Source organism: Scyliorhinus canicula, chromosome 7 (assembly GCF_902713615.1).
Source record: "Scyliorhinus canicula chromosome 7, sScyCan1.1, whole genome shotgun sequence".
In the NCBI taxonomy this organism is placed as follows: Eukaryota; Metazoa; Chordata; class Chondrichthyes; order Carcharhiniformes; family Scyliorhinidae; genus Scyliorhinus; species Scyliorhinus canicula.
This window is the reverse complement of record NC_052152.1, coordinates 1,759,939-1,904,117: the sequence shown is the minus strand read 5'-3', so window position 1 is coordinate 1,904,117 and position 144,179 is coordinate 1,759,939. Positions and strand designations below refer to the sequence as shown.

Here is a 144,179-nt window from a genome sequence, read left to right as displayed (position 1 = left end):
AAATGTCGGACAAGGCTCCCATCTGCAACAACCATAGGTTCAAACCAGCACTGACTGACGCCACCTTCAAAAGGTGGAGGCAGGACGGGGGGACACTGACAGTCAGGGACCTATACACGGACGACAGGATCGCAACACTGGACGAACTGACAGAGAAATTTCAGCTAGCTGGGGGGAACGAGCTACGGTACCTGCAGCTCAAAAACTTCCTACGAAAGGAGACAAGGACGTACCCACAACCGCCACGACAGACACTACTGGACGACCTACTGGACGCAAGTATCCTAGAGAAAGGGAACTGTAGTGACATGTATGACCGACTGGTAGATAGGGACGACACCGTACTGGACGCAACAAGAAGGAAATGGGAGGACGACCTGGGGATGGAGATAGGGTGGGGACTCTGGAGCGAAGCACTGCATAGGGTCAACTCCACCTCCACGTGCGCAAGGCTCAGCCTGACGCAACTAAAAGTGGTACATAGAGCCCACTTAACGAGAAACCGTATGAGTAGGTTCTTCCCGGAGGTGGAGGACAAATGTGAGCGGTGCCAAAGAGGCCCGGCCAACCACGCCCACATGTTCTGGTCTTGCCCCAGACTTGTGGAGTACTGGACAGCCTTCTTCGAGGCTATGTCCAAAGTGGTGGGGGTGAGGGTGGAGCCATGCCCGATAGTGGCGGTCTTCGGGGTTTCAGACCAGCCAGATCTATTCCTGGGGAGGAGGGCGGACGCCCTTGCCTTTGCCTCCCTGATTGCCCGCCGTAGAATCCTGTTTGGCTGGCGGTCAGCAGCACCACCCAGAGCTGCAGACTGGCTGTCCGACCTCTCGGAATCTCTCCAAATGGAGAAAATCAAATTCGCCATCCGAGGGTCGGACGACGGCTTCCACAGAACGTGGGAGCCATCCATGCAACTGTTCCGGGACCTGTTTGTGGCCAACGTACATGAGGAAGAATAGTCGGGTGGCCAAGAACCAGGGGAAAATGGACGGGAATCGGGGGAAGGTAGCCGGGGGGAGGGGGGGGGGATACGGGCTTGGTATGGGGGTTTGATGGCAAGCCAAGGCCCAAAACCAAACTATAAATAAATGCCTATAAACATGTGCCTCGGCCATATTGGGGAATGTAAAATATGTATGCTGGCTAAAGGGGGCGGCCACAATTATTGTTATGAAGATGCTTACCTGTAAATATTCATGTTAAATTTTTGTGTTTTCCTTTTTTTCCTTTTTTTTTTTCTCTCTCTCTAATAACTTGTAATTTGTCATATATAAATATGAAAACTCAATAAAAAAACATTTATTAAAAAAACGTCACTATCGTCCCTGCTTCCACCACCTCCTCCGGCAGCGGGTTCCAGGCACCCACTACCCTCTGTAAAAAAGTTGCCTCGTACATCTCCTGCCGCCCACCCTGGCCCCTCAGTGTCAAAGGGCCTCCCGCCCACCCTGGCCCCTCACTGTCAAAGGGCCTCCCGCCCACCCTGGCCCCTCACTGTCAAAGGGGGCCTCCCGCCCACCCTGGCCCCTCACTGTCAAAGGGGGAATCCCGCCCACCCTGGCCCCTCACTGTCAAAGGGGGCCTCCCGCCCACCCTGGCCACTCACTGTCAAAGGGGGCCTGCTGCCCACCCTGGCCCCTCACTGTCAAAGGGGGAATCCCGCCCACCCTGGCCCCTCACTGTCAAAGGGGGCCTCCCGGCCACCCTGGCCCCTCACTGTCAAAGGGGGCCTCCCGCCCACCCTGGCCACTCACTGTCAAAGGGGGCCTCCCGCCCACCCTGGCCACTCACTGTCAAAGGGAGCCTCCCGCCCACCCTGGCCACTCACTGTCAAAGGGCCTCCCGCCCACCCTGGCCCCTCACTGTCAAAGGGGGCCTCCCGCCCACATTGGCCCCTCACTGTCAAAGGGGGCCTGCTACCCACCCTGGCCCCTCACTGTCAAAGGGGCCTCCCGCCCACCCTGGCCACTCACTGTGAAAGGGCCTCCCACCCACCCTGGCCCCTCACTGTCAAAGGGGGTCTCCCACCCACCCTGGCCCCTCACTGTCAAAGGGGGAATCCCGCCCACCCTGGCCCCTCACTGTCAAAGGGCCTCCCGCCCACCCTGGCCACTCACTGTCAAAGGGGGCCTCCCGCCCACCCTGGCCACTCACTGTCAAAGGGGGCCTCCCACCCACCCTGGCCCCTCACTGTCAAAGGGGGCCTCCCGCCCACCCTGGCCCCTCACTGTCAAAGGGGGCCTCCCGGCCACCCTGGCCCCTCACTGTCATAGGGCCACCCGCCCACCCTGGCCACTCACTGTCAAAGGGGGCCTCCCGCCCACCCTGGCCCCTCACTGTCAAAGGGGGCCTCCCACCCACCCTGGCCCCTCACTGTCAAAGGGCCTCCCGCCCACCCTGGCCCCTCACTGTCAAAGGGCCTCCCGCCCACCCTGGCCCCTCACTGTCAAAGGGCCTCCCGCCCACCCTGGCCCCTCACTGTCAAAGGGCCTCCCGCCCACCCTGGCCACTCACTGTCAAAGGGCCTCCCGGCCACCCTGGCCCCTCACTGTCAAAGGGGGCCTCCCGCCCACCCTGGCCCCTCACTGTCAAAGGGGGCCTCCCGCCCACCCTGGCCACTCACTGTCAAAGGGGGCCTCCCGCCCACCCTGGCCCCTCACTGTCAAAGGGGGCCTGCTGCCCACCCTGGCCCCTCACTGTCAAAGGGGCCTCCCGCCCACCCTGGCCCCTCACTGTCAAAGGGGGCCTCCCGGCCACCCTGGCCCCTCACTGTCAAAGGGGGCCTCCCGGCCACCCTGGCCCCTCACTGTCAAAGGGGGCCTCCCGCCCACCCTGGCCCCTCACTGTCAAGGGGCCTCCCGCCCATACTGGCCCCTCACTGTCAAAGGGGCCTCCCGCCCACCCTGGCCCCTCACTGTCAAAGGGCCTCCCGCCCACCCTGGCCACTCACTGTCAAAGGGGGCCTCCCGCCCACCCTGGCCCCTCACTGTCAAAGGGGGCCTCCCACCCACCCTGGCCCCTCACTGTCAAAGGGGGCCCCCCCGCCCACCCTGGCCCCTCACTGTCAAAGGGGGAATCCCGCACACCCTGGCCCCTCACTGTCAAAGGGGCCTCCCGCCCACCCTGGCCCCTCACTGTCAAAGGGGGCCTCCCGGCCACCCTGGCCCCTCACTGTCAAAGGGCCGCCCGCCCACCCTGGCCACTCACTGTGAAAGGGCCTCCCACACACCCTGGCCCCTCACTGTCAAAGGGGGCCTCCCACCCACCCTGGCCCCTCACTGTCAAAGGGGGCCTCCCGGCCACCCTGGACCCTCACTGTCAAAGGGGGCCTCCCGGCCACCCTGGCCCCTCACTGTCAAAGGGGGCCTCCCGCCCACCCTGGTCCCTCACTGTCAAAGGGCCTCCCACCCACCCTGGCCCCTCACTGTCAAAGGGCCGCCCGCCCACCCTGGCCACTCACTTTCAAAGGGGGCCTCCCGCCCACCCTGGCCCCTCACTGTCAAAGGGGGCCTCCCGGCCACCCTGGCCACTCACTGTCAAAGGGGGCCTCCCACCCACCCTGGCCCCTCACTGTCAAAGGGGGCCTCCCACCCACCCTGGCCCCTCACTGTCAAAGGGTCTCCCGGCCACCCTGGCCCCTCACTGTCAAAGGGCCTCCCGCCCACCCTGGCCACTCACTGTCAAAGGGCCTCCCGCCCACCCTGGCCCCTCACTGTCAAAGGGGGCCTCCCGCCCACCCTGGCCCCTCACTGTCAAAGGGGGCCTCCCACCCACCCTGGCCCCTCACTGTCAAAGGGCCTCCCGCCCACCCTGGCCCCTCACTGTCAAAGGGCCTCCCGCCCACCCTGGCCCCTCACTGTCAAAGGGCCTCCCGCCCACCCTGGCCCCTCACTGTCAAAGGGGGCCTCCCGCCCACCCTGGCCCCTCACTGTCAAAGGGCCTCCCACCCACCCTCGCCACTCACTGTCAAAGGGCCTCCCGCCCACCCTGGCCACTCACTGTCAAAGGGGGCCTGCAGCCCACCCTGGCCACTCACTGTCAAAGGGGGCCTCCCGCCCACCCTGGCCACTCACTGTCAAAGGGGGCCTCCCGCCCACCCTGGCCCCTCACTGTCAAAGGGGGCCTGCTGCCCACCCTGGCCCCTCACTGTCAAAGGGGCCTCCCGCCCACCCTGGCCCCTCACTGTCAAGGGGCCTCCCGCCCACCCTGGCCCCTCACTGTCAAAGGGGGCCTCCCGGCCACCCTGGCCCCTCACTGTCAAAGGGGGCCTCCCGGCCACCCTGGTCCCTCACTGTCAAAGGGGGCCTCCCGCCCACCCTGGCCCCTCACTGTCAAGGGGCCTCCCGCCCACCCTGGCCCCTCACTGTCAAAGGGGCCTCCCGCCCACCCTGGCCCCTCACTGTCAAAGGGCCTCCCGCCCACCCTGGCCACTCACTGTCAAAGGGGGCCTCCCGCCCACCCTGGCCCCTCACTGTCAAAGGGGGCCTCCCACCCACCCTGGCCCCTCACTGTCAAAGGGGGCCGCCCGCCCACCCTGGCCCCTCACTGTCAAAGGGGGAATCCCGCACACCCTGGCCCCTCACTGTCAAAGGGGCCTCCCGCCCACCCTGGCCCCTCACTGTCAAAGGGGGCCTCCCGGCCACCCTGGCCACTCACTGTCAAAGGGCCTCCCGCCCACCCTGGCCCCTCACTGTCAAAGGGCCTCCCGCCCACCCTGGCCCCTCACTGTCAAAGGGGGCCTCCCGCCCACCCTGGCCCCTCACTGTCAAAGGGCCGCCCGCCCACCCTGGCCACTCACTGTGAAAGGGCCTCCCACACACCCTGGCCCCTCACTGTCAAAGGGGGCCTCCCACCCACCCTGGCCCCTCACTGTCAAAGGGGGCCTCCCGGCCACCCTGGCCCCTCACTGTCAAAGGGGGCCTCCCGGCCACCCTGGCCCCTCACTGTCAAAGGGGGCCTCCCACCCACCCTGGCCCCTCACTGTCAAAGGGAGCCTCCCACCCACCCTGGCCACTCACTGTCAAAGGGGGCCTCCCGCCCACCCTGGCCCCTCACTGTCAAAGGGGGCCGCCCGCCCACCCTGGCCACTCACTGTGAAAGGGCCTCCCACCCACCCTGGCCACTCACTGTGAAAGGGCCTCCCGCCCACCCTGGCCCCTCACTGTCAAAGGGGGCCTCCCGCCCACCCTGGCCCCTCACTGTCAAAGGGCCTCCCGCCCACCCTGGCCCCTCACTGTCAAAGGGCCGCCCGCCCACCCTGGCCAATCACTGTCAAAGGGGGCCTCCCACCCACCCTGGCCCCTCACTGTCAAAGGGGGCCTCCCGGCCACCCTGGCCCCTCACTGTCATAGGGCCGCCCGCCCACCCTGGCCACTCACTGTCAAAGGGGGCCTCCCACCCACCCTGGCCCCTCACTGTCAAAGAGGGCCTCCCGCCCACCCTGGCCCCTCACTGTCAAAGGGGGCCTCCCGCCCACCCTGGCCACTCACTGTCAAAGGGGGCCTCCCGCCCACCCTGGCCCCTCACTGTCAAAGGGGGAATCCCGCCCACCCTGGCCCCTCACTGTCAAAGGGGGCCTCCCGCCCACCCTGGCCACTCACTGTCAAAGGGGGCCTGCTGCCCACCCTGGCCCCTCACTGTCAAAGGGGGAATCCCGCCCACCCTGGCCCCTCACTGTCAAAGGGGGCCTCCCGCCCACCCTGGCCCCTCACTGTCAAAGGGGGCCTCCCGCCCACCCTGGCCACTCACTGTCAAAGGGGGCCTCCCGCCCACCCTGGCCACTCACTGTCAAAGGGAGCCTCCCGCCCACCCTGGCCACTCACTGTCAAAGGGCCTCCCGCCCACCCTGGCCCCTCACTGTCAAAGGGGGCCTCCCGCCCACATTGGCCCCTCACTGTCAAAGGGGGCCTGCTACCCACCCTGGCCCCTCACTGTCAAAGGGGCCTCCCGCCCACCCTGGCCACTCACTGTGAAAGGGCCTCCCACCCACCCTGGCCCCTCACTGTCAAAGGGGGCCTCCCACCCACCCTGGCCCCTCACTGTCAAAGGGGGAATCCCGCCCACCCTGGCCCCTCACTGTCAAAGGGCCTCCCGCCCACCCTGGCCACTCACTGTCAAAGGGGGCCTCCCGCCCACCCTGGCCACTCACTGTCAAAGGGGGCCTCCCACCCACCCTGGCCCCTCACTGTCAAAGGGGGCCTCCCACCCACCCTGGCCCCTCACTGTCAAAGGGGGCCTCCCGGCCACCCTGGCCCCTCACTGTCATAGGGCCACCCGCCCACCCTGGCCACTCACTGTCAAAGGGGGCCTCCCGCCCACCCTGGCCCCTCACTGTCAAAGGGGGCCTCCCACCCACCCTGGCCCCTCACTGTCAAAGGGCCTCCCGCCCACCCTGGCCCCTCACTGTCAAAGGGCCCCCCGCCCACCCTGGCCCCTCACTGTCAAAGGGCCTCCCGCCCACCCTGGCCCCTCACTGTCAAAGGGCCTCCCGCCCACCCTGGCCACTCACTGTCAAAGGGCCTCCCGGCCACCCTGGCCCCTCACTGTCAAAGGGGGCCTCCCGCCCACCCTGGCCCCTCACTGTCAAAGGGGGCCTCCCGCCCACCCTGGCCACTCACTGTCAAAGGGGGCCTCCCACCCACCCTGGCCCCTCACTGTCAAAGGGGGCCTGCTGCCCACCCTGGCCCCTCACTGTCAAAGGGGCCTCCCGCCCACCCTGGCCCCTCACTGTCAAAGGGGGCCTCCCGGCCACCCTGGCCCCTCACTGTCAAAGGGGGCCTCCCGGCCACCCTGGCCCCTCACTGTCAAAGGGGGCCTCCCGCCCACCCTGGCCCCTCACTGTCAAGGGGCCTCCCGCCCACACTGGCCCCTCACTGTCAAAGGGGCCTCCCGCCCACCCTGGCCCCTCACTGTCAAAGGGCCTCCCGCCCACCCTGGCCACTCACTGTCAAAGGGGGCCTCCCGCCCACCCTGGCCCCTCACTGTCAAAGGGGGCCTCCCCCCCACCCTGGCCCCTCACTGTCAAAGGGGGCCGCCCGCCCACCCTGGCCCCTCACTGTCAAAGGGGGAATCCCGCACACCCTGGCCCCTCACTGTCAAAGGGGCCTCCCGCCCACCCTGGCCCCTCACTGTCAAAGGGGGCCTCCCGGCCACCCTGGACCCTCACTGTCAAAGGGGGCCTCCCGGCCACCCTGGCCCCTCACTGTCAAAGGGGGCCTCCCGCCCACCCTGGTCCCTCACTGTCAAAGGGCCTCCCACCCACCCTGGCCCCTCACTGTCAAAGGGCCGCCCGCCCACCCTGGCCACTCACTTTCAAAGGGGGCCTCCCGCCCACCCTGGCCCCTCACTGTCAAAGGGGGCCTCCCGGCCACCCTGGCCACTCACTGTCAAAGGGGGCCTCCCACCCACCCTGGCCCCTCACTGTCAAAGGGGGCCTCCCACCCACCCTGGCCCCTCACTGTCAAAGGGTCTCCCGGCCACCCTGGCCCCTCACTGTCAAAGGGCCTCCCGCCCACCCTGGCCCCTCACTGTCAAAGGGGGCCTCCCGCCCACCCTGGCCCCTCACTGTCAAAGGGGGCCTCCCACCCACCCTGGCCCCTCACTGTCAAAGGGCCTCCCGCCCACCCTGGCCCCTCACTGTCAAAGGGCCTCCCGCCCACCCTGGCCCCTCACTGTCAAAGGGCCTCCCGCCCACCCTGGCCCCTCACTGTCAAAGGGGGCCTCCCGCCCACCCTGGCCCCTCACTGTCAAAGGGCCTCCCACCCACCCTCGCCACTCACTGTCAAAGGGCCTCCCGCCCACCCTGGCCACTCACTGTCAAAGGGGGCCTGCAGCCCACCCTGGCCACTCACTGTCAAAGGGGGCCTCCCGCCCACCCTGGCCACTCACTGTCAAAGGGGGCCTCCCGCCCACCCTGGCCCCTCACTGTCAAAGGGGGCCTGCTGCCCACCCTGGCCCCTCACTGTCAAAGGGGCCTCCCGCCCACCCTGGCCCCTCACTGTCAAGGGGCCTCCCGCCCACCCTGGCCCCTCACTGTCAAAGGGGGCCTCCCGGCCACCCTGGCCCCTCACTGTCAAAGGGGGCCTCCCGGCCACCCTGGTCCCTCACTGTCAAAGGGGGCCTCCCGCCCACCCTGGCCCCTCACTGTCAAGGGGCCTCCCGCCCACCCTGGCCCCTCACTGTCAAAGGGGCCTCCCGCCCACCCTGGCCCCTCACTGTCAAAGGGCCTCCCGCCCACCCTGGCCACTCACTGTCAAAGGGGGCCTCCCGCCCACCCTGGCCCCTCACTGTCAAAGGGGGCCTCCCACCCACCCTGGCCCCTCACTGTCAAAGGGGGCCGCCCGCCCACCCTGGCCCCTCACTGTCAAAGGGGGAATCCCGCACACCCTGGCCCCTCACTGTCAAAGGGGCCTCCCGCCCACCCTGGCCCCTCACTGTCAAAGGGGGCCTCCCGCCCACCCTGGCCACTCACTGTCAAAGGGCCTCCCGCCCACCCTGGCCCCTCACTGTCAAAGGGCCTCCCGCCCACCCTGGCCCCTCACTGTCAAAGGGGGCCTCCCGCCCACCCTGGCCCCTCACTGTCAAAGGGCCGCCCGCCCACCCTGGCCACTCACTGTGAAAGGGCCTCCCACACACCCTGGCCCCTCACTGTCAAAGGGGGCCTCCCACCCACCCTGGCCCCTCACTGTCAAAGGGGGCCTCCCGGCCACCCTGGCCCCTCACTGTCAAAGGGGGCCTCCCGGCCACCCTGGCCCCTCACTGTCAAAGGGGGCCTCCCACCCACCCTGGCCCCTCACTGTCAAAGGGAGCCTCCCACCCACCCTGGCCACTCACTGTCAAAGGGGGCCTCCCGCCCACCCTGGCCCCTCACTGTCAAAGGGGGCCGCCCGCCCACCCTGGCCACTCACTGTGAAAGGGCCTCCCACCCACCCTGGCCACTCACTGTGAAAGGGCCTCCCGCCCACCCTGGCCCCTCACTGTCAAAGGGGGCCTCCCGCCCACCCTGGCCCCTCACTGTCAAAGGGCCTCCCGCCCACCCTGGCCCCTCACTGTCAAAGGGCCGCCCGCCCACCCTGGCCACTCACTGTCAAAGGGGGCCTCCCACCCACCCTGGCCCCTCACTGTCAAAGGGGGCCTCCCGGCCACCCTGGCCCCTCACTGTCATAGGGCCGCCCGCCCACCCTGGCCACTCACTGTCAAAGGGGGCCTCCCACCCACCCTGGCCCCTCACTGTCAAAGAGGGCCTCCCGCCCACCCTGGCCCCTCACTGTCAAAGGGGGCCTCCCGCCCACCCTGGCCACTCACTGTCAAAGGGGGCCTCCCGCCCACCCTGGCCCCTCACTGTCAAAGGGCCTCCCGCCCACCCTGGCCACTCACTTTCAAAGGGGGCCTCCCGCCCACCCTGGCCCCTCACTGTCAAAGGGGGCCTCCCGCCCACCCTGGCCCCTCACTGTCAAAGGGGGCCTCCCACCCACCCTGGCCCCTCACTGTCAAAGGGGGCCCCCCACCCACCCTGGCCCCTCACTGTCAAAGGGTCTCCCGGCCACCCTGGCCCCTCACTGTCAAAGGGCCGCCCGCCCACCCTGGCCACTCACTGTCAAAGGGGGCCTCCCGCCCACCCTGGCCACTCACTGTCAAAGGGCCTCCCACCCACCCTGGCCCCTCACTGTCAAAGGGGGCCTCCCGGCCACCCTGGCCACTCACTGTCAAAGGGCCTCCCGCCCACCCTGGCCCCTCACTGTCAAAGGGCCTCCCGCCCACCCTGGCCCCTCACTGTCAAAGGGGGCCTCCCGCCCACCCTGGCCCCTCACTGTCAAAGGGAGCCTGCTGCCTACGCTGGCCCAGACCTCAATTTCATTGATCCCCAAAAAGGACAAAGACTCGACAGAGTGTGGATCATACAGACCCATCCCTCTCTTAAACACCGATGCAAAAATCCTAGCGTAAGCTCTGGCCAGGCGCCTGGAGAGCTGCCTGCCAGATGTGATCACAAAATGAGGGCAGCACGGCGGCGCAGTGGTTAGCATTGCTACCTCACGGCACCGAGGTCCCAGGTTCGATCCCGGCTCTGGGTCACTGTCCGTGTGGAGTTTGCACATTCTCCCCGTGTCTGCGTGGGTTTCGCCCCCACAACCCAAAGATGTGCAGGGTAGGTGGATCGGCCGCGCTAAATTTTCCCGTAATTGGAAAAAAATAATTGGGTACTCTAAATTTATATTTTATAAAAAAGAAGTGATTGGAAAAGATCAGACCGGGTTTGTCAAGGTCAGACAACTAACAGTGAATATCAGATGCCTGATGAATGTAGTAATGCCCCTGAGCCGGATTCTCCCAAAATGGGACTATGTCCCCACATCGATGTAAAATCACCGGCGTTTCACTCCGCAGTTTCCTCAACAAAAGATAAGCCAATTCACTTACCTGCTGTTGGTCATTCTAAGTTAGTGTGATTAACACGCGCCCAATAAAGGACATGTGCTTAACACTGGCTTGGCTCTGTATCTGTATCTATGCTCTGGAGTCGCCAGGTGCCGTAAGAGACACCGTCACAAGTTATCAAGGTCAAGTTCAAAGCAATAAATCTATACACCGATCAGTAAGTCCAAACAATTAGTGTTTATTATAACAAATATAATAAATACTCATGCACACGCTAAAAGACTAACTTACTTCTACTATTAAACGACTAAATACTTATCTAGAAAGGAACAGGCAAGGTCAGGGGACAAGGCCTTCGTACCGTTCTTGGTCTGCAACTTCTGGTTATTAAAGTCGGCAAGAGTATAAGCAATGCCTGGGTCACGTAGCGATCGTTGTTTTGGCACTTACTGATAGATGGCTGATGCTCAACGGCCGGTGATGAAAGACAGGATTCTGGAGGCTGGAGTCGGAGGCCAGAGTCAGGATGCAACAGACCGAACCATGTGCGAGACCTTTTTATAGGTCCCCAGAGGTCCGTGCCCCTTGGGGCGGGCTCTCTCACCTGCTGGGGATCGATTGGGTCTTTCCCAATCGATATTATTCGAACCCCCCTATCCTAGGGTCGTTCCTTGATGGCTGGGGCGGTTCCTAGGGCTCATTGTTCTGGTTTCTCTGGCGCCATCCTGGCTGGGTAGCTATTGAAAAGTATCGATTGATACTTAAAATGTTTCTATTGTATCTGGGACTGGGCCGGTATCACCTCATTAGTATGCAGATCGTTTTCCTATTTGCATCGCTGCCTGGACCCTGCAGCTGTGGGGAAACCGGTTTTTATGAGTGTCTCACTGTTGAAAGCTTCTGCTAGCTGTTTGTCCTTACTATGGCTGTTTTTCCCTGTATTCTTTGCGGTTCTCCATTTTGTAGACTGGTGTCCATTTTAGATGGCTACACTGCAGAGGGCTAGCAGGGACCCAGAGTGATTCATACAGCTCTAGCTGCGGATACGGGTCCCCGCACTTCTGGTTTCGAGTCCGCGCTTACACACAGCGGCTGCCGAGCGCCATGGCGGACTCGGACCACGGAGGCAGCTGCAAAATGTAGTCCCCCCCGATCGGCCGTGCGCCCGAAGATCTGACCGGTCCGATCTGTCCACGCCACCCCCCCCTCCCGCCCCCCACTCAGTCCGCAGCCGCCACGCGAGAGTCCTGACCGGCAATAGCATGTTAGTTCCACACCGTCAAGATCTCGGCCGGTTGGGAGCTGAGGATCACTGGGGGGGGGGGGGCTCTGTCAATGGCCCCAGCCGCTCAGAGTACTCCGCAAATGCGCTGATTTTCGGGGTCCGGAGAATCGCCGGATTGGCACCGGGCCCGATTTCGGCGTAAAATTGGAATTTCCGCACCCATGCCAAACTCGATTTTGGCGTGGGGCTGCAGAGAATCCAGCCCCCTATCGGGGAGAGGACACCAGAAGTAATCGACTCCCTGAACACTGAGAAAGCCTTCGATCGAGTAGAATGCAGATACCTCATGGAGGTGCTTGAACGGTTTGAGTTTGGAGCAGGGTTCACCATGTGGGCGAAACTCCTGTACAGCATTCCTATGGCGAGTGTACGGACGAACGCCACCAGCTCCGAGTACTTTTAGCTGCACAGGGGAACAAGGCAGGGGTGCCCGTTAACCCTGATCCTATTCACATTAATAATCGAACCACTGGCCATCACCTCTAGATCAGCAGAGTGGTGGACAGGCCTTCGGAGAGGTGGCAGAGAGCACAAAGTTTCGCTGTATGAAGATGACCTATGAAGATCACCTGAAAGTGAACCCGCGGAAGGCGACGGGCCCGGACAGGATCCCTGGTCGTGCACTCAGAGCCTGCGCATACCAGCTGGCGGAGGTATTCACAGACATCTTTAACCTGTCCCTACTCCACTCCGAGGTCCCCACCTGCTTCAAGAAGACCACCATCATACCGGTACCAAAGAAGAACCAGGCAACATGCCTCAATGACTACCGCCCGGTGGCCCTGACTTCAGTCGTAATGAAGCGCTTCGAGAGGCTGATCATGAAGCGCATCACCTCCATACTCCCAGAACGCCTTCATCTACTTCAATTCGCATACCATCGGAACCGGTCCACATCAGACGCCATTTCCCTGGCCCTACACTCATCCCTAGAGCATCGCGACAACAAGGACTCCTACATCAGACTCATATTTATTGACTACAGCTCCGCCTTCAACACCAGAATCCCAGCCAAGCTCATATCAAAGCTCCAAAACCTAGGACTTGGCTATCCACTCTGCAACTGGATCCTCAATTTTCTGACCAACAGACCACAATCAGTAAGAATGAACACCAACACCTCCTCCATAATAGTCCTCAATACCGGTGCCCCGCAAGGCTGCGTATGTAGCCCCCTACTCTACTCCCTGTACACACACGACTGCGTGGCAAAACTTGGTTCCAACACCATCTACAAGTTTGCTGACGATACGACCATAGTGGGCCGGATCTCGAATAACGACGAGTCAGAATACAGGAGGGAGATAGAGAACCTGGTGGAGTGGTGTAACGACAACAATCTCTCCCTCAATGCCAGCAAAACTAAAGAGCTGGTCATCGACTTCAGGAAGCAAAGTACTGGACACACCCCTGTCAGCATCAATGCGGCCGAGGTGGAGATGGTTAGCAGTTTCAAATTCCTAGGGGTGCACATCACCAAAAATCTGTCCTGGTCCACTCACGTCGACACTATCACCAAGAAAGCACAACAGCGCCTATACTTCCTCAGGAAACTAAGGAAATTCAGCATGTCCACATTAACCCTTACTAACTTTTACAGATGCATTATAGAAAGCATCCTATCTGGCTGCATCACAGCCTGGTATGGCAACTGCTCGGCCCAGGACCGCAAGGAACATCAGAGAGTTGTGAACACTGCCCAGTCCATCACACGAACCTGCCTCCCATCAATGGACTCCATCTACACCTCCCGCTGCCTGGGGAAAGCGGGCAGCATAATCAAAGACCCTCCCACCCGGCTTACTCACTTTTCCAACTTCTTCCATCGGGCAGGAGATACAGAAGTCTGAGAACACGCACAAACACTGAAAAACAGCTTCTTCCCCACTGTCACCAGACTCCTAAATGACCCTCTTATTGACTGACCTCATTAACCCTGTATGCTACACCCGATGCCGGTGCTTATGCAGTTACATTGTATATCTTGTGTTGCCCTATTATGTATTTTCTTGTATTTTCTTGAATTGTGTTTAATTCCCTTTTCTTCCATGTACTGAATGATCTGTTGAGCTGCTCGCAGAAAAATACTTTTCACTGTACATCGGTACACGTGACAATAAACAAATCCAATCCAATCCAATTCCTCTATGTATCGAACCCCCTCACCAGCATGGGAAAGGTTACAGGACTCCTTAGTGAGTTTGGTGCCTTCTCACGTTACAGACTCAACCTGGAGAAGAGCAAAATCTTCCAGATGAACCCCCGAGAGGGAAAAGAGGAACTGGGAAGTGACCCAAACCAAGTTCAGGTACCTGGGGATACAAGTGGCTCACACCTGGACAAGGCTCCACAAATGGAACCTCTCCAGCCTGGTGGGGGAGGAGGTGAACATAGAACATAGAATATTACAGTACAGGCCCTTCGGCCCTCAATGTTGCACCGTCCTGTGAAACCCCTCTAAAGCCCATCTACACTATTCCCTTATCGTCCATATGTCTATCCAATGACCATTTGAATGCGTTTAGTGTTGGCGAGTCCACTACTGTTGCAGGCAGGGCATTCCACGCCCTTACTACTCTCTGAGTAAAGAACCTACCTCTGACATCTGTCCTATATCTATCCCCCCTCAATTTAAAGCTATGTCCCCTCGTGCTAGACATCACCATCCGAGGAAAAAGGCTCTCACTGTCCACCCTATCTAATCCTCTGATCATCTTGTATGCCTCAATTAAGTCACCTCTTAACCTTCTTCTCTCTAACGAAAACAGCTTCAAGTCCCTGAGCCTTCCCTCATAAGATCTTCCCTCCATACCAGGCAACATCCTGGTAAATCTCCTCTGCACCCTTTCCAATGCTTCCACATCCTTCCTATAATGCGGCGACCAGAACTGCACGCAATACTCCAAATGCGGTCGCACCAGAGTTTTGTACAGCTGCAACATGACCTCACGGCTCCGAAACTCAATCCCTCTACCAATAAAAGCTAACACACCGTACGCCTTCTTAACAACCCTCTCAACCTGGGTGGCAACTTTTAGGGATCTATGTACATGGACACCGTCTGCTCATCCACACTACCAAGAATTTTACCATTAGCCCAGTACTCTGTCTTCCTGTTATTCCTTCCAAAATGAATCACCTCACACTTTTCTGCATTAAACTCCATTTGCCACCTGTCAGCCCAGCTCTGCAGCTTATCTATGTCCCTCTGTAACTTGTAACATCCTTCCGCACTGTCCACAACTCCACCGACTTTAGTGTCATCTGCAAATTTACTCACCCATCCTTCTACACCCTCCTCCAGGTCATTTATAAAAACGACAAACAGCAGCGGCCCCAAAACAGATCCTTGTGGTACACCACTAGTAACTGGACTCCAGGCTGAACATTTCCCATCAACCACCACCCTCGGCCTTCTTCCAGCTAGGCAATTTCTGATCCAAACTGCTAAATCACCCTGAATCCCATGCCTCCGTATTTTCTTCAATAGCCTACCGTGGAGAACCTTATCAAGCGCTTTACTGAAATCCATATACACCACATCAACTCTTTTTCCTCATCCACCTGTTTGGTCATCGTCTCAAAGAACTCAATAAGGTTTGTGAGGCACGACCTACCCTTCACAAAACCGTGTTGACTATCTCTAATCAGATTATTTCTTTCCAGATGATTATACATCCTATCTCTTATAAACCTTTCCAAGACTTTGCCCACAACAGAAGTAAGGTTCACTGGTCTATAGTTACCGAGGTTGTCTCTACTCCCCTTCTTGAACAAGGGGACAACATTTGCTATCCTCCAGTCTTCTGGCACTATTCCTGTAGACAAAGATGACTTAAAGATCAAAGCCAAAGGCTCAGCAATCTCCTCCCTAGCTTCCCAGAGAATCCTAGGATAAATCCCATCCGGCCCAGGGGACTTATCTATTTTCACACTTTCCAGAATTTCTATCACCTCCTCCTTATGAACCTCAAGCCTTTCTAGTCTAGTAGCCTGTATCTCAGTATTCTCCTTGCCAACATTGTCTTTTTCCTGTGTGAATACTGACGAAAAATATTCATTTAGCACCTCTCCTATCTCCTCGGAATCCACACACAACTTCCCACTACTGTCCTTGACTGATCCTACTCATACCCTAGTCATTCTTTTATTCCTGACATATCTATAGAAAGCTTTAGGGTTATCCTTGATCCTACCTGCCAAAGACTTCTCATGTCCCCTCCTGGCTCTTCTTAGCTCTCTCTTTAGGTCCTTCCTAGCTAACTTGTAACTCTCGAGCGCCCTAACTGAACCTTCACGTCTCATCTTTACATAAGCCTCCTTCTTCCTCTTGACAAGTGTTTCAACTGCTTTAGTAAACCACGGTTCCCTCGCTCGACCACTTCCTCCCTGCCTGACAGGTACATACTTATCAAGGACACACAGTCGCTGTTCCTTGAACGAGCTCCACATTTCCATTGTGCCCATCCCCTGCAGTTTCCTTCCCCATCCGATGCAGCCTAAGTCTTGCCTCATCGCATCATAATTGCCTTTCCCCCAGATATGACTCTTGCCTTGCGGTATATACCTATCACTTTCCATCGCAAAAGTAAACATAATCGAATTGTGGTCGCTATCACCAAAGTGCTCACCTACCTCCAAATCTAACACCTGTCCTGGTTCATTACCCAGTACCAAATCCAATATGGCCTCGCCTCTCTTTGGCCTATCTACATACTGTGTCAGGAAAGCGTCCTGCACACATTGGACAAAAACGGACCCATCTAAAGTACTCGATCTATAGCGTTTCCAGTCAATATTTAAAGTCCCCCATAACAACTACCCTGTTACTTTCGCTCCTCTCCAGAATCACCTTTGCAATCCTTTCCTCTACATCTCTGGAACTTTTCGGAGGCCTATAGAAAACCCCTAACAGGGTGACCTCTCCTTTCCTGTTTCTAACCTCAGCCCATACTACCTCAGTAGACGAGTCCTCATCAAACGTCCTTTCTGCCACCGTAATACTGTCCTTGACTAACAATGCCACCCCTCCCCCTCTCTTACCACCTTCCCTGAGCTCACTGAAATATCTAAACCCCGGAACCTGCAACAACCATTCCTGTCCCTGCTCTATCCATGTCTCCGAAATGGCCACAACATCGAAGTCCCAGGTACTAACCCATGCTGCAAGTTCACCCACCTTATTCCGGATGCTCCTGGCATTGAAGTAGACGCACTTTAAACCACCTTCCTTCCTGCCGGTACACTCCTACAACTTTGAAACCTTACTCATGACCTCACTACTCTCAACCTCCTGTATACTGGAGCTACAATTCAGTTTCCCAATCCCCTGCTGAACTCGTTTAAACCCTCCCGAAGAGCATTAGCAAACCTCCCCCCCAGGATATTAGTACCCCTCTGGTCCAGGTGTAGACTATCCTGTTTGTAGAGGTCCCACCTACCCCAGAATGAACCCCAATTGTCCAGGAATCAAACCCTCCCTCCTGCACCATCCCTGCAGCCGCGTGTTCAACTGCTCTCTCTCCCTATTCCTCGTCTCGCTAGCACGTGGCACGGGTAACAACCCAGAGATAATAACTCTGTTTGTTCTCGCTCTAAGTTTCCACCCCAGCTCCCTGAATTCCTGCCTTACATCCCGATCCCTTTTCCTACCTATGTCGTTGGTACCTATGTGGACCACGACTTGGGGCTGCTCCCCCTTAAGGATCCCCAAAACACGATCCGAGACATCGCGGACCCTGGCACCTGGGAGGCAACACACCAACCGCGAGTCTCTCTCGTTCCCACAGAATCTCCTATCTACCCCCCTAACAATGGAGTCTCCAATGACTAATGTTCTACTCCTTTCCCCCCTTCCCTTCTGAGCAGCAGGGACAGACTCTGTGCCAGAGACCTTTACCCCATGGCTTACTCCTGGTAAGTCGTCCACCCCACCAGTATCCAAAGCGATATACTTGTTACTAAGGGGAACGAACATAGTGGATCCCTGTACTGACTGCTTCCTCCCAGCCCCTCTCACCGTCACCCATCTTCGGAGTAACTACATCCCTCAATCTACTATCTATGACCACCTCTATCTCCCGAATGATCTGAAGTTCATCCAGCTCCAGCTCCAATTCCCTAACGCGGTTTCTGAGGAGCTGGAGATGGGTGAACTTCCCACAGATGAAATCAGCAGGGACACTGACGGCGTCCCTCACCTCAAACATTCTGCAGGAAGAACATTGTACTGCCTTCCCTGACATCACTTCTAGATAAAACAAGAAAAAGAAAGCAAGAGCTTACCTGTTATTCACTCTACCCCTTAGGTTAGAGGAGGTGGAAGGATGGGGGACACTACAAGTGTAGTGTCTCGGGTTTAGCAACCGCCCATGTTATATACAGGTACTAACAAATCTTCCCAGAAATCCCCACGGCCGACTTCCTGCAGCTCTAAAGGTAAGTTTGTAAAGGTAAACTTACCTTCCCGATAGGCACCTGGACACTGCTCCCGCCGAAAATCTGTGAAGAGGGACTTGTTCACAGGAAGGCTGCAGGCGATCAAAATGAATGTGCCGCCTAGGTTCCTCTTCGTATTCAGATCACTCCCGATCTTCATCCCAAAATCCTTCTTCACCAGGGTTGACAAGCTAATCATAGCCTTCATCTGGATACGTAAGCCCATCGTACAGCGAGGATGACACATGGGAGGCCTGGCCCTCCCAAACCTCCTATTCTACCACTGGACTAGAGAATGAGGGGGTGCTAATCGAACCGGAGTTGGACTGGGTCTGAATGGAGGAGGCCTCCTGTACGGGAACATCCCTTCGAGCACTGACCAGTGCACCACTCCCACCCCCCCCCCCCCCCCCCCCCCCCACACACACACAGACAGTAGCGTAGTGGTATTATCTATGGACTAGTAATCCAGAGACCCAGAGTAATGCTCTGCGGAGCCGGATCTGAATCCCGACACTGCAGATGGTGGAATTTCAATTCAATAAAAATCTGGAATTAAAAGTCTAACGATGACCATGAAACCATTGTCGACTGTAGCAAAAACCCATCTGGTTCACTCGTGTCCTTTAGGGGAGGAAATCTGCCGTCCTTACCCGGTCTGGCCTACATGTGACTCCAGACCCACTCTTAAATGCCCTCTGGAATGGGCAATAAATGCGGGCACAGCCAGCAACGCCCACATCACATGAACGAATAAAAAAAACAGGCCCAACTCCACCTCCTCCTGTGCTGGGCTAAATCTGATGCAGCTTAAGGTGATGCACGGAGCACACCTTACTCAGACACGCATGAGCGGGTTCTTTCTGGAGGTGGAGGATACGCGCGTGAGGTGGCGGGGGGCCCGGCCAACCACACCCACATATTCTGGTTCTGCCCCAGACTCCTGGAGTTTGGACGGCATTTTTTGGGCCATATTTGATTTGATTTATTGTTATTTGATTTATCCAGGCAGGTTGGGGTTGAGAGGGAGCTGCGCCCATCTGTGGCGATCTTCGGTGTGTCAGAGCCTCTGGACAGGGAAGGGGGTGGACAACCCCACCTTTGTCTCACTGATCAGCAGGCGGAGACTTCTGCCAGGCTGGAAGTTGACAGGGCCCCCAGGGCCTCGGAGTGGCTCCCACACCTGGCCGAGTTCCTGCAGGAAAAATTAAAAGTATCGATAATTATCGGAGTCCGAGGAGAGATTCCACAACATATGGAAGATGTTCACAAACCTCTTTGCAGACCTGTTCGTAACCAACAACTAACTGGGGAGGGAGCAGGTAGGGAGGCAAAGAGGGAGGGGTAGAAAAGAGGAAAAATGTAGTGGCGCAGTGGTTAGCACTGCTACCTCACAGAGTTGAGAACCCAGGTTCGATCCCGGCTCTGGGTCACTGTCCGTGTGGAGTTTGCACATTCTCCCCGTGTCTGCGTGGGTTTCACCCCCACAACCCCCACAAAAGTAAGGTTGGGGGGGGGGGGGTTGTTCGGTTACGGGTATAGGGTGGATACGTGGGTTTGAGTAGGGTGATCATTGCTCGGCACAACATCGAGGGCCGAAGGGCCTGTTCTGTGCTGTACTGTTCTATGTTCTATAACCCAAAGATGTGCAGGGTAGGTGGATTGGCCACACTAAATTACCCCTTCATTGGAAAAAAAAGAATTGGGTACTCTAAATTTTAAAAAAATAATAAAAAATAATGTAGGGAACTGATAGAACTGGGATGACTGTGACAGACGTAGTGGTGGCTTGTGATACTTGTGCTGGTGTTGTTATTATTTTGGTTATTATTATTGCCCAGAGCAGAGGGCAGCAGAGCAGAGCTACTGATCAGCTGTTCTGGGGAAATTTGCATACGTGCAGTGCGGTCAGCCTAAGTTGAAGGTGAACCTGCGAAGGAGACCCAAGGAGTTTGAGTGAAGGCAAGCATCCAGCAGAGGGCAGCAGAGCAGAGCTACTGATCAGCTGTTCTGGGGAAATTTGCATACGTGCAGTGCGGTCAGCCTAAGTTGAAGGTGAACCTGCGAAGGAGACCCAAGGAGTTTACGTGAAGGCAAGCATCCAGCAGAGGGCAGCAGAGCAGAGCTACTGATCAGCTGTTCTGGGGAAATTTGCATACGTGCAGTACGTGCAGTGCGGTCAGCCTAAGTTGAAGGTGAACCTGCGAAGGAGACCCAAGGAGTTTGAGTGAAGGCAAGCATCCAGCAGAGGGCAGCAGAGCAGAGCTACTGATCAGCTGTTTTGGGGAAATTTGCATACGTGCAGTACGTGCAGTGTGGTCAGCCTAAGTTGAAGGTGGTTTGTGGAGGGGCTGTTGGCAAGTGACAGTTAAACCCAAAACACTTTGTGAGTGTTTCCCACCCTACCTCCTCCTCTAACCAACCCCCCCACCCCACGGTGGTTGGGAAGCGGGAGCAGGGGCCTGTCGTGAAGGTGAGTGAGTGCCTTTAAATTAGCTTAACTTTCAGCAGGAGCAGGGTTTGAGGTAATATCAGGTAAGTTCTTCCTTTCTTTTTCTTTTTCTTGTTTTTTTTTTAAATCTAGAGGTGATGTCAGGGAAGGCAGTACAATGCTCCTCCTGCAGAATGTTTGAGGTGAGGGACGCCGTCAGTGTCCCTGCTGATTTCATCTGTGGGAAGTGCAACTCCAGCACCTCAAAAACCGTGTTAGGGACCTGGAGCTTGAGCTGGATGAACTTCGGATCATTCGGGAGGCAGAGGGGGTCATAGATAGGAGCTTCAGGGAAGTAGTTACACCAAAGACTGGAGATAGATGGGTAACTGTAAGAGGGACTGGGAAGAAGCAGTCAGTGCAGGGACCCCCTGCGGTCGTTCCCCTGAGTAACAAGTATACCGTTTTGGATACTTGTGGGGGGGACGACTTACCAGGGGTAAGCCATGGGGTACGGGCCTCTGGCACGGAGTCTGTCCCTGTTGCTCAGAAGGGAAGGGGGGAAAGGAGTAGAACATTAGTAATTGGGGACTCAATAGTCAGGTACACAGATAGGAGATTTTGTGGGAGCGAGAGAGACTCACGTTTGGTATGTTGCCTCCCAGGTGCAAGGGTACGTGATGTCTTGGATCGTGTTTTCCGGGTCCTTAAGGGGGAGGGGGAGCAGCCCCAAGTCGTAGTCCACATTGGCACTAACGACATAGGTAGGAAAGGGGACAAGGATGTCAGGCAGGCCTTTAGGGAGCTAGGATGGAAGCTCAGAGCGAGAACAAACAGAGTTGTTATCTCTGGGTTGTTGCCTGTGCCACGTGATAGTGAGATGAGGAATAGGGAGAGAGAGCAATTAAACACGTGGCTACAGGGATGGTGCAGGCGGGAGGGATTCAGATTTCTGGATAACTGGGGCTCTTTCTGGGGAAGGTGGGACCTCTATAGACAGGATGGTCTACATCTGAACCTGAGGGGCACCAATATCCTGGGGGGGGAGATTTGTTAGTGCTCTTTGGGGGGGTTTAAACTAATTCAGCAGGGGCATGGGAACCTGGATTGTAGTTTTGGGGTACGGGAGATTGAGAGTATAGAGGTCAGGAGCACAGATTTGACTTCGCAGGATGGTGCCAGTGTTCAGGTAGGTGGTTTGAAGTGTGTTTACTTCAATGCCAGGAGTATACGAAATAAGGTAGGGGAACTGGCAGCATGGGTTGGTACCTGGGACTTCGATGTTGTGGCCATTTCAGAGACATGGATAGAGCAGGGACAGGAATGGTTGTTGCAGGTTCCGGGGTTTAGGTGTTTTAGTAAGCTCAGAGAAGGGGGCAAAAAAGGGGGAGGTGTGGCACTGCTAGTCAAGGACAGTATTACGGTGGCGGAAAGGATGCTAGATGGGGACTCTTCTTCTGAGGTAGTATGGGCTGAGGTTAGAAACAGGAAAGGAGAGGTCACCCTGTTGGGAGTTTTCTATAGGCCACCTAATAGTTCTAGGGATGTAGAGGAAAGGATGGCGAAGATGATTCTGGAAAAGAGCGAAAGTAACAGGGTAGTTGTTATGGGAGACTTTAACTTTCCAAATATTGACTGGAAAAGATATAGTTCGAGTACATTAGATGGGTCATTCTTTGTACAATGTGTGCAGGAGGGTTTCCTGACACAATATGTCGACAGGCCAACAAGAGGCGAGGCCACATTGGATTTGGTTTTGGGTAATGAACCAGGCCAGGTGCTAGATCTGGAGGTAGGTGAGCACTTTGGAAACAGTGACCACAATTTGGTGACCTTTACGTTAGTGATGGAAAGGGATAAGTATACCCCGCAGGGCAAGATTTATAGCTGGGGGAAGGGCAATTATGATGCCATTAGACATGACTTAGGATGTGTTGGTTGGAGAAGTAGGCTGCAAGGGTTGGGCACACTGGATATGTGGAGCTTGTTCAAGGAACAGCTATTGCATGTTCTTGATAAGTACGTACCAGTCAGGCAGGGAGGAAGGGGTCGAGCGAGGGAACCATGGTTTACCAAAGAAGTGGAATCTCTTGTTAAGAGGAAGAAGGAGGCCTATGTGAAGATGAGGCATGAAGTTTCAGTTGGGGCGCTTGATAGTTACAAGGAAGCGAGGAAGGATCTAAAGAGAGAGCTGAGACGAGCAAGGAGGGGACATGAGAAGTCTTTGGCAGGTAGGATCAAGGAAAACCCAAAAGCTTTCTATAGGTATGTCAGGAATAAAAGAGTGACTAGGGTAGGAGTAGGGCCAGTCAAGGACAGTGGTGGGAAGTTGTGTGTGGAGGCTGAGGAGATAAGCGAGATACTAAATGAATACTTTTCGTCAGTATTCACTCAAGAAAAAGATAATATTGTGGAGGAGAATGCTGAGACCCAGGCTATTAGAATAGATGGCATTGAGGTGCGTAGGAAAGAAGTGTTGGCAATTCTGGACAAGGTGAAAATAGATAAGTCCCCGGGGCCGGATGGGATTTATCCTAGGATTCTCTGGGAAGCCAGGGAAGAGATTGCTGAGCCTTTGGCTTTGATTTTTAGGTCATCATTGGCTACAGGAATAGTGCCAGAGGACTGGAGGATAGCAAATGTGGTCCCTTTGTTCAAGAAGGGGAGTAGAGATAACCCCGGTAACTATAGGCCGGTGAGCCTCACGTCTGTGGTGGGTAAAGTCTTGGAGAGGATTATAAAAGATACGATTTATAATCATCTAGATAGGAATAATATGATTAGGGATAGTCAGCATGGTTTTGTGAAGGGTAGGTCATGCCTCACAAACCTTATCGAGTTCTTTGAGAAGGTGACTGAACAGGTAGACGAGAGTAGAGCAGTTGATGTGGTGTATATGGATTTCAGTAAAGCGTTTGATAAGGTTCCCCACGGTCGGCTATTGCAGAAAATACGGAGGCTGGGGATTGAGGGTGATTTAGAGATGTGGATCAGAAATTGGCTAGTTGAAAGAAGACAGAGAGTGGTAGTTGATGGGAAATGTTCAGAATGGAGTTCAGTTACGAGTGGCGTACCACAAGGATCTGTTCTGGGGCCGTTGCTGTTTGTCATTTTTATAAATGACCTAGAGGAGGGCGCAGAAGGATGGGTGAGTAAATTTGCAGACGACACTAAAGTCGGTGGAGTTGTAGACATTGCGGAAGGATGTTGCACGTTACAGAGGGACATAGATAAGCTGCAGAGCTGGGCTGAGAGGTGGCAAATGGAGTTTAATGTGGAGAAGTGTGAGGTGATTCACTTTGGAAAGAATAACAGGAATGCGGAATATTTGGCTAATGGTAAAATTCTTGGTAGTGTGGATGAGCAGAGGGATCTCGGTGTCCATGTACATAGATCCCTGAAAGTTGCCACCCAGGTTGATAGGGTTGTGAAGAAGGCCTATGGTGTGTTGGCCTTTATTGGTAGAGGGATTGCGTTCCGGAGCCATGAGGTCATGTTGCAGTTGTACAAAACTCTAGTACGGCCGCATTTGGAGTATTGCGTACAGTTCTGGTCGCCTCATTATAGGAAGGACGTGGAAGCTTTGGAACGGGTGCAGAGGAGATTTACCAGGATGTTGCCTGGTATGGAGGGAAAATCTTATGAGGAAAGGCTGATGGACTTGAGGTTGTTTTCGTTAGAGAGAAGAAGGTTAAGAGGTGACTTAATAGAGGCATACAAAATGATCAGAGGGTTAGATAGGGTGGACAGCGAGAGCCTTCTACCGCGGATGGAGGTGGCTAGCACGAGGGGACATAGCCTTAGATTGAGGGGTAATAGATATAGGACAGAGGTCAGAGGTGGGTTTTTTACGCAAAGAGTGGTGAGGCCGTGGAATGCCCTACCTGCAACAGTAGTGAACTCGCCAACATTGAGGGCATTTAAAAGTTTATTGGATAAGCATATGGATGATAAGGGCATAGTGTAGGTTAGATGGCCTTTAGTTTTTTTCCATGTCGGTGCAACATCGAGGGCCGAAGGGCCTGTACTGCGCTGTATCATTCTATGTTCTATATTCTATGTTTCTATATTGTTCTGCAAAATTTTAATATTAAGTGCAAAAATTCCAAAAAAAAATTGTCTCATGTGATGATGGAATAATTTAAGAATATTGGATTCTAAATGTTAAGCAATTTATGGGTTAAAAGCTTGGGGACATAGTGTGTTTAAAAGGATGTGTGGGCAGCACGGTGGCACAGTGGTTAGCACTGCTGCCTCACGGCGCCGAGGTCCCAGGTTCGATCCCGGCTCTGGATCACTGTCCGTGTGTGATTTTGCTTGGGGAGATGAGCTCAGTGCTCAGTGGAGCGCAGAAAAGCAGAGAGACAGTGAGTTTGGAGCTTTGAGAGAGAGAGGAGCTGAGTTCCGATCTGTCTGACTCTGAGTCCACAATTCTTCCCAAGTAGGATATTTTTAAAAATAGAGTAATAATATTTTACAGCAGAGCAGCCTCTCTGAATACAAGAATGAGACTGAAACAACCCTTTTGGAGCAACCAATTGAAGATATTCAGCCAGAGTCTGAAGGGATTCTAACAAGAACTAAAATTTGTTCTGTAATTCAAGTATTACTTTGTGTCATACTGGTTGAAGCTGTAGTTTTATTATCTTCTTTAATGGGAAATTGAATAATAATGTTTAAGGTGTAAATTGTAAGCTGTTCTTTTTGGGTGTGAAGTTAAAACGTTTAATATTGTAGCTATAATAAAGTTTTATTTTTTTTTAAAAACAAGCCCTATTTATTTATGCCATTACTCCTAGAACGAATCATTCTTTCCACACAGTCTTTCAAATATATGCACGGTAGTACTGTGGTTAGCACTGTTGCTTCACAGCGCCACGTTCTCAGCGTGGGTTTCCTCCGGGTGCTCCGGTTTCCTCCCACAAGTCCCGAAAGATGTGCTGTAAGGTGAATTGGACATTCTGAATTCTCCCTCTGTGTACCCGAACAGGCGCCGGAGTGTGGCGATTAGGGGATTTTCACAACGACTTCATTGCGGTGTTATTGTAAGCCTACATGTGGCAATAATAAAGATTATTATATACTGAAATATTAGGGTTTCAGTCCTGCATCCTAGCCTCTGTTGGAGATGAGCCTAGGATCATAATAAAATTGGGGGCTCGTTCAGGATCGGATTTCTTCAGTATAATTCCTTGTTTGGCTTGGGACTATTGAAGTGAAAGACAGTGAGTGTGTGTGGAACGATTGCATTGTTTCAGGTTTTGTGACCACAGTGTGTCTTTAACCCTTGTGTGGTGGATAAATGACTGTGAGCCAGCTTTGTTTAATTAAATAGTGTTTTATTCACACTCACACAATATTACAGTTAATCCATCAAACCATCCAACACAAGTTATTTCACAGAATACTAAAGTTCACACTAGACCTTAACTTTTGAGTGACTAGCAAGTACAAGACAGATAATGGACTTTATCTGTATTTGACTTCCGTTGTCCTCGATGTTCCAGCCTCGGTCTGGCCTGATGCGCTGGCTCTAGTCTTCCTTCTGTTGGTGGCGTGATGGTCCTCCAACAATGAAGATCACCATTGTTTCATTGCTGTTGCGCACTGCATTCATTTTCATGCTGCAGAGAGCTAGTCTAAGGTATCTTTTGTACCTTATTGGTTTTGAGCCATTTTGGGCGATCCCTGGGTCATTACCAATCAATTGATCAGGGTCCAATCAGGGGCTGCCACGTTGATTTTGGTATGTACACTCACTGGCCATTTCTGTAGGTGTTAGGGGCACATAGGCCCTTCCAAATAAGGAACGTAGGTGCCGTTGTGTCTGGTAGACATTCTTGATTGACCATATGTTTCCATTGTTCCTGGGATGGCCTGGAGATAGCCTTTTTCCTGTGTATTGCAATGTCTAGGCTGCAGCTTACTCATCAATGTTTATTTAAACTGCAGACTGCTTGTCCTTAAACTTGGCCAATTCTCCCAGCATCCTCTGCAGGACACCATCTTACGTGGCCATTCAGCCACATTTCCTTCCTCTTTATCCTGAATGTGAAGCGTGGTCGATCATAGACCCAGGATCAATACCTGCCAGACATTCCCCAGTCACTCAGCAGTCAAGCAAGGCCCAGTGCATTTACACAATGAATTCCATAACATACTTACAAACATTCTGATACTAACTATAAAAGTATGAACTCAAAACGTTCTGCTGCTGCTCATAGAAGTATTACAGGTAATGCAGCAAACATTCCTGGGTCAGTGTTACAGGACTGTTAACGGTACATTAGTGCATATATCCGTTTCAGTCGGTTTCTTGGACTTACAGAATCAGAAGGGACCGTGCTTCGAACATGGATCCTATATTTTGCCGCTGTGTAATCTTTGCTTTCCATCGACGGAATTGGACTGTGAGGATAATGAGATATATTAGGGTGAACAGGATCAGGAGGACAGCCAGGTGTGATATCAGGCGAACAAATGGGTGTATTTGTATGTTTGAGCCCCAGTTCCAAAAATCACCCCACTGGTGGTGGCCTTAATTTCCTTAATTTGTCTTTTTACTTCTATGAAGGTTCTGTGGGCGGTAGCCAATTTTATCCAAATCTGGTGTAATTCCTCTGGTAGCGGTTTTAAATCTGAGTCATAATCCTCATAGTACTCCCCGAGAATCTGTTGGAGCCCATCCGTGGCATTTCCATCACCCTCTCCCTCTTGTGAATGTCTGTCAACTGGATGAGATCTACCCTGGCCGGTATGTCAGCATCAAGCAGAATTTTGGTTGTTATCCTTATCTAACATTTGATTTATCTCCATTTAAATGTATTTAAACTGTGCATGACTCCCACCCCTTTTTTATCGTCCACGAGGGTTGAAGTGGTCGGAAAGATCTTATTTTAACTGGCCGACAAAATCAGGGTGGCCTGTTTTATTTGTAGCAGCAATCACACTTGGTCTGGGATGTAAATAGCGTTCGGAGTCAGTCTAGTATGACTGGAGAAGAGAGAAAATAAATCAAGTGGCATTGCTGGGGCGTCCCACCATGAGGAGGGGTGGGTATGAAGCAAGTTGTCAGATGGTAGTTCTGATGTGACACAGCTGCGCTGGTTCCACCTGTTAAGAAGTGTCATGTGAGCCGGAGGAGATGAGAAAATGAGTCGGCTGTGGGAGCCGTCACCATTCCTGAATTTCTGTTTGGAGTATTGGCAGAACTGGTGGGTACTGCCAAGGACAGTTACACTCTGCGGAATACAGATCTGTTGTGGAAAAGACTTCACTGTGTTCTCAAAGAAAGCCAGAAGAGACGGGAAGAGAATATGGAAGTGGAGTGCCATGGGCCATGGAGAATTAGAATTCTTGCACCTTGCATTTGTTTGTAACTAGGCTGAATCTCATTATCTGCAGCACCTTAAATCGCAGTGCTCCACCTAACATTCTGTAAATCACCCAACAGAGACACATCCTCAGAACCATTTGTCTCAAAGGGCCCTGCCCTTATTTTGTCACCGGGTTTCCAGACACGTTCATTGTGCCACACTGTGGGATTTGTAGCAGTATCAGTAAGCTCTCTGTCCTCATCCCCTATCCGAATCAGTCTACGGGTCCGACCCCTTATCCAGGGTGGGGATGGGCTGTCGGGTGTGGCCATCAACGTGGTCTGGTGTCGTTTGGTCAAAACCGTGCGGTAAAGTCTGGGGCTAGTAGGGCTGATACTGACAGGCGAATCAATGATGACGTGAAGGCCACGGCAGTCTTCTGAGGTGTACAAGTCTCTTGGCACGTCCTGGCCAATTCGTGCATCTAGGGGCACTTCAGGCGTGGAAGGGGCTTTTGGCTGTGGCGGCAAAGTGATGTAGGAGTTGGGCCATGTTGGGGAAGTGATGGGGTGTCAACTTCCCCCATTGTTACCATAAGGTGGTGGAAATGGCTATTCTGGGCTCCGTATGCTTTCATAATAATAATAATCGCTTATTGTCACGAGTAGGCTTCAATGAAGTTACTGTGAAAAGCCCCTAGTCGCCACACTCCGGCGCCTGTTCGGGGAGGCTGGTACGGGATTTGAACCCGCACTGCTAGCATTGTTGTGCATTAGAAACCAGCTATTTAGCCCACTGTGCTAAACCAGCCCCATCGCAACATTGGGACACACAGGAATATCAAATTTTAAAGATTATCAGTTGGGCTCCTCCACTTCCGCTGGTGAGAAGCTCAATATATTCATACTGGGAGATTGGAATGTGTCCAGGAAAGGGGCCTCTTCTGGAAATAGCCAATGGCACAGGAGATTATAGCTCCCTGCTGTATTCTCCACGGAAAGGTCCTGACCAGTCACAACTCAGTGTCCCACCTTCAGCATCAATTGTTGTTCGCTTTGAAATTTGCTATTTTTGCATCAATCCGGATGAACGCAAGATGTAAAGTTTCAACACCATGTCTCTTATTTAGCAATACTTCAGTACCACTGAGTGACTATGGGGGTTACAGTCTCCTGTTGCTGAGCTCAAAGTCCCGGTGAACGCGCATTTTATGAATGATTCGCATCGGCCCGGATGGAAAGTCATTGCCCTGCAAAAAGATGGTGGTGGCGCATTCCCTTTGCTGCACATGGCCCCAATAAAGATTCACCTGAGGAAGGAGCAGTGCTCCGAAAGCTCGTGTTTGAAACAAACCTGTTTGACTTTAACCTGGTGTGTAAGGCTTCTTACTGTGCTCACCCCAGTCCAACGCCGGCATCTCCACATCATGGCTACCAATAAAGATGGAGGCCGTGCATGCACTTTGATGAACATTGCCCCATTAAAGATGCCGGCCGTTAAATTGGGACCGTGCTGGAGAAAAGTCTCAGCAGCGAGCAATCGTGGGACCGAGAGCTGATTAAGGGTTCAGTGTCCATTTAATGAATTTATTAAGTCTCTCTAACCTAGCCGTCGGCTCTATCTGGGTTGAAGGGTTTATGTTGGGCTCTGGTCCGCTGGCTCCTGGTCTGAATGGTTTGTGTGGCACCACCCACAGGATCTTACAAATGGAGGGGTATATTGTATCGGCGATAGTGTGTGGGTCTTCATACTTTGGGGACAAGAAAGAACTGGGGTTGTACAGGGAAATCATGACCTGCTGTCCAACTGCATGCCATGATGTGGAGATGCCGGCGTTGGACTGGGGTGAGCACAGTAAGAGGTCCTACACACCAGGTTAAAGTCCAACAGGTTTGTTTCAAACACTAGCTTTCAGAGTACTGCTGTGAAAGCTAGTGTTTGAAACTGCATGTTCTACAGGGTGTACCTGCTTATTGAACTCTGCCCTGCTCTGTTTTTTTATGACTCCAGTGGGGGCTAACTGGGCCACGTTAACATTTGTGGTGATCTGCTGGACAGCCTTCTCATGGTGAGCGTTGTGATAGTGGGTCAGCTAAAGCGAGCCGTAATCAATATTCAATTCCCTTCATGGGTCGGCCTGTCATTAATGTGTGGGGGGGTCAATCCAGTAGAGCTGGAGACAGTATTGCCGACTATCATCACGGCAAAGGGAGTACTGCATCCCAGGTTGCATTGTTTGCTGCACAGATTTCCTTTTATTTATAAATTTAGAGTACCCAATTCATTTTTTCCAATTAAGGGGCAATTTAGCGTGGCCAATCCACCTACCCTGCACATCTTTGGGTTGTGGGGGCGAAACCCACACAGACACGGGGAGAATGTACAAACTCCACACGGACAGTGACCCAGGGCCGGGATCGAACCTGGGACCTCGGCACCGTGAGGCAGGAATGCTAACCCACTGCCCCACCGTGCTGTCCTCTTTCCTGATCATCCCTTTTAGTGTCCAGTTCATGCCAGTCCAGTTTAGGGCAGCAGGGTAGCATGGTGGTTAGCATAAATGCTTCACAGCTCCAGGGTCCCAGGTTCGAATCCCGGCTGGGTCACTGTCTGTGTGGAGTCTGCACGTCTGCACGTCCTCCCCCCTGTGTGCGTGGGTTTCCTCCGGGTGCTCCGGTTTCCTCTCACAGTCCAAAGATGTGTGGGTTAGGTGGATTGGCCGTGCTAAATTGCCCGTAGTGTCCTAATAAAAGTAAGGTTAAGGGGGGGGGGGGGGTTGTTGGGTTACGGGTATAGGGTGGATACGTGGGTTTGAGTAGGGTGATCATGGCTCGGCACAACATTGAGGGCCGAAGGGCCTGTTCTGTGCTGTACTGTTCTATGTTCTATGTTCTATGCACCCTACGATTCCACTCGATTGTGGATGGTAGGCGATGTGGAAATGCTGTTTGGTAAAAGTGTCTATTATTACCAGGACATACTTAAATCCGTTCCTAAGGGCAGCATGGTGGCGCAGTGGTTAGCACTGCTGCCTCACGGCGCCGAGGTCCCAGGTTCAATCCCAGCTCTGGGTCACTGTCCGTGTGGATTTTGCACATTCTGCCCGTGTTTGTGTGAGTTTCGCCCCCACAACCCAATGAGTGCCGAACGATTTACAAGGATGCCACCAGGAATTGATAGTCTGAGTTATAAGGAGCTGGACAGAATTTGACTTTTTTCTGTGAAGAATAGGGTTAGGGTTAGGGGTGATCCTATGGAGTTTAGTAAAAGTATGAGGGGCATAGATAAGGCACCTTCAGGAACTGTCCCCCAGTGAGAGTCAGCACCTTCAGGAACTGTGTCCCAGTGAGAGTCAGCACCTTCAGGAACAGTCCCCCAGTGAGAGTCAGCACCTTCAGGAACTGTATCCCAGTGAGAGTCAGCACCTTCAGGAACTGTCCCCTAGTGAGAGTCAGCACCTTCAGGAACTGTCCCCCAGTGAGAGTAAGCACCTTCAGGAACTGTGTCCCAGTGAGAGTCAGCACCTTCAGGAACTGTGTCCCAGTGAGAGTCAGCACCTTCAGGAACTGTGTCCCAGTGAGAGTCAGCACCTTCAGGAACTGTCCCCCAGTGAGAGTCAGCACCTTCAGGAACTGTGTCCCAGTGAGAGTCAGCACCTTCAGGAACTGTATCCCAGTGAGAGTCAGCACCTTCAGGAACTGTCCCCCTAGTGAGAGCCAGCACCTTCAGGAACTGTGTCCCAGTGAGAGTCAGCACCTTCAGGAACTGTATCCCAGTGAGAGTCAGCACCTTCAGGAACTGTCCCCCTGTGAGAATTAGCACCTTCAGGAACTGTGTCCCAGTGAGAGTCAGCACCTTCAGGAACTGTGTCCCAGTGAGAGTCAGCACCTTCAGGAACTGTATCCCAGTGAGAGTCAGCACCTTCAGGAACTGTATCCCAGTGAGAGTCAGCACCTTCAGGAACTGTATCCCAGTGAGAGTCAGCACCTACAGGAACTGTATCCCAGTGAGAGTCAGCACCTTCAGGAACTGTGTCCCAGTGAGAGTCAGCACCTACAGGAACTGAATCCCAGTGAGAGTCAGCACCTTCAGGAACTGTATCCCAGTGAGAGTCAGCACCTACAGGAACTGTGTCCCACTGAGAGTCAGCACCTTCAGGAACTGTATCCCAGTGACAGTCAGCACCTTCAGGAACTGTCCCAGTGAGAGTCAGCACCTTCAGGAACTTCAGGAAAGCGGTTGATGTGGTGTATATGGATTTCAGTAAGGCGTTTGATAAGGTTCCCCACGGTAGGCTATTGCAGAAAATAAGGAAGTATGGGATTGAAGGTGATTTAGCGGTTTGGATCAGTAATTGGCTAGCTGAAAGAAGACAGAGAGTGGTGGTTGATGGCAAATGTTCATCCTGGAGTTCAGTTACTAGTGGTGTACCGCAAGGATCTGTTTTGGGGCCACTGCTGTTTGTCATTTTTATAAATGACCTGGAAGAGGGTGTAGAATGATGGGTTAGTAAATTTGCAGATGACACGAAGGTCGGTGGAGTTGTGGATAGTGTTGAAGGATGTTATAGGATATAGAGGGACATAGATAAGCTGCAGAGCTGGGCTGAGAGGTGGCAGATGGAGTTTAATGCGGAAAAGTGTGAGGTGGTTCACTTTGGAAGGAGTAACAGGAATGCAGAGTACTGGGCTAATGGCAAGATTCTTGGTAGTGTCGATGAACAGAGAGATCTCGGCATCCAGGTACATAAATCCCTGAAAGTTGCCACCCAGGTTAATAGGGCTGTTAAGAGGGCATATGGTGTGCTAGCCTTTGTCAGTAGGGGGATTGAGTTTCGGAGCCACAAGGTCATGCTGCAGCTGTACATAACTCTGGTGCGGCTACACCTGGAGTACTGCGTGCAGTTCTGGTCACCACATTATAGGAAGGATGTGGAAGCTTTGGAAAGGGTTCAGAGGAGATTTACTAGGATGTTGCCTGGTATGGAGGGAAGGTCTTACGAGGAAAGGGTCAGGGACTTGAGGTTGTTTTCGTTAGAGAGGAGAAGGCTGAGAGGTGACTTAATAGAGACATATAAGATAGTCAGAGGGTTAGATAGGGTGGACAGTGAGAGTCTTTTTCCTCGGATGGTGATGACCAACACGAGGGGACATAGCTTTAAATTGAGGGGTGATAGATATAGCACAGATGTCAGAGGCAGTTTCTTTACTCAGAGAGTAGTAGGGGTGTGGAACGCCCTGCCTGCAACAGTAGTAGACTCGCCAACTTTATGGGCATTTAAGTGGTCACTGGATAGACATATGGATGAAAATGGAATAGTGTAGGTCAGATAGGCTTCAGATGGTTTCACAGGTCGGCGCAACATCGAGGGCCAAAGGGCCCGTACTGCGCTGTAGTGTTCTATGTTCTATGTTCTATGAACTGTCCCAGTGAGAGTCAGCACCTTCAGGAACTGTATCCCAGTGAGAGTCAGCACCTTCAGGAACTGTGTCCCAGTGAGAGTCAGCACCTTCAGGAACTGTATCCAAGTGATAGTCAGCACCTTCAGGAACTGTGTCCCAGTGAGAGTCAGCACCTTCAGGAACTGTCCCCCAGTGAGAGTCAGCACCTTCAGGAACTGTATCCCAGTGAGAGTCAGCACCTTCAGGAACTGTGTCCCAGTGAGAGTCAGCACCTTCAGGAACTGTGTCCCAGTGAGAGTCAGCACCTTCAGGAACTGTGTCCCAGTGAGAGTCAGCACCTTCAGGAACTGTCCCCCAGTGAGAGTCAGCACCTTCAGGAACTGTGTCCCAGTGAGAGTCAGCACCTTCAGGAACTGTCCCCCAGTGAGAGTCAGCACCTTCAGGAACTGTGTCCCAGTGAGAGTCAGCACCTTCAGGAACTGTGTCCCAGTGAGAGTCAGCACCTTCAGGAACTGTGTCCCAGTGAGAGTCAGCACCTTCAGGAACTGTGTCCCAGTGAGAGTCAGCACCTTCAGGAACTGACCCCCAGTGAGAGTCAGCACCTTCAGGAACTGTATCCCAGTGAGAGTCAGCACCTTCAGGAACTGTATCCCAGTGAGAGTCAGCACCTTCAGGAACTGACCCCCAGTGAGAGTCAGCACCTTCAGGAACTGTGTCCCAGTGAGAGTCAGCACCTTCAGGAACTGTGTCCCAGTGAGAGTCAGCACCTTCAGGAACTGTACCCCAGTGAGAGTCAGCACCTTCAGGAACTGTGTCCCAGTGAGAGTCAGTACCTTCAGGTTAACCTGCCTGTGTTATCTTTGACTGTACTCACAAACGCACAGTTTTGCACAGAAACATCACCCTCACGCGGCACGTTAAAAACATGCTCATGCATTTGCCTTTCGTGATAACTGGAGAGGATTTTGTGTCTGCTGAGTTCAGGGAAGGTCCAGTCAGTAATGCAAAGGTGCAAGAAGCTGGTTTACTGCCTGGTGCCCCTCTTTGCACAAGAGACCAGTATACATTGTGTTGGAATTGTTGGCGAGAGGAAGTTCTGACTGTCCTGTGACCAATGACCCTGCTTCAAATGTGTTTACTTTAATTAGAGGACAGTCTGGTTATCAAGCCAGTGTGAAACACATCACTGATTCCAAACATGCTATAAATATCACTAACATTCAGACTCCAAACTACAAATATTTCCCTTCAGATTGATCATTAGAACCTTTCAGTAAAGAATCCTTGTTTGCAGTTTGTTTTGGGAGGATTCACACCGGGACATTGATCAAAATTTTAACTTCAACCTCTGCTCCACGAGTTGACAGGCTGATGTCGGGAGGAGTCAGGAGGATTCCATCTCAGAGATTCTTCAACAGCCTGACTGTCATATTAATGTTGGCAGAGGTTCAGGAGATGTGTTCAGGAGCAGTGACCGGAAACAAAGCAGGTGCAGTGCACGGCCGGGCTTGGAGAGATATACAACTGAAATACAAAGTCAAGTGGTCAGGTATGGACTGGGCATCTCTGTGTCAGGGGTTAGAGGGCACACAGCTGGGTAAACGGGCTTGTAGCCAGAAGGCCCATGGGTCATTATCCAAATGGCAGATTTGAGATGCGGACAGATGGAAAGACCAGACAGTGCTACACAGCCAGCAGCCAGACTTGCTTCATATTAACTTTATAATCTCCTGGTCAACAGGTCAGAGACAGCAGAGGTCACAGAGGGGCCTGGATGGTGTTCACAGTGACAGCAATTCCCAAAGAAGCTCATTCACGCAGGGTTACCCATGAAACGCCCCAAGTCAATTGTCCAAAGAACAAATGAGTTTCCATTCTCAGAAAACAGATCGGTGATAGAAATGTATGTTACCCTAATGACAGTGAGAGTCAGTGTTTGTGGGACCCGTACCCCAGTGAGAGTCAGTGTGTGTGGGACCTGCATCCCAGTGAGAGTCAGTGTGTGTGGGACCCGTACCCCAGTGAGAGTCAGTGTGTGTGGGACCCGTACCCCAGTGAGAGTCAGTGTGTGTGGGACCCGTACCCCAGTGAGAGTCAGTGTGTGTGGGACCTGCATCCCAGTGAGAGTCAGTGTGTGTGGGACCTGCATCCCAGTGAGAGTCAGTGTGTGTGGGACCCGTACCCTAGTGAGAGTCAGTGTGTGTGGGACCCGTACCCCACTGAGAGTCAGTGTGTGTGGGACCCGTACCCCAGTGAGAGTCAGTGTGTGTGGGTCTGTACCCCAGTGAGAGTCAGTGTGTGTGGGACCCGTACCCCAGTGAGAGTCAGTGTGTGTGGGACCCGTACCCCAGTGAGAGTCAGTGTGTGTGGGACCTGCATCCCAGTGAGAGTCAGTGTGTGTGGGACCCGTACCCTAGTGAGAGTCAGTGTGTGTGGGACCCGTACCCCACTGAGAGTCAGTGTGTGTGGGACTCGTACCCCAGTGAGAGTCAGTGTGTGAGGATCCCGTACCCCAGTGAGAGTCAGTGTGTGTGGGACCCGCACCCTAGTGAGAGTCAGTGTGTGTGGGATCCGTACCCCAGTGAGAGTCAGTGTGTGTGGGACCCGTACCCCAGTGAGAGTCAGTGTGTGTGGGACCCGTACCCCAGTGAGAGTCAGTGTGTGTGGGACCCGTACCCCAGTGAGAGTCAGTGTGTGTGGGACCCCAGTGAGAGTCAATGTGTGTGGGACCCGTACCCCAGTGAGAGTCAGTGTGTGTGGGACCCGCACCCCAGTGAGGGTCAGTGTGTGTGGGACCCATACCCCAGTGAGTGTCAGTGTGTGTGGGACCCGTACCCCAGTGAGAGTCAGTGTGTGTGGGACCCATACCCCAGTGAGAGTCAGTGTGTGTGGGACCTGCATCCCAGTGAGAGTCTGTGTGGGACCTGTACCCCAGCGAGAGTCAGTCTGTGTGGGACCCGTACCCCAGTGAGAGTCAGTGTGTGTGGGACCCGTACCCCAGTGAGAGTCAGTGTGTGTGGGACCTGTACCCCAGTGAGAGTCAGTGTGTGTGGGACCCGTACCCCAGTGAGAGTCAGTGTGTGTGGGACCCGTACCCCAGTGAGAGTCAGTGTGTGTGGGACCTGTACCCCAGTGAGAGTCAGTGTGTGTGGGACCCATACCCCAGTGAGAGTCAGTGTGTGTGGGACCCCCCTGTACCCCAGTGAGAGTCAGTGTGTGTGGGACCCGTACCCCAGTGAGAGTCAGTGTGTGGGGACATATTTGGTAACGTTTGAAGGTGAATATTTTAAGGTCTGAGATAGTATTTCATTCAGTTATCAAAATGTCTTTTTAAACAGGAGACCACGGTCACATTTACTGATGACGTTTTATATTTGTTCTTTTCGTGTTAAACAACAAAATATTGAGATAGTGAAAGAATTACTGAAGAACACGTCACTGACAACATCAGCACTGGGCTCCCATTCTGACTAATTCACCTCCAATATTCAACACCACAATTCTAATCATGAGAATCAAATCTCCCCTAATCTCCCAAGCACACTGTGTGGATTCTTGATCGGATCGGATTATTGTCTCGTGTACCAAGTTACAGTGAAAAGTATTTTTCTGTGTTCAGTTCAGACAGATCATTCCGTACATGAAAAGAAAATACATAGGGCATACATAAATACACAATGTAAACACATAGACACGGGCATCGGGGTGAAGCATACGGAGTATAGTACTACTCAGTAGAGAAGATGTGTGAAGAGATCAGATCAGACCATAAGAGGATGGTTTAGGATTCTGGTAACAGTGGGGAAGAAGCTGTTTTTGAGTCTGTTTGTGCGTGTTCTCAGACATTTGTATATCCTGCCCGATGCAAGAAGTTGGAAGAGTGAGTAAGCCGGGTGGGAGGGGTTTTGATTATGCTGCCCGCTTTCCCCAGGCACCGGGAGGTGTAGATGGAGTCCATGGATGGGAGGCAGGTATGTGTGATGGACTGGGCGGTGTTCATGACTCTCTGAAGTTCCTTGCGGTCCTGGGCCGAGCAGTTGCCGTACCAGGCAATAGGATGCTTTCTATGGTGCATCTGTAAAAGTTGCTAAGAGTTAATGTGGACATGCCGAATTGCCTTAGTTTCCTGAGGAAGTATAGGCGCTGTTGTGCTTTCTTGGTGATAGCGTCGACGTGGGTGGACCAGGACAGATTTTTGGAGATGTGTACCCCTAGGAATTTGAAACTGCTAACCATCTCCACCTCAGCCCCGTTGATGCTGACAGGGGTGTGTACAGTACTTTGCTTCCTGAAGTCAATGACCAGCTCTTTAGTTTTGCTGGCATTGAGGGGGAGATTGTTGTTGTTACACCACTCCACTAGGTTCTCTACCTCCCTCCTGTATTCTGACTCATCGTTGTTCGAGATCTGACCCGCTATGGTCGTATCGTCAGCAAACCTTTTTTTAATATCAATTTAGAATATCCAATTCATTTTTTTCCACTAAGGGGCAATTTGGCGTGGCCAGTCCACCTAGCCTGCACATCTTTGGGTTGTGGGGGCGAAACCCATGAAGACACGGGGAGAATATGCATACAGACAGTGACCCAGAGCTGGGATTGAACCTGGAACCTTGGTGCCGTGAGGCAGCAGCAGAAACCACTGCGCCATCATGCTGCCCCGTGTCGTCAGCAAACTTCTAGATGGAGATGGAGCCAAATATTGCCACACAGTTGTGCGTGTACAGTGAGTAGAGTAGGGGGCTAAGTACGCAGTCTTGCGGGGCCCCGGTATTGAGGGCTATTGTTATTCCTTATTGATTGTTGTCTGTTGGTCAGAAAGTCGAGGATCCAGTTGCAGAGGGAGGAGCCAAGTCCAAGGCTTTGGTGTTTGGATATGAGCTTGGCTGGGATCATGGAAATCTCCATTACTGACGCCGAAATCGCAAAACGTGATTAAATAGAGAATAGGCTGTGATGGAGTTCCCCTAGGCTCCGAATGGGGAATAGGCTGTGATGGAATTCCCCTTGGCTCCGAATGGAGAATAGGCTGTGATGGAATTCCCCTTGGCTCCGAATGGGGAATAGGCTGTGTTGGAGTTCCCCTAGACTCCGAATGGGGAATAGGCTGTGGTGGAATTCCCCTTGGCTCCGAATGGAGAATAGGCTGTGATGGAATTCCCCTTGGCTCCGAATGGGGAATAGGCTGTGATGGAATTCCGCTTGGCTCCGAATGGGGAATAGGCTGTGATGGAATTCCCCTTGGCTCCGAATGGGGAATAGGCTGTGATGGAATTCCCCTTGGCTCCGAATGGGGAATAGGCTGTGATGGAATTCCCCTTGGTTCCGAATGGGGAATAGGCTGTGATGGAATTCCCCTTGGCTCCGAATGGGGAATAGGCTGTGATGGAATTCCGCTCCGAATGGAGAATAGGCTGTGATGGAATTCCCCTAGACTCCAAATGGGGAATAGGCTGTGATGGAATTCCCCTTGGCTCCGAATGGAGAATAGGCTGTGATGGAATTCCCCTTGGCTCCGAATGGGGAATAGGCTGTGATGGAATTCCCCTTGGCTCCGAATGGGGAATAGGCTGTGCTGGAATTCCCCTTGGCTCCGAATGGGGAATAGGCTGTGTTGGAGTTCCCCTAGACTCCGAATGGGGAATAGGCTGTGATGGAATTCCCCTTGGCTCCGAATGGGGAATAGGCTGTGCTGGAATTCCCCTAGACTCCGAATGGGGAATAGGCTGTGATGGAGTTCCCCTAGACTCCGAATGGAGAATAGGCTGTGATGGAATTCCCCTTGGCTCCGAATGGGGAATAGGCTGTGATGGAATTCCCCTTGGCTCCGAATGGGGAATAGGCGGTGATGGAATTCCCCTTGGCTCCGAATGGGGAATAGGCTGTGATGGAATTCCCCTTGGCTCCGAATGGGGAATAGGCTGTGATGGAATTCCGCTTGGCTCCGAATGGGGAATAGGCTGTGATGGAATTCCGCTTGGCTCCGAATGGGGAATAGGCTGTGATGGAATTCCCCTTGGCTCCGAATGGAGAATAGGCTGTGATGGAATTCCCCTTGGCTCCGAATGGGGAATAGGCTGTGGTGGAATTCCCCTTGGCTCCGAATGGGGAATAGGCTGTGATGGAATTCCCCTTGGCTCCGAATGGGGAATAGGCTGTGATGGAATTCCCCTTGGCTCCGAATGGGGAATAGGCTGTGATGGAGTTCCCCCAGGCTCCGAATGGGGAATAGGCTGTGGTGGAATTCCCCTTGGCTCCGAATGGGGAATAGGCTGTGATGGAGTTCCCCTTGGCTCCGAATGGGGAATAGGCCGTGATGAAATTCCCCTTGGCTCCGAATGGGGAATAGGCTGTGTTGGAGTTCCCCTAGACTCCGAATGGGGAATAGGCTGTGATGGAATTCCCCTTGGCTCCGAATGGAGAATAGGCTGTGATGGAATTCCGCTTGGCTCCGAATGGGGAATAGGCTGTGATGGAATTCCCCTTGGCTCCGAATGGGGAATAGGCTGTGATGGAGTGTGTATGGGGAGTGTAATGTGTGTATGCGGCTGGGATGAGTGTGTGTGGGGAGTGTAATGTGTGTGCGCGGCTGGGATGAGTGTGTGTGGGGAGTGTAATGCGTGTGCGCGGCTGGGATGAGTGTGTGCGGGGAGTGTAATGTGTGTATGCAGCTGGGATGAGTGTGTGTGGGGGGTGTAATGTGTGTGCGCGGCTGGGATGTGTGTGTGTGGGGAGTGTAATGCGTGTGCGCGGCTGGGATGAGTGTGTGCGGGGAGTGTAATGTGTGTGTGAGGCTGGGATGAGTGTGTGTGGGGAGTGTAATGCGTGTGTGCGGCTGGGATGAGTGTGTGTGGAGGTGAATTGGTCAGAATGGGAGTTCAGTGCTGATGTTGTCAGTGACGTGTTCTTCAGTAATTCTTTCACTATCTCAATATTTTGTTGTTTAACACGAAGAGAGCAAATATAAAACGTCATCAGTAAATGTGACCGTGGCCTCCTGTTCAAAAAGACATTTTGATAACTGAATGAAATAATATCTCAGACCCAAAAATATTCACCTTCAATCGTTACCAAATATCTCCCAACAAGTGTGTGTGGGACCCAACCCCAGTGAGTCCCAACAAATACTAACTCTCACTGGGGTACGGGTCCCACGCATTGGGGTACGGGTCCCACACACACTGACTCTCACTGGGGTACAGGGGGGTCCCACACACACTGACTCTCACTGGGGTACCGGTCCCACGCACACTGACTCTCACTGGGGTACGGGTCCCACACACACTGACTCTCACTGGGGTACAGGTCCCACACACACTGACTCTCACTGGGGTACGGGTCCCACACACACTGACTCTCACTGGGGTACGGGTCCCACACACACTGACTCTCACTGGGGTACGGGTCCCACACACACTGACTCTCACTGGGGTACGGGTCCCACACACACTGACTCTCACTGGGGTACGGGTCCCATACACACTGACTCTCACTGGGGTACGGGTCCCACACACACACACTGACTCTCACTGGGGTACGGGTCCCACACACACTGACTCTCACTGGGGTATGGGTCCCACACACACTGACTCTCACTGGGTCCCACACAGACAGACTCTCACTGGGGTACGGGTCCCACACACACTGACTCTCACTGGGGTACGGGTCCCACACACACTGACTCTCACTGGGGTACGGGTCCCACACACACTGACTCTCACTGGGGTACGGGTCCCACACACACTGACTCTCACTGGGGTGCGGGTCCCACACACACTGACTCTCACTGGGGTACGGATCCCACACAGACTGACTCTCACTGGGGTATTGGTCCCACACACACTGACACTCACTGGGGTAGGGGTCCCACACACACTGACTCTCACTGGGGTACGGGTTCCACACACACTGACTGGGGTACAGGTCCCACACAGACTCTCACTTGGGGACGGGTCCCACACACACTGACCCTCACTGGGGTACAGACCCACACACACTGACTCTCACTGGGGTACGGGTCCCACACACACTGACTCTCACTGGGGAAGGGTCCCACACACACTGACACTCACTAGGGTACGGGACCCACACACACTGACTCTCACTGGGTCCCACACAGACTGACTCTCACTGGGGTATGGGACCCACACACACTCACTGGGGTACGGGTCCCACACACACTGACTCTCACTGGGGTACGGGTCCCACACACACTGACTCTCACTGGGGTACGGGTCCCACACACACTGACTCTCACTGGGGTACAGACCCACACACACTGACTCTCACTGGGGTACGGGTCCCACACACACTGACTCTCACTGGGGTACGGGTCCCACACACACTGACACTCACTGGGGTACAGACCCACACACACTGACACTCACTGGGGTACGGGTCCCACACACACTGACTCTCACTGGGGTCCGGGTCCCACACACACTGACTCTCACTGGGGTACGGGTCCCACACACACTGACTCTCACTGGGGTACAGACCCACACACACTGACACTCACTGGGGTACGGGTCCCACACACACTGACTCTCACTGGGGTACGGGTCCCACACACACTGACTGGGGTACAGGTCACACACACACTGACTCTCACTTGGGGACGGGTCCCACACACACTGACCCTCACTGGTTTACAGACCCACACACACTGACTCTCACTGGTTTACAGACCCACACACACTGACTCTCACTGGGGTACGGGTCCCACACACACTGACACTCACTGGGGTCCGGGTCCCACACACACTGACTCTCACTGGGGTTCCACACACACTGACTGGGGTACAGGTCCCACACAGACTCTCACTTGGGGACGGGTCCCACACACACTGACTCTCACAGGGGGACGGGTCGCACACACACACTGACTCTCACTGGGGTACAGGTCCCACACAGACTCTCACTTGGGGACGGGTCCCACACACACTGACTCTCACTGGGGTACAGACCCACACACACTGACTCTCACTGGGGTACGGGTCCCACACACACTGACTCTCACTGGGGTACGGGTCCCACACACACTGACTCTCACTGGGGTACGGGTCCCACACACACTGACTCTCACTGGGGTACGGGTCCCACACACACTGACTCTCACTGGGGTACGGGTCACACACACTGACTCTCACAGGGGTATGGGTCCCACACACACTGACTCTCACTGGGGTACGGGTCCCACACACTGACTCTCACTGGGGTACGGGTCCCAAACACACTGACTCTCACTGGGGTACGGGTCCCACACTGACTCTTACTGGGGTACGGGTCCCACACACACTGACTCTCACTGGGGTACGGGCCCCACACACACTGACTCTCACTGGGGTACGGGTCCCACACACACTGACTCTCACTGGGGTACGGGTCCCACACAGACTGACTCTCACTGGGGTATTGGTCCCACACACACTGACTCTCACTGTGGTACAGACCCACACACACTGACACTCACTGGGGTAGGGGTCCCACACACACTGACTCTCACTGGGGTACGGGTTCCACACACACTGACTGGGGTACAGGTCCCACACAGACTCTCACTTGGGGACGGGTCCCACACACACTGACCCTCACTGGGGTACAGACCCACACACACTGACTCTCACTGGGGTACGGGTCCCACACACACTGACTCTCACTGGGGTAAGGGTCCCACACACACTGACACTCACTTGGGTACGGGACCCACACACACTGACTCTCACTGGGTCCCACACAGACTGACTCTCACTGGGGTACGGGTCCCACACACACTGACTCTCACTGGGGTACGGGTCCCACACACACTGATTCTCACTGGGGTACGGGTCCCACACACACTGACTCTCACTGGGGTACGGGTCCCACACACACTGACTCTCACTGGGGTACGGGTCCCACACACACTGACACTCACTGGGGTACAGACCCACACACACTGACTCTCACTGGGGTACAGGTCACACACACTGACTCTCACAGGGGTACGGGTCCCACACACACTGACTCTCACTGGGGTACGGGTCCCACACACACTGACTCTCACTGGGGTCTGTGTCCCACACACACTGACTCTCACTGGGGTACGGGTCCCACACACACTGACTCTCACTGGGGTACGGGTCCCACACACACTGACTCTCACTGGGGTACGGGTCCCACACACACTGACTCTCACTGGTGTCCCACACACACTGACTCTCACTGGGGTACGGGTCTCACACACACTGACTCTCACTGGGGTACGGGTCCCACACACACTGACTCTCACTGGGGTACGGGTCCCACACACACTGACTCTCACTGGGGTACGGGTCCCACACACACTGACTCTCACTGGGGTACAGACCCACACACACTGACTCTCACTGGGGTACGGGTCCCACACACACTGACTCTCACTGGGGTACGGGTCCCACACACACTGACACTCACTGGGGTACAGACCCACACACACTGACACTCACTGGGGTACGGGTCCCACACACACTGACTCTCACTGGGGTCCGGGTCCCACACACACTGACTCTCACTGGGGTACGGGTCCCACACACACTGACTCTCACTGGGGTACGGGTTCCACACACACTGACTCTCACTGGGGTGTGGGTCCCACACACACTGACTCTCACTGGGGTACGGGCCCCACACACACTGACTCTCACTGGGGTACGGGTCCCACACACACTGACTCTCACTGGGGTACGGGTCCCACACAGACTGACTCTCACTGGGGTATTGGTCCCACACACACTGACTCTCACTGTGGTACAGACCCACACACACTGACACTCACTGGGGTAGGGTCCCACACACACTGACTCTCACTGGGGTACGGGTTCCACACACACTGACTGGGGTACAGGTCCCACACAGACTCTCACTTGGGGACGGGTCCCACACACACTGACCGTCACTGGGGTACAGACCCACACACACTGACTCTCACTGGGATACGGGTCCCACACACACTGACTCTCACTGGGGTAAGGGTCCCACACACACTGACACTCACTTGGGTACGGGACCCACACACACTGACTCTCACTGGGTCCCACACAGACTGACTCTCACTGGGGTACGGGTCCCACACACACTGACTCTCACTGGGGTACGGGTCCCACACACACTGATTCTCACTGGGGTACGGGTCCCCACACACACTGACTCTCACTGGGGTACGGGTCCCACACACACTGACTCTCACTGGGGTACGGGTCCCACACACACTGACACTCACTGGGGTACAGACCCACACACACTGACTCTCACTGGGGTACAGGTCACACACACTGACTCTCACAGGGGTACGGGTCCCACACACACTGACTCTCACTGGGGTACGGGTCCCACACACACTGACTCTCACTGGGGTCTGTGTCCCACACACACTGACTCTCACTGGGGTACGGGTCCCACACACACTGACTCTCACTGGGGTACGGGTCTCACACACACTGACTCTCACTGGGGTACGGGTCCCACACACACTGACTCTCACTGGTGTCCCACACACACTGACTCTCACTGGGGTACGGGTCTCACACACACTGACTCTCACTGGGGTACGGGTCCCACACACACTGACTCTCACTGGGGTACGGGTCCCACACACACTGACTCTCACTGGGGTACGGGTCCCACACACACTGACTCTCACTGGGGTACAGACCCACACACACTGACTCTCACTGGGGTACGGGTCCCTCACACACTGACTCTCACTGGGGTACGGGTCCCACACACACTGACACTCACTGGGGTACAGACCCACACACACTGACACTCACTGGGGTACGGGTCCCACACACACTGACTCTCACTGGGGTCCGGGTCCCACACACACTGACTCTCACTGGGGTACGGGTCCCACACACACTGACTCTCACTGGGGTACGGGTTCCACACACACTGACTCTCACTGGGGTGTGGGTCCCACACACATTGACTCTCACTGGGGTACGGGTCCCACACACACTGACTCTCACTGGGGTACGGGTCCCACACACACTGACTCTCACTGGGGTACGGGTCCCACACACACTGACTCTCACTGGGGTACGGGTCACACACACTGACTCTCACAGGGGTATGGGTCCCACACACACTGACTCTCACTGGGATACGGGTCCCACACACACTGACTCTCACTGGGGTACGGGTCCCACACACACTGACTCTCACTGGGGTACGGGTCCCACACACTGACTCTCACTGGGGTACGGGTCCCAAACACACTGACTCTCACTGGGGTACGGGTCCCACACTGACTCTTACTGGGGTACGGGTCCCACACACACTTACTCTCACTGGGGTACGGGCCCCACACACACTGACTCTCACTGGGGTACGGGTCCCACACACACTGACTCTCACTGGGGTACGGGTCCCACACAGACTGACTCTCACTGGGGTATTGGTCCCACACACACTGACTCTCACTGTGGTACAGACCCACACACACTGACACTCACTGGGGTAGGGGTCCCACACACACTGACTCTCACTGGGGTACGGGTTCCACACACACTGACTGGGGTACAGGTCCCACACAGACTCTCACTTGGGGACGGGTCCCACACACACTGACCCTCACTGGGGTACAGACCCACACACACTGACTCTCACTGGGGTACGGGTCCCACACACACTGACTCTCACTGGGGTAAGGGTCCCACACACACTGACACTCACTTGGGTACGGGACCCACACACACTGACTCTCACTGGGTCCCACACAGACTGACTCTCACTGGGGTACGGGTCCCACACACACTGACTCTCACTGGGGTACGGGTCCCACACACACTGACTCTCACTGGGGTACGGGTCCCACACACACTGACTCTCACTGGGGTACGGGTCCCACACACACTGACTCTCACTGGGGTACGGGTCCCACACACACTGACACTCACTGGGGTACAGACCCACACACACTGACTCTCACTGGGGTACAGGTCACACACACTGACTCTCACAGGGGTACGGGTCCCACACACACTGACTCTCACTGGGGTACGGGTCCCACACACACTGACTCTCACTGGGGTCTGTGTCCCACACACACTGACTCTCACTGGGGTACGGGTCCCACACACACTGACTCTCACTGGGGTACGGGTCTCACACACACTGACTCTCACTGGGGTACGGGTCCCACACACACTGACTCTCACTGGTGTCCCACACACACTGACTCTCACTGGGGTACGGGTCTCACACACACTGACTCTCACTGGGGTACGGGTCCCACACACACTGACTCTCACTGGGGTACGGGTCCCACACACACTGACTCTCACTGGGGTACGGGTCCCACACACACTGACTCTCACTGGGGTACAGACCCACACACACTGACTCTCACTGGGGTACGGGTCCCACACACACTGACTCTCACTGGGGTACGGGTCCCACACACACTGACACTCACTGGGGTACAGACCCACACACACTGACACTCACTGGGGTACGGGTCCCACACACACTGACTCTCACTGGGGTCCGGGTCCCACACACACTGACTCTCACTGGGGTACGGGTCCCACACACACTGACTCTCACTGGGGTACGGGTTCCACACACACTGACTCTCACTGGGGTGTGGGTCCCACACACACTGACTCTCACTGGGGTACGGGTCCCACACACACTGACTCTCACTGGGGTACGGGTTCCACACACACTGACTCTCACTGGGGTGTGGGTCCCACACACACTGACTCTCACTGGGGTCTGGGTTCCACACACACTGACTCTCACTGGGGTACGGGTCCCACACACACTGACTCTCACTTGGGGACGGGTCCCACACACACTGACTCTCACTGGGGTACGGGTTCCACACACACTGACTCTCACTGGGGTACGGGTCCCACACACACACACGGACTCTCACTGGGGTACGGGTCCCACACACACTGACTCTCACTGGGGTACGGGTCCCACACACACTGACTCTCACTTGGGGACGGGTCCCACACACACTGACTCTCACTGGGGTCCCACACACACTGACTCTCACTGGGGGACGGGCCGCTCAGACACTCTCTCTCTCTGTTACTGAAATCCCAGTTTCTAGTTCAGCTGAGCTCGGTCGCTTCTTAAATGATTGAAATGGGTTCTTACACAGTTGTGCCTTGTGTCTGATATTTTCTCGTCTCTTTTCTCTCAATGATGTGGTCTCTGTATGTTGATGACCTTCGACTCTCACCTCAGCCACTTTCCCTTCATTTCCCAGAGCTACATCCAACACTTGCTGCTCCGTTGTTGGACTGGAGAACCTCTGGGGAGACTGGACTGAGCAACAAGAAGAAACAGCAATTTCTGTACTGCAGCATTGGCATCGGCTTTCACCTGCAGATCCTTCCCAATGGCACTGTCAACGGCGCTCATCACAGCACTAACTATGGTGAGTAAATGGGGTGCAGCCTGTTCATTGGGAAGCAGGAGATCTTGATGTAGTCAATGGGAGTCCAATGAAATATGGAGCAAAATGGAGGAGGTTCTGCTGAGGGAGAATCAGCAGTTCGGAGCTAAATTTAAAAGCAACGCCTTGGTGCTAATCGACACAGGACAGAGAGGATGCCTAGGGGGTTGTGTGGCTGATGTGAATAGGAAATTGGTACCAGTGGTGGGACAGGGAGAAGCTGTACTGCTCGCACAGGATTCCACATCAACTGGGACCAGGTTCTGAACAAACAAGATGGTAAAAATCACTTGAAGCTAATCAGTCAGAATGATCCTTTCAAGATTAGAGAGGATTAACAGTCAAATTCAGCTGAAAACCACACAGCGTGTGCAGCACCCAGTCTACACGGGGCTGCCTCCTGAACAATATGGAAGGATATTCTCTGAAGGAAGGTCACCAGCAGAGTCAGAAATAAGATGAAAGATGACAGATGTGAAACATTAACTCTCTCTCTCTGGCCACAGAGTAACAAACTACCCAGCTCACAATCTTCTGTCTCTATTTTAAACCTGTGGCTTCCAGACTCTTTGCAAAGTTTAAATGTTCAACTTGCCTCCTGGGGGTGAGTTGACTAAATTTAAATCTGTTCCCTGTCCACAACACAACCCTGATTAGGATCAAGGCAGGTTTAACAGGATCAGACACAGTTACACAAAACAAATTGGTCAAAAATGTTACCGTGCAAAATGACAAATACTGGAAATTTTAACAGTGATTTAGCTCAATACAGACCCACCATAGACCCCGAAAAAGCAATGATTCTACTGAGCCAATGAAAGGATCAAGATGATAAAAGAAGTAAAGATAATATTGAACTCGGCTCCTCGACCCTATCCAACACTCTATAAGATCACGGCTGATCTAATCGTAACTTCAACCCCACATTCCTGCCCACCCCCCCTAACCTTTCACCCCCTTGATCATCAAGAATGCAGCTCACACCACCTTTTGAGGAAGAGAGTTCCAGAGACCCTCAATCCTCAGAGAATTTTTTCCCCCTCATCTATGTCTTAAATAGGGCGGCATGTTCCGTAGTGGTTAGTGTCATAATATCCACTCATGTATATAATTAAAGTGCAGACAGGCAGTGATTGACACACAGGATGACCAGTAAGCACACAGCACAGAGCAGCCAATCACCAGACAGGACACTCCCACTATAAAGCCAGAGGGCACTAGGTTTCCCGCTCTCTCTGGACCCAGCCACTGAGACAGTCAGGGTCCATGAGCTAGTCAGTGCAAACACCATGTGGTAGTCAGTTAGTCTGGTTAGGCTAGTACTAGGTTTCCAGTCAAGTCAGTATAGTGTCAACCCACAGTTGAACATTTATAATAGTTTAGATGTTAAATACAATCGTGTTGCATCTCATCAAGTGTTGGAAGTCTGTCTCTCGCTACAGTCCAGCCTGTCGACCCAGCCTGCCTAACACACCAGTTAGCACTGCTGCCTCACGGCGCTGAGGACCCGGGTTCGAATCCTGGCTCTGGGTCACTGTCTGTGTGGGGTTTGCACATTCTCCCCGTGTCTGCGTGGGTTTCACCCCCACAACCCAAAGATGTGCAGGCTAGGTGGATTGGCCGCGCTAAATTGCGTCTTAATTGGAAAAAACGAATAATAATTGGGTACTCTAAATTTTTTTTTTTTTAAAAGAAAGAAATTTATGTCTTAGACCATAAGACATAGGAGCAGAATTAGGCCACTCGGCCCATCGAGTCTGCTCCGCCATTCCACCATGGCTGATATTTTTCTCATCCCCATTCTCCTGCCTTCTCCCCATAACCCCTGATCCCCTCATTAATCAAGAACCTATCTATCTCTGTCTTAAAGACACTCAGTGATTTGGCTCCCACAGCCTTCTGCGGCAAAGAGTTCCACAGATTCACCACCCTCTGGCTGAAGAAATTCCTCCTCATCTCTGCTTTAAAGGATCGTCCCTTTCGTCTAAGATGGTCTCCTCTGGTTCTAGTTTTTTCTACAAATGGAAACATCCTCTCCACATCCACTCTATCCAGGCCTTGCAGTATCCTGTAAGTTTCAATAAGATCCCCTCTCATCCTTCTAAACTCCAACGAGTACAGACCCAGAGTCCTCAACCGTTCCTCATACGACAAGCTCTTCATTCCAGGGATCATTCTTGTGAACCTCCTCTGGACCCTTTCCAAGGCCAACACATCCTTCCTTAGATACGGGGCCCAAAACTGCTCACAATACTCCAAATGGGGTCTGACCAGAGCCTTACACAGCCTCAGAAGTACATCCCTGGTCTTGTGTTCTAGCCCTCTTGACATGAATGCTAACATTGCATTTGCCTTCTTAACTGCCAGCTGAACCTGCACAACAACCTTCAGAGAATCGTGAACAAGGACTCCCAAGTCCCTTTGTGCTTCTGATTTCCGAAGCATTTCCCCATTTAGAAAATAGTCTGTGCCTAGGTTCCTCCTTCCAAAGTGCATAACCTCACACTTTTCCACATTGTATTTCATTTGCCACTTCATTGCCCACTCTCCTAGCCTGTCCAAGTCCTTCTGCAGCCCCCCTGCTTCCTAAATACTACCTGTCCCTCGACAGATCTTTGTATCATCTGCAAACTTAGCAACAGCGCCTTCAGTACCTTCTTCCAGATCATTAATGTATATTGTGAAAAGTTGTGTTTCCAGCATCGACCCTGAGTCACACCACAAGTCACCGGCTGCCATCCTGAAAAAGACCCCTTTATCCCCACTCTCTGCCTTCTGCCAGTCAGCCAATCCTCTATCCATGCCAGGATCTTACCCTTAACACCATGGGCTCTTAACTTATTTAACAGCCTCCTATGCGGCACCTTGTCAAAGGCCTTCTGGAAATCTAAATAAATCATGTCTACTTGTACTCCTTGGTCTAACTTGCTTGTTACCTCCTCAAAGAACTCTAACAGATTTGTCAGACATGACCTCCCTTTGACAAAGCCGTGCTGACTCAGTCCTATTTTACCGTGCACTTCCAAATACACCGCGATCTCATCTTTAATAACAGACTCTAAAATCTTATCAATGACCGAAGTCAGGCTAACCGGCCTATAATTTCCCGTCTTCTGCCTCCCTCCCTTCTTAAACAGGGGTGTTACATTAGCCACCTTCCAGCCCTCTGGGACCCTTCCTGCCTCCAGTGATTCCTGAAAGATCACCAACAATGCCTCCACAATTTCCTCAGCTATCTCTTTTAGGACCCTGGGTTGCAGTCCATCCGGTCCAGGTGACTTATCCACCTTCAGACCTTTCAGTTTCCCCAGAACCTTCTCCTTAGTGATGGTCACTGCACTCACCCATGCCCCCTGGTTCTCCTGGAGCTCTGACATCCCACTGGTGTCTTCCACCGTGAAGACTGATGCAAAGTTCAGTTCGTCTGCCATTTCTTTGTTTCCTATTATTACTTCTCCAGCCATATTTTCTAGTGGTCCAATGTCTATTTTTGCCTCTCTCTTACCTTTTATATATTGAAAAAATCTCTTCCTATCTTCCTTTATATTACTAGCTAGCTTGCCCTCGTACTTCATCTTCTCCCCTCTTATTGCTTTTTTAGTTGTCCTCTGCTCGCTTTTAAAGGCTTCCCAATCCTCTGGTTTCCCACTAATCCTCACCACTTTGTATGCTTTTTCTTTACCCTTTATTCTGTCCTTGACATCCCTCGTCAGCTATGGATGCCTTGTCCTCCCCTTAGCATGTTTCCTGCTCCTTGAGATGAATTTCTGACTCCTGAATAACCCCCCCAAACCTCCTGCCATTGCTGTTCCACTGTCTTCCCTGCTGGGCTCCTTCTCCAATCAACTCTGGCCAGCTCTTCCTTCATGTCTTTGTAGTTCCCCTTATTTAATTGTAATACTGTTACATCCGATTGCAACTTCTCCCTCTCAAACTGCAGGGTAAATTCTATCATATTGTGGTCACTGCTCCCTAAGTTCCCTGTTCCTTCACCCTAAGTTCCCGAATCAAGTCTGCCTCATTACACATCAGCAAATCCAGAATTGCCTGTCCCCTCGTAGGCACGTTCACAAGCTGCTCCAAAAAACCATCTCTTAGACATTCCACAAATTCCATTTTCTTGGGATCCATTACCAAGCTGATTTTCCCAGTCCACCTACATATTGAAGTCCCCAATGATTATTGTAATATTGCCTTTTTTTTAATAGTCAATTTTATTGAGGTATTTTTGGCATATAGAACAATGACATTGTATAGTACCATACAAATAACCCAGAGTGCAAACCACGACTCTATTGTCGCAAGGACCTACCTAAACCACCCCCTCCTCCACACTACCCTGCACCCCCCCCCCCCCCCCCCCCCCCCTGCTGACGATTAATTATCCGCGAAGAAGTCAATGAATGGCTGCCACCTTGGGCGAACCCCGATAGTGAAATCTCAAGGCAAACTTAACCTTTTCTAGACTGAGAAAGTTCGCCATGTCCGATAGCCAAGCTTCGGTCTTCGGGGGCTTTGAGTCCCTCCATGCCAACAGTATTCGCCCCGGGCTACCAGGGAAGCAAAGGCCAAGACATCGGCCTCTCTCTCAGGGCTAACCTCAGGGCTTATTACCACCCCAGTTTTCAAAACCCGGGACATGATGTCCGCGAAACCCGGCCAGTACCCCCTGAGTCTAGGGCACAACCAGAACATGTGCATGTGGTTAGCCGGCCCTCCGGCGCATCTAGCACACGTCCTCCAGTCCGAAGAATCTGCTCATCCGGGCCACCGTCATGTGGGCCCGGTGCACGACCTTAAACTGGATCAGGCTGAGCCTGGCACATGCTGCGATCGTATTTACTCTGCCCAGAGCTTCTGCCCAGATACCGTCCTCCATCTCCCCCCCGAGCTCCTCCTCCCACTTAAGCTTCAGCTTATCAGTGTGCGTATCCTCTGCTCTCATTAGTTCTTTGTAAATATCTGAGAGTCTACCCTCACCTACCTCTCCCCTAGAAACTACCCTGTCCTGCCGCCCCTTTGGCGGGCGGTGTGGGAAGGACAGCACCAGTCTGCGGACAAAATCCCTCACCTGTAAGTATCTAAAGTCATTCCCTCCCGCCAGCCCAAACTTCTCCTCCAACGCCCTCATGCTTGGAAAGTTCACCTCGCACTTATCAGAGTTAAACTCCATCTGCCATTTTTCAGCCCAGCTCTGCATCCTATCAATGTCTCTTTTCAGCCTACAACAGCCCTCCACCTCATCCACTACTCCACTAATCTTGGTGTCATCAGCAAATTTACTGACCCACCCTTCAGTCCCCTCCTCCAAGTCATTGATAAAAATCACAAACAGCAGAGGACCCAGCACTGATCCCTGTGGTACGCCGCTGGTAACTGGTCTCCAGTCTGAAAATTTTCCATCCACCACCACCCTCTGCCTTCTATGTGATAGCCAGTTACTTATCCAATTGGCCAAATTTCCCTCTATCCCACACCTCCTTACTTTCTTCATGAGCCGACCATGGGGAACCTTATCAAACGCCTTACTAAAATCCATGTATACGACACTAACTGCTCTACCTTCATCTACACAATTAGTTACCTCCTCAAAGAATTCAATTAAATTTGTGAGGCAAGACTTACCCTTCACGAATCCGCGTTGACTATCCCGGATTAAGCTGCATCTTTCCAAATGGTCATAAATCCTATCCTTCAGGACCTTTTCCATTAACTTACCCACCACCGAGTTAAGACTGACTGGCCTATAATTACCAGGGTCATTCCTATTCCCTTTCTTGAACAGAGGAACAATATTTGCCACTCTCCAGTTCTCTGGCACTATCCCCGTGGACAGTGAGGACCCAAAGATCAAAGCCAAAGGCTCTGCAATCTCATCCCTTGCCTCCCAAAGAATCCATGGATATATCCCATCTGGCCCAGGGGACTTGTCGACCCTAAGGTTTTTCAAAATTGCTAATACATCCTTCCTCAGAACATCTACCTCCTCCAGCCTACCCGCCTGTATCACACTCTCATCCTCAAAAACATGGCCCCTCTCCTTGGTGAACACTGAAGAAAAGTATTAATTCAAAGTATCCGGGTTACTTCACACTGATGTCAGTCGTGTACAAAGCCTACAACCCATTAACATCTCAGCGGGGTCTATCCCAGTTACTGCGTGTGGTGCGGTCCAGTACAAGAATACAAATCTTGCCAGTCTTGTGTCCATCAAGCCTGACTTTCTTCCTTGAGCCCCCGTTTAAATGTCTGCACTGCCATCTCTGCCAAACCATTCAATGCCGGATGGTATAGGGCATGCGGACCGGGTGAGTCAATGACCTCCCTTCCATCATAAGGTCAGAAGTGGGGATGTTTGCTGATGACGGCACAATGTTCAGCACCATTCGCGACTCCTCAGATAATGAAGCAGTCCATTTCCAAATGCAGCAAGACCTGGACAATATCCAGGCTTGGGGCTGACAAGTGGCAAGTTACATTCACGCCACACAAGTGCCAGGCAATGACCATCTCCTACAAGAGAGGATCTAACCATCGCCCTTCGACACTCAATGGCATTACCATCACTGAATCCCCCACAATCAACATCCTGGGGGAGGTTACCATTGATCAGAAACTGAACTGGACCCAGCCACATTAATACTGTGGCTACCAGGGTAGGTCAGAGGCTCAGAATCCTACAGCGAATAACTCACCTCCTGACTCCCCAAAGCCTGTCCACCATCTACAAGGAACAAGTCAGGAGTGTGATGGAATACTCTCCACTTGCCTGGATGAGCGCAGCTCCAACAACACTCAAGAAGCTCAACACCATCCAGGACAAAGCAGCCCCGCTTGATTGCTCCCCTTCCACAAACATCCTCTCCCTACACCACCGACGCACAGTGGCAGCCGTGTGTACCATCTACAAGATGCACTGCAGTAACTCACCAAAGTTCCTCAGGCAGCAGCTTCCAAACCGACGTCCGCTACCATCTAGAGGAACAAGAGCAGCAGATACCTGGGAACCCCACCACCTGGAGGTTCCCCTCCAAGTCACTCCCCACCCTGACTGGGAAATATATCACCGTTCCTTCACTGTCACTGCGGCAACATCCTGGAACTCCCTCCCTAACAGTACTGTGGGTGTACCTACACCTGAGGGACTGCAGCGGTTCAAGAAGGCGGCTCACCACTACCTTCTGAAGGGCGACTAAGGATGGTCAATAAATGCTGGCCTAACCAGCGACGCCCACATCCCGTAAATAAAAACAAAATATTCCATAGCCGCGATACAAACTCGGTGTTTGAATCTCCAGTGGATCTCTCTGCTGTATTAAATCAATATCTTTGAATGATTATTGACGGGGTTGGGTTAAAGTGTTGCCCCACAATTGTCACAATCTGGTCGAATGTTCGGGTCAGACTCCAGATCACCCCGAACATTTGCGGACCGAAGGACCGTTTGGCCTTCATTCTCCGTGATACTGTCCCGGAGGAAATAACGCATTAATTCAGCATATTGGTTCCAGCCTCCAACACCTGTGTCAAATATATCTCACCCCTAAACAGAGGCATGGCCAATCAATGAAATCCAAACTTGGTCCAGAAATTGGGAAGGTGGCTCAGTTGAATAGGCCGCAGCATCCATAATCAGCTAGTTTACTCCTCCTCGCCACTTTAATAAGGACACGGGGGTCCACACCGAGTAAAATAAGAAACAAAGTTTTATTCACCTGAACGATATACACATTACCCGGTTGACCCCTGCTGGGTTCCAGCTTGGTTCCTTGCTGGCCGACCTCAAATGCTCGAGCTAATTGAGATACCCCACCCCTAGCGGGGGGAGTGTGTACTCCGCAGGAACACGGGGAAGGCACGCATTCCAACCCTGTAAGCCTCGTGCGGGTATTACAATAACCATCATATTACCATTCTAATGAAATGGGAAGTTAAATTGTAATTTGATTGAGGTTTTTAGAATATTGAAAAGAATTACATTATTTAATATATACGTTAACTAATCATTCAAATAGATTCCAGCCTGCAATAAAATCCTGGGTAGCGCACACCCCACCTTTCAACTACACTTTCCATCTTAACTTTCAGTTTGTAATTAACTCCAGAGTATCTGCCGTGGTCCATGTTACTGACTGTATCTCTACTGATGTTAATCCAGCTCCCTCACAGTCACTCAGTAACCCCCTCCCCCAGCACCCTGTGTTACTGACTGTATCTCTACTGATGTTAATATAGCTCCCTCACACTGTCACTCAGTAACCCCTCTCCCCCAGCACCCTGTGTTACTGACTGTATCTCTACTAATGTTAATCCAGCTCCCTCACAGTCACTCAGTAACCCCCTCCCCCAGCACCCTGTGTTACTGACTGTATCTCTACTGATGTTAATATAGCTCCCTCACACTGTCACTCAGTAACCCCTCTCCCCCAGCACCCTGTGTTACTGACTGTATCTCTACTGATGTTAATCCAGCTCCCTCACAGTCACTCAGTAACCCCTCTCCCCAGCACCCTGTGTTACTGACTGTATCCCTGCTAATGTTAATCCAGCTCCCTCACACTGTCACTCAGTAACCCCTCTCCCCCCAGCTCCCTCACACTGTCACTCAGTAACCCCTCTCCCCCAGCACCCTGTGTTACTGACTGTATCTCTACTGATGTTAATCCAGCTCCCTCACAGTCACTCAGTAACCCCTCTCCCCAGCACCCTGTGTTACTGACTGTATCCCTACTAATGTTAATCCAGCTCCCTCACACTGTCACTCAGTAACCCCTCTCCCCCAGCTCCCTCACACTGTCGCTCAGTAACCCCTCCCCCCCAGCACCCTGTGTTACTGACTGTATCCCTACTGATGTTAATCCAGCTCCCTCACGCTGTCATTCAGTAACCCCTCTCCCCCAGCACCCTGTTACTGACTGTGTCTGTACTGATGTTAATCCAACTCCCTCACACTGTCACTCAGTAACCCCTCCCCCCCAGCTCCCTCACACTGTCACTCAGTAACCCCTCTCCCCGAGCTCCCTCACACTGTCACTCAGTAACCCCTCCCCCCCAGCACCCTCACACTGTCACTCAGTAACCCCTCTCCCCCAGCACCCTGTGTTACTGACTGTATCTCTACTCATGTTAATCCAGCTCCCTCACACTGTCACTCAGTAACCCCTCTCCCCCAGCTCCCTCACACTGTCACTCAGTAACCCCTCTCCCTCAGCACCCTGTGTTACTGACTGTATCTCTACTCATGTTAATCCAGCTCCCTCACACTGTCACTCAGTAACCCCTCTCCCCCAGCACCCTGTGTTACTGACTGTATCTCTACTCATGTTAATCCAGCTCCCTCACACTGTCACTCAGTAACCCCTCTCCCCCAGCACCCTGTGTTACTGACTGTATCTCTACTCATGTTAATCCAGCTCCCTCACACTGTCACTCAGTAACCCCTCTCCCCAGTACCCTATGTTACTGACTGTATCTCTACTGATGTTAATCCAGCTCCCTCACAGTCACTCAGTAACGCCTCTCCCCCAGCTCCCTCACACTGCCACTCAGTAACCCCTCTCCCCCAGCACCCTGTGTTACTGACTGTATCTCTACTGATGTTAATACAGCTCCCTCACGCTGTCACTCAGTAACCCCTCTCCCCCAGCACCCTGTGTTACTGACTGTATCTCTACTGATGTTAATCCAGCTCCCTCACACTGTCACTCAGTAACCCCTCTCCCCCAGCTCCCTCACACTGTCACTCAGTAACCCCTCTCCCCCAGCATCCTGTGTTACTAACTGTATCTCTACTGATGTTAATCCAGCTCCCTCACACTGTCACTCAGTAACCCCTCTCCCCCAGCACCCTGTGTTACTGACTGTATCCCTACTGATGTTAATCCAGCTCCCTCACACTGTCACTCAGTAACCCCTCTCCCCAGCACCGTGTTACTGACTGTATCTCTACTGATGTTAATCCAGCTCCCTCACACTGTCACTCAGTAACCCCTCTCCCCCAGCACCCTGTGTTACTGACTGTATCTCTACTGATGTTAATCCAGCTCCCTCACACTGTCACTCAGTAACCCCTCTCCCCCAGCACCCTGTGTTACTGACTGTATCTCTACTGATGTTAATCCAGCTCCCTCACACTGTCACTCAGTAACGCCTCTCCCCCAGCTCCCTCACACTGTCACTCAGTAACCCCTCTCCCCCAGCACCCTGTGTTACTGACTGTATCTCTACTGATGTTAATCCAGCTCCCTCACACTGTCACTCAGTAACCCCTCTCCCCCAGCACCCTGTGTTACTGACTGTATCTCTACTGATGTTAATCCAGCTCCCTCACACTGTCACTGAGTAACCCCTCTCCCCCAGCACCGTGTTATTGACTGTATCTCGACTGATGTTAATCCAGCTCCTTCACACTGTCACTCAGTAACCCCTCTCCCCCAGCACCCTGTGTTACTGACTGTATCCCTACTGATGTTAATCCAGCTCCCTCACACTGTCACTCAGTAACCCCTCTCCCCCAGCACCCTGTGTTACTGACTGTACCTCTACTGATGTTAATCCAGCTCCCTCACACTGTCACTCAGTAACCCCTCTCCCCCAGCACCCTGTGTTACTGACTGTATCTCTACTGATGTTAATCCAGCTCCCTCACACTGTCACTCAGTAACCCCTCTCCCCCAGCACCCTGTGTTACTGACTGTATCTCTACTGATGTTAATCCAGCTCCCTCACACTGTCACTCAGTAACCCCTCTCCCCCAGCACCCTGTGTTACTGACTGTATCTCTACTGATGTTAATCCAGCTCCCTCACACTGTCACTCAGTAACCCCTCTCCCCCAGCACCCTCTGTTACTGACTGTATCTCTGCTGATGTTAATCCAACTCCCTCACACTGTCACTCAGTAACCCCTCCCCCCTCATTGATGTACCATCAATTGGACTCGAGTCGTGAAGAAGTTCCATATCTCAGGCTTTAATCAACGAGTTGTGTGCCCGGCAGTCGACTTACAGAGAAAGGCCGACTGCCGGGTCCTACGGGTTCTTATACCCTGCCTCGTAGGCAGGATTACTTGCCTCTCGGCCAATGGGTGAACAGTCACATGACTAGCCGGAACCAATCAGCAGAGAGGAACATGACCGACCTGAGCCAATGGGCAGCGTGTGCTCTGCACCAATGGCAGATAGGTACCGTAAACCTCCTAGTCATACCACCACATTCACCCCTTGTGGAGAAAGAAGCCGGGGGGGTGGGGGGGAGGGGGGTAAGAAGAGGGGGGGGGCTGTTGGACTGGTGGTATTACTAGAGAGAACGAGGTGTACCGAGGTAAATGGCGGCTGCCCACTGGCTCGCGACGACTGTGCAGATACAATGAACGGCAATGAACAGCACACAAATAGAAAAAATGAAAAAAGAATGTGCAACTTGTACATTGGGACTCTGAATGACACAAGGAGTCCGATAAAAGTCCAGTGGAACATCAGATCGACGCGATCAGTCTGTCGGGCGCCCTCGATGTTCTGCTGGACCGTCGCAGCGGTGCCGGTGACGTTGGGTCGGTGGCCGTCCTTGACTCCGGGAGCGGCGGTCGTGATCCTGTGTCCATACCCCTGGTCGGTGCTAGTGAAGCTCTGGCCAGGGGAGGGGGTTCCTGTGCGCTGGGTTGCGGGGCCGTGGGGGGGGGGGGGGGGGGACTGGGTGCAGGGTGTTGATGTGGGGGGTTAGGGCCGCACGCCGGCGGGTGCCAGGTCTCGAAGGGAGACCGTGTCCTGCCGACCGTCGGGGTACTCCACGTACACGTACTGCGGGTTAGCGTGGAGTAACTGGACTTGTTCCACCAACGGGTCGGACTTGTGCACCCGCACATGCTTCCGGAGCAAGATGGGCCCGGGGGTGGCCAGCCAGGTCGGGAGAGGGGATCCGGAGGACGACTTCCTGGGGAAAATGAGAAGACGTTCATGAGGCGTTTGGTTTGTGGCAGTGCAGAGGAGAGACCGAATTGAATGGAGGGCGTCGGGGATGACTGTTGGAACCAACAATTCTACGGACACGTGTTTGTAGGATTAGAATAGCGGTTTTAATATACTCACAACAGAGCCAGCCGGTTAGCCATTGAACTTTCGGTGAACTGGCCGGCTGACCATGTGGCACTGATCTTTATACAGCAGCACCAGGGGGAGGAGTCCTGGGCGGAGCCAAGGGAGAAGCCCCGTACAATTGTCGAGCATTCCCAGAGCTACTCCCCCGGGTGGTCAGGTAGTGCAACTGCACTTACAATATAGGCACATGTATATACAGATTATAATCCGGTGTGAATCACATTCACCACAATGACCTCTTGCCAGTGGGAGATAGGGAGATCTCTGGACCGGAGGGCCAGTGGTATGGTCTTCCAGACTGTGCCATTCTCCCACTCGACCTGCCCGTTATCCCGAGGGTTATAACTGGTCGCCCTGCTAGAGGCGATGCCCCTGCTGAGCAGGAATTGACGCAGTTCGTCGCTCATAAAGGAGGACCCCCGGTCTCTGTGGATGTATGCGGGGTAGCCGAACAGGTTGAAAATGGAGAGGAGGGCCTTGATGACGGTTGTCGTGGTCATGTCGGGTCAGGGGATGGTGAAAGGGAAGCGGGAGTACTCGTCAATCAGACTTAAGAAGTAGGTGTTGCGGTTGTTGGAGGGGAGGGGACCCTTGAAGTCCATGCTAAGACGTTCAAAAGGGCGGGACGCCTTTACCAGATGCGCTTGCTCGGGGCGGTAGAAGTGCGGTTTGCACTCTGCGCAAATGTGGCAATCCCGCGTCACAGTCCTGACCTCCTCAATGGAGTAGGGCAGGTTGCGGGTCTTGATAAAGTGATAGAAGCGGGCTACCCCTGGATGGCAGAGGTTCGCGTGGAGGGTGCGGAGGCGGTCAATCTGCGCGCTGACGCAGGTACCGCGGGACAGGGCATCGGAAGGCTCGTTGAGCTTCCCAGGGCGATACAAGATATCGTAGTTGTACGTGGACAACTCGATCCGCCATCGCAAGATCTTGTCGTTCTTGATCTTGCCCCTCTGCATTGTCAAACATGAAGGCTACTGACCGTTGGTCTGTGATGAGGGTAAACTTCCTGCCAGCCAGATAGTGTCTCCAATATCGCACAGCTTCGACTATGGCCTGGCCTTCCTTTTCCACCGAGGAATGGCGGATTTCAGAAGCGTGGAGGGTCCGGGAGAAGAAGGCCACGGGTCTGCCCGCTTGGTTCAGGGTGGCCGCCAGAGCTACATCAGACTCGTCTTTCTCGACCTGGACTGGGAGGGACTCGTCGATGGCGCGTATCGTGGCCTTTGCGATATCCGCTTTGATGCGGCTAAAGGCCTGGCGGGCCTCCATCGACAGGGGAAAGGAGGTGGACTGGATGAGGGGGCGGGCTTTGTCGGCGTAGTTGGGGACCCACTGGGCGTAGTATGAGAAGAAGCCCAGGCAGCGTTTGAGGGATTTGGGGGTATTGGGGAGAGGGAGTTCCATCAGGGGGCGCATGCGTTCAGGATCGGGGCCTATCACTCCGTTACGCACTACGTAGCCGAGGATGGCTAGGCGGTCGGTGCTAAACACGCACTTATCCTTATTGTTCGTGAGGTTAAGGAGTTTTGCGGTTTGGAGGAATTTCTGGAGGTTGGTGTCATGGTCCTGCTGGTCGTGGCCGCAGATGGTGACATTATCAAGATACGGGAAGGTAGCCCATAATCCGTACTTGTCGACCATTCGGTCCATCTCCCGTTGGAAGACCGAGACCCCATTTGTGACACCAAATGGAACCCTAAGAAAGTGATAGAGGCGCCCATCAGCCTCGAACGCGGTGCACTTGCGGTCACTCGCGCGGATGGGAAGCTGGTGATAGAAGACTTTGTACTTCGCGATCCTGTTAACCAGGTCGGAAATACGAGGGAGAGGATACGCGTCCAGCTGCGTAAACCTGTTGATGGTCTGACTGTAGTCAATGACCATCCGGTTTTTCTCCCCAGTCTGAACCACCAGCACTTGGGCTCGCCAGGGACTGTTGCTGGCCTCGGTGACTCCTTCCTTAAGGAGCCTCTGGACCTCGGACCCGATGAAGGCCCGGTCCTGGGCGCTGTACCGTCTGCTCCTAGTGGCGACAGGTTTACAATCTGGGGTGAGATTAGCAAACAAGGAAGGGGGGTCCAATTTGAGGGACGAGAGGCTGCAGACAGTAAGGGGGGGAATAGGGCCGCCGAATTTAAAGGTCAAGCTCTGCAGGTTGCACTGGAAATCCAGGCCCAAGAGTGCCGGAGCGCAGAGGCGGGGGAGGATGAGGAGTTGGTAATTTAAAAAAACCCTCCCCTGGACCGTGAGGTCCGCTACGCAGCACCCGGTGATGTGGACGGAGTGCGAACCAGAGGCTAGAGCTATCTTTTGCTTGACCGGGTGAACGGGGAGCGCGCAGCGTCTTACCGTATCGGGGTGGACAAAACTCTCTGTGCTCCCGGAGTCTAGTAGGCAGCTCGTTTTGTGTCCATTGAGAAGGATCTGTGTCGTCGCCGTGGAGAGCGTGCGTGGTCGCGACTGGTCGAGAGTCGCTGCAGAGGGTTGTGGCAGGAGGTCTGGGTCGTCTTCGCTTGTGGAGTAGTCGCTGGTGGGGTCCTCTGTATTGGTCCAAAATGGCGGCACCCGGGACCCGCACGTGGGGTCCGGGACCCAAAATGGTGATGCCCGTGGGTCACTTGTGGTGGCTAGAGGCAGGGGCAAAGGGGTCCGCGGGTCGCTCGTGGTGGCTGGGAGCGGGGGCAAAGGGGTCCGCGGGTCACTCGTGGTGGCTAGAGGCAGGGGCAAAGGGGTCCGCGGGTCGCTCGTGGTGGCTAGAGGCAGGGGCAAAGGGGTCCGCGGGTCGCTCGTGGTGGCTAGAGGCAGGGGCAAAGGGGTCCGCGGGTCGCTCGTGGTGGCTGGGAGCGGGGGCAGAGAGGCCTGTGTTCCGCGCGGGGCCCTGGAGGAGCGCGGGGGGGGGGGGCGATCCGCGGTCGCTGCGCCCAACAGCAGCGACCGACTTTGATTGGCAGGCCACTGAATAGTGACCTTTCTTACCGCAGCTCTTACATACTGCAGAGCGGGCCGGACAGCACGGGCGGGGTTGCTTTGCTAGGCCACAGAAATAACAGCGGGGCCCTGTAAGCTTATCGGGGCGCCCCGCAGCGCAGGCCTGGGGGGGGGGTCGGAGTTGGCGGGGCTGCGTGCCACATTGCCCAAGGGGCTGCCACGCCGCCGGGGGCATATGTACGGGCGTTTTGGTCGGCAACCACCAGGGAGGATGCGAGGGTCCGTGCCTCAGAGAGGCTTAAAGTGTCCGTTTCTAATAGTCGCTGGCGTATTGCAGAAGGTTGCATACCTTCATGTGACTGCCTTCAGGGGCAGCACGGTAACATTGTGGACAGCACAATCGCTTCACAGCTCCAGGGTCCCAGGTTCGATTCCGGCTTGGGTCACTGTCTGTGCGGAGTCTGCACATCCTCCCCCTGTGTCTGTGTGGGTTTCCTCCGGGTGCTCCGGTTTCCTCCCACAGACCAAAGATGTGCAGGTTAGGTGGATTGGCCGTGATAAATTGCCCTTAGTGTCCAAAATTGCCCTTAGTGTTGGGTGGGGTTACTGAGTTATGGGGATAGGGTGGAGGTATTGACCTTGGTAGGGGTAGCGTGCTCTTTCCAAGAGCCGGTGCAGACTTGATGGGCCGAATGGCCTCCTTCTGCACTGTAAATTCTATGTAATTCCCGAATTAACAGTTCAGTATGTTCTGCCGCAGTAATTTGCGGGCAGGTGCAATTTCTCCCCAAGACAACGAGGGCCCAATAAAATTCATCAAGGGACTCACCAGGGAACTGCTGCCTTGTAGCCAGGCGATGCCGTACGTAGACTTGGCGAACAGGCCTGAGAAACTGTCCTTTCAGAAGGTCCATGGCCGCGTCATAGTCTTGTTCATCCTCAATCATCGAGTAGACGGCGGTGCCCACACACGGGTGGAGGATGTGGAGTTTCTGCTCCTTGGAGGGTTGGTTACCTGTGGTGGAGAGGTAGCTGTTGAAACACGCCAGCCAATGTTTAAAAGTTGCTGATGCGTTTGCAGCATGCGGGCTGATGCGGAGGCAGTCTGGTTTGATCCGAAGCTCCATTTCAAAATTCTAGTTGATTAAATTGATGTACCATCAATTGGACTTGAGTCGTGAAGAAGTTGCGAATATCAGGCTTTAATCAACTAGTTGTGAGCCAGGCAGTCGACTTACAGAGAAAGGCCGACTGCCAGGTCCTACGGGTTCTTATACCCCACCTTGTAGGCGGGACTACTTGCCTCTTGGCCAATGGGCGAACAGTCACATGACTAGCCGGAACCAATCAGCAGAGAGGCACATGACCGACCTGAGCCAATGGGCAGCGAGTGCTCTGCACCAATGGCAGATAGGTACCGTAAACCTCCTAGTCATACCGCCACACCCAGAACCCTGTGTTACTGACTGTATCTCTACTGATGTAAATCCAGCTCCCTCACACTGTCACTCAGTAACCCCTCTCCCCCAGCACCCTGTGTTACTGACTGTATCTCTACTGATGTAAATCCAGCTCCCTCACACTGTCACTCAGTAACCCCTCTCTCCCAGCTCCCTCACACTGTCACTCAGTAACCCCTCTCCCCCAGCTCCCTCACACTGTCACTCAGTAACCCCTCCCCCCCAGCTCCCTCACACTGTCACTCAGTAACCCCTCTCCCCCAGCTCCCTCACACTGTCACTCAGTAACGCCTCCCCCCAGCTCCCTCACACTGTCACTCAGTAACCCCTCTCCCCCAGCTCCCTCACACTGTCACTCAGTAACCCCTCTCCCCCAGCTCCCTCACACTGTCACTCAGTAACCCCTCTCCCACAGCACCCTGTGTTACTGACTGTATCTCTACTGATGTTAATCCAGCTCCCTCACACTGTCACTCAGTAACTCCTCTCCCCCAGCTCCCTCACACTGTCACTCAGTAACCCCTCCCCCCCAGCTCCCTCACACTGTCACTCAGTAACCCCTCTCCCCCAGCTCCCTCACACTGTAACTCAGTAACCCCTCTCTCCCAGCTCCCTCACACTGTCACTCAGTAACCCCTCTCCCCCAGCACCCTGTGTTACTGACTGTATCCCTACTGATGTTAATCCAGCTCCCTCACACTGTCACTCAGTAACCCCTCTCCCCCAGCTCCCTCACACTGTCACTCAGTGACCCCTCTCCCCCAGCTCCCTCACTGTCACTCAGTAACCCCTCTCCCCCAGCTCCCTCACACTGTCACTCAGTAACCCCTCTCCCCCAGCACCCTGTGTTACTGACTGTATCTCTACTGATGTTAATCCAGCTCCCTCACACTGTCACTCAGTAACCCCTCTCCCCCAGCACCCTGTGTTACTGACTGTATCCCTACTGATGTTAATCCAGCTCCCTCACACTGTCACTCAGTAACCCCTCTCCCCCAGCTCCCTCACACTGTCACTCAGTGACCCCTCTCCCCCAGCACCCTGTGTTACTGACTGTATCTCTGCTGATGTTAATCCAGCTCCCTCACACTGTCACTCAGTAACCCCTCTCCCCCAGCTCCCTCACACTGTCACTCAGTGACCCCTCTCCCCCAGCTCCCTCACTGTCACTCAGTAACCCCTCTCCCCCAGCTCCCTCACACTGTCACTCAGTAACCCCTCTCCCCCAGCACCCTGTGTTACTGACTGTATCTCTACTGATGTTAATCCAGCTCCCTCACACTGTCACTCAGTAACCCCTCTCCCCCAGCACCCTGTGTTACTGACTGTATCCCTACTGATGTTAATCCAGCTCCCTCACACTGTCACTCAGTAACCCCTCTCTCCCAGCTCCCTCACACTGACACTCAGTAACCCCTCTCCCCCAGCTCCCTCACACTGTCACTCAGTAACCCCTCTCTCCCAGCTCCCTCACACTGTCACTCAGTAACCCCTCTCCCCCAGCTCCCTCACACTGTAACTCAGTAACCCCTCTCTCCCAGCTCCCTCACACTGTCACTCAGTAACCCCTCTCCCCCAGCACCCTGTGTTACTGACTGTATCCCTACTGTTGTTAATCCAGCTCCCTCACACTGTCACTCAGTAACCCCTCTCCCCCAGCTCCCTCACACTGTCACTCAGTGACCCCTCTCCCCCAGCACCCTGTGTTACTGACTGTATCTCTGCTGATGTTAATCCAGCTCCCTCACACTCACTCAGTAACCCCTCTCCCCCAGCACCCTGTGTTACTGACTGTATCTCTACTGATGTTAATCCAGCTCCCTCACACTGTCACTCAGTAACCCCTCTCCCCCAGCTCCCTCACACTGTCACTCAGTGACCCCTCTCCCCCAGCTCCTTCACTGTCACTCAGTAACCCCTCTCCCCCAGCTCCCTCACACTGTCACTCAGTAACCCCTCTCCCCCAGCACCCTGTGTTACTGACTGTATCTCTACTGATGTTAATCCAGCTCCCTCACACTGTCACTCAGTAACCCCTCTCCCCCAGCACCCTGTGTTACTGACTGTGTCTGTACTGATGTTTATCCAGCTCCCTCATACTGTCACTCAGTAACCCCTCTCCCCCAGCACCCTGTGTTACTGACTGTATCCCTACTGATGTTAATCCAGCTCCCTCACACTGTCACTCAGTAACCCCTCTCCCCCAGCTCCCTCACACTGTCACTCAGTAACCCCTCTCCCCCAGCACCCTGTGTTACTGACTGTATCCCTACTGATGTTAATCCAGCTCCCTCACACTGTCACTCAGTAACCCCTCTCCCCCAGCTCCCTCACACTGTCACTCAGTGACCCCTCTCCCCCAGCTCCCTCACTGTCACTCAGTAACCCCTCTCCCCCAGCACCCTGTGTTACTGACTGTATCCCTACTGATGTTAATCCAGCTCCCTCACACTGTCACTCAGTAACCCCTCTTCCCCAGCACCCTCACACTGCCACTCAGTAACCCCTCTCCCCCAGCACCCTGTGTTACTGACTGTATCTGTATTGATGTTAATCCAGCTCCCCAACACTGTCACTCAGTAACCCCTCTCCCCCAGCTCCCTCACACTGTCACTCAGTAACCCCTCTCCCTCAGCACCCTGTGTTACTGACTGTATCTCTACTGATGTTAATCCAGCTCCCTCACACTCACTCAGTAACCCCTCTCCCCCCAGCACCCTGTGTTACTGACTGTATCCCTACTGATGTTAATCCAGCTCCCTCACACTGTCACTCAGTAACCCCTCTCCCCCAGCACCCTGTGTTACTGACTGTATCCCTACTGATGTTAATCCAGCTCCCTCACACTGTCACTCAGTAACCCCTCTCCCCCAGCACCCTGTGTTACTGACTGTTTCCCTACTGATGTTAATCCAGCTCCCTCACACTGTCACTCAGTAACCCCTCTGCCCCAGCTCCCTGTGTTACTGACTGTATCTCTACTGATGTTAATCCAGCTCCCTCACACTGTCACTCAGTAACCCCTCTCCCCCAGCACCCTGTGTTACTGACTGTATCTCAGCTGATGTTAATCCAGCTCCCTCACACTGTCACTCAGTAACCTCTCTCCCCCAGCACCCTGTGTTACTGGCCGTATCTCTACTGATGTTAATCCAGCTCCCTCACACTGTCACTCAGTAACCCCTCTCCCCCAGCACCCTGTGTTACTGACTGTATCTCTACTGATGTTAATCCAGCTCCCTCACACTGTCACTCAGTAACCCCTCTCCCCCAGCACCCTGTGTTACTGACTGTATCTCTACTGATGTTAATCCAGCTCTCTCACACTGTCACTCTGTAACCCCTCTCTCCCAGCTCCCTCACACTGTCACTCAGTAACCCCTCTCCCCCAGCACCCTGTGTTACTGACTGTATCTCTACTGATGTTAATCCAGCTCACTCACACTGTCACTCTGTAACCCCTCTCTCCCAGCTCCATCACACTGTCACTCAGTAACCCCTCTCCCCCAGCACCCTGTGTTCCTCACTGTATCTCTACTGATGTTAATCCAGCTCCCTCACACTGTCACTCAGTAACCCCTCTCTCCCAGCTCCCTCACACTGTCACTCAGTAACCCCTCTCCCCCAGCACCCTGTGTTACTTACTGTATCTCTACTGATGTTAATCCAGCTCCCTCACACTGTCACTCAGTAACCCCTCTCACCCAGCACCCTGTGTTACTGACTGTATCTCTACTAATGTTAATCCAGCTCTCTCACACTGTCACTCAGTAACCCCTCTCCCCCAGCACCCTGTGTTACTGACTGTATCTCTACTGATGTTAATCCAGCTCCCTCACACTGTCACTCAGTAACCCCTCTCCCCCAGCACCATGTGTTACAGACTGTATCTCTACTGATGTTAATCCAGCTCCCTCACACTGTCACTCAGTAACCCCTCTCCCCCAGCACCCTGTGTTGATCCAGCTCCCTCATTTGATTGCATTTGTCTATCTGGCAGGTATTATGCAGCTATTATCAGTGAAGATTGGGATTGTTGCCATTCGAGCTGTCGTCACTCGACACTTTCTCGCAATAACCAGCAAAGGAATCTTGTACGGGTCGGTAAGTATCACAGTGTAAAACCCCTCTCCCCCCACCTTCCGTCTTGTCTGGGTGGACTGCTTCCGCATGTAATAAAATCCCATCTTCAAATGCAGCTTCTTGACCAAAGTAGCGAGTGGTTCCAGAGTCCTCTCACACGCCATTGGGTCACATACTGGCAGGGATACAGTTCCTGAAGGTGCTGACTCTCACTGGGAGACAGTTCCTGAAGGTGCTGACTCTCACTGGGATACAGTTCCTGAAGGTGCTGACTCTCACTGGGACACAGTTCCTGAAGGTGCTCATTCTCACTGGGACACAGATCCTGAAGGTGCTGGCTCTCACTGGGACACAGTTCCTGAAGGTACTGACTCTCACTGGGACACAGTTCCTGAAGGTGCTGACTCTCACTGGGATACAGTTCCTGAAGGTGCTGACTCTCACTGGGACACAGTTCCTGAAGGTGCTGACTCTCACTGGGACACAGTTCCTGAAGGTGCTGACTCTCACTGGGATACAGTTGATGAAGGTGCTGACTCTCACTGGGACACAGTTCCTGAAGGTGCTGACTCTCACTGGGGGTCAGTTCCTGAAGGTGCTGACTCTCACTGGGACACAGTTCCTGAAGGTGCTGACTCTCACTGGGGGACAGTTCCTGAAGGTGCTGACTCTCACTGGGATACAGTTCCTGAAGGTGCTGACTCTCACTGGGACACAGTTCCTGAAGGTGCTGACTCTCACTGGGACACAGTTCCTGAAGGTGCTGACTCTCACTGGGATACAGTTCCTGAAGGTGCTGACTCTCACTGGGACACAGTTCCTGAAGGTGCTGACTCTCACTGGGACACAGTTCCTGAAGGTGCTGACTCTCACTGGGATACAGTTGATGAAGGTGCTGACTCTCACTGGGACACAGTTCCTGAAGGTGCTGACTCTCACTGGGACACAGTTCCTGAAGGTGCTGACTCTCACTGGGGGACAGTTCCTGAAGGTGCTGACTCTCACTGGGACACAGTTCCTGAAGGTGCTGACTCTCACTGGGGGTCAGTTCCTGAAGGTGCTGACTCTCACTGGGACACAGTTCCTGAAGGTGCTGACTCTCACTGGGGGACAGTTCCTGAAGGTGCTGACTCTCACTGGGATACAGTTCCTGAAGGTGCTGACTCTCACTGGGACACAGTTCCTGAAGGTGCTGACTCTCACTGGGGGACAGTTCCTGAAGGTGCTGACTCTCACTGGGATACAGTTCCTGAAGGTGCTGACTCTCACTGGGACACAGTTCCTGAAGGTGCTGACTCTCACTGGGCGACAGTTCCTGAAGGTGCTGACTCTCACTGGGATACAGTTCCTGAAGGTGCTGACTCTCACTGGGACACAGTTCCTGAAGGTGCTGACTCTCACTGGGACACAGTTCCTGAAGGTCCTGACTCTCACTGGGATACAGTTCCTGAAGTTGCTGACTCTCACTGGGACACAGTTCCTGAAGGTGCTGACTCGCACTTGGATACAGTTCCTGAAGGTGCTGACTCTCACTGGGGGACAGTTCCTGAAGGTGCTCACTCTCACTGGGACTCAGTTCCTGAAGGTGCTGACTCTCACTGGGGGACAGTTCCTGAAGGTGCTGACTCTCACTGGGATACAGTTCCTGAAGGTGCTGACTCTCACTGGGACACAGTTCCTGAAGGTGCTGACTCTCACTGGGGGACAGTTCCTGAAGGTGCTGACTCTCACTGAGCGACAGTTCCTGAAGGTGCTGACTCTCACTGGGATACAGTTCCTGAAGGTGCTGACTCTCACTGGGGGACAGTTCCTGAAGGTGCTGACTCTCACTGGGACACAGTTCCTGAAGGTGCTGACTCTCACTGGGACACAGTTCCTGAAGGTGCTGACTCTCACTGGGACACAGTTCCTGAAGGTCCTGACTCTCACTGGGATACAGTTCCTGAAGGTGCTGACTCTCACTGGGACACAGTTGCTGAAGGTGCTGACTCGCACTTGGATACAGTTCCTGAAGGTGCTGACTCTCACTGGGACACAGTTCCTGAAGGTGCTGACTCTCACTGGGATACAGTTCCTGAAGGTGCTGACTCTCAGTGGGACACAGTTCCTGAAGGTGCTGACTCTCACTGGGACACAGTTCCTGAAGGTGCTGACTCTCACTAGGAAACAGTTCCTGAAGGTGCTGACTCTCACTAGGAAACAGTTCCTGAAGGTGCTGACTCTCACTGGGACACAGTTCCTGAAGGTGCTGACTCTCACTGGGATACAGTTCCTGATGGTGCTGACTCTCACTGGGACACCGTTCCTGAAGGTGCTGACTCTCACTGGGATACAGTTCCTCAAGGTGCTGACTCTCACTGGGACACAGTTCCTGAGGGTGCTGACTCTCACTGGGATACAGTTCCTGAAGGTGCTGACTCTCACTCGGGGACAGTTCCTGAAGGTGCTGACTCTCACTGGGACACAGTTCCTGAAGGTGCTGACTCTCACTTGGACACAGTTCCTGAAGGTGCTGACTCTCACTCAGGGACAAGCAAAGTAGAAGCAGCAATAGGATATTTTGTCCCTCAAACCTTCTCCATTATTCAGTAAGATCATGGCTGTGATCCACCTCAATCACCTTTGATCCAACAAGAATCTATCTGCCTCCATCTTAAACTCATTCAGTGACATCGCCTCCACTGCGTTCTCAGGCACAGAGTTCCAACGTCTCACACCCCTCAGAGAAGATTCCCCTCATCTCTGTCTGAAAAGGGAGGCTCCCAAGTTTCAAACTGTGTCCTCTAGTTCTGGACTCAGCCACGAGAGGAAACGTCCTTTCCACCTCCACCTTGCCAGGATCTGATATCCTTCAATCAACCCACCCTCACTCTTCTCAACTCCAGTGGATACAGTCCCGGTCTGTCCAACCTTTCCTCATTAGACAACAACAGAACTAGAGATCTAGGTGTACAGGTCCACAGGTCACTGAAAGGGGCAACACAGGTGGAGAAGGTAGTCAAGAAGGCATACGGCATTGAGTATAAAAATTGGAAAGTCATGTTGAACTGTATAGAACGTTAGTTAGGCCACACTTGGAGTATCGTGTTCAATTCTGGTCGCCACACTACCAGAAGGATGTGGAGGCTTCAGAGAGGGTGCAGAAGAGATTTACCAGGACGTTGCCTGGTATGGAGGGCATTAGCTATGAGGAGCAGTTGAATAAACTCGGTTTGTTCTCACTGGAACGACGGAGGTTGAAGGGTGACCTGATAGAGGTCTACAAAATTAGGAGGGGCATAGACAGAGTGGATAGTCAGAGACTTTTTCCCAGGATTGAGGGGTCAATTACTAGGGGGCATAGGTTTAATTGGATTGGATTGGATTTGTTTATTGTCACGTGTACCGAGGTACAGTGAAAAGTATTTTTCTGCGAGCAGCTCAACAGATCATTCAGTACATGGGCAGAAAAGGGAATTAAACAAAATTCAAGAAAATACATAATAGGGCAACACAAGATAGACAATGTAACTGCATAAGCATTGGCATCGGATGAAGCATACAGGGTGTAGTGTTAATGGGGTCAGTCAATAAGAGGGTCATTTAGGAGTCTGGTGACAGTGGGGAAGAAGCTGTTTTTGAGTCTGTTCGTCCGTGTTCTCAGACTTCTGTATCTCCTGCCCGATGGAAGAAGTTGGAAAAGTGAGTCAGCCGGGTGGGAGGGATCCTTGATTAAGGTGCGAGGGGCAAGGTTTAGAGTAGATGTACAAGGCAAGTTTTTTTTACACAGAGGGTAGTGGGTGCCTGGAACTCGCTGCCGGAGGAGGTGGTGGAAGCAGGGACGATAGTGACATTTAAGGGGCATCTTGACAAATACATGAATAGGATGGGAATAGAGGGATACGGACCCAGGAAGTGTAGAAGATTGTAGTTTAGTCGGCCAGCATGGTCGGCACGGGCTTGGAGGGCCGAAGGGCCTGTTCCTGTGCTGTACTTTTCTTTGTTCCTTGTTCTTTATAATGGCTGATCAGACACCTTAATACAGTGTTCTTCAAACTTCACGACCCACGCCGGCCGACCTTCGCGACCCACGCCGGCCGACCTTCGCGACCCACGCCGGCCGACCTTCGCGACCCACGCCGGCCGACCTTCGCGACCCACGCCGGCCGACCTTCGCGACCCCCGCCGGCCGACCTTCGCGACCCCCGCCGGCCGACCTTTGCGACCCCCGCCGGCCGACCTTCGCGACCCACGCCGGCCGACCTTCGCGACCCCCGCCGGCCGACCTTTGCGACCCCCGCCGGCCGACCTTCGCGACCCACGCCGGCCGACCTTCGTGACCCGCGCCGGCCGACCTTCGCGACCCACGCCGGCCGACATTCGCGACCCACCCCGGCCGAACTTCGCGACCCGCGCCGGCCGACCTTCGCGACCCACGCTGGCCGACCTTCGCGACCCGCGCCGGCCGACCTTCGCGACCCGCGCCGGCCGACATTCGCGACCCACCCCGGCCGAACTTCCCGACCCGCGCCGGCCGACTCTCGCGACCCGCGCCGGCCGACTCTCGCGACCCACGCCGGCCGACTCTCGCGACCCGCGCCGGCCGACCTTCGCGACCCATGCCGGCCGACTCTCGCGACCCACGCCGGCCGACTCTCGCGACCCGCGCCGGCCGATCTTCGCGACCCGCCATTTTCTCTGACCTTGTTTGCTGCTGACAAAAATGGAGGAAATGGTTTTGGGTCCCTTTGGCCCTCATACTCGCTCCTCCAATGGAACCTGTTGGATGAAGGTGAAGCCTTCCTGTGTCGGAAAGTATGGAGCCTCCATCTGCCAAAGTTCTGCATTTTTTTCCTGTAAAGTTTTATCAAATAAACCCACCCCCCAAACTTGTAAAAAAAATAAATAAAATGAATAATAATGAAATAAATGCAGTTTGCATATTATTAGTGGGCCTGACCCGGTATTCCCCAGGGCCTCCGTTACTGTCCACCTCCACTGTGGGGAGTTGGTAGCCTGTTAGACCTGGTTGGGTACAGGAGTACGCACCAAGCTAACATGAATAGGACCAGCAATGGCGGCCTTCTTGCTGGTCGCTGCAGCTCTGGGGGATACCCTGTGGCTGTCGGAGCTGGAGCTGCTCGAGGAGGAGGTGGTAGTGGCTGTCGGAGCTGGAGCTGCTCGAGGAGGAGGTGGTAGTGGCTGTACGAGCTGGAGCTGCTCGAGGAGGAGGTGGTAGTGGCTGTCGGAGCTGGAGCTGCTCCAGGAGGAGGAGGTGGTAGTGACTGTCGGAGCTGGAGCTGCTCGAGGAGGAGGTGGTAGTGGCTGTCGGAGCTGGAGCTGCTCGAGGAGGAGGTGGTAGTGGCTGTCGGAGCTGGAGCTGCTCCAGGAGGAGGTGGTAGTGGCTGTACGAGCTGGAGCTGCTCGAGGAGGAGGAGGTAGTGGCTGTACGAGCTGGAGCTGCTCGAGGAGGAGGAGGTAGTGGCTGTCGGAGCTGGAGCTGCTCCAGGAGGAGGAGGTGGTAGTGACTGTCGGAGCTGGAGCTGCTCGAGGAGGAGGTGGTAGTGGCTGTCGGAGCTGGAGCTGCTCCAGGAGGAGGTGGTAGTGGCTGTACGAGCTGGAGCTGCTCGAGGAGGAGGTAGTGGCTGTACGAGCTGGAGCTGCTCGAGGAGGAGGAGGTAGTGGCTGTACGAGCTGGAGCTGCTCGAGGAGGAGGAGGTAGCTGCAGCAGTGGAGCGGGCCCGAGAGGGACAGGAGGCAGCCGGCGATGATGAAGAGCGAACCGTCCAACAGGCCGAGGAGGAGGAGACGCCGCATGAGGTCCTGTGTGTACCAGCAGCACCTGTCACTTGGGGACCTGCCGGACAGGGGGTCCTGCAGACTCCGGCTGAGCAGGGGAACAGGGCAAATATCTGCCAGCTGAAGGCGCCGCAGGGTATGGAGGAAGGACCCGCTCCTGGTGGCCATCGAGGTGACAGTCACCCTGACCTATTACGCCGAATGGGGACCTGTCTCGGATCTCACAGACCTCGGTGCACAGGTGTACCGCAACGTCACAGTGGCCCTGTACGCCCAATCATACAACATAGAAGAGTGCAAAAGGAGGCCATTCGGCCCATCGAGTCTGCACCGACCCACTTAAGCCCTCACTTCCACCCTATCGCTAAACTGTGCCGCTTATCCGTGCCAACATCACGGGTGTGTAATTTTCTGTCCTTATGGCCACAATGCTACATGGAGGTGGGACATCAGGAGTGAGGCTGTGACTCCCAGCCTGTGACCTGGGCCCCTTTGGCATCAATCTTCTGGGGAGATTGGGCCTGGATATTCGGGTGTCCCAGGTGGTGTGGTGCTGCCTTGTTCTGCCCGCTGACCATGTCCGGTGGGGGGGGGGAGCGGCTGCGGGTCTGTGGAATGAAGGGTACAGTTCTGCCTCCTCACCCTGGCAGCCCTGAGGAGGTTATGCAGCTTTTTCCATTACTGACCGATCCGGGCGGCTTTGCCCACGGCGCTGACCACCTCTCCCACCGCGTGCAGGCCCGGTGAACAGCAGCGACTGGCAACCTCCATCCCACCACAGATTGCAGCCTCTCCACAATGCGGCCAAGCAGGGTCTCCCCTTCCGGGACCGTGAAACTTGGTACTGGGGGGGAGTGCAGTGTGTGGGGGGTGGGGGGAGGGGGGAGTGCAGGGTGTGCGGGGGGGGGGAGTGCAGTGTGTGGGGGGGGGGGAGTGTAGTGTGTGCGGGGGGAGTGTAGTGTGTGCGGGGGGAGTGTACATAGAACATAGAACGATACAGCGCAGTACAGGCCCTTCGGCCCTCGATGTTGCACCGACATGGAAAAAAAACTAAAGGCCATCTAACCTACACTATGCCCTTATCATCCATATGCTTATCCAATAAACTTTTAAATGCCCTCAATGTTGGCGAGTTCACTACTGTTGCAGGTAGGGCATTCCACGGCCTCACCACTCTTTGCGTAAAAAACCCACCTCTGACCTCTGTCCTATATCTATTACCCCTCAATCTAAGGCTACGTCCCCTCGTGCTAGCCACCTCCATCCTCGGGAGAAGGCTCTCGCTGTCCACCCTATCTAACCCTCTGATCATTTTGTATGCCTCTATTAAGTCACCTCTTAACCCTCTTCTCTCTAACGAAAACAACCTCAAGTCCATCAGCCTTTCCTCATAAGATTTTCCCTCCATACCAGGCAACATCCTGGTAAATCTCCTCTGCACCCGTTCCAAAGCTTCCACGTCCTTCCTATAATGAGGCGACCAGAACTGTACGCAATACTCCAAATGCGGCCGTACTAGAGTTTTGTACAACTGCAACATGACCTCATGGCTCCGGAACTCAATCCCTCTACCAATAAAGGCCAACACACCATAGGCCTTCTTCACAACCCTATCAACCTGGGTGGCAACTTTCAGGGATCTATGTACATGGACACCGAGATCCCTGTGTGTGTGCGGGGGTAGTGTAGTGTGTGCTGGGGGAGTGTAGTGTGTGCGGGGGGAGTGCAGTGTGTGCGGGGGGAGTGTAGTGTGTGCGGGGGGAGTGTAGTGTGTGCGGGGGGAGTGTAGTGTGTGCGGGGAGAGAGTAGTGTGTGCGGGGAGAGAGTAGTGTGTGCGGGGGGAGTGTAGTGTGTGCAGGGGGAGTGTAGTGTGTGCAGGGGGAGTGTAGTGTGTGCGGGGGGAGTGTAGTGTGTGCGGGGGGAGTGTAGTGTGTGCGGGGGGAGTGTAGTGTGTGCGGGGGGAGTGTGGTGTGTGCGGGGGGAGTGCAGTGTGTGCGGGGGGAGTGTAGTGTGTGCGGGGGAGTGTAGTGTGTGCAGGGGGAGTGTAGTGTGTGCCGGGGGAGTGTAGTGTGTGCAGGGGGAGAGTAGTGTGTGCGGGGGGAGTGCAGTGTGTGCGGGGGAGTGTAGTGTGTGCAGGGGGAGTGTAGTGTGTGCCGGGGGAGTGTAGTGTGTGCAGGGGGAGAGTAGTGTGTGCGGGGGGAGTGCAGTGTGTGCGGGGGGAGTGTAGTGTGTGCAGGGGGAGTGTAGCGTGTGCGGGGGGAGTGTAGTGTGTGCGGGGGGAGAGTAGTGTGTGCAGGGGGAGTGTACTATCGGCAGCTGCAGTTTGTGAGCCTCCTGAGTGTGAATCGGAAAAGTAGCAAATGCGGCTCCGTTACTGATTGGAATTAATTGTTTTCCATGTGACCCCAGTGCTGCCCCTTCAGTCGTTGAATCAATCCAGGCCCCAGTTTTGCTGTCGTAAAACTCCGCGAATCTTGTCCAGGCGTCAGCACTTAGTGTTGGCAATGGACATTCCGGCCAACATCGGTTTGGCCTCAACTACTTCCTGTGGTAACGACCACTCTCTGGGTGAAGTAATGTCTCCTGATATCTGTGCTAAATGGTTATCCTGAATCCTCAGACTGTGACCCCTGGTTCTGGACACCCCCACCATCGGGAACATCCTTCCTGCATCTACTCTGTCCAGTCCTGTTAGAATCTTATAGGTTTCTGTGAGATCCGCCCTCATTCTTCAAAATTCCAGAAAATAAAACCCTAATCAACTCAGACTAAGAAATTTGGCATGTCACCTACAACCCTCACCAACTTCTACAGATGCACCATAGAAAGCATTCTTTCTGGCTGTAACACAGCCTGGCATGGAGCCTGCTCTGCCCAAGGCCGCAGGAAACTACAATAGGGTGTGAATGTAGCCCAGTCCATCACCCAAACCAGCCTCCCATCCATTGACTCTGTCTATAATTCCCGCTGCCTCGGAAAGGCAGCCAGCATAATTAAGGACCCCACGCACCCCGGACATATTGTCTTCCACCTCCTTCCATCAGGACAAAGATACCAAAGTTTGAGGTCACGTACCAACCGACTCAAGAACAGCTTCTTCCCTACTGCCATCAGACTTTTGAATGGGCCTACCTCGTATTAAGTTGATCTTTTCTCTACACCTTGCTATAACTGTAACGTTATATTCTGCAGTCTCTCCTTCCTTCCCTATACGGTATGCATTGTTTGTACAGCATGCAAGAAACAATACTTTTCACTGTATACTGATACATGTGACAATAATAAATCAAATCAAAAACTGCCGTTCAGATAACAGTCTGCCTTCCTATTTTTGCTACCAAAGTGAATAACTTAACTGTCCCAGCTCCCTCACACTGTCACTCAGTAACCCCTCTCCCCCAGCTCCCTCACACTGTCACTCAGTAACCCCTCTCCCCCAGCTCCCTCACACTGTCACTCAGTAACCCCTCTCCCCCAGCTCCCTCACACTGTCACTCAGTAACCCCTCTCCCCCAGCACCCTCACACTGTCACTCAGTAACCCATCCCCCCCAGCTCCCTCACACTGTCACTCAGTAACCCCTCTCCCCCAGCTCCCTCACACTGTCACTCAGTAACCCCTCTCCCCCCAGCTCCCTCACACTGTAACTCAGTAACCCCTCCCCCAGCACCCTGTGTTACTGACTGTATCTCTACTGATGTTAATCCAGCTCTCTCACACTGTCACTCAGTAACCCCTCTCCCCCAGCTCCCTCACACTGTCACTCAGTAACCCCTCTCCCCCAGCTCCCTCACACTGTCACTCAGTAACCCCTCCCCCCCAGCTCCCTCACACTGTCACTCAGTAACCCCTCCCCCCCAGCTCCCTCACACTGTCACTCAGTAACCCCTCTCCCCCAGCTCCCTCACTGTCACTCAGTAACCCCTCTCCCCCAGCTCCCTCACACTGTCACTCAGTAACCCCTCCCCCCCAGCTCCCTCACACTGTCACTCAGTAACCCCCTCCCCCAGCACCCTGTGTTACTGACTGTATCTCTACTGATGTTAATCCAGCTCCCTCACACTGTCACTCAGTAACCCCTCCCCCCCAGCTCCCTCACACTGTCACTCAGTAACCCCTCTCCCCCAGCGCCCTGTGTTACTGACTGTATCGCTACTGATGTTAATCCAGCTCCCTCACACTGTCACTCAGTAACCCCCTCCCCCCAGCACCCTGTGTTACTGACTGTATCTCTACTGATGTTAATCCAGCTCCCTCACACTGTCGCTCAGTAACCCCTCCACCCCAGCTCCCTCACACTGTCACTCAGTAACCCCTCTCCCCCAGCTCCCTCACACTGTCACTCAGTAACCCCTCTCCCCCAGCTCCCGCACACTGTCACTCAGTAACCCCTCTCCCCCAGCACCCTGTGTTACTGACTGTATCTGTACTGATGTTAATCCAGCTCCCTCACACTGTCACTCAGTAACCCCTCTCCCCCAGCACCCTGTGTCACTGACTGTATCTGTACTGATGTTAATCCAGCTCCCTCACTATTTTAAATAGTGGAGTTACATTAGCCACCCTCCAGTCTGGAGGAACTGTTCCAGGGTCTATAGAATCCTGGATGATGAGCACCAATACATCCTCATTCCTGGGGGCACTTCTTTCAGTACCCTGGGATGCCGATTATCAGGCCCTGGGGATTTATTGGCCTTTAATCCGATCAATGTCTCCAACATCATTTCTCTACTAATACAGATTTCTTCCAGTCCGTCCCTCTCACCAAACTCTGCGTTTCCCAACATTTCTGGCAAGTTATTTGTGTCGTCCTTTGTGAATACAGAACCAAAGTGTATATTCAGCTATTTGTTTGCCCCCATTATAAATTACCCAGTTTCTGACAGAAAAAGATTTGTCTTTTCACATACCAACAGAAACTTTAGTCAGTTTTTATGTTCCCCGCAAGCTCACTCTCGTACACTATTTTCCCCATCTTAATCAATCACTCCTTTTCGGAATTCTAAACTGCTCCCAATCCTCAAGTCTGGTTTTTTTCCGGCCAATCTGTATGTTTCTTCCTTGGATTGAATACTATCCCTAATTTCCCTTCGAAGCTATAGATTGGCCACCTTTCCCGTTTCTCCTTTGTGCCAGACAGGAATAAACAATTGTTGCCGTTCCCCCATGTGTTCCTTGAATGGTTGCCATTGTCCATCCACTGTCATCCCTTTAAGTAACTGTCCCCAATCGATCACAGCAGTCACTGGGACAGCTGGTTTAGCTCAGTGGGCTAGATAGCTGATTTGTGATGCAGAACAGGGTCCGCAGCGAGGGTTCAGTTCCCGTACCAGCTGAGAATTCGGAATTCTCCCCCTGTATACCCGAACAGGCGCCGGAATGTGGAGACTAGGGGCTTTTCACAGTAACTACATTGCAGTGTTAATGTAAGCCTACTTGTGACAATAAAGATTATTTATTTATTTTACAATGATGTAGTTCTCTTTTCAGGACCCTAGTTTCAGAATCAACTACTTCACTCCAGCTTGGTGAAAAATTCTATATTATGGTCACTCATCCCCAAGGGGTAGAGCTAGATTGCCAATGATTCCATTCTCATTACACAGCACCCAGTCTAGGGTGGCCTGTTCTCTCATTGGTTCCTCAACCTATTGGTCCAGAAAACCCATCCCGTATATAATCCAGGAATTCCTCCTCGACGGTATTGTGGCTAATTTGATTTGCCCAACCTACATGGGGCACAGTAGCACAGTGGTTAGCACTGTTACGTCACACGCCAGGGCCCCAGGTTTGATTCCAGCTTGGGTCACTGCCTGTGCGGAGTCTGCACGTTCTCCCCGTGTCCGCGTAGGTTTCCTCCCATAAGTCCCGAAAGACGTGCTGTTAGGTGAATTGGACATTCTGAATTCTCCCTCTGTGACCCGAACAGGCGCCGGAATGTGGCGACTTGGGGATTTTCACAGTAACTTCATTGCAGTGTTAATGTAAGCCTACTTGTGACACTAATAAAGAATATTATTATATGCAGATTAAAATCACCCATAATTACAGATGTTCCTTTATCACATGCGTCTCTAATTTCCTGTTTAATGCCATTCTCAACATCGCCACTAGTTTGGCGGTCTATATATAGAGATAGCTGAGGAGATTGTGGAGGCATTAGTGATGATCTTTCAGGAATCACTGGAGGCAGGAAGGGTCCCAGAGGACTGGAAAGTGGCTAATGTAACACCCCTGTTTAAGAAGGGAGGGAGGCAGAAGATAGGAAATTATAGGTCGGTTAGCCTGACTTTGATTATTGGTAAGATTTTAGAGTCTGTTATTAAAGATGACATCACAAAGTACTTGGAAGTGCTTGGTAAAATAGGATTGAGTCAGCACGGCTTTGTCAAAGGGAGGTCGTGTCAGACAAATCTGTTAAGAGTTCTTTGAGGAGGTAACAAGCAAGTTAGACAAAGGAGAATTAGATTTCCAGAAGGCCTTTGACAAGGTGTCGCACAGGAGATTGTTAAATAAGTTAAGAGCCCATGGTGTTAAGGGTAAGATCCTGGCATGGATAGAGGATTGGCTGACTGGCAGAAGGCAGAGAGTGGGGATAAAGGGGTCTTTTTCAGGATGGCAGCCGGTGACTAGTGGTGTGCCTCAGGGGTCTGTGCTGGGACCACAACTTTTCACAATATACATTAATGATCTGGAAGAAGGTACTGACGGCACTGTTGCTAAGTTTGCAGATGATACAAAGATCTGTAGAGGGACAGGTAGTATTGAGGAAGCAAGGGGGCTGCAGAAGGACTTGGACAGGCTAGGAGGGTGGGCAATGAAGTGGCAAATGAAATACAATGTGGAAAAGTGTGAGGTTATGCACTTTGGAAGGAGGAATCTAGGCATAGACTATTTTCTAAATGGGGAAATGCTGAGGAAATCAGAAGCACAAAGGGACTTGGGAGTCCTTGTTCACGATTCTCTGAAGGTTAATGTGCAGGTTCAGTTGGCAGTTAAGAAGGCAAATGCAATGTTGGCATTCATGTCAAGAGGGCTAGAATACAAGACCCGGGATATACTTCTGAGGCTGTATAAGGCTCTGGTCAGACCCCATTTGGAGTACTGTGAGCAGTTTTGGGCCCTTTATCTAAGGAAGGATGTGCTGGCCTTGGAAAATGTCCAGAGGAGATTCACAAGAATGACCCCTGGAATGAAGAGCTTGTCATATGAAGAACGGCTGAGGACTCTGAATCTGTACTCGGTGGAGTTTAGAAGGATGAGGGGGGATCTTATTAAAACGTACAAGATACTGCGAGGCCTGGATAGAGTGGACGTGGAGAGGATGTTTCCACTTGTAGGAAAATCTAGAAACAGAGACACAATCTCAGACTAAAGGGACGATCCTTTAAAACAGAGATGAGGAAAAATTTCTTCAGCCAGAGGGTGGTGAATCTGTGGAACTCTTTGCCGCAGAAGGCAGCATGGTAGCATTGTGGATAGCACAATCGCTTCACAGCTCCAGGGTCCCAGGTTCGATTCCGGCTTGGGTCACTGTCTGTGTGGAGTCTGCACGTTCTCCCCGTGTCTGCGTGGGTTTCCTCCGGGTGCTCCGGTTTCCTCCCACAGTCCAAAGATGTGCAAGTTAGGTGGATTGGCCATGAAAATGAAAATCGCTTATTGTCATGAGTAGGCTTCAATAAAGTTACTGTGAAAAGCCCCTAGTCGCCACATTCCGGCGCCTGTCCGGGGAGGCTGGTACGGGAATCGAACCGTGCTGCTGGCCTGCTTTAAAAGCCAGTGATTTAGCCCAGTGAGCTAAACCAGCCCTTATATTTCCCTTATGATAGATATAATAAATTGCCCTTAGTGTTGGGTGGGGTTACTGGGTTATGGGGATAGGGTGGAGGTGTTAACCTTGGGTAGGGTGCTCTTTCCAGGAGCCGGTGCAGACTTGATGGGCCGAATGGCCTCCTTCTGCACTGTAAATTCTATGAAATATAAGGCTGTGGAGGCCAATTCACTGAGTGTGGTAGTAATCCTGAGATCACTACCTTTGGGGTTCTACTTTTCAACTTTCCTACTAACTCCCTAAATTCTGCTTTTACGACCTCCACACTTTTTTTGACTTTTGTACCGATATGCACCGCAACCACTGTTCACATTCCCTCTCCAGAATGCCCTGCAGCCACTCCGAGACATCTTGACCCGAGCACCAGGAGGCAACATACCATCCTGGAATCTCATTTGCAGCCAGAGAAACGCCTGTCTAGTCCTCTTTCAGTTGAATCCCCTATAACTATTGCATTCCCACACTTTATATTCTTCCCCATTGCAGCAGAACCAACCGTGGTGTAACGAATTTGGCTGCTGCTGCTTTCCCGAGTGGTCACCCCCCCCAACCGTATGCAAAACGGTATATCTGTTTTGCAAGGAATGGCCACAGGAAATTCCTGCACCGTCTGTCTAGTCCTCTTGCTCTACCCAGTGGTCACCATTCCCTTCCTGCCTGTCAAGTCTGCGCCTGCAGTGTGACCACCTGTCTGTACGTGCTACCCGTGATACTGTCCACCTCACGGACTGTATCCTCAGCCACCGCCCCAGCTCCGAAACCCAGGCTTCCAGGAGTTGCAGCCGGAGCCACCACCTGGTACCAGGCACTGGAAATGTTCCCGGCTTCCCACCTCAAGCAGGAGGAGCAAACCATGGCTTTTGAGCTCCTCTGCCGTAACTTACTCTTTAAATTAAACCTTCACAAGATGCTTGATTTCAGAAATCAAATTACACGAGGGCCCTTCTTTGCTGGTCCCCGTTACTACAGAATATAGCCCATACAAACTATAAACCACAAAGACTTTACAAACTATAAGCGATAAAAATAGTAAATACTAGGGCAGCACGGTGGCGCAGTGGCTAGCACTGCTGCCTCACGGCTCCGAGGTCCCAGGTTCGATCCCAGCTCTGGGTCACTGTCTGTGTGGAGTTTGCACATTCTCCCCGTGTCTGTGTGGGTTTCACCCCCACAACCCAAAGATGTGCAGGGTAGGTGGATTGGCCACGCTAAATTGTCCCTTAATTGGAAAAAATGAATTGGGTAATCAAAATTTTTTTAAAAAAGTAAATACTTACATGACCGTCCCCACTACTTATCAATTAAATCTCCCCCTTATCGCCTCTAATGCTGCAGCAGGTAATAAAAGTTAGAAACCAAAGACAGAAAGCAAAAAGCGCCACTTTCCGCACTGCACAAATTCCTGGTGCCCCCTCACTCAGGCTGTGTTTCCTCCCACTGCCTGTGCGTTAAGCTCACTTTAGCTGCCATGCCTTTACTCCTCTCATCTAAATCACTGATGTAGTTTCTGATGTTACTCTTTCCATATCTGGTTGGTATTTTTCTCCACCTAGAATCATTGTTCTCCCATGGGCCTGGCTGAGAATGAATGGAGTACAGAGGAGTTTATATCACTCAACCATGGGGATGGATGCTGGGCTGATTGGTTGAGTGATGTAGACTCGTCGGCCATGGAAAATTGTAGGAATCCAGACACCTTGTTTATGTGAAGCTCACATTGAGGGTAAACCTGTTCTGTTTGTGTGCAGGAAACCTTCACAGCAGACTGTCTCTTCAAGGAGCAGATGGAGGAGAATCATTATACCACTTATTCATCGCACACACATCCTCAACTCTATGTGGCATTAACCAAAAAAGGAGTGGCTAAAAACGGAAGCAAAGCACGTCTTCACCACCCTAGTACACACTTCATCCCGCGTTTCGTTAAGGGTTCCTGATGAACACTCCATTAGGAACGACACTGAATTTGAGAATTACTAGATGTAGATCGTTATTTAAGACTTGAACATTGTCTAAGCGGCTGAGGATTTCATGAACTGGGTTATTACCTTGTCCAGAGAAATAATCTACTTATACTGATGGTTGAATTTGCACAAAACCTATTTTGCAGGTGGGATTTGAATTGAGTGAGGAATCAAGTTATTGCGCTGTCTTTGGGAGTATGAAGCTGTACACTGGGTGGGCAGGTCGGGGTACCCAGTAGTTGTGAGAACATTAACCAGTGGGTTGGGGAAACACATCAATGGTCACTGTGTGGTCAGTAACAACCGATGGGAAAGGCCCTGGAATTACAGTCCTGCTCTTTGTTTTGATGAACATTTATCAAAAACCTGAACAACAAATGAATAATGAACTAATATATTCATATCGCAAGATGCAGAAACAAAATGAGAAGAAAAAGTCACCTACTTCACAATTCAGAGATTCCACAATGAAATCAGCCAATCCAAGAATAGGTGATGACCCAATGAACTCGATTCATTTACTTCCCAAAAGTCCAATCAGCTTGGGAATGTGAAGTGATGAATACATGGATAAAACTTCCAACTCATTTCGTTTACAATAAAATCAGCTTTTGTTGTGAGTTTCTTTGAAGGAACAGTTTCCTCACCAGCATCAAAATGACATACGCTTTCAGATGTCCCGAACTATCTGGTTCTGTAATCTATTGCTAATGCTTCTGCAATGTGTCTTAGCCTTGTCATCCCACCCATATCGGTTTCCTCACCCTCTCAGCTGTCTGATTTCAGTTGTGCACGAGGGAAAATATTCATGTACTGGAAGCACAAATCATAACATGTTTCCTTCAGAATGTAGAACTGATTTTACATACAAATCCTTTAACAATGCTTCAGTTTAGCCGATAGCACTTTGTTCAATGTTGGATTTGGAGGTAAGCCAAAGGCTAATTCAAGCGAACACTCTTCATCTAAACCAGGGGTGGGCAAACTTTTGCGTGCAAGGGCCGCATTCAGAAATTCACAATTCACAAAGGGCCGCATAGTATATTAAGTAAAATAATTACTTCACCCGGTTATGATTCTGGGCGCCTCATATAGAACATAGAACAGTACAGCACAGAACAGGCCTTTCGGCCCTCGACGTTGTGCCAAGCAATGATCACCCTACTCAAGTCAACGTATCCACCCTATACCAGTAAGTAACCCAACAGCCCCCCCACCCATTAACCTTTAAAAAAAAATTAAAAAAAAAAAAAAAAATTTTTTTTTAAAAAAAAAATTTTTTTTTTTTTTTTTTAATGACTTGGTGGGCCGCAGAAATACCTTTGGCGGGCCGCATGCGGCCCGCGGGCCGTAGTTTGCCCACCCCTGATCTAAACCATCTACTGATGTGGATCATGGTCATCCCACAGATTCAGAACTGACTGGCAAAGCAGATATAGGCTCATAGCCCTTTTCAACTACAGATATAAATTCAGATTCTTCTACCTCCAAAGAAAGGTAGCACGGTAGCATTGTGGATAGCACAATCGCTTCACAGCTCCAGGGTCCCAGGTTTGATTCCGGCTTGGGTCACTGTCTGTGTGGAGTCTGTTCATCCTCCCCGTGTGTGCGTGGGTTTCCTCCGGGTGCTCCGGTTTCCTCTCACAGTCACAAAGATGTGCAGGTTAGGTGGATTGGCCATGATAAGTTGCCCTTAGTGTCCAAAATTGCCCTTAGCGTTGGGTGGGGTTACTGGGTTATGGGGATACGGTGGAGGTGTTAACCTTGGGTAGGGTGCTCTTTCCAGGAGCCGGTGCAGACTCGATGGGCCGAATGGCCTCCTTCTGTACTGTAAATTCTATGAAAAGGCTTTCTTGTTTTCGGGGTACCCCCTTTAGGAACTGCAGCCAGTATATTTTTACTTTGTCAGCGATTATGCAAGTGTGCTGGACATACAATATTTATCAACACTGGAGTATAACCCTCTTTGATCCCAGAGTCTATGTCATCAACATGCAGTCCACTGCTCAGTTTCATATGAACAGACGAATTAGGAGTGGGACATTTCGCCCATTATGTTTGCTCTGCCAGATCATGGCCGATCCGTTTGTAACTCAACCCCACAGTCCCACCTAGCCCCCAATAACCTTCCACCCCCTTGTTCATCAAAGATCTATTCAGTTCTGCCGTAAAACTATTCAAAGACTCTCAACCCACAATCAAAGACATTTCACACCTCTGTCTTAAATGGGTAGATATTGAAATGGGTATATTTCGGTATTTAACAGACCAAGGAGGCAAAAGAATCACCTTTGGCATTCTTTAAAATGTAACCTATACTCTGACTCGCTCACATTTCAGTTACTTCCTCAGTGTTTATTGCCTATTTAAAACACATCAGCACTACCTTGTCATGAACGGTGTTCATGAATCTGCCAATATTTTGCATTTAGACGCAAGTGTCTCCTATTGGCGTTGTAAGACAAGGTGAACTAATCTGAACTGGATCCCCAACGGGATACAACCCCCCCAACCCCTGGTTCTGTAGCCATGGGAACACTCTTGTGGAGCCATATTGAAGTCAGTTTCTTGGTCAAAGGCTCAATTTGAAACAGGTGGAATTCAAAGGGGGGGGGGGGAGAGGGGGGCGGGGAAGAGAGACAGAGATTTGATATTATTTGGGGAGAAAATTGAAATGTTTTAAAAAACAAGACGGAAATAGCTGTGCCCTTGGACTACACATACTCTGATTAAGTGGAACAAGCTTACATTCTTACTGGGTTTGAGATGTAATTTAATCAGTTGAGGGATTGGTCGTCACTTGTTTTGCACATGTCAGAAGCATCAGCCTGAATCACTGACAATTAGATAGTGCACGCTGACCCTGTATTTCAAAAACAAAAGTTTTCATTTGACGTAACTACTTTGGCATTTAACGGAGGACTTTCTGAAATGACAAGAAATCCTTTCAGTCTTGAAATGCTTGAGCTAGCTTAAATTCCTCTGTCCAAAATCTCTCCATTTCCAGCTCCCAGGTTCAAAAAGTGAGGCTTCAGGAAGTATCAAGCTTTGTACAAAACTGGACTAAAAGTTAAATACAGCAGATGCTGAAAATGTGAAGTAAAAGCAAAATTGCTGGAGCAACTCCACAGACCCAGCAGCGAATGTTTCAGTCTTCATCCGAAGGAGTCATATTGGACTCAAAATAGTAACGCACTCCACAATGCTGCTGGGTCTGTAGAGCGGTCCAGCACTTTGTCTTTATTTACAAAACTGGAAGTGGCCACCAAAAAGCTGAGAAAGTTCAGCACAAAGATGTAATTATTGGAGAAGGAACCAAAAGAGGCTGAAGTATTGCTGCAGCAGGATCAAAACGAATCGGATAGCATCAGACATGGGACAAAGTACAAGTAAATTGGTGCAGCTAACTGGAGAATAGCAGTAAGCACTCATACGATCGGGGATTTCCGTTAGGGGGCAAAGTTAAGGTAAGTGCAATTTGGGCAGGGATTACACAAGACGTAGGAGCAGAATTAGGCCAATTGGCCCATCGAGTCTGCTCCACCATTCAATCATGGCTGATATTCCAAGGTAGAATTAAATGGATTTGCTAAAATTCAACCTGGTAATCTGAAAATAATTACAGTGAAGAGTTTAAATGCGAAGAAATGAGCACAAAAGGCAGTATCAGAGAGAGCGGACACTTAGTAACCAGCACCATCAGCCATTTCTTGATGTCCGTGGGGTGAATCAAATTGGCTGAAGACCGACATCTGTGATGCTGAGGACCTCCGGACAAGATGGATTATTCAACCAACACTTCTGGCTGAAGATTGTTGCGTATGCTTCAGCCGTATTTTTTGCATTGATGTGCTGGGTTCCCCCATCATTGGGGATGAGGATATTTGTGGAGCCTCCTCCTCCAATGAGCTGTTTAATTGTCCACCACCATTCACAGCTGGATATGGCAGGACTGCAGAGCTTAGATCTGGGCAGCATGGTAGCACAGTGGCTTCACAGCTCCAGGGTCCCAGGTTCGATTCCCGGCTTGGGTCACTGTCTGTGTGGAGTCTGCATGCTCTCCCCGTGTCTGTGTGGGTTTCCTCCGGGTGCTCCGGTTTCCCCCCACAGTCCAAAGATGTGCAGGTTAGGTGGATTGGCCATGATAAATTGTTCCTAGTGCCCAAAAAGGTGAATTACTGGGTACGGGTGGAGGCATGGGCTTAAGTAGGGTGCTCTAGCTGCAGCATGGTGGCCCAGTGGGTTAGCACTGCAGTCTCACGGCACTGAGGCCCCAGGTTCGATCACGGCTCTGGGTCATTGTCCGTGTGGAGTTTGCACATTCTCCCCGTGTCTGCGTGGGTTTCGCCCCCACAACCCAAAAGATGTCCAAAGTCCAAGGATGTGCGGGTTAGGTGGATTGACCATGCTAAATTGCCCGTAGTGTCCTAATAAAAGTAGGGTTAAGGGGGAGGTTGTTGGGTTACGGGTATAGGGTGGATACGTGGGTTTGAGTAGGGTGATCATGGCTCGGCACAACATTGAGGGCCGGAGGGCCTGTTCTGTGCTGTGTTCTATGTGCAGGGTAGGTGGATTGACAACGCTAAATTGCCCCTTAATTGGAAAAAATGAAGGGTGCTCTTTCCAAGGGCCAGTGCAGATTTGACGGGTTGAATGGCCCCCTTCTGCACTGTAAATTCTGTGATGCATTTCTTGTGGAACTGCTGAGCTCCACAGAAAGCAGTCCCTGTGTTGCAGCTTCACAGGTTGACACCTCATTTTTCGGTCTGCCTGAGGTTGCTCCTGCCATGCCCTCCTGCTCTCTTCATTGAACCAGGGTTGGTCCCCTGGCTGGGTGGGAATGGTAGAGTGGGGGATATGCCGGGCCATGAGGTTGCAGATTGTGGTTGGATACAATTCTGCTGCTGCTGATGCCCCACAGCGCCTCATGGCTGTCCAGTCTTGACTTGCTGGATCTCTTCGAAGTCTGTCCCATTTAGCACGGTGGGAGTGCCACACAACACGATGGAGGGTATCCTCAACGTGAAGACGGGACTTTGTCTCCACAAGGACTGAGTGGTGGTCACTTCTACCGATACTGTCAGGGACAGATACATCGGCAGCAGGCAGGTTGGTGAGGATGAGGTCAAGTATGTTTCCCTCACCCCCTGCTGCAGTCCCAGTCTAGCAGCTATTGTCCTTTAGGACCCGGCCAGCTCGGTCTGTGGTGGTACTACCAAGCCACTCTTGGTGATGGACATTGAAGTCCCCCACCTACCCAGAGCATATTCTGTGCCCTTGCCACCCCAGTGCCTCCTCCAAGTGCAGTTCAACATGGAGGAGTACAGATTCATCAGTTGGGGGGGGGGGGGGTGGGGTGGTGGTGGTATTCAGGTGTCCTTGCCCCTGTTTAACCTGATGCCATCAGACTTCAAAGCTCCCAGGACAACGCCCCCACCCAAATTTCTAATAACTAGGCCAGCAGTTATTGGCCATCCCCAACTGTCCTCAAGTAGGCGCTGGCGAGTTGCCTCCTTGAACCGCGGCAGTCCGCGTTGTAAGTATACCTATTGTGCTGATAGGGATTGGATTCCAGGATTTTGATCTAGTGACAGTGAAGAAATGGCGATACGTTGCTAAGCCAGGATGGTGAATGTATATTATTGTGCCACAACCTCTGCTGGGGGAGCTCTACTAGTACTGACCCTCTGACAGTGCAGACGGCACTGACTCATGTACCTCACTGTAAACATTGTCTCGAGTAGCTGAGTCAGACAAGAGCGCAAACCCAGAATCCAAGTCTCCACACTTATAAATTATTCAGACACTTTTTACTGAAAATATAAATGATATGTATTGAAAGGTGGCTGTGGGTCACTCAGAGGAAGTCCATGGTTGGGGGCCGCCCCCTTGCTGACCGCTTTGTCCAGAGGGTGGCCGGACTGTTTGCTGCTGAGTTGGACTTTAACACCCCGTGATGAGGCTTCTGCTGAGGATCAAACGCAATCCGAGAAGTTCCCTCTGGGCTCACCAAAATACTTTTGTCGGTCCTTTTAAACTCTGAAATCAGAAATTAATCTTTGAAAGGTATTCAACGAGCTTCAAAAGTGTAACATTTCTCAGCTCCACATGGAGTGACAGCTACAAACTAAACACTGCTGCCAATTGTATTTTCACACTTCTCCAGCTGGCCCTCCGTGGTTCCCCCCACCCCCTCCCCCCAACACCGTGCTAGCCCTCCCTCCCCCACCCCCTCCCCCCAACACCGTGCTAGCCCTCCCTCCCCCACCGCCTCCCCCCAACACCGTGCTAGCCCTCCCTCGCTGGTCCCCCATCCCCTCCCCCTCCCCCTCCCCCCAACGCCGTGCTAGCCCTCCCTCGCTCATCCCCTCCCCCCAACACCGTGCTAGCCCTCCCTCGCTGGTCCCCCTCCCCCCAACACCGCGCTAGCCCTCCCTCGCTCATCCCCTCCCTCCAACACCGTGCTAGCCCTCCCTCGCTGGTTCCCCCCACCCCCTCCCCCCAACGCCGTGCTAGCCCTCCCTCCCCCACCCCCTCCCCCCAACACCGTGCTAGCCCTCCCTCCCCTACCCCCTCCCCCCAACACCATGCTAGCCCTCCCTCGCTCATCCCCTCCCCCCAACACCGTGCTAGCCCTCCCTCCCCCACCCCCTCCCCCCAACACCGTGCTAGCCCTCCCTCGCTCATCCCCTCCCCCCACACCGTGCTAGCCCTCCCTCCCCCACCCCCTCCCCCCAACACCGTGCTAGCCCTCCCTCGCTGGTCCCCCTCCCCCCAACACCGTGCTAGCCCTCCCTCCCCCACCCCATCCCCCCAACACCGTGCTAGCCCTCCCTCCCCCACCCCATCCCCCCAACACCGTGCTAGCCCTCCCTCCCCCACCCCCTCCCCCCAACACCGTGCTAGCCCTCCCTCGCTGGTCGCCCCCACCCCCTCCCCCCAACACCGCGCTAGCCCTCCCTCCCCCACCCGCATCCCCCCAACACCGTGCTAGCCCTCCCTCGCTCATCCCCTCCCCCCAACACCGTGCTAGCCCTCCCTCCCCCACCCCCTCCCCCCAACACCGTGCTAGCCCTCCCTCGCTCATCCCCTCCCCCCAACACCGTGCTAGCCCTCCCTCGCCGGTCGCCCCCATCCCCTCCCCCCAACACCGTGCTAGCCCTCCCTCCCCCACCCCCTCCCCCCAACACCGTGCTAGCCCTCCCTCGCTCATCCCCTCCTCCCAACACCGTGCTAGCCCTCCCTCGCCGGTCGCCCCCATCCCCTCCCCCCAACACCGTGCTAGCCCTCCCTCGCTGGTCCCCCCACCCCCTCCCCCCAACACCGTGCTAGCCCTCCCTCCCCCACCCCCTCCCTCCAACACCGTGCTAGCCCTCCCTCCCCCACCCCATCCCCCCAACACCGTGCTAGCCCTCCCTCCCCCACCCCCTCCCCCCAACACCGTGCTAGCCCTCCCTCCCCTACCCCCTCCCCCCAACACCGTGCTAGCCCTCCCTCCCCCACCCCATCCCCCCAACACCGTGCTAGCCCTCCCTCCCCCACCCCCTCCCCCCAACACCGTGCTAGCCCTCCCTCCCCCCACCCCATCCCCCCAACCCCGTGCTAGCCCTCCCTCCCCCACCCCCTCCCCCCAACACCGTGCTAGCCCTCCCTCCCCCACCCCCTCCCCCCAACACCGTGCTAGCCCTCCCTCCCCCACCCCCTCCCCCCAACACCGTGCTAGCCCTCCCTCCCCCATCCCCTCCCCCCAACACCGTGCTAGCCCTCCCTCCCCCACCCCCTCCCCCCAACACCGTGCTAGCCCTCCCTCGCCGGTCGCCCCCATCCCCTCCCCCCAACACCGTGCTAGCCCTCCCTCCCCCCCCCCCTCCCTCCAACACCGTGCTAGCCCTCCCTCCCCCACCCCCTCCCCCCAACACCGTGCTAGCCCTACCCTCCCCCACCCCCTCCCCCCAACACCGTGCTAGCCCTCCCTCCCCCACCCCCTCCCCCCAACACCGTGCTAGCCCTCCCTCGCCGGTCGCCCCCATCCCCTCCCCCCAACACCGTGCTAGCCCTCCATCCCCCCACCCCTCCCCCAACACCGTGCTAGCCCTCCCTCGCTCATTCCCCCCCCCCCAACACCGTGCTAGCCCTCCCTCCCCCACCCCCTCCCCCCAACACCGTGCTAGCCCTCCCTCCCCCACCCCCTCCCCCCAACAACCGTGCTAGCCCTCCCTCCCCCACCCCCTCCCTCCAACACCGTGCTAGCCCTCCCTCCCCCACCCCCTCCCCCCAACACCGTGCTAGCCCTCCCTCCCCCACCCCCTCCCCCCAACACCGTGCTAGCCCTCCCTCCCCCACCCCCTCCCCCCAACACCGTGCTAGCCCTCCCTCCCCCACCCCCTCCCCCCAACACCGTGCTAGCCCTCCCTCCCCCACCCCCTCCCCCCAACACCGTGCTAGCCCTCCCTCCCCCACCCCCTCCCCCCAACACCGTGCTAGCCCTCCCTCCCCCACCCCCTCCCCCCAACACCGTGCTAGCCCTCCCTCCCCCCCCCCCTCCCCCCAACACCGTGCTAGCCCTCCCCCCCCACCCCCTCCCCCCAACACCGTGCTAGCCCTCCCTCCCCCACCCCCTCCCCCCAACACCGTGCTAGCCCTCCCTCCCCCACCCCCTCCCCCCAACACCGTGCTAGCCCTCCCTCCCCCACCCCCTCCCCCCAACACCGTGCTAGCCCTCCCTCCCCCACCCCCTCCCCCCAACACCGTGCTAGCCCTCCCTCCCCCACCCCCTCCCCCCAACACCGTGCTAGCCCTCCCTCCCCCACCCCCTCCCCCCAACACCGTGCTAGCCCTCCCTCCCCCACCCCCTCCCCCCAACACCGTGCTAGCCCTCCCTCCCCCACCCCCTCCCCCCAACACCGTGCTAGCCCTCCCTCCCCCACCCCCCTCCCCCCAACACCGTGCTAGCCCTCCCTCCCCCACCCCCTCCCCCCAACACCGTGCTAGCCCTCCCTCCCCCCACCCCCTCCCCCCAACACCGTGCTAGCCCTCCCTCCCCCTCCCCCTCCCCCCCAACACCGTGCTAGCCCTCCCTCGCTGGCCCCCCCCCCCCCCTCCCCCCAACGCCGTGCTAGCCCTCCCTCCCCCACCCCCTCCCCCCAACACCGTGCTAGCCCTCCCTCGCTCATCCCCTCCCCCCAACACCGTGCTAGCCCTCCCTCCCCACCCCCTCCCCCCAACACCGTGCTAGCCCTCCCTCCCCCACCCCCTCCCCCCAACACCGTGCTAGCCCTCCCTCCCCCACCCCCTCCCCCCAACACCGTGCTAGCCCTCCCTCCCCCACCCCCTCCCCCCAACACCGTGCTAGCCCTCCCTCCCCCACCCCATCCCCCCACACCGTGCTAGCCCTCCCTCGCTGGTCCCCCTCCCCCCAACACCGTGCTAGCTCTCCCTCCCCCACCCCCTCCCCCCCAACACCGTGCTAGCCCTCCCTCGCTCATCCCCTCCCCCCAACACCGTGCTAGCCCTCCCTCCCCCACCCCCTCCCCCCAACACCGTGCTAGCCCTCCCTCCCCCACCCCCTCCCCCCAACACCGCGCTAGCCCTCCCTCCCGTACCCCCTCCCCCCAACACCGTGCTAGCTCTCCCTCCCCCACCCCCTCCCCCCAACACCGTGCTAGCCCTCCCTCGCTCATCCCCTCCCCCCAACACCGTGCTAGCCCTCCCTCGCTGGTCCCCCTCCCCCCAACACCGTGCTAGCCCTCCCTCCCCCACCCCATCCCCCCACACCGTGCTAGCCCTCCCCTCCCCCACCCCATCCCCCCAACACCGTGCTAGCCCTCCCTCCCCCACCCCCTCCCCCCAACACCGTGCTAGCCCTCCCTCCCCCCACCCCCCTCCCCCCAACACCGTGCTAGCCCTCCCTCCCCCACCCCCCTCCCCCCAACACCGTGCTAGCCCTCCCTCCCCCACCCCATCCCCCCAACACCGTGCTAGCCCTCCCCCCAACACCGTGCTAGCCCTCCCTCGCTGGTCGCCCCCACCCCCTCCCCCCAACACCGCGCTAGCCCTCCCTCCCCCACCCCCTCCCCCCCAACACCGTGCTAGCCCTCCCTCCCCCACCCCCTCCCCCCAACACCGTGCTAGCCCTCCCTCGCTCATCCCCTCCCCCCAACACCGTGCTAGCCCTCCCTCGCTCATCCCCTCCCCCCAACACCGTGCTAGCCCTCCCTCGCTGGTCCCCCCATCCCCTCCCCCCCAACACCGTGCTAGCCCTCCCTCCCCCACCCCCCCCCCCCCCAACACCGTGCTAGCCCTCCCTCCCCCACCCCCTCCCCCCAACACCGTGCTAGCCCTCCCTCGCTGGTCGCCCCCACCCCCTCCCCCCAACACCGTGCTAGCCCTCCCTCCCCCACCCCCTCCCCCCAACACCGTGCTAGCCCTCCCTCCCCCACCCCCTCCCCCCAACACCGGGCTAGCCCTCCCTCGCTCATCCCCTCCCCCCAACACCGTGCTAGCCCTCCCTCGCTGGTCCCCCTCCCCCCAACACCGTGCTAGCCCTCCCTCGCTGGTCCCCCCACCCCCTCCCCCTCCCCCCAACACCGCGCTAGCCCTCCCTCGCTCATCCCCTCCCTCGCTGGTCCCCCCACCCCCTCCCCCCAACACCGTGCTAGCCCTCCCTCCCCCACCCCATCCCCCCAACACCGTGCTAGCCCTCCCTCCCCCACCCCATCCCCCCAACACCGTGCTAGCCCTCCCTCCCCCACACCCTCCCACCAACACCGTGCTAGCCCTCCCTCCCCTACCCCCTCCCCCCAACACCGTGCTAGCCCTCCCTCCCCTACCCCCTCCCCCCAACACCGCGCTAGCCCTCCCTCGCTGGTCGCCCCCACCCCCTCCCCCCAACACCGCGCTAGCCCTCCCTCCCCCACCCCATCCCCCCAACACCGTGCTAGCCCTCCCTCCCCCACCCCATCCCCCCAACACCGTGCTAGCCCTCCCTCCCCCACCCCCTCCCTCCAACACCGTGCTAGCCCTCCCTCCCCCACCCCCTCCCTCCAACACCGTGCTAGCCCTCCCTCCCCCACCCCCTCCCCCCGACACCGCGCTAGCCCTCCCTCCCCCACCCCCTCCCCCCAACACCGTGCTAGCCCTCCCTCGCTGGTCCCCCCCACCCCCTCCCCCCAACACCGCGCTAGCCCTTCCTCCCCCACCGCCTCCCCCCAACACCGTGCTAGCCCTCCCTCGCTGGTCCCCCCCCCCCCCCTCCCCCCAACACCGTGCTAGCCCTCCCTCCCCCACCCCCTCCCCCCCAACACCGTGCTAGCCCTCCCTCCCCCACCCCCTCCCCCCAACACCGTGCTAGCCCTCCCTCGCTGGTCCCCCTCCCCCCAACCGTGCTAGCCCTCCCTCCCCCACCCCATCCCCCCAACACTGCGCTAGCCCTCCCTCGCCGGTCGCCCCCATCCCCTCCCCCCAACACCGTGCTAGCCCTCCCTCGCTGGTCCCCCCACCCCCTCCCCCCAACACCGTGCTAGCCCTCCCTCGCTGGTCACCCCCCACCCCCTCCCCCACCCACTCCCCCCAACACCGCGCTAGCCCTCCCTCCCTGCCCCCACACACACTGACCCTCCCTGCCCCCACACACACTGACCCTCCCTGGTCCCACACACTGACCCTCCCTGGTCCCACACACTGACCCTCCCTGGTCCCACACACACTGACCCTCCCTGGTCCCACACACACTGACCCTCCCTGCCCCCACACACTGACCCTCCCTGGTCCCACACACACTGACCCTCCCTGGTCCCACACACACTGACCCTCCCTGCCCCCACACACACTGACCCTCCCTGGTCCCACACACTGACCCTCCCTGCCCCCACACACACACTGACCCTCCCTGGTCCCACACACTGACCCTCCCTGCCCCCACACACACTGACCCTCCCTGCCCCCACACACACTGACCCTCCCTGGTCCCACACACACTGACCCTCCCTGCCCCCACACACACTGACCCTCCCTGCCCCCACACACACTGACCCTCCCTGCCCCCACACACACTGACCCTCCCTGGTCCCACACACACTGACCCTCCCTGGTCCCACACACACTGACCCTCCCTGCCCCCACACACACTGACCCTCCCTGTCCCACACACACTGACCCTCCCTGCCCCCAACACACTGACCCTCCCTGGTCCCACACACACTGACCCTCCCTGGTCCCACACACACTGACCCTCCCTGTCCCACACACACTGACCCTCCCTGCCCCCACACACTGACCCTCCCTGCCCCCAACACACTGACCCTCCCTGGTCCCACACACACTGACCCTCCCTGGTCCCACACACTGACCCTCCCTGCCCCCACTCACACTGACCCTCCCTGCCCCCAACACACTGACCCTCCCTGGTCCCACACACTGACCCTCCCTGCCCCCACTCACACTGACCCTCCCTGGTCCCACACACTGACCCTCCCTGTCCCCACACACACTGACCCTCCCTGGTCCCACACACACTGACCCTCCCTGGTCCCACACACACTGACCCTCCTTGTCCCCCACACACTGACCCTCCCTGGTCCCACACACACTGACCCTCCCTGCCCCCACACACACTGACCCTCCCTGCCCCCACACACACTGACCCTCCCTGCCCCCACACACACTGACCCTCCCTGCCCCCCCCACACACTGACCCTCCCTGGTCCCACACACACTGACCCTCCCTGTCCCACACACACTGACCCTCCCTGGTCCCACACACACTGACCCTCCCTGGTCCCACACACACTGACCCTCCCTGTCCCACACACACTGACCCTCCCTGTCCCACACACACTGACCCTCCCTGTCCCACACACACTGACCCTCCCTGCCCCCACACACACTGACCCTCCCTGCCCCCAACACACTGACCCTCCCTGCCCCCACACACACTGACCCTCCCTGCCCCCCCACACACTGACCCTCCCTGGTCCCACACACACTGACCCTCCCTGGTCCCACACACACTGACCCTCCCTGCCCCCAACACACTGACCCTCCCTGTCCCACACACACTGACCCTCCCTGGTCCCAAACACACTGACCCTCCCTGGTCCCACACACACTGACCCTCCCTGGTCCCACACACACTGACCCTCCCTGCCCCCACACACACCGACTCAATTTCACACCGAAGGCGGATATTGGAGGATGCAGTGTTTACCGAGGCCTGGAAGATTACAGAGATGGGGAGTTATGGAGCACCCCCCACCACATCAGTGACCCTCATCTCCACCACATCAGTGACCCTCACCTCCACCACATCAGTGACCCTCACCTCCACCACATCAGTGACCCTCACCTCCACCACATCAGTGACCCTCACCTCCACCACATCAGTGACCCTCACCTCCACCACATCAGTGACCCTCACCTCCACCACATCAGTGACCCTCACCTCCACCACATCAGTGCCCCTCACCTCCACCACATCAGTGACCCTCGCCCTCCACCACATCAGTGCCCCTCACCTCCACCACATCAGTGACCCTCACCCCCACCACATCAGTGACCCTCACCCCCACCACATCAGTGACCCTCACCTCCACCACATTCTGGACAAAAAGGTTTCAAAGATTCACAACCCTCTCAAATCAATTTCTTCTCATCTCCTTCTTATGAAGGGAATAGATAGGATAGATGCGGTCAGGTTGTTTCCACTGGCGGGTGGAAGCAGAACTAGGGGACATAGCCTCAAAATAAGGGGAAGTAGGTTTAGGACTGAGTTTAGAAGGAATTTCTTCACCCAAAGGGTTGTGAATCTATGGAATTCCTTGCCCAGTGAAGCAGTTGAGGCTCCTTCATTACATGTTTTTAAGGTAAAGATCGATAGTTTTTTGAAGAATAAAGGGATTAAGGGTTATGGTGTTCGGGCCGGAAAGTGGAGCTGAGTCCACAAAAGATCAGCCATGATCTCATTGAATGGCGGAGCAGGCTCGAGGGGCCAGATGGCCTACTCCTGCTCCTAGTTCTTATGTGAGGGTTATCTCTCCCTGTGAGAGGCTGAATTAGGGTTTATAGTTTTTAAACTGTAATTCCAGTTTCTCTCTCAGAGAGATATCCTTTCAGCATCTAACCTGTGAGATGGATACAGAGCCAGTCTATCCAACCTTTTGTAAGATAAGTCCTTCATGCCATGAAACTGAACATTACCTAATGGAAAGCCAGAATTGTAGGAGCCACCAGGTGCCATGGTAGGACCATCTGTCCCACTGCTATTCCCAAACAATGGATAGTTACAGCGTTCATGGGCGTCGCAGGCTGGGCCAGCATTTATTGCCCATCCCTAATTACCCTGGAGGGGCAGTTAAGGGTCAACCACATCGCTGTGGGGTCTGGAGTCACATGTAGGCCAGACCGGGTAAGGACGGCAGATTTCCTTCTCTAAAGGACATTAGTGAACCAGATGGGTTTTTACAACAATCGACAATGGTTTCATGGTCATCGTTAGACTTTAATTTCAGATTTTACTGAATTCAAATTCCACCATCTGCAGAGACGGGATTTGAACCTGGGCCCCCAGAACATTATTCTGGGCCTGTGCTTTCCTAACCCAGTGACAGAACCACTACGCCACTGTCACCCCAGGAGGTGGAATATCAGGCTATAAGCTGTTTTTTACCTGCACTTGTATGTCAGTTAGGAACTTTGGCAAAGAAACATAAAAGCTCAGCAATTATTGCACCCCTACTGCCAAACGGTACCTGCTGTCATATTCTTCTTCAGCCCGAAGCGGACTTTCTTTGCACTGGAAGTTGACATGACTTTAATCTGTGGCAGAAGGAAAAAAACATTGAAATAATGTAACTGGATCAATAGGTAAAAATAAGCTACTCCGGTCATAGAATGATGGAAATTAACAGCAGACCATTTCATCCATTATGTCCACCCCAGTCAACACTGTAGCCTTGTGGATTACAGCACTCAAGTACTTTTCAAATATCACCATTTCAGGCATTAAGTTGCAGATCCTCACCAGCCTCTATTTACCATACCCCCTGCATATGGGCAACCAAGGGGAATAGTTCCTTCCTATCACTCTGTCCAGGCCCCCGATACATTTCAATTCATTCTCTGTTCCAAGGAGAACAACCCTAGCGAACCAATCTCGTCCCAGAACTAAAATTCTGCAGTCCTGACAACATCCTCATCAATCTTCTCTGCACCGTGTCTCGTACAATCACATCTTTCCTGTGGCGACAGTACTCTAGTTGTCGTCTAACCAGTAATTTATACAGTTCTAACTAACCTTCCAGCTCGTGTTCCATGCTTGACCAATAACGATGAGTATCCCATATGCCTGTCTGACCGTCATATTGTCCTGTCAGAATCAGTGAACAGGCACTCAGGAAGGCTCCCCTGTTTCTCTCCACGTCTCAGTATCTTACCTTTTATTGTGTATTCTCTTACTTTGTTAGTTTCCGGAAATGCATTACCGTACATTTTTCAGATTTAACTCCATTTGCCACTGTTCCACCCCGCTGACCCGCCCACCCCGCTGACCCGCCCACCCCGCTGACCCGCCCACCCACCCAGCTGACCCGCCCACCCACCCAGCTGACCCACTCAGCTGACCTGGCCACCCAGTGAGATTTTGTTCTCACTGTGAATCTGACAGCCAAATTTTGTACCACCTGCAAACTTCATCATAGCTTCACATTCAAGCCCAAATCATTGATACACATTACAAAGCACAAGGGACCCAAGACCGAGTACCACAGGTGCAATCAGCCTTCCAGTCACAAAAACACCAATTGACCATGGCCTTCATTTCTAGTATCACACTGGAGGATTGAAAATATTGATCAAAGCCTCTATTTCATCTATTTCCTTTAACAAACGAGCATGTATTCCATTCTGGCCTGAGGATTAAAGTAAAAGTAAAGTCACCACGGTCCCAGATGACCATGGGCTGCTTTCCCCTTTGAGGGGGGAGAGCTGACTGATGGTGATTTAATCTGAGGGTCACCACACCTCAGGCAAGGGGCAGGGTTGAGAAGGTGGGGCCTTCATGAATAACCTCAGCCAGTACGGGAATTGAACCCACGCTGCTGGCCTCGTTCTGCATCATGAACCAGCTGTCCAGCCAACACTTCCCCTCTCATTATGTTAATCTCATCTAATATTTCACATTCCTCTTCCTGATTGCAATGTCTGGATCGGCCCTCTTGTGGAAAAATTTGAAAGTTTTCATTAAGAACCTTGTCCTCCATCTCCACAGACTCAGGAGGCCATTCAGCCCTTTGAGCCTGCTCCCCCATTCATTATCATCATCAAGTTCAAAACCCTGATTTCCCCCATCCCTTAATCTCTTTAGCCCCAAGAGCTACGTGTAATTTCTTCTTGAAATCACATGTTTTCGCTTCAGCTACTTAAAAGAAATGTCCAATTAAGGGGCAATTTAGCATGGCCAATCCACCTACCCTGCACATCTTTGGGTTGTGGGGTGAGACCCACGCAGACACGGGGAGAATGTGCAAACTCCTCACAGATAGCGACCTGGGTCCTTGCCGCCGTGAGGCAGCAGTGCTAACCACTGCTTCACCATGCTGCGCTGCCTCAACAAGTTTCTGTGGTAGCGAATTCCAGAGATTCACCACTCTCCTGGTGAAGAAATTTCTCCTCAATTCAGTTTACCCCTTATTGTCAAACTAGGACCCCTAGTTCTGGACTCCCCCACCATCGGGAACATTCTTTCTGAATCTACCCTCTCTAATCCTGTTAGAATTTTGTAAGTTTCTCTGAGATCCCCTCTCACTCTTCTAAACTCCGATGAATATAAACCTAACCGATTTAGCCCCACCATCCCAGGAATCAGCCTGGTAAACCTTTGCTGCACTCCCTCCTGAGCAAGGACACCAAAACTGCACATAATAGCCCACCAGTGAGGGGTGGCATGCAGCGCAGTGGTTAGCACTGGACTGCGGCGCTGAGGACCCAGGTTCAAATCCCAGGCCTGGGTCACTGTCCGTGTGGAGTTTGCACATTCTCCCCGTGTCTGCGTGGGTTTCACCCCCACAACCCAAAGATGTGCAGGGTAGGTAGATTGGCCACGCTAAATTGCCCCTCAATTGAAAAAAATGAATTGGGTACTCTAAATTTAAATTTTTTAAAAAAAATACTCCACCATTGGCGTCACCAATGCTCTATATAATTGCAGTAAAACATCTCTATTCCTAAACTCCAATCCTCTCGCTATGAAGGCCAACATACCATTTACCTTCTTTACTGCCTGCTGCACCTAGAATCATAGAATTTACAGTGCAGAAGGAGGCCATTCGGCCCATCGAGTCTGCACCGGCCTTGGAAAGAGTACCCACTTAAGCCCACCCCATCCCCGTAACCGTACCTAACCTTTTTGGAGACTAAGGACAATTTACCATGGCCATTCCACCTAACCTGCACATCTTTGGACTGCGCACCATCAGCAACTGATGCACGAGGACATCAAGGTCTCGCTGAGCATCCGCCTCTCTCAATTCACACCCATTCAAATAATGTCTTCCTATGTTTGCTACCAAAGTGGACAACCTCACATTTATCCACATTACACTGTATCTGCCATGCATCTGTCCACTCAGCCTGTCCGAATCCCGCTGAAGCATCTCTGCATCCTCCTCACAGCTCACCCTCCCACCCAACTTTGTATCATCTGCAAATTTGGAGATAATACATTTAGTTCCCTCGTCTAAATCATCAATATACAATGCTAACAGTTGGGGCCCCAGCACAGATCCCTGTGGTACCCCTCTAGTCACTGTCTGCCAATCGGAAAAAGGCCCATTTATTCCAACTCTTTGCTTCCTGTCTGCCAACCAGCTTTCTGACCATCTCAAGACACTACCCACAACCCCATGTGCTTTAACTTTACATAGTAATCTGCTACGAGAGACCTGGTCGAAAACCTTCTGAAAGTCTAAATAAACCACATACCGGTTCTCCCTGGTCAACTCTACTAGTTACATCTTCAAAGAATTCCATTAGATTTGTCAAGCATGATTTTCCTTTAGTAATTTCATGTTGACTTTGTTTGATTATACCACTGCTTTCCAAATATTACTCTTATGATCTCTGTTAAGTCCAACTCTTTTAAATATTTATTTATTTAATGGTCATTTTCATGCCCTCCCTTTGCTTTCCGAATATCCTTTTTAATTTTGCCTTACACCTTCTTGTACTCCTCCAGTTTCCCTTCAGTATTGAGCCCTCAATCTCGTTAATAAGATTCTCCTGATTCCTCTATTCTCTTTCAGCCCCATGAAATCCAAGGGACTCTGGATATTTTAGTCCCACTCTTATTCCCGTACCAGCCTCCCCGGACAGGTGCCGGAATGTGGCGACTAGGGGCTTTTCACAGTAACTTCATTGAAGCCTACTCGTGACAATAAGCGATTTTCATTTTTTTCATTTTCTTAAAAGGGGCACAGGGGATGTCAATGCCCAGGCTGGGCCACGTGGGGATGGCAATGCCCAGGCTGGGCCACGTGGGGATGGCAATGCCCAGGCTGGGCCACGTGGGGATGGCAATGCCCAGGCAGGGCCACGTGGGGATGTCAATGCCCAGGCTGGGCCACGTGGGGATGTCAATGCCCAGGCTGGGCCACGTGGGGATGGCAATGCCCAGGCTGGTCCACGTGGGGATGTCAATGCCCAGGCTGGGCCACGTGGGGATGGCAATGCCCAGGCTGGGCCACGTGGGGATGGCAATGCCCAGGCTGGGCCACGTGGGAAGGCAGGTGACAGGACTGGCAGCACCCAGACAAGGGCAGAAATATACTGAACCAAAACCCGAGAATAAAATAGGAAATATCTCAAAGGAAAATGTTAAATGAGAACAGATGGATAAGGGTCAAGGGGCTGCATCATTTCAGTAGATGGATAAGGGTCAAGGGGCTGCATCATTTCAGTAGATGGATAAGGGTCAAGGGGCTGCATCATTTCAGTAGATGGACAAGGGTAAAGGGACTACATCATTTCAGTAGATGGATAAGGGTCAAGGGGCTGCATCATTTTAGTAGATGGATAAGGGTCAAGGGGCTGCATCATTTCAGTAGATGGATAAGGGTCAAGGGGCTGCATCATTTCAGTAGATGGATAAGGGTAAAGGGACTACATCATTTCAGTAGATGGATAAGGGTAAAGGGACTACATCATTTCAGTAGATGGATAAGGGTAAAGGGACTACATCATTTCAGTAGATGGATAAGGGTAAAGGGGCTGCATCATTTCAGTAGATGGATAAGGGTCAAGGGGCTGCATCATTTCAGTAGATGGATAAGGGTAAAGGGACTACATCATTTCAGTAGATGGATAAGGGTAAAGGGGCTGCATCATTTCAGTAGATGGATAAGGGTAAAGGGGCTGCATCATTTCAGTAGATGGATAAGGGTAAAGGGACTACATCATTTCAGTAGATGGATAAGGGTCAAGGGGCTGCATCATTTCAGTAGATGGATAAGGGTCAAGGGGCTGCATCATTTCAGTAGATGGATAAGGGTAAAGGGGCTGCATCATTTCAGTAGATGGATAAGGGTAAAGGGACTGCATCATTTCAGTAGATGGATAAGGGTAAAGGGACTGCATCATTTCAGTAGATGGATAAGGGTAAAGGGACTGCATCATTTCAGTAGATGGATAAGGGTCAAGGGGCTGCATCATTTCAGTAGATTATTGGGGATTTTTGGTACAGCAAGATTGCCAACCAAAGATATTACTGGAAATACGTCCGCTTCATGTCATTATTATTCTCCACGTTTCTCTCTCTCTAGCACGGTCAGTCATAGATGTTTACAACATGGAAACAGGCCCTTCGGCCCAGCTTGTCCATGCATCAGTTTCTATCCCTAAGTTGGTCCCGCTTGCCCACATTTGGCCCATATCCCTCTATACCCACCCTGCCCATGCACTAACTGCTTTTTAAAAGGACAAAATAGTACCCGCCTCTATCTCCCACTGCCTCTGGCAGCCCGTTCCAGATGCTCACCACCCTGTGTGTGAAGATTTAATATTTCCCCCAAGGTAACAATTCTTAAGGAACATGTCATTGACTTTCTAGGGAGTGAAGTTCTTTCTGAATTCTGGTGAGGGAAAGAGGGAAAAGGAGACTTAAATTCCAAGGATTTGGGGAAATTTTAAAGAAAAATCGGTTTGATTTATGTGATGTTTACTAACTGATTATTTCAATGCACCAAAATTGTGATTTTTTATTTTTCATTGTTAATTTTCATTTGTGACTTTTAATGAAGCAACAAACCCATGATGAATTTCTGAATGGACAGTAACGTTAATAGATCTCGGCGTGCAGCTACACACATCATGAAAGCTAAGTGCAAATGGAGAAGGAGGTGGATTTTTGCATGGTATCTGGCGGCAGTAATATTAAACCAGAGAAGTGTGTTTTAGGCACTTTGTAATAGGAAGAATGTTGATTACTCCTGTCTGGCACAGAGGTAGAATGAGAAAGGTGGCCAATCCATGGCTTACAAGGGAAATTAGGGATCCAGGGTAGAAGCATAAAAATTAGCCAAGAAAAACCGGTCTGATGATTGGGAGCAGTTTAGAATTCAGCAAAGCAGTTCCAAGAGATTGATTAAGAAGGGGAAAATAGAGTACGAGAGTAAGCTTGCAAGGAACATAAAATCTGACTGTAACAGTTTCTATAGGAAAGTGAAGAGAAAATGACTGGTGAAGACAAATGTAGGTCCCTTACAGAAACAGGGCAATGCATTATAGGGGACAGAGAAATGGCTGAGCAACTAAATACATCCTTTGGTTCTGGCTTCACAAATGGCACAAATCAGATCCCAGAAATGTTGGGGAATGCAGGGTTTAGTGAGAGGGAGGAACTGAAAGAGATCAATATTAGTAGAGAAATGGTGTTGGGGAAATTGATGGGATTGAAGGCTGATAAATCCCCAGGACCTGATAATCTACTTCGGCGAAGGGGACCAAAGGATATGGGGGAAAGCGGGATTAGACTATCGAGTTGGATAATCAGCCCTGATCATAGTGAATGGCGGAGCAGGCTTGAAGGGCTGAATGGCCTCCTCCAACTATGTTCTATATTTCTGTAACTCAGAGGAATTAAAGGCGACAATTCATAGAATTTACAGTGCAGAACGAGGCCATTTGGCCCACCGGGTCTGCACCAGCCAATGGAAAGAGCACCAAACTTAAGGCCACTCCTCCACCCTATCCTCGTAACCCCACCTAACCTTTTTGGTCACCAAGGGCAATTGATCATGGCCAATTCACCTAACCTGCACATCTTTGGACTGTGGTAGGAAACCGGAGCATCCGGAGGAAACCCACACATTATGAGATGATAATTGGACGAATGAGGGCTGTATTCACGAGAACAGAGATGATGCAGGAATGAGAAGGATCAGGAGAGATGTGATAGAGAAAAAAATATTACCATTGTTTTCACTAATTGGTGAGACAGTGGCAAGAGAAACTGGATTAGATTAGAAGAATCACAAAAGGCATTCGTGGAAACGTTTATTTTAAAAATAATACGGGTTAGAACATGCAATTCTGAGTCTCTCAAGGCTGTTTAAGAAATGAGTATTCAACTATTTTCCTTATTTCTACGTAATTGAAGAGTACAGGGAGTAAGGGGCGAGTGGGATTAGACTGGGTGGGATATTAAAGGGTGTGGGGAGTAAGGGGCGAGTGGGATTAGACTGGGTGGGATATTAAAGGGTGTGGGGAGTAAGGGGCGAGTGGGATTAGACTGGGTGGGATATTAAAGGGTGTGGGGAGTGAGGGGCGAGTGGGATTAGACTGGGTGGGATATTAAAGGGTGTGGGGAGTGAGTGGGATTAGACTGGGTGGGATATTAAAGGGTGTGGGGAGTGAGGGGAGAGTGGGATTAGACTGGGTGGGATATTAAAGGGTGTGGGGAGTGAGGGGCGAGTGGGATTAGACTGGGTGGGATATTAAAGGGTGCGGGGAGTGAGGGGAGAGTGGGATTAGACTGGGTGGGATATTAAAGGGTGTGGGGAGTGAGGGGAGAGTGGGATTAGAATGGGTGGGATATTAAAGGGTGACGAGAGCGCGGGGAGTAAGGGGGAAGAGTGGGATTGGTGTGTTCGTGCTGGATCTGCCTGGTGCAGGTTCCGTAGAACCATAGAATTGCTATAGTGCAGGAGGTCATTTAGACCATTGAGTCTGTACTGACCCTCTGAACGAGCACCCAACCGCGATCCACTCTCCTGCCTGATGGGCGGCACGGTAGCACAGTGGTTAGCACTGTGCTTCACAGCACCAGGTTTGATTCCTGGCTTTTGTCACTGTGTGCGGAGTCAACACATTCTCCCCGTGTCTGCGTGGGTTTCCTCCGGGTGCTCCGGTTTCCTCCCACAGTCCAAAGATGTGCTGTTAGGTGAATTGGACATTCTGAATTCTCCCTCAGTGTACCTGAACAGGCGCCGGAATGTGGCGACTAGGGGATTTTCACAGTAACTTCATCGCAGTGTTAATGTAAACCTACTTGTGACACTAATAAAGATTATTATCCCTGTAACCCCACCCAACCTCCACATATTTAGAGACTAAGGGGCAATTTAATATGGTCAATCCACCTACCCTGCATATCTTTGGAGTGTGGGAGGAAACCGGAGCACCCAGAGGAAACCCACGCAGGCACAGGGAGAACACGCAGACTCCGCACAGTCACCTGTGGCCGGAATTGAACCCGGGTCCCCGGGGCGGTGAGGCAGCCGTGTCAACCACTGCACCGCTCCACCACATCAGTCTGTCAGTGAATGGAACTTTGTTCCAAACACATCCCAACCAAAAGACACAGGGCTCCTTCTCAGAGAGCAGCTTTCAGCAGCAATAAGAATTGATCTCAAGAAGGCAGGCAGCAGCAATAAAGTAGTTTTTGCAAATTGGGAGCAACCAGAGAAATCAGGTTATCTGCTCTGGACTCCTCATTCTGACCTTAGTCCTCAATGTGTAAGATACCCATGAATGGTTTGTGCCCAAGATTGCTCAGTTGGAACAGAATTGAACAGATGGATGAGTTGGTGCAGGGAGACTGCCTTGCAGTTATCACAAGATCAGAAGGTGGGGGTGAAACCACTGCCTGGCTCTAAGCCACTTTATACCTCAGGCAATGGAGCAAAGGGCAATCCAACCCAGCTCAGAGTCTGTGTTTGACAGACCATGACCCTCCACTTCCCATCGCTACAACGAGAACACTGAAAGATATCCTCACCAGTTTACAGCGTTTGGGATGAGGCTCAGCACTTTTGGCTTTTTTGAAGAAGATGGGTTTTGGTATTGGAGTGCTCTTGAACTTCAGAAATTCATTGGTTGTATTCAAAGTCTTGATTCCAACACAAGGTTCAGCATCACCCTGGGGACACAGTAAAGTTTCATTACAACTGTAGGCTCTGTCTGCACACAGTCAGAACACTAAGTATTTAAATAAGCCCAAAATCCCCACATTCTCACTGTCCAGCCTGTACGCTCAGTACAAATGGGCAGCTGGATGGAGCAGGTGAAAAATGCAGCAACTGATAGCTCCCCAGCTCATGGCCTGGCAAAGCCAAACAACCTCCCCAATATCTCAGCTGTATCAGTCAGTCAGGCACCAGTATCTTGCTCACAGCCAGTCAATATGTGCAGTCGGGAAAATTAGATCAGATTTTATTCCCTATCCCCTCACACTGTTCATATACCATAGATGGCAGACTCACCAGATGGCAATCAGTATTCCTATCCCATTCTAACATTGATCAAGATTGCAATGAGCAGAGGCAGAATCTCAATTCAGTTAAAGATGGACAAATCTCTCTCTGGCGTTAACAAACTGCCCAATGGGGAGTAAATAGAGTTAGGATACAGATCAGCCAGCAGCATCTCGCTGGGAGAATCACCTGCTGGCACATTGTCTGCCTTTAACCACAGGAAGCTAGACTGAAACTGGCCCCACCTTTCAGAGATCCCTACAGCCCCCAGGAGAAAGGATACAAGTCTACACTGAACGTAGTCCTGGAGATGAACAGACATTGTCCTGAGTGTCATATATCATTTCTCCTGTTAGATTAATTTACAATCAGTTGGTGAAGACTGAAGATTGCACCAACTTACACTGTTTTTGATTTTTAGTTTTTTGCTTGAGCTTGGTTCCTCACAGAGTCCCTTCTCCTTCCTCTTTCTCCTGCCTGGTGCCTGGCTTGGAGAGGGTTGCTCACCACCAGACTGCTTCTTGGCTTGTAGCTTTCGAAGCTTCACAAGCATTTTTTTTACTTTTTTACCGACGACAGGCCCAGTGGGTGTCAACTCGTCCGGCAAAAGACTCCCATTCGAGTGTGGATTCTGTCGCTTCCTTCCCCTCTTTGGCTTGGTTACTAGGGTTTCAAAGTCTACATCCGATGCCAGAAGCTGGTCATCCAGCAGAGCGGTACTCAGAGGCTCCCCGCAGGCAGATTCCTCCCGTGTCCCAATGTTAATCTCGGACGTATCACCACTGACTGGGTCACTCAATGGCATCATTTTAACTGCTCTTGATTTTTTCTTCTTCACCCTCACAGGCAACAGCTCTCGGGGATTAGAATCTTTCCCGTTCTCCAGCACTGGCTCATCAATCCTGTCGCTGACTGACCGACGTCCTGCCACCAAACACTTTCTCTTTTGTCCTTTTCCTGCTTTATTTTTGTCTGAAAAACACAAACTCGCTGTCAGAGTAATTCTAAGCAGGCGGGACAGGGTCAGGATTCTAACTGCACGGTGGGTGGGGTCAGGGTCAGGATTCTAACTGCACGGTGGGTGGGGTCAGGATTCTAACTGCACGGTGGGTGGGGTCAGGATTCTAACTGCACGGTGGGTGGGGTCAGGATTCTAACTGCACGGTGGGTGGGGTCAGGGTTCTAACTGCACGGTGGGGCCAGGGTAAGGGTTCTAACTGCACGGTGGGTGGGGTCAGGGTAAGGATTCTAACTGCACGGTGGGTGGGGTCAGGATTCTAACTGCACGGTGGGTGGGGTCAGGATTCTAACTGCACGGTGGGTGGGGTCAGGGTAAGGATTCTAACTGCACGGTGGGTGGGGTCAGGATTCTAACTGCACGGTGGGTGGGGTCAGGATTCTAACTGCACGGTGGGTGGGGTCAGGGTAAGGATTCTAACTGCACGGTGGGTGGGGTCAGGATTCTAACTGCACGGTGGGTGGGGTCAGGATTCTAACTGCACGGTGGGTGGGGTCAGGATTCTAACTGCACGGTGGGTGGGGTCAGGATTCTAACTGCACGGTGGGTGGGGTCAGGGTAAGGATTCTAACTGCACGGTGGGTGGGGACAGGATTCTAACTGCACGGTGGGTGGGGTCAGGATTCTAACTGCACGGTGGGTGGGGTCAGGATTCTAACTGCACGGTGGGTGGGGTCAGGATTCTAACTGCACGGTGGGTGGGGTCAGGATTCTAACTGCACGGTGGGTGGGGTCAGGGTAAGGATTCTAACTGCACGGTGGGTGGGGACAGGATTCTAACTGCACGGTGGGTGGGGTCAGGATTCTAACTGCACGGTGGGTGGGGTCAGGATTCTAACTGCACGGTGGGTGGGGTCAGGATTCTAACTGCACGGTGGGTGGGGTCAGGATTCTAACTGTACGGTGGGTGGGGTCTGCCCTCCTGGGCAATGACCATGAAGATGCTTACCTTTTTTTTTTATAAATTTAGAATATCCAATTCATTTTTTTTCCAATTAAGGGGCAATTTTACGTGGCCAATCCACCTAACCTGCACATCTTTGGGTTGTGGGGGTGAAACCCACGCAGACACGGGGAGAATGTGCAAACTCCTCACAGACAGTGATCCAGGGCCGGGATTCGAACCCGGGTCCTCAGCGCCGTAGGCAGCAATGCTAACCACTGTGCCACCGTGCCGCCCTTGAAGATGCTTACCTGTTAAGCTCGGAGATATTCCCGAGCACTTCCTTGGGTTGCACCCGAATCAAACTGCAGGAAGCTGGGATCTTCCAGCCCTGTATAACTCTGGTTCGTTTTCTCACGTACTCTCATTTCTCCCTCAATATTCTTTAGGACATTATGTGCTGATTTTTAACTTCTGTACAATCGTCTGACATACCACAATCTTTCTAGAATTGTACTGTTTCTCTTTCACTTTAATACTATCTTCCACTTTCTGCGTTAGCCACGGGCTGGGTATCGGTCTCGGGGAGTCTCTCTCTCTCTGGAATGTATATTTGCTGAGCATTCTGCCATTGTACCTCTACTGGCATCCTTTATCTAATGTCACAGTTCACTTTAGCTAGCTGTTATCATGCCCATGTAATAGTCAGTGGCGTAGTGGTATTGTTGCTGGACTAATAGTCTAGAGACGAAGGGTAATGCTGTGAGTATCCGAGTTCAAATCCCACTAGGGCAGATGTTAGAATTTGAATTCAATTTTTAAAACAAATCCGGAGTTAAAACTCTAATTATGACCATGAATTGTAAAAACCATCTGGCTCACTAATGTCCTTCAGGGAAGGAAATCTGCCGTCCCTACCTGGTCTGGCCTACATGCGACTCCAGACCCACAGCAATGTGGCTGACTCTGAAAGGGGGTACACGGTAGCATAGAGGTTAGCACTGTTGCTTCACAGCTCCAGAGTCCCAGGTTCGATTCCCGGCTTGGGTCACTGTCTGTGCGGAGTCTGCACATCCTCCCCGTGTCTGCGTGGGTTTCCTCCGGGTGCTCCGGTTTCCTCCCACAGTCCAAAGATGTGCAGGTTAGGTGGATTGGCCATGATAAATTGCCGTTTGTGACCAAAAAGGTTGGGTTGGGGTTACTGGGATAGGGTAGCGGGTGGGCTTAGGTAGGGTGCTCTTTCCAAGAGCCGATGCAGACTCGATGGGCCGAATGGCCTCCTCCTGCACTGATGGCCAACAAATGCTGGCCCAGCCCAGTGATGCCCACATCCCACAGAAAAAACAAATAAAGAAAAATTAATAATTTTATTTAAGTGAGGATTCTAACCCATTCTTCTCTCTCTCAAACTGAATTTGAAATTCAATTCTGTTATGGTCACTGCTAGCGAGAGCCTTGTTTACGCAGGTCCTAAATGAATCCTGCCTCATTGTACACTGGTGGGTTTCCATGAAGGACGATTATTCAGCAAACAGAATTGCACACCATCAGGGCTAGAACACCCATTCTCTGGTTTACTCCAGAACAAGCTGCTCGAAGAAGCTCTCTCGAAAACACCAACTCATTTCCAGGCTCCCTTTGTCAGTCTGTTTCATGCAATTGGTATTCAGATTAAAATCCTCCACCATGACCATTCCCACAAACCCTCATTATTTTAATGAACTAATTTGCAGAATGTGGGCATTGCTGGCTCGGCCAGAATTTATTACCCATTTCTAATGGCCTTTTAATTTGATTTAATTACCGATTGTCATGTGTACCAAGGTACTGTGAAAAGTAAAAATAAAAGCAAATTACTCCGGATGCTGGAATCGGAAACAAGAACAGAAAATACTGGACAATGGCAGCAGGTCTGACAGCGTCTGTGGAGAGGGAAGGGAACTACCGTTCCCAGTCTGGGTGACTCTTTATCAAAGCTTTGTCAAAAAGTCTTCCAGCTCCCTTTTCTCTCCATAGACGCTGTCAGACCTGCTGAGATTGTTCAGCATTTTAAGTTTCCGTTACAGTGAAAAGTATTGATCTGCTTACAGTCCTGGAGATCGCTCCATACATGTATACATAGAACATCTAATAAATAATTATAGAACATACTATAATCGGTTATAAAAGATCGGTGGAGGGTCCACGGGGGGGGGGGGGGGGGGGGGAGGAGGAGAGGAGGAGGGTCCACGGGGGGGGGGGGGGGGGGGGAGAGGAGGAGGGTCCGCGGGGGGGGGGGAGAGGAGGAGGGTCCGCGGGGGGGGGGGAGAGGAGGAGGGTCCGCGGGGGGGGGGAGAGGAGGAGGGTCCGCGGGGGGGGAGAGGGTCCGCGGGGGAGGAGAGGGTCCGCGGGGGAGGAGAGGGTCCGCGGGGGAGGAGAGGGTCCGCGGGGGAGGAGAGGGTCCGCGGGGGAGGAGAGGGTCCGCGGGGGAGGAGAGGGTCCGCGGGGGAGGAGAGGGTCCGCGGGGGAGGAGAGGGTCCGCGGGGGAGGAGAGGGTCCGCGGGGGAGGAGAGGGTCCGCGGGGGAGGAGAGGGTCCGCGGGGGAGGAGAGGGTCCGCGGGGGAGGAGAGGGTCCGCGGGGGAGGAGGGGGTCCGCGGGGGAGGAGGGGGTCCGCGGGGGAGGAGGGGGTCCGCGGGGGAGGAGGGGTCCGCGGGGGAGGAGGGGGTCCGCGGGGGAGGAGGGGGTCCGCGGGGGAGGAGGGGGTCCGCGGGGGAGGAGGGGGTCCGCGGGGGAGGAGGGGGTCCGCGGGGGAGGAGGGGTCCGCGGGGGAGGAGGGGGTCCGCGGGGGAGGAGGGGGTCCGCGGGGGAGGAGGGGGTCCGCGGGGGAGGAGGGGGTCCGCGGGGGAGGAGGAGGGTCCGCGGGGGAGGAGGGGGTCCGCGGGGGAGGAGGGGGTCCGCGGGGGAGGAGGGGGTCCGCGGGGGAGGAGGGGGTCCGCGGGGGAGGAGGGGGTCCGCGGGGAGGAGGGGGTCCGCGGGGGAGAGAGGGTCGCGGGGGAGAGAGGGTCGAGGGGGAGAGAGGGTCGCGGGGGAGAGAGGGTCGCGGGGGAGAGAGGGTCGCGGGGGGGGGGGGGAAAGAGAGAGGGTCGGGGGGGGGGGGGGGGGGGGGGGAGGGAAGAGAGAGGGTCCGCGGGGGGGGGGGGGGGAAAGAGAGAGAAAGAGAGAGAGAGAGGGTCCGCGGGGGGGGGGGGGGGGAAGAGAGAGGGTCCGCCGGGGGGGGGGGGGGAGAGAGAGAGAGGGTCCGCAGGGGGGGGGGAGGAGAAAGAGAGAGAGAGAAAGAGGGTCCGCGGGGGGGGGGGGGGGGGGGGGGGGAGAGAGAGGGTCCGCGGGGGGGGGGGGGGGGGGGGGAAGAGAGAGGGTCCGCGGGGGGAGAGAGGGTCCGCGGGGGGGGGGGGGGGGGGGAGGAGAGAGAGAGAGGGTCCGCGGGGGGGGGGGGGGGGGGGGGGGGAGGAGAGAGAGAGAGGGTCCGCGGGGGGGGGGGGGGGGAGGGGAGGAGAGAGGGTCCGCGGGGGGGGAGAGAGGGTCCGCGGGGGGGGGGGGGGGGGGGAAGAGAGAGGGTCCGCGGGGGGGGGGGAAGAGAGAGGGTCCGCGGGGGGGGGGGGGGGGGGGGGGGGGGGGGGGAACGAGAGAGGGTCCGCGGGGGGGGGGGGGGGGGAAAGAGAGAGGGTCCGCGGGGGGGGGGAGAGGGTCCGCGGGTGGGGGGGGGAGAGGGTCCGCGGGTGGGGGGGGAGAGAGGAGGGTCCGCGGGGGGGGGGGGGGGGGGGGGGGGAGAAGAGGGTCGCGGGGGGGGGGGGGGGGGAGGGAGAGAGGGTCCGTGGGGGGGGGGGGGGGGGGGGGAAGAGGGTCAGCGGGGGGAAAGAGGGTCAGCGGGGGGGAGAGAGGGTCCACGGGGGGGGGAGGGTCCGCAGAGTGGCGCCCGTGTGAGTCAGTAAGAGGAGGAACTGGTCTAATTGCCTCCTGGTTGTAGAAATCAGGAACAAATCATTTGCCCAGTGGATATTCAAAGACTGAGCCCACTTTCTGTCTGAGGGACCAGGCCTCCTCCAGCTAACTCAGCTCCACTCCGCTGTCAGTCAGGCTGGGCCCAGTGGCCGGATCGTCACCCAGGCCCACTACCAAGAGGCAGCATGAATGTGACCACCAGTCACCTAAACAGCACAGCGACCTGGCTCCAACACGGACACCCGCATGCCATCAAAAGTTTATGGTGGTGAGCTGACTTCTCGACCCGCTGCAGTCCATCACTGTGGATGGAGATATTTGCAGAGCCTCCTCCTCCACTGCGTTGTTTAATTGTCCACCATCATGGTTATAGCAGGGTGGAGATACGCTGGACCATGAGGTTACAGAGTGTAGTTGAATACAATTTTGCTGCTGCTGATGGCCCACAAGAGGGTGTGGTGGCAAGTCAGGCATGTCAGGGGAACCAGCAAGTATTGGTGGAAGGGCCTCAGCCCCTGACTTTGTCCAACAGGCACAAGGTGCCAGCTACCTGTGTGGGCGAGCGGACTGCAGGGCGGGTGAGCGGGCTGCAGGGCGGGTGAGCGGGCTGCAGGGCGGGTGAGCGGGCTGCAGGGCGGGAGAGCGGGCTGCAGGGCGGGAGAGCGGGCTGCAGGGCGGGCGAGCGGGCTGCAGGGCGGGCGAGCGGGCTGCAGGGCGGGCGAGCGGGCTGCAGGGCGGGCGAGCGGGCTGCAGGGTGGGTGAGCGGGCTGCAGGGTGGGTGAGCGGGCTGCCCATGACACCGCGGTGAAGGCTGCCATTCAAGTGGGAGGAATGTGGTGATGATTGGGGACAGTACGGCCGGGGGGGGGGGGGAGAGACGGGGACAGTACGGTCAGGAGGGGGACAGTACGGTCAGGGGGGGGGACAGTAGGGTCAGGGGGGGGGGGCAGTACGGTCAGGGGGGGGACAGTACGGTCAGGGGGGGGGACAGTACGGTCAGGGGGGGGACAGTACGGTCAGGGGGGGGACAGTACGGTCAGGGGGGGGACAGTACGGTCAGGGGGGGGACAGTGCGGGCAGGGGGGGGGACAGTACGGTCAGGGGGGGGGACAGTACGGTCAGGGGGGGGACAGTACGGTCAGGGGGGGGGACAGTACGGTCAGGGGGGGGGGACAGTACGGTCAGGGGGGGGGGACAGTACGGTCAGGGGGGGGGGGACAGTACGGTCAGGGGGGGGACAGTACGGTCAGGGGGGGACAGTACGGTCAGGGGGGGGACAGTACGGTCAGGGGGGGGGGACAGTACGGTCAGGGGGGGGAACAGTACGGTCAGGGGGGGGAACAGTACGGTCAGGGGGGGACAGTACGGTCAGGGGGGGGACAGTACGGTCAGGGGGGGGACAGTACGGTCAGGGGGGGGACAGTACGGTCAGGGGGGGGACAGTACGGTCAGGGGGGGGACAGTACGGTCAGGGGGGGGGACAGTACGGTCAGGGGGGGGACAGTACGGTCAGGGGGGGGACAGTACGGTCAGGGGGGGGACAGTACGGTCAGGGGGGGGACAGTACGGTCAGGGGGGGACAGTACGGTCAGGGGGGGGACAGTACGGTCAGGGGGGGGGACAGTACGGTCAGGGGGGGGGGACAGTACGGTCAGGGGGGGGACAGTACGGTCAGGGGGGGACAGTACGGTCAGGGGGGGGACAGTACGGTCGGGGGGGGGACAGTACGGTCAGGGGGGGGATAGTACGGTCAGGGGGGGGAACAGTACGGTCAGGGGGGGGGGGACAGTACGGTCAGGGGGGGACAGTACGGTCAGGGGGGGACAGTACGGTCAGGGGGGGACAGTACGGTCAGGGGGGGGGAGACGGGGGGCGGTACGGCCAGGGGGGGGGGGGGGGACAGTACGGTCAGGGGGGGGGGGACAGTACGGTCAGGGGGGGGGACAGTACGGTCAGGGGGGGGACAGTACGGTCAGGGGGGGGGACAGTACGGTCAGGGGGGGACAGTACGGTCAGGGGGGGACAGTACGGTCAGGGGGGGGGGAGACAGTACGGTCAGGGGGGGGACAGTACGGTCAGGGGGGGGGACAGTACGGTCAGGGGGGGGACAGTACGGTCAGGGGGGGGGGACAGTACGGTCAGGGGGGGACAGTACGGTCGGGGGGGGGGACAGTACGGTCAGGGGGGGACAGTACGGTCGGGGGGGGGGACAGTACGGTCAGGGGGGGGGACAGTACGGTCAGGGGGGGGACAGTACGGTCAGGGGGGGGGGACAGTACGGTCAGGGGGGGACAGTACGGTCAGGGGGGGGGACAGTACGGTCAGGGGGGGGACAGTACGGTCAGGGGGGGGACAGTACGGTCAGGGGGGGGACAGTACCGGTCAGGGGGGGGAACAGTACGGTCAGGGGGGGGGACAGTACGGTCAGGGGGGGGGACAGTACGGTCAGGGGGGGGACAGTACGGTCAGGGGGGGGGGGGAACAGTACGGTCAGGGGGGGGAGACGGGGGGCGGTACGGCCAGGGGGGGAGGGGGGGGGGAGACGGTACGGCCGGGGGGGGGGGGGGGGGGGGGAACAGTACGGTCAGGGGGGGGGGACAGTACGGTCAGGGGGGGGACAGTACGGTCAGGGGGGGGGGACAGTACGGCTGGGGGGGGGGGGGGGGGACGGGACAGTACGGCCGGGGGGGGGGACAGTACGCCGGGGGGGGGGGGGGGGGAACGGACAGCAGCAGCAGTGGTCAGAGAGAAGACACCACGACTAGCCCTGCTGTACAACGCCTCAGCAAAGCCTATAGTGCTAGGGATTCAGTAGTCAGGGGCACAGATAGGCGCTTCTGTGGCTGCAAAAGGGATTCCAGGGTGGTAGTTTGCCTCCCTGGTGCGAGGATCCTGGAAATCTCTGAGTGGGTACAAAGCATCCTAAACAGGAAGAAAGCCAGACAGAGTGGATAGAGAGGGGGCTAATATTGGACCTAGTACTAGGGAACGAGCCCGGCCAGGTCAGCAAAGTTGCAGTGGGAGAACATGTGGTGAACAGTGACCACTATTCCGTAAGCTTTTGGATACTCATGGAAAAGGACGAGTGTTGTCCGAGGGTTAAGGTGCTAAATTGGGGGAAGGCTAATCACACCCAGATTAGGCAGCATTTGGAGACTGTTGTTTGGGAGAGGCTGTTTGAGGGTAAACCAATATTTGGCATGTGGGAGTCTTTTAAGGAGCAGTTGATGGGAGTGCAGGATAGGCCTGTGCCGGTAAAACAGGAGGACAGGAAAGGCTGGATTCGGGAACCGTGGATGACCAGGGAAATTGCGAGTCTAGTAAATAGGAAAAGATGCATACGCCAGGTGGAGGCACCTATCTGGATGGACACATGAACAGACTGGGTATAGAAGGATACAGGTGTTTGGTCTAGTTAGGACAGATTTGGAGGGCCAAAGGGCCTGTTCCTGTGCTGTATTGTTCCATCTCCTCGAGGCTGGAGAGGAATCTGGATGGGGAGGCTCCAGTTGTCATGGTCCACGTAGGAACTAACAACATCGCCTCCTGTTCTACCTAAGAGAATTGGAGTTAGAGTCTAAATTCAAATGCAGAACATCAAAAGTAATAATCTCTGGATTGTTCCCTGAGCCACGCCTGAACCCAGCTGGGAAGGATGCAGACAGTCTCAGAGGTACAGCTCCTCAGTGCCTTTGCCACTGCCCCATGTATTGAAACCCGATTTCTCTCCTATATCTGCATACGTAACTCGCTAATCTTATCCACCCTGTGCTAATTTGCTGGTTCACGTAAAAAACCAGAAGTATTAACTTTGAGGTCCTTTTTAATTTAGCTCCTCGATGCTATTAGTCCTGAAGCAGACCCCCTTTTCCAGTTCTATGTTGTTGGTACCGACATGGACCATGACAACTGCTTCCTCCTCCTCCTCCCACTTCAATTGCCTCAATGTCAATGATGCACTGGGCAGTTTCTGGATATTCACTCTGGGCGGAGAGCAGCTTCTATCCCGACAGTCCACTGCTCCATTCCTATTTACACCCCCCCCCCCCCCCCACACACACACACACACACACACACACACACACACACACACACACACACACACACTCAAATGGCTTCTATCCCGACAGTCCACTGCTCCATTCCTATTTACACCCCCCCCCACACACACACACACACACACTCAAATGGCTTCTATCCCGACAGCCCACTGCTCCATTCCTATTTACACCCCCCCCCCCCACACACACACACACTCAAATGGCTTCTATCCCGACAGTCCACTGCTCCATTCCTATTTACACCCCCCCCCCGACACTCTCACTCAAATGGCTTCTATCCCGACAGCCCACTGCTCCATTCCTCCCACCCACGCACGCACGCACACAAATGGCTTCTTGTGCCATGGCCCAATTGGCAGTTTGCTCATCCACCTTGCAACCCACAGTCTCATCCATACAGGTTGCGAGGCCCTCAAACCTACTGGGTAATTGCTGAGGGTCCGTCCTCCACTTCTACCTCCTTGATCCCCACACTTCCTCTGTAGTAGTCACACCCTCCTGTCCTGGACAAAAATCAGATGACCCTATCCTCCGGGGTGTGACTGCCGCATGAAAGGAAGTATCCAGGAAACTTGCCCCCACCCTGATGCATTGCAGTGTCTGCAGCTCACTGACTCAGAGTCAAAATCCCAGTCTGGGCACCCCCACCCTCCCCCTGGCCAGTCCCAGAGCCCCCACTCCCCATTCTCAATCTGTTAAATCAATGCAGCTTACCCACTCCTTCCTGCTTCTGCTCAAAATCATTTTCCAGTCTCTGTTTCTTCTTTCTCTTTCTCCTACAAAAATCTTCATCATCCTCATCTGTTGACAGTTCTTCAGGGAAATCATCTTGCGGAAAGATTCCTGAGCATGAAGCAGATTTCACATTGCACAATCACAAGTTTACAGGGCTGTTAAATCATCTTGAATTTCATAAACAGAGGTAAAGAGGGCAGAAACAAGAAATTGATGCAAAACCTTTTATGTCCCATTGTTCTGGGTTCTCTCACCTCACTTGGAACTCTCCCAACCACAGTCTTGTTCAGATACAGATTTAATACAATTGACAAAATGACCTGTATCATAAAATCAATAATCTCCAATGCACGTCCTGAAAGGCAGCTGGAAGCACAGTCAACAACTTTCCAACAAATAGCAATTGGATAAATAATTGAAAAGTAAAACATTTGCAAGCGCAAAAGTGACAAATTGGAGTGGTTGACTGAAGAGTCAACGCAGTCATGCTACGCTAAATGGCCTCCAAGGTGATGTAAAATTCAATAGACACTGTCACGACACAGCGCATGATACCATTGAATGACTACAAAATATCAGCAGCTTCTGTAATGATTAGTGTACTGAGCAGCAGGGTCTGACCCGCTTCTCCCTCCACCATTGTTACAAGTTGCCTACTCTGGTTAACCTGTATACAAGAGGATTTTGTCAACTTTCACAGCACGGTTCAGCAACTTGACTCTATCCCCTCTTATGATGACATTTTAGGATGACAGATCGATTCCACGTCAGGTCAAATCCATAACTCATTTGCCACAGAGTGCAGAACAAGATGATCAGCTCCCCGGACAGGTACAGCACGGGGTTAGATACAGAGTAAAGCTCCCTCTACACTGTCCCCATCAAACACTCCAGGACAGGTACAGCACGGGGTGAGATACAGAGTTAAAGCTCCCTCTACACTGTCCCCATCAAACACTCCCAGGACAGGTACAGCACGGGGTGAGATACAGAGTAAAGCCCCTCTCTACACTGTCCCATCAAACACTCCCAGGACAGGTACAGCACGTGGTTAGATACAGAGTAAAGCTCCCTCTACACTGTCTCCATCAATCACTCCCCAGGACAGGTACAGCACGGGATTCGATACAGAGTAAAGCTCCCTCTACACTGTCCCCATCAAACACTCCCAGGACAGGTACAGCACGGCGTTAGATACAGAGTAAAGCTCCCTCTACACTGTCCCCATCAAACACTCCCAGGACAGGTACCAGCACGGGGTTAGATACAGAGTAAGCTCCCTCTACACTGTCCCCATCAAACACTCCCAGGACAGGTACAGCACGGGGTTAGATACAGAGTAAAGCCCCCTCTACACTGTCCCCATCAAACACTCCCAGACAGGTACAGCATGGGTTAGATACAGAGTAAAGCTCCCTCTACACTGTCCCCATCAAACACTCCCAGGACAGGTACAGCATGGGGTTAGATACAGAGTAAAGCTTCCTCTACACTGTCCCCATCAACACTCCCAGGGCAGGTACAGCACGGGGTTAGATACAGAGTAAAGCTCCCTCTACACTGTCCCCATCAAACACTCCCAGGGCAGGTACAGCTAGGAGGATGTAGAAGATTCAAGAGTACCAATTCAAAGAAGATCAGAGGTGTGATCTCTTCAGCCCAGGACAATACCCTGAACGCCGTCTAAAGCCCTTCTACACATCCCAAAATAGGAAAGCGTACATTTTGAAATTGACCACTGAGGGTTGCCTACTGCTGAGATTGAGAAATGCCAAGGTTCCTTCGGCAGCCCCTTCCAAACCCACGACCTCTCCCATGGCCAAGGGCTGATACCTGGGAACCCCAGCACTAGGAGGATCCCCTGCAAGTCACTCCCAACCTAGACTTAGTGTTGCTGGATCAACATCCTGGGGCTCTCTCCCTAACAGCAATGTGGGTGTACCTACACCTCGGGGCAGCAGTGGTTCGAGAAGGCAGCTCACACCATCTTCTGAAGGGCCATTCAGGATGGGCAATAAATGCTGGTCTAACCAGCAAACCACATTCCATAAATGAATATTTTTTTTAAAAGTCATTCTGTTGAACATGCTGTTTGTGATTTTCATTAACGACTTGGATGAGGGAGTTGAAGGGTGGGTCAGTAAATTTGCAGACGATGCGAAGATTGGTGGAGTTGTGGATTGTGAGGAGGGCTGTTGTCGGCTTCAAAGAGACATAGATAGGATGCAGAGCTGGGCTGAGAAGTGGCAGATGGAGTTTAACCCTGACAAGTGTGAGGTTGTCCATTTTGGAAGGATAAATATGAATGTGGAATACAGGGTTAATGGTAAGGTTCTTGGCAATGTGGAGGAGCAGAGAGATCTTGGGGTCTATGTTCATAGATCTTTTGAAAGTTGCCACTCAAGTGGATAGAGCTGTGAAGAAGGCCTATGGTATGCTAGCGTTCATTAGCAGAGGGATTGAATTTAAGAGCCGTGAGGTGATGATGCAGCTGTACAAAACCTTGGTACGGCCACATTTAGAGTAGTGCGCGCAGTTCTGGTCGCCTCATTTTAGGAAGGATGTGGAAGCTTTGGAAAAGGTGCAAAGGAGATTTACCAGGATGTTGTCTGGAATGGAGAGTAGGTCTTACGAGGAAAGGTTGAGGGTGCTAGGCCTTTTCTCATTAGAACGGAGAAGGATGAGGGGCGACTTGATAGAGGTTTATAAGATGATCAGGGGAATAGATAGAGTAGACAGTCAGATACTTTTCCCCAGTTGGAACAAACCATTACAAGGGGACATAAATTTAAGGTGAATGGTGGAAGATATAGGGGGGATGTCAGAGGTAGGTTCTTTACCCAGATAGTGGGGGCATGGAATGCACTGCCTGTGGAAGTAGTTGAGTCGGAAACATTAGGGACCTTCAAGCGGCTATTGGATGGGTACATGGATTAGGGTAGACTGATGGGGTGTAGATTAATCTGTTCTTAATCTAGGACAGAAGTTCGGCACAACATCGTGGGCTGAAGGGCCTGCTCTGTGCTGTATTTTTCTATGTTCTATAATATCTGCTTCCATCTCAAACTGGGTTAAGTTCTCCATCCTCACCTTCAGCTAAATCCCGGAACCTAGTGGGAAAAGAAAGGAACAGGGATTAGAGCAAGACAAACAAATCTGAGCAGTCACACAAATCTACAGTGTTACAGTTCCCAGGCTCTGTGAGCAATGGATGGGATTAGGGAGAAGGTTGGGAAGTGAAACGGACATTTGTTAAATGCTCAGAGAGGCACTTACTTTTTGACTAACTTGTAGAGACGCTTCCTGTTCTGGGCAGGAGTGCTTCCCTTGCTAGACAGCTGGAACAATCGATCAGCAAGTGCTGCATAGTCGAACTGTGCACAAATGAGAAACAACAACTTGAGGTTACATCATATTGCACATGCGTCACAGGGAAACAAAGACTGCTGTTATAAATGCATGATCTATTTCTACTTAACAGAAGCTGCGCATCCAAAAATCACTTCATTACTTGTAAAGAGCATTCTCGAAAAAGAGACACTTCTACAATACACGCCACTCGGAACTGCCACAGCATTGATATTAGAAGCAGAGTGGGTGGCACAGTGGTTAGCACTACTGCCTCACAGCGCCAAGAACCCAGGTTCAATTCTGACCTCAGCTGTGTGGAGTTTGCATGTTCTCCCTGTGTATGCATGGGTTTCCTCCGGGTGCTCTGGTTTCCTCCCATACTCCAAAGATGTGAAGTTTAGGCGGATTGGCAATGGTAAATTGCCCGTTAGTGGGTCGGAGGATTGGGCCAAGATGGGGTGCCCCTTCAGAGGATCGGTGCTGACTCAATAGGCAGAATGGTCTCTGCCTGCACTGTAGGGATTCTATGAGAACATTTTCGGAGCAGGGGAAGGTGGAATTGATTTCCGAACATCCCACACAATGTTCTCAAGCATTCCCCTGCTTTTGTTACAAAAATTACACATGCTTCAATGGAGAGTGGAGGTCGGGAACTTAAAGTCCAACAGACCATAGTTTTGACGCATGCAGACTGGGAGCAGGCATGGCCCCAGTCATAAGGCAGAGGAAGCAGACAGATGTTTGTAAATAAGGGGATGAAAGGCTATCAGGGGTTGGCAGGAATGTGGAGCTGAGGTTACAACAGATCAACCATGATCTTAATGAATGACGGAACAGGATTGAGGGGCTGAGTGGCGACTCTGCTCTTAACTCATCAGCTCGTATCAACTCATGCACACCTGTTATCCACTCTTAATCAAATTCAATCCAGGGACTGTACCAATCTTTAAGCCTGTATTTAACAGTCCCATCTACACCTATGACTAGATTGAATCTGCAACCCTCCATTAGGAAACCAGGCGTAAAGAATTAATTCATTTTATCTTCTTGATCCTGATCTTTGGAGTATTAGCATATTTGTAAAGTGGTAAACTCCAAGCTGCTTGCTGCAATTCTCTATTTCTCCTAATTCAATATTTAAAAAGAAAAATATTTTCAAAATGTGGGCATTGCGGGCTAGGCCCAGCATTTATTGCCCACCCCGGATTGCCCTTGAGAAGGTGGTGGTGAGCTGCCTTCCTGAACCGCTGCAGTCCATGTGGTGTAAGTGCACCCACATCACCAGAAGGATGTGGATGCTTTGGAGAGGGTGCAGTGGAGGTTCACCAGGATGTTGCCTGGTATGGAGGGTGCTAGCTATGAAGAAAGGTTGAGTAGATTAGGATTGTTTTCGTTGGAAAGACGGAGGTTGAGGGGGGACCTGATTGAGGTCTACAAAATTATGAGAGGTATGGGCAGGGTGGATAGCAACAAGCTTTTCCCAAGAGTGGGGGTGTCAGTTACAAGGGGTCACGATTTCAAGGTGAGAGGGGGAAAGTTTAGGGAGATGTGCGTGGAAAGTTTTTTACACAGAGGGTGGTGGGTGCCTGGAACGCTTTGCCAGCGGAGGTGGTAGAGGCGGGCACGATAGCATCATTTAGGAAGCATCTAGACGGCTATGTGAATGGGCGGGAACAGAGGGAAGTAGACCTTGGAAAATAGGCGACAGGTTTAGATAAAGGATCTGGATCGGCGTAGGCTGGGAGGGCCGAAGGGCCTGTTCCTGTGCTGTAATTTTCTTTGTTCACTGTGCTGTTAGGGAGGGAGTTCTAGGGTTTTGACCCAGCGACTGTGAGACAGGGTGATATATTTCCAAATGAAGCTGGAGGCTAGGTTTAGAGCACGCGTTAGTCAGGAAATAGCAATCAGTTCCCTTGAGTCAGTTGGGATTTACTGACAGTTGGACAGATTTTATCCTCATTTTATCTGGTGCTAGCCAGAAATGAGCAGGATTCAATTTGTTTTGATTGTAACACTGGTTTGCCAGTACCAAACCCAATGGGACTCAGCTACACTCTCAAGCAGCCAAGTCTATTGAAATGAAAATGAAAAAATGAAAATCGCTTATTGTCACGAGTAGGCTTCAATGAAGTTACTGTGAAAAGTCCCTAGTCGCCAAATTCCGGCACCTGTTCGGGGAGGTTGTTACGGGAATCGAACGGTGCTGCTGGCCTGCTTTCAAAGCCAGTGATTTAGCCCAGTGTGATGGGACAGTGCTGGATTCAAAGGTTTTTGCAAGGACTTAAAAAATGCACCGGTTTCACTGCTGAGCTGATTAACTCCATTCCAGGGACTGCTTGTGAAAATATCAATTTAAAGATATTAAAATCGAGCATTACCTGGAGGACAGGGCCGATATCGTCATCGTATCCAGACTGATTTGGGTTCTCGCCCTCTCCGTCCAGTTTCAGCATCTCATCACCTTTTTCAGGTGTGGAACCTGTGTGAATGTGAACAACCTGATTATACCACAGGCCAATTAAAACATTCTTCTGCACCCCGCTGTGCTTCAATCAATCAATCAGTTACTCTGCACCCCGCTGTGCTTCAATCAATCAATACGTTACTCTGCACCCCGCTGGGCTTCAATCAATCAATCAGTTACTCTGCACCCCGCTGTGCCTCAATCAATCAGTTACTCTGCACCCCGCTGGGCTTCAATCCGTTACTCTGCATCCCGCTGTGCTTCAATCAGTTACTCTGCACCCCGCTGTGCCTCAATCAATCAATCCGTTACTCTGCATCCCGCTGTGCTTCAATCAATCAGTTACTCTGCACCCCGCTGTGCTTCAATCAGTTACTCTGCACCCCGCTGGGCTTCAATCCGTTACTCTGCACCCCGCTGTGCTTCAATCAATCAATCAGTTACTCTGCACCCCGCTGTGCTTCAATCAGTTACTCTGCACCCCGCTGTGCTTCAATCAATCAATCCGTTACTCTGCACCCCGCTGTGCTTCAATCCGTTACTCTGCACCCCACTGTGCTTCAATCAATCAATCAGTTACTCTGCACCCCACAGGGCTTCAATCCGTTACTCTGCATCCCGCTGTGCTTCAATCAATCAATCAGTTACTCTGCACCCCGCTGGGCTTCAATCAATCAATCAGTTACTCTGCACCCCGCTGGGCTTCAATCAGTTACTCTGCACCCCGCTGGGCTTCAATCAGTTACTCTGCACCCCGCTGGGCTTCAATCCGTTACTCTGCACCACGCTGGGCTTCAATCCATTACTCTGCACCCCACTGTGCTTCAGTTACTCTGCACCCCGCTGTGCTTCAATCAGTTACTCTGCATCCCGCTGTGCTTCAATCCGTTACTCTGCATCCCGCTGGGCTTCAGTTACTCTGCACCCCACTGGGCTTCAGTTACTCTGCATCCCGCTGTGCTTCAATCAGTTACTCTGCACCCCGCTGTGCTTCAATCAGTTACTCTGCACCCCGCTGTGCTTCAATCAGTTACTCTGCACCCCGCTGTGCTTCAATCAATCAATCAGTTACTCTGCATCCCGCTGTGCTTCAATCAATCAATCAGTTACTCTGCATCCCGCTGTGCTTCAATCAGTTACTCTGCACCCCGCTGTGCTTCAATCAGTTACTCTGCACCCCGCTGTGCTTCAATCAATCAATCAATTACTCTGCATCCCGCTGTGCTTCAATCAGTTACTCTGCACCCCGCTGGGCTTCAGTTACTCTGCATCCCGCTGTGCTTCAATCAGTTACTCTGCACCCCGCTGTGCTTCAATCAGTTACTCTGCACCCCGCTGGGCTTCAATCAGTTACTCTGCACCCCGCTGGGCTTCAATCCGTTACTCTGCACCACGCTGGGCTTCAATCAGTTACTCTGCACCCCGCTGGGCTTCAATCAGTTACTCTGCACCCCGCTGGGCTTCAATCCGTTACTCTGCACCACGCTGGGCTTCAATCCATTACTCTGCACCCCACTGTGCTTCAGTTACTCTGCACCCCGCTGTGCTTCAATCAGTTACTCTGCATCCCGCTGTGCTTCAATCCGTTACTCTGCATCCCGCTGGGCTTCAGTTACTCTGCACCCCGCTGGGCTTCAGTTACTCTGCATCCCGCTGTGCTTCAATCAGTTACTCTGCACCCCGCTGTGCTTCAATCAGTTACTCTGCACCCCGCTGTGCTTCAATCAGTTACTCTGCACCCCGCTGTGCTTCAATCAATCAATCAGTTACTCTGCATCCCGCTGTGCTTCAATCAGTTACTCTGCACCCCGCTGTGCTTCAATCAGTTACTCTGCACCCCGCTGTGCTTCAATCAATCAATCAATTACTCTGCATCCCGCTGTGCTTCAATCAGTTACTCTGCACCCCGCTGGGCTTCAGTTACTCTGCATCCCGCTGTGCTTCAATCAGTTACTCTGCACCCCGCTGTGCTTCAATCAGTTACTCTGCACCCCGCTGGGCTTCAATCAGTTACTCTGCACCCCGCTGGGCTTCAGTTACTCTGCATCCCGCTGTGCTCCAATCAGTTACTCTGCACCCCGCAGGGCTTCAATCAGTTACTCTGCACCCCGCTGGGCGTCAATCCGTTACTCTGCACCCCGCTGGGCTTCAATCAATCAATCAGTTACTCTGCACCCCTCAGGGCTTCAATCCGTTACTCTGCACCCCGCTGGGCTTCAATCAATCAATCAGTTACTCTGCACCCCGCTGTGCTTCAATCAGTTACTCTGCACCCCGCAGTGCTTCAATCAGTTACTCTGCATCCCGCTGTGCTTCAATCAGTTACTTTGCATCCCGCTGGGCTTTAATCAGTTACTCTGCATCCCGCTGTGCTTCAGTTACTCAGCACCCCGCTGTGCTTCAATCAGTTACTATGCATCCCGCTGGGCTTCAATCAGTTACTCTGCATCCCACTGGGCTTCAGTTACTCAGCACCCCGCTGTGCTTCAATCAGTTACTATGCATCCCGCTGGGCTTCAATCAGTTACTCTGCATCCCGCTGGGCTTCAGTTACTCTGCATCCCGCTGTGCTTCAATCAGTTACTCTGCACCCCGCTGGGCTTCAATCAGTTACTCTGCACCCCGCTGTGCTTCAATCCGTTACTCTGCACCCCGCTGTGCTTCAGTTACTCTGCACCCCGCTGTGCTTCAATCAGTTACTCTGCACCCCGCTGTGCTTCAATCAGTTACTCTGCACTCCGCTGTGCTTCAATCAGTTACTCTGCAAGTTGTGCAGAGCTTCTGAAAGCACAATTGCTGAAAACCTTAAAAGGCAGCACCTGCTTCCCAACATTCCAGAGCCCCAACTAAAGGCTGACTCACAAGGCCTAATGGCCGCCTCCTGTTCCTATCCCTACGTTCCTAACTCCACTGGAAGAAATAAAAAAAAGGAAAATGTTGGATAAACGCATGGGGTCTGGCAGTATCTGTGGAGAGAAACCGAGTTAACATTTTGGATCTAAATGATCCTTCCACAGAACAGATCCTTCCAGCCTCGCCAGCATTTTGCTTCCATTAGAAGAGTCTGAGTGTGAAATAACTATCACAGCTCAGGCTCAGCTAGTGTTAGGAAAACGGTAATTTTAAGGGATTTATATTTGTATTGATAACAATAAGGTAGAGTTTTAAGTGGGTTTAATTTAATGTTTCTGTGCCTGGAAGCACAAAACCTGTACTTAGATTCATGCTGGACAAGTGTGTTTGTATGTATGGGGGTTGGTTTCAATTCCAACTGTGATTCTATTGTGTTTAGAGTGGGCCACTGCATGAAAGGTAAATAGGCCAGATGTAATAATCTTTATTGTCACAAGTAGGCTTACATTAACACTGTAATGAAGTTACAGTGAAAAGCACCGAGTCGCCACATTCCGGCGCCTGTTCGGGTACACGGAGAGTTCAGAATGTCCAATTCACCTAATAGCACGTCTTTCGGGACTTGTGGGAGGAAACCGGAGCGCCCGGAGGAAACCCACGCAGGCATGGGGAGAACATGCAGTGGATGTTGCTGAGCAACTGGAGGCCCCGTTAACAGAAAAAAATTCTTAGCTTAGCTGAATTTGATTGCAGTTAAAAACAAAATCTCAGGGAGTGAACATCTCTCAACTCTGCCATAAGAAAGACTGGACAAGACAGGAGCTGTGAAAAGGCAGGCCTCCTGAAGAACCAGTTATAGTGGGCCTGATCTCGAATAACGACGAGTCCGAATACAGGAGGGAGATAGAGAACCTGGTGGAGTGGTGCAGTGACAACAATCTCTTCCTCAATGCCAGCAAAACTAAAGAGCTGGTCATCGACTTCAGGAAGCAAAGTACTGGACACACCCCTGTCAGCATCAACGGGCCCGAGGTGGAGATGGTTAGCAGTTTCAAATTCCTAGGGGTGCACATCACCAAAAATCTGTCCTGGTCCACCCATGTTGACGCAATGACCAAGAAAGCACAACAGTGCCTATACTTCCTCAGGAAACTAAGGAAATTCAGCATGTCCACATTAACCCTTACCATCTTTTACAGATGCACCATAGAAAGCATCCTATCGGGCTGCATCACAGCCTGGTATGGCAACTGCTCGGCCCAGGTCCGCAAGGAACTTCAGAGAGTCGTGAACACCGCCCAGTCCATCACACGAACCTGCCTCCCATCCATGGACTCCATGTACACCTCCCCCTGCCTGGGGAAAGCGGGCAGCATAATCAAGGATCCCTCCCACCCGGCTTACTCACTTTTGCAACTTCTTCCATCGGGCAGGAGATACAAAAGTCTGAGAACACGCACGAACAGACTCAAAAACAGCTTCTTCCCCACCGTCACCAGACTCCTAAATGACCCTCTTATTGACTGACCTCATTAACACTACACCCTGTATGCTTCATCCGATGCCAGTGCTTATGTAGTTACATTGTATATCTTGTGTTGCCCTATTATGTATTTTCTTGAATTTTGTTTAATTCCCTTTTCTTCCCATGTACTGAATGATCTGTTGAGCTGCTCGCAGAAAAATACTTTTCACTGTACCTCGGTACACGTGACAATAAACAAATCCAACCCAATCCAACAGTCCAGATAACCAGGGAATTGGGACAGAGATCCAAGTTAAAGATATAATTACAGTAACCAGAAAATCAGACTTCAGAGGTAAATCAAAAGTTTTATGTCATTTTAATAGTCTAGGAATCGAGAGTTATAGTAATTGTGAATTGTTTGTACAGCAGTCAGGACAAAGAAATCCTAAAGAGGGTGGTGTAAAATCTGGACTGGATTCATGGTTCAAAGTGGAGTAGAAGCTTTGCTTAATTTAGAAAATCTGGATTGGATTTCAGAATGCAAACTGATGGAAAGTATGAATGTGAGAGATTTTAAAGCGTGTTTTTGGAGAGTGGAGCTTGCAAGTTCTCATGTGTGTTCAAAGGAACTTTATGTTAATGAGACCATTGTAGCTTAAGATGTACTTTGTGATTTGTGTTGATCTCACAAATCTGTATGCAATTGTTAAGCTCAGGGGGTAGTAAATGAATATTGTATCACAAAACAATTTTTAAATGTTTAATAAATGTTTTCTTCTTGTTATTAAAACTAATTAGTGGTCCTGTGATGATTCATCCATGTTTTATTTAAAAAAAAGTAAAACTTGCGGTCTTTAGAGCCAGGGTTCCATTCTGGGATCTTCCTGTTCTGCTAAAACATCAACTGGGATCGTAACATTAGGATACCTCCAGTTGTTGCAAATAATGTTCAGGCCCAAACATAAAGATTGTTTCTTTGGGTAAGATAAGGCAGAAGATTAATTGCACTCCTGTCCATTGACAGTGTCCCTGTGTAAACGATCCCAGAGAATCAGTGAGCAAAGGAAATTACAGCACAGGAACAAGCCCTCCGGCCCAAGCGACACTGCCCATCGACTGTGCTCCAGTGGAAATGATCCCAGAGAATCAGCGCGTCCAGTGTTCCTGTGGAACCAGCCCAGAGAATCAGTGCTTCCAGTGTTCCTGTGGCACCAGCCCAGAGAATCAGTGCGTCCAGTGTTCCTGTGGAACCAGCCCAGAGAATCAGTGCGTCCAGTGTTCCTGTGGAACCAGCCCAGAGAATCAGCGCGTCCAGTGTTCCTGTGGAACCAGCCCAGAGAATCAGTGCGTCCAGTGTTCCTGTGGAACCAGCCCAGAGAATCAGTGCGTCCAGTGTTCCTGTGGAACCAGTCCAGAGAATCAGTGCGTCCAGTGTTCCTGTGGAACCAGCCCAGAGAATCAGTGCGTCCAGTGTTCCTGTGGAACCAGCCCAGAGAATCAGTGCGTCCAGTGTTCCTGTGGAACCAGCCCAGAGAATCAGTGCGTCCAGTGTTCCTGTGGAACCAGTCCAGAGAATCAGTGCGTCCAGTGTTCCTGTGGAACCAGCCCAGAGAATCAGTGCGTCCAGTGTTCCTGTGGAACCAGTCCAGAGAATCAGTGCGTCCAGTGTTCCTGTGGAACCAGCCCAGAGAATCAGTGCGTCCAGTGTTCCTGTGGAACCAGCCCAGAGAATCAGTGCGTCCAGTGTTCCTGTGGAACCAGCCCAGAGAATCAGTGCGTCCAGTGTTCCTGTGGAACCAGCCCAGAGAATCAGTGCGTCCAGTGTTCCTGTGGAACCAGCCCAGAGAATCAGCGCGTCCAGTGTTCCTGTGGAACCAGCCCAGAGAATCAGCGCGTCCAGTGTTCCTGTGGAACCAGCCCAGAGAATCAGTGCGTCCAGTGTTCCTGTGGAACCAGCCCAGAGAATCAGTGCGTCCAGTGTTTTGTGGAACCAGCCCAGAGAATCAGTGCGTCCACACTGTCCATTGACATTGACACTGTTCTGTGAAACCGGTCTCGGAGAAGACAACATACAAACTGGAAATGTTCATTCTGTTTCTCTCTCCACAGGTTGCTGTCAGACAGACTGGGGCTTCCAGTTTTTTGTTTTGATTTTCTCAGTATTTAACCCTGTCAAGATCTCCGACTTGAAATGAATGAAAATCGCTTATTGTCACGAGCAGGCTTCAATGAAGTTACTGTGAAAAGCCCCTAGTCGCCACATTCCGGCACCTGTTCGGGGAGGCTGGTACAGGAATTGAACTGTGCTACTGGCCTGTCTTGGTCTGTTTTCAAAGCCAGCGATTTAGCCCAGTGTGCTAAACCAGCCCCTAGATTCCACCTCGGTAGGAACCACCTTCCTACGTCCCCAGCTGCTTCAAGAAGGCCACCATCATACCGGTGCCAAAGAAGAACCAGGCAACGTGCCTCAATGACTACCGTCCGGTGGCCCTGATTTAATAATTGCTTATTGTCACAAGTAGGCTTCAATGAAGTTACTGTGAAAAGCCCCTAAATGCCAACTCTGGCGCCTGTTCGGGGAGGCTGGTACGGGAATTGAACCGTGCTGCTGGCCTGCCTGGGTCTGCTTTCAAAGCCAGCGATTTAGCCCTATGCTAAACCAGCCCCCTTTACATATTTTGGTGAGATCTTTGGCCCATTGCTTGCACCTGGACAACAGGTGTCACATTTCACACGAGATGATTCCTTACCATTTATGTTAGGTGGCATTTTCACTGTGGCTGGGCCTTCCTCCTCGATGTTTGAATTAAGCTCCTCACATACACTGCTCTCCTGCTCATCACACTGAAGTTCATTCATTAAATCCTCAATAGCAAAAGGTGCCTGGTCTGCAATCATTTCGAAGATTCCCTGCGAGACGACATGAAACAAAACTCGACTGCAACACAGCACAGTCAAGGACAAGAATTAAAACACAATAACACACCAGACCCGGTTAGACGTGGCAAACAAAATATCGGACCCGGTTAAACGTGGCAAACAAGACGTTAAACGCGGCAATAACACACCGGACCCGGTTAAATACGGCATGTGATGTGATCAGTTAACCATGGTATTAACACACCGGGATTTGATTGGTTAATCATGGTAGTAACACACCAGGATTCGAACAGTTTAAAACGGTAACACACCAGACTCCAACTGTCTGAACACATCAATAATATATCCCATCCCTCGGAGTCACTGGCTGTATCCAGCCATACCCGAGGTTCGGTCAGTGTCCGTACAATATGCTGCCCGGTTTGGGAAGCAGCTCGAGACTGCTCAGCTGTCCATAGATGAGTTCAGTGTTGGCATCCTACCCCAGAAAGGAGCGGAGGTACCACTCTACTCTGGGGCAGAGTTCGAAGTGCGGTCCTGTCCTGGAGGGGGATGCGGGTGTGCAGCATCATCCCAGAAAAAAAGCTTTGGGATATGCTGCCACACTACCCGGGAGCAGAGCTCAGGGATTCTACCCTGCCTTGGAGGGGAGATGGGGGATTATAGTGGCTACAATAATACACACACACAGTACAGAGACTGACATGCTGACAGATAAATACATACTCTTTGGTTTTGGCAGCAATTCGACAGTAAGGATCAATAAACTTCAGGTTCTGTTCAGCAGACAACTGAGGCAAAGTAAAGGAAAATTCTGTTACAGCACATCAGTCACAGGTTTCATTGTGTATTAGTCACAACATGATATCAATACAGCTAACATTAATCAAACTCATTGCAGATGGAAACAGAATAAAAAAGGTGACTGGAACCTTAGACAACTTTAGCTGATTAGAATGAAGCTTTCAATCCCAGTTGAATTGTAGATGTGCCAGAGTTCACTAAAGGCACTGTCCTGTTGTAGAACAGTCTCACTGACATCACAACAGACTCTGTCGATGCTGAGAACCAGTGATTATGACAGGATTGCAGAGTCGGAGCTCGTCAAGAAGCTCCACCCCTTCAGAAATTGCATTTTCTTTACCTGCTGCGCACCAACTGTTGCCAGTTCTTGCAGGTAGATGTCAATGAAATGGAAGCGGATTCCACTGACTGCTGTGTTGCTGACAGGATTTAACACCTCGCTTGTCACACAGCTTAGAAAACGGCTGACAACACTGTAGAGAGAAACAGAAAGGTTCACTTCAGCAATCAAACATCCAGTCCCAGTCAATTGCACTGAAACGACAGTGAGCTCTGTTCACTAATCAATAACAACCACAAGATTTTTTTCTCCAATAGTTTCTTACAAATGATAACAGTATCAGCAGCACGGTAGCACAATGGTCAGCACTACGGCTTCACAGTGCCAGGGTCCCCGGTTCGATTCCCGGCTTGGGCCACTGTCTGTGCCGAGTCTGCACGTTCTCCCCTTGTCTGCGTGGGTTTCCTCCGGGTGCTCCGGTTTCCTCCCACAAGTCCCGAAAGACGTGCTGTTAGGTAATTTGGACATTCTGAACTCTCCGTGTACCCGAACAGGAGCCGGCCGGAATGTGGCAACTAGGGGCTTTTCACAATAACTTCTTTGTAGTGTTAATGTACGCCTACTTGTGACAATAAATATTATTATTATAGGTATATTCAGCTGTCTGGCTTTGGCAACACTGCAGTTGCAGAGGTTACATAGAACATAGAATTTACAGTGCATAAGGAGGCCATTTGGCCCATCGAGCCTGCACCGGCCCTTGGAAAGAGCACCCCACTTAATCCCACAACTCTGTACCATACCCATAACCCAGCAACCCCACACAACCCGTTCGGACACCAAGGGAAATTTAGCATGGTACCCACACAGACATGGGGAGAACGTGCAGACTCAGCACCGACAGTGACCCAGCGGAGAAGCGAACCCGGGACCCTGGCATGGTGAAGTAACGGTGCTAACCACTGTGCTACCGTGCCACCCACCAGATGTAGCACTTTGGGGCGAAATAAATCAAGGAAATAGGGGGAAAGCGGGATTAGGTTATTGAGTTGGAGGATCAGCCATGATCATAATGAATGGTGGGCTAGGCTCGAGGGGCTGAATGGCCTACTCCTGCTCCTATTCTCTATGTCTCCCTGAGCTGGACCAGTGGTGTTCTGGTATTCACAGGTTGTTGTGAATTAAAGCTTGTGGGTGTTTAATTGCTGCCGCCGGTGGGTTTCTGACCGTCCAGCTGGGCCCTGTGCCTCACTCCCCCAGGACCCTGCTCCCTGACCCAGCACAGTCCAGGCTCCTGGAACACTGCACAGGTTACGCCTCATACATGCCCCATTACACTGCCTTTGAAGTCTATGCCTATGACGGAAGAGTTTAATTATTAATTTTAAATCAATGCAGATCCATAGAATTTTTGAAGAGTTACGGAATTGCACCTGGATCAGAGTGCTCCATCAGCCCCGGTGGAAGGAACCCAAGTATCAGTCAGGACACTGTGTTTACTAGGTTACACTTTGATTATTGCCCAGATGGCAAACATACTCACTTTAACTTATCCTGTAGAAATCCTGGCATTACAATTTTGCAAAAGCCGATTATGGTGTGAGATTGAGATGGTCATGCAGGCAATGTGATCAGCACTGCCCAATAGAAGGCACAGGGATCATGGCAGAGGTGCAAACCCGCACTGGCATCAGCTGACAGGGACATGCCAATGAAGTCAGCACTGAAGGAGAAACACTGCGTACACAGTACTGGACAGTGCGAGCAGAGTGAACATGCACACTGCTCATGGCGTCTGGTCAATTGGCACCAGGAGCGAGTGTTGGCAATTCCTGTGCAAAAACACTGCCTGAAGGATCATTTAAAGTTCTACTCACCTGTCATCCCAGCTCATGCTCTTCAATACCTCCAAAAACTGCCTCAGCATCAAGCGGATAAGCTGTGGGGAAAGGGAACAATATCAATAAGTCACAATTCTCCCTGCAGCTTAACTTTCTTCACTTTAAACACTGCTTTCCCGATGGCTCAACACAGAGCATCCCCAGCGTTTAGGGAGCTGGACCATAAACATCAGGAGATTCTAGGGTTTAATCCCAAATCACCGTTGACTGACCCCATTTTGGCCAGAACAGCACGGTAGCACAGTGGTTAGCACCGTTGCTTCACAGCTCCAGGGTCCCAGGTTCGATTCCGGCTTGGGTCACTGTCTGTGTGGAGTCTGCACATCCTCCCAGTGTGTGCGTGGGTTTCCTCCGGGTACTCCGGTTTCCTCCCACAGTCCAAAGATGTGCAGGTTAGGTGGATTGGCCATGATAAATTGCCCTTAGTGTCCAAAATTGCCCTTAGTGTTGGGTGGGGTTACTGGGTTATGGGGATAGGGTGGGGGTGTTGACCTTGGGTAGGATGCTCTTTCCAAGAGCCAGTGCAGACTCGATGGGCCGAATGGCTTCCTTCTGCACTGTAAATTCTATGATATCTATGATAGTTAAGGAAAAAGGAATGAAATCATAGACATACATACAAGATAGGGGCAGGAGGCCTTTTGGCCCTTCGAGCCTGCTCCGCCATTCATCACGAACATGGCTGATCATCCAACTCAATACCCTACCCCTCCTTTCTCCCCATCGCCTTTGATCCCATTCTCCCCAAGTGCTATATCCAGCCACCTCTTGAATATATTCAAAGTTTGAGCATCAACTACTTCCTGTGGTAATGAATTCCACAGGCTCACCGCTCTTTGGCTGAAGAAATGTCTCCTTATCTCTGTCCGAAATGGTTTACCCTGAATCCTCAGGCTGTGACCCCTGGTTCTGGACACACCCATCATTGGTAACATCTTCCCTACATCTACCCTGTCCAGTCCCGTTTTCTCTATGAGATCCCCCCCCCCCACTCATTCTTCTGAACTCCAGTGAGAACAATCCCAACCTAGTCAATCTCTCCTCATGTGACAGTCCTGCCATCCCTGGAATCAGTCTGGTAAACCGTTGCTGCACTCCCTCGAGAGCAAGAACATCCTTCCTCAGAGAAGGAGACCAAAACTGCACACAGTACTCCAGGTGTGGCCTCACCAAGGCCCTGTACAATTGCAGGAACACATCCCTGCTTCTATACTGGAAACCTCTCACAATGAAGGCCAACATACCATTAGCCTGCTTTACCGCCTGCTGCACCTGCATGCTTACCTTCAGCGACTGGTGCACAAGGACACCCAGGTTCCACTCTTTACTAATCAGTGGCTGTTCCTGGATCTCAGCTGAGGTGGCATCAGACACAGGTATGATAACCTATCACTGAATAGCAAGCCAAAATTACCCAAAGGTAGGTCAATCAGGGTAGCTTTGCAACAGCGCCAGCGGCGGGAACCCGGCCAGCGGCGGGAACCCAGCCAGCGGCGGGAACCCAGCCAGCGGCGGGAACCCAGCCAGCGGCGGGAACCCAGCCAGCGGCGGGAACCCAGCCAGCGGCGGGAACCCAGCCAGCGGCGGGAACCCAGCCAGCGGCGGGAACCCAGCCAGCGGCGGGAACCCAGCCAGCGGCGGGAACCCAGCCAGCGGCGGGAACCCAGCCAGCGGCGGGAACCCAGCCAGCGGCGGGAACCCAGCCAGCGGCGGGAACCCAGCCAGCGGCGGGAACCCAGCCAGCGGCGGGAACCCAGCCAGCGGCGGGAACCCAGCCAGCGGCGGGAACCCAGCCAGCGGCGGGAACCCAGCCAGCGGCGGGAACCCAGCCAGCGGCGGGAACCCAGCCAGCGGCGGGAACCCAGCCAGCGGCGGGAACCCAGCCAGCGGCGGGAACCCAGCCAGCGGCGGGAACCCAGCCAGCGGCGGGAACCCAGCCAGCGGCGGGAACCCAGCCAGCGGCGGGAACCCAGCCAGCGGCGGGAACCCAGCCAGCGGCGGGAACCCAGCCAGCGGCGGGAACCCAGCCAGCGGCGGGAACCCAGCCAGCGGCGGGAACCCAGCCAGCGGCGGGAACCCAGCCAGCGGCGGGAACCCAGCCAGCGGCGGGAACCCAGCCAGCGCCGGGAACCCAGCCAGCGCCGGGAACCCAGCCAGCGCCGGGAACCCAGCCAGCGCCGGGAACCCAGCCAGCGCCGGGAACCCAGCCAGCGCCGGGAACCCAGCCAGCGCCGGGAACCCAGCCAGCGCCGGGAACCCAGCCAGCGCCGGGAACCCAGCCAGCGCCGGGAACCCAGCCAGCGCCGGGAACCCAGCCAGCGCCGGGAACCCAGCCAGCGCCGGGAACCCAGCCAGCGCCGGGAACACAGCCAGCGCCGGGAACACAGCCAGCGCCGGGAACACAGCCAGCGCCGGGAACACAGCCAGCGCCGGGAACACAGCCAGCGCCGGGAACACAGCCAGCGCCGGGAACACAGCCAGCGCCGGGAACACAGCCAGCGCCGGGAACACAGCCAGCGCCGGGAACACAGCCAGCGCCGGGAAACACAGCCAGCGCCGGGAACACAGCCAGCGCCGGGAACACAGCCAGCGCCGGGAACACAGCCAGCGCCGGGAACACAGCCAGCGCCGGGAACACAGCCAGCGCCGGGAACACAGCCAGCGCCGGGAACACAGCCAGCGCCGGGAACACAGCCAGCGCCGGGAACACAGCCAGCGCCGGGAACACAGCCAGCGCCGGGAACACAGCCAGCGCCGGGAACACAGCCAGCGCCGGGAACACAGCCAGCGCCGGGAACACAGCCAGCGCCGGGAACACAGCCAGCGCCGGGAACACAGCCAGCGCCGGGAACACAGCCAGCGCCGGGAACACAGCCAGCGCCGGGAACACAGCCAGCGCCGGGAACACAGCCAGCGCCGGGAACACAGCCAGCGCCGGGAACACAGCCAGCGCCGGGAACACAGCCAGCGCCGGGAAGGCACTTTTAGGAGTGAAAAGTTGGGGCGGGAGAGGGAAGTGGAGCAAATTTACAGCTTCTCCTTTTCTGACAATGAAATCAGTTTTGGTGGGTTGTGGCTGCCGTGCAGGTGGGAGACTAGGGATAGTGAGGGAAAAAGGTGAGAACTGGCAGCAAACACAACTAGTCTCAACCTGTGAGATACTGAGAAAATTCAAAACCAACAAGTTACTCTGACCTAGGGAGCTAACTTTTAGAGAGAGAATGGTGATGTATGTTTAGCGAATGGCCCCACGAGGCAACTTCCCCACAACTTTCCGATGAATAGAAGCAGCAAATCAGTAGCAGTCTCCACATTCTGGCAGATCAGTTAAACCTCGGTATTACACAACCCTGTCAGCCTGGAACATGGCACTAATCTTCAGTCTGAGTTATGACTAAAGAATAGCACGAACCTTGGAGCCACATCTCTCAGGGGTCCCTTTCTCACTGACATTAGAGATGTAGCTGAGTAACCAACATGAGCAGATATCCTTGGTGTCAATACAATGACTGCCCGAGTCTGAGCATTAGGGAAAGGGAACTCAATCTCACCATGTAGAATTTATCCAGGCGGAGACGATCGATTCCATTCCACTCCCGATTCATCGTCTGAAAGAATGTCTCCATAAAAAGGAACTCTGCAGGAGGGTAAGAAATAGGACTGCTCAGTACATCCATGTTAAATCAAGGACCAAAACAGGCCCCACTGGAGATAGTCACAGGTTGGCAAGCATTTCTATTCTGACTGCATCAGTCCTTTCAGATGCCATACTTGGAGACTTCTCTCTTCTATGCTCATTCAGCGCCGTTCTCTGAATTTCACCCTGTACATCCATTGACAAGGTTTCAGTTCCTCCAATCCATGATCACAAAGACCAACGGTCATTTCCTATTATCAAATTGTTGCACTGGGGATATAGAGGGGGCTTTAAACTGAATAGTTGGGGTTCACTTGAGGGAATATTTGGAAAGTTGAAGAGAAAGGACAAGACAATAGCGCAGAGAAGCGATACAGGGTCCCAGGTTCGATTCCCGGCTTGGGTCACTGTCTGTACGGAGTCTGCACGTTCTCCCCGTGTCTGCGTGGGTTTCCTCCGGGTGCTCCGGTTTTCTCCCACAAGTCTGACCCACTGACCGGCAGCACAGGAGAGCATTGTGGATAGCACAATCGCTTCACAGCTCCAGGGTCCCAGGTTCGATTCCGGCTTGGGTCACTGTCTGTGCGGAGTCTGCACATCCTCCCCGTGTGTGCGTGGGTTTCCTCCGGGTGCTCCGGTTTCCTCCCACAGTCCAAAGATGTGCAGGTTAGGTGGATTGGCCATGATAAAATTACCCTTAGTGTCCCTTAGTGTTGGGTGGGGTTACTGGGTTATGGGGATAGGGTGGATGTGTTAACCTTGGGTAAGGTGCTCTTTCCAGGAGCCGGTGCAGACTCGATGGGCCGAATGGCCTCCTTCTGCACTGTAAATTCTATGAGTCAAGTCCCGAAAGACGCGCTATGAGGTAATTTGGACACTGTGTACCCGAACAGGTGCTGGAATGTGGCGACTAGGGGCTTTTCACAGTAACTTCATTGCAGTGTTAATGTAAGCCTACTTGTGACAATAAAGATTATTATTATTATAATCAGAGTGTGACAGGAAGGACGTTCAGAGGGCAAGTACAAAAGAGTTACACATAGGTTAAGGGGCAAGAGGGCAGAAGTAGATTTATGCTGTCCAAATGTTACTGTCGTGCAGTAGTCAGAATGCCAGATTGCAGACGATCACAATTCATCCTACAGGACAAAAGGGCGCTGAATAAATGTAAGCTAATTCTGACTGACCAAGGCTATGCCATGAAGACGGCAATGGGGAAATGTTGACAACCCATTTTCTAGATAATTCAAAAAAAGCACCTGGCCGTAACATATCCCTTTTGTTTGCAGAGAACAGGTCCCCATGTGTGTCATTTCTAGCAGTGAAAATGAGAGTTATGATATTAAATTGTTTATTGGTGTACTCGGGTTCCTGTTGTACCTTTGCTGTATATGCTATTCCATGCATCATTTATCGCTCTGACTGACCATTATTGCCTGGTGTATCATGTGTCATTTGTTTTGGTTCTGATTCACGTTCAAATAATAACTACGAAAAGTGAAATCTTGCTGGCAATTTCATTTGGGGGTCATCCAGTAACTGTGGCTATTTGGTTTTTGCCTTGTTTCTGCAGCCCATGTCCTTCTAAGTGGTGGAGGTGATAAGATCTCCCCAGATCCCTACCGTCTCAAGTATGCAGCTAACTGTCTCAACACCATTCATACAGCTCGCTTCTGCACTTTTCCATGGCAATCAATCCAATACTCTTACCCCATTACCTGCCCCCACCGCTACATAATTAACAACTTGCGTCTCTGGAGCACGATATTGTGCTTCTTCTATCGGGCAGGAGATACAAAAGTTTGAGAACTCGCCCAAACAACCTCAAAAACAGCTTCTTCCCCGCTGTTACCAGACTCCTAAACGACCCTCTTCTGGACTGACCTCATTAACACTGCACCCTGTATGCTTCATCCGATGCTGGTGTTATGTAGTTACATTGTGTACCTTGTGTTGCCCTATTATGTATTTTATTTTATTTCCTTTTCATGTACTTATGATCTGCTGAGCTGCTCACAGAAAAATACTTTTCACTGTACCTCGGTACACGTGACAATAAACAAAATCCTATTGGGAGACAGAATAAAGGCAACTTACTGGCATCCAGATTTTTGAACGTGTGTATGAGCTGGGAAATGGAATTTGCCAATTCTTCCTGTAAGAAACAGCAGAGGTTTTAATGAGTTTAACCACAAGAGCTGAAAACTCTCACTGTGAAATAATTCCCCCTGTGCTCACCAGCTGAAGAGTGTGCAGATATATACGTGTAGTTCGTAATAGCTGTCCCAGCGCCATTACCATCTATGGCGCTGAAACAATCAAGTTTCTGTAGCATATATTTTCAGACCCAGCAGCATCATTCGCCCCCACAAACACATTTTGTTTCCCCTATGATCTGGATGCCCCATTTAGTGGCAGATACCAAGTACAACAGAGAGCCAAGTTTCATAGTAAACCAGAGAATCAAAAGCAGAAATAGGACGGCACGGCAGCACAGTGGTTAGCATTGTTGCTTCAGCACGCCAGGGACCCCGGGTTCGATTCCCAGCTTGGGTCACTGTATGTACGGAGCCTGCACGTTCTTCCCTGTTGTGGGGGTTTCCTCCCAGTGTTATTGTAAACCTACTAGTGACACTAATAAAGATGATTAAATACTGGACAATCTCAGCAGGCCTGACGACATCTATGGCGAGAAAAGGGAGCTAACGTTTCGAATCTGGATGACTCCTGTAAAAGCAAACAGAGAATCCTTGATTTAATCCTTGGCTCAATACCAGGCGAGGCAGAAAGCTCCAACAGAGGGCGCCACAGCATGGGAGAAAAGTCCAGTTGAGGTTCACTGTCTGCCCCTTGCTGTTTGGCGGTATTGATCCAAATGGCACAGGGTTAGCCGCCAGCTTCTCTGGACCAGGCCTCCGATCAGAAACACAAGAATTAGGAGAAGTCGGTCATTTGGCTCCTCGTCTTGCCCTTAATAGTCTTGTCGTTACGGGCCCTCTTGGAAGGAATGATCACAGCATGCTAGAATTTCAAATACAGACTGGGCGGGAGAAGACAGAGTAGCATACTCGAGTTTTAGCGTTGGGCAGAGGTAATTATACAGGCCTGAGGAAAGAGTTGGCCCAAGTAGACTGGGGACAGATAATTGAAGGGAGGGCGGTTGAGGAATAATGGTGGATGTTCAGGGAAATATTAAACACCTCTCAATTAAAGCACACTGCAGAGGGAAAGTGGAATTTTAAAAAGGCGTAAAACGTTCCATGGCTAAATAAGGAAGTCAAGGAAGGGATAAAGGCAGAAACTAGGACATACCATACTGCAGAAGCTGGTGGTAAGCTGCAGAATTGGCGGAACTTTACAATTCAGCTAAAGGCTACTAAAAATAAAATTAAAAGAGCCAAGATGAACGACGAATGGAAACTGACAAAACATAAATACCGATACCAGAAGCTTCTATAAGTATATAAAGACAAAGGGAATAGCTAAAGTAAATGTTGGCCCTTTAGAGGATAATACTGGTGAGGTAATAATGGGGAACACAGACGGCGGAGGCACTGAACCAATCTCTTGCCTCTCTCTTCACAGTTGGTGCAACAACCATCACTCGGGAGACAGTATTGAATAAAGTGATGGGATTAAGGGGAGAGAAGGTCTCCGGGACCTGATGGCCTGCACCCTACTGTATTAAGGGAGGTGGCAGCGTTGATAGTGGACGTACTGGTTGATATTTCAGAATTCCATGGAATCTGGAAGGGTCCTGATGGATTGGAAACATGCTAATGTGACGCACCTATTCAAAATGGGAGAGGGGCAAAAAGTAGGAAACTATACAGCGGTTAGCGTGACCTCTGTGGTGGGGAAGTCACTGGAATCAGTCATTAAGGAGGAGACGACTGAACATTTGGAAAGACAAAGGTCAATCCACAGTTGTCAGCATGGTTTTATGAGGGGAACGTCATGCTTCATAAACTTGTTTGAGTTCTTTGAAGACTTAACCAGCAAGGTAGATAATGGAAAACCTGTGGATGTGATGTACCTTGACTTCCAGAAGGCGTTTGGTAAGGTGCTGCATAAAAGACTGATCCAGAATATGGGGTTATAGGGGATCGGGGAAGTTATAGATTGGATTGAGGATTGGCTGACTGACAGAAAGCAGAGGGTCGGGATAAATGGGCCCTTCTCTGGCTGGCGAACTGTAACTAGCGAAGGTGCCGCAGGGGTCAGTCCTCGGACCTCAACTGTTTACAATCTATATAAATGATCTTCAAGCAGGGACACAGTAACAGAGCAAAATTTGTGGGAAGACAGGCAGTGAAGAGGAGATAAATATTTTACAGACAGATGTAGATAGCCAAGGAGATTGGGCTAAAATCTGGCAGGTGAAGTTTAATGGAATAAGTGTCAGGTCCATTTGGCCGAAAAAATAGAAAGGCAAATTATCGAAATGGAAAGCAGATTCAAGATGCATCTGGGCAGAGGAATCTCGATGTCTTTGTTAATAAATCGGTACGCAGGTACAGCGTGTAATTAAAAAGGCAAATGGAATGTTAGCGCTAATTGCAAAATGACTGGAGTACAAAAGTAGAAGTTTTGTTGCAATTGTATCAGGTTTTGGTGAGACCACACCTGGAGTAGTGTGTCCAGTTTTGGTCTCCTTATTTGAGGAAGGATAATAATAATCGCTTGTCACGAGTAGGCTTCAATGAAGTTACTGTGAAAAGCCTGTGGATGTGGTGGCATTGGAAGCAATCTAGAACGGGAGGTCACAGATATAGGTTGAGAGGCGGTAGATTTAGAACTGAGATGAGGATGAACTACTTCTCGCAGAGGGTGGTGAATTTGTGGAACTCGCTGCCCCATAGTGCGGTGGAATCTGAGTCATTAAATGATTTCAAGAAGATAGATATATTTCTGATAGAAAACAGGTAAAAGAGATATGGGTAACAGATGGGGAGGTGGATTTGAGACCAGGAATAGATCAGCCATGATCTGATCGAATGGCAGAGCAGGCTCGAAGGGCTGAATTGTCGACTTGTGCTCCGAATTCCTAAGAACGAATTCAAATGCAATTATATCCTTTCTTGAGAACGAAACTATATACAGTACCTCTCAAGGGAGCTGGCAACCCCAAACACCATTTCTGCTGCCCCCATTGGGGATTATAGGCCATAGTTTGGGAAATTCTGCTGGAACAATGTCTTACCTGTAAGACAGGTTTGTCCTGCATCCACATGCAGTAGAAGATGCCCTTCCATATTTTCAGTAACTCCTCCTGGCTGAAACCACCTAAACAAAAAACAGAACTTGTGTGAATTGAATCGAGTGCAAAAGAAGGAGTTTGGCGAGTGAACTGTCTGCGTGGGTTTCCTCCGGGGGCTCCAGTTTCCTCCCACAGTTCAAAGATGTGCGGGTTAGGTGGATTGTCCATGATCAATGTGTGGGGTTACAGAGATAGAGAGGGGGAGTGGGCCTTGGTAGGGTGCTCTTTATAGGCGACAAAGTGGTTAGCACTGCGGCCTCATCTCCAGGGACCCAGGTCCGATTCTGACCTTGGACAACTCTGTGGAGTCTGCACATTCTCCTCATGTCTGCATGGGTTTCCTCCGGGTGCTCCAGTTTCCTCCCACAGACCAAAGATGTGCAGGTTAGGTGGAATGCCCATGGTGTCCAAAAGGTTAGGTGGGGTCACAGGAATAGGGTAGAGTGCTCTTGCAAGGGCCGGTGCAGACTCGATAGGTCGAATGGCCCTGTACTCTTTACCTCACACTCTCTCTCCGCCTGACGTGTCCCCCCTCGCTCTCAGTCTGTCTGTCTATCTCCCGGCCTTGGCCCCTCTCCCGGCTTGGGTCACTATCTGTGTAGAGCCTGCACGTTCTCCCCAGGTGTGTGTGGTGTTCCTCCGGATGCTACGGTTTCCTCCCACAGTCCAAAGATGTGCTGGTTAGGTGGATTGGCCATGATAAGTTGCCATTAGTATTGGGCGGGGTTACTGGGTTATGGGGTGGAAGTGTGTACTTGGGTAGGGTGCTCTTTCCAAGAGTCGGTGCAGACTCGATGGGCCGAATGGCCTCCTTCTGCACTGTAAATTCTGTGATTTGTCTCTGCCTGCCTCTCTGCCTGCCTGCCTCCCTGTCTCTCTCTCTCTGCCTGCCTGCCTCCCTGTCTCTGTCTCTCTGTCTCTCTCTCTCTGTCTCTCTCTCTCTGTCTCTCTGTCTCTGTCTCTCTCTCTCTGTCTCTCTCTCTCTCTCTCTCTCTCTCTCTCTCCTGTCTCTCTCTCTCTCTCTCTCTGTCTCTCTCTCTCTCTCTC

At 53.2% G+C, this 144,179-nt stretch overlaps 2 protein-coding genes across 2 annotated transcripts; one reads left to right on the top strand and one right to left on the bottom strand.

Moving 5' to 3' along the window:
* The first annotated feature begins 47,389 nt into the window (after nt 1–47,389).
* fgf9 (fibroblast growth factor 9) lies at nt 47,390–83,985 on the top strand. Its single transcript, XM_038801307.1, has 3 exons — nt 47,390–47,661; nt 68,165–68,268; nt 83,605–83,985. The coding sequence occupies exons 1-3, from the start codon at nt 47,424–47,426 to the stop codon at nt 83,791–83,793; spliced, it is 531 nt and encodes a 176-aa protein (XP_038657235.1). The 5' UTR covers nt 47,390–47,423; the 3' UTR covers nt 83,794–83,985.
* Nucleotides 83,986–89,613: 5,628 nt separating this feature from the next.
* LOC119968706 (ribosomal RNA processing protein 1 homolog B-like) lies at nt 89,614–143,249 on the bottom strand (the record flags this gene model as incomplete). The annotated part of the gene is made up of 15 exons (XM_038801306.1): nt 89,614–89,859; nt 98,565–98,631; nt 107,084–107,224; nt 107,962–108,530; nt 118,214–118,342; nt 121,325–121,344; nt 121,511–121,608; nt 123,964–124,064; nt 131,121–131,308; nt 131,977–132,041; nt 132,395–132,527; nt 134,212–134,273; nt 137,787–137,872; nt 139,970–140,027; nt 143,076–143,249. Coding segments are annotated over 15 exons (2,073 nt in total), but the record flags the coding sequence as incomplete, so codon positions are not given.
* Between the last annotated feature and the right edge of the window lie 930 nt (nt 143,250–144,179).

What these genes read in the sequence shown, in the direction of transcription:
- fgf9 (XM_038801307.1), top strand. Translation starts at nt 47,424, where the DNA reads ATGATGTGGTCTCTGTATGTTGATGACCTTCGACTCTCACCTCAGCCA. An exon ending in TCATCACAGCACTAACTATG is followed by an intron (nt 47,662 to 68,164) that starts GTGAGTAAATGG and finishes TCTATCTGGCAG; the next exon opens with GTATTATGCAGCTATTATCA. An exon ending in AAGGAATCTTGTACGGGTCG is followed by an intron (nt 68,269 to 83,604) that starts GTAAGTATCACA and finishes GTTTGTGTGCAG; the next exon opens with GAAACCTTCACAGCAGACTG.